Source organism: Gopherus flavomarginatus, chromosome 8 (genome assembly GCF_025201925.1).
Source record: "Gopherus flavomarginatus isolate rGopFla2 chromosome 8, rGopFla2.mat.asm, whole genome shotgun sequence".
Classification (NCBI taxonomy): domain Eukaryota; kingdom Metazoa; phylum Chordata; order Testudines; family Testudinidae; genus Gopherus; species Gopherus flavomarginatus.
This window is the reverse complement of record NC_066624.1, coordinates 86,685,442-86,819,695: the sequence shown is the minus strand read 5'-3', so window position 1 is coordinate 86,819,695 and position 134,254 is coordinate 86,685,442. Positions and strand designations below refer to the sequence as shown.

Genomic DNA, 134,254 nt, shown 5'->3' with positions numbered 1-134,254 from the left:
AGCCTATATTCCCCTGCACCCTGATCCTCTGTCCCAGTCTGGAGCCCTCTCCTGCACCCCAAGCCCCTCATCCCGAGCCCCACCCCAGAGCCCACCCCCCTAGCCAGAGTCTGCACCCCCTCCCATGCCCCAACCTTCTGAACCAGCCCAGTGAAAATGAATGAGGGTGAGGAAGAGCAAGTGATGGAGTGAGCAGGGGCAGGGGCTCATGAAAGGGGCAGGGCAGGGGTGTTCAGGTTTGTGCAGTTAGGAAGTTGACAACCCTAGTACTGAGAAGGAGGAAGTTGTAGTTGAAAAGAGGAACTGATGAGTGGAAGAATGGGGTTCTTATTGTTGATTTGCTTTTTATTGTTTGGATATGAAGTCTAGCAACTGTAGCTCACAATTAACTGGGGGGTTAACATGGGAATATATACAGAAACATCACCAGAGGGAGCTCTCTCACATTGTCCAGTACCTCACACTATGGAACCTCCCTGCCTTACGCTCAAGGTTTTCCTTTTGAGCTTCTGAAGCAAATCAGTCTTTTCCCTGAAGAGTCTGGCCTGCTGTGGAGCAGTCGGTCATTGCCTGGTAGGCTTCGTGCAGCTCAGAAGGCCACAGACATTTTCTGTGATGCACAAGCCCTTAGTTATTTTTTTTATTGTCAAATACAAGCATAATTTAATTTTGCCAAGCCTGGAATCTGTCAGTTTTGCCCCCATCGGCAGATTACATTACTCTCAATAAATCATGTGTGTGGGGAGTAACTGGAAAATTAGCATAATACACTCACGAAAAATAGAGTAGGAATTAGCCATCGTCTGTTTGGTTAATAAGATGAAAAGTGACAGAAGACTCTGTTACTACATCCCCTTCCAAATGGTTTGCTACCCACTCCTACCTCCCATCTACTTCTACAGATTTGGGCCAGATACTGTAGCTGCATGCACACAGGCAGATCTTTGAATACTTGCAGAGCTGAAATGATTTCAGTAGGGCTCTGCATGGGAAAAGGAACTCCATACAGACAGGGGGGCCAATCCACATTGCTCCAGTGACAGGATTTGGCTCCTATTTGGATTTCATGGTACATAAATAAATCCATATGGTACCACCTTATAAAAAACGGAAAAGGCAAAGTTAAGGCTGAGATGTTGAATTCATATTTACATCTCTGATGTTAAAGAACACTCAGCACCTTATCATGTAAAGACTTATGTATGTGAATAGTCCTATTTAACTCAATCTGTTCATAGGAATACTCATGTGCATAAAGTTAAGCATGTGCATAAGTCTCCACAGGATTGGGTTCTTATTTAGTGCCTATCATTCAGAGATCCCAAAGTGCTCTACCAACTTTACAAACAGATTTATATACCTTCCAGAAATTACTTTACTCATTGCAGAACCCAGAAGCCTTGACTCACAGGCCCTTGCTCTAACCACAGGCAGTTAAAATAATTTAGGCATATTTAAGGTACATTGATGTGTGACAAGTATGATGGAAAGGGGAACGAAGAAGACCCAAGGAATTATAGCCCAGTCAGCCTAACTTTGATATCTGGAAAGATACTGGAACAAATTATTAAATAAATCAATTTGTAACTACTTAGAGAATAATAGGTTTATAAGTAATAACCAATATGGATTTGTCAAGAACAAATCATGCCAAACCAACCTAATTTCCTTTTTTGAAGGGGTTACTGGCCTAGTGGATGGGGGTAAGAGGTGCACATGATATATCTTAATTTTAGTAAGCCTTCTGACACAGTCCTACATGACATTCTCATAAGCAAACTAGGGAAATATGGTCTAGAATAAATTACTATAAGATAAGTGCACAACTGGCTGAAAAACTGAACATTGAGTAGTTATCAATGATTCTCTTTCAAACTGAAAGCACATATCAAGTGGGGTCCAGCAAGGGTCTGTCCTGTATCAGGTACTGTTCAATATTTTCATTAATGACTTGAATACGGAAGTGGAGAGTATGCTTATAACATTTGTAGATGACCAGGCTGGGAGAGGTTGCTGGCACTTCGGAGTACAGGATCAGCATTCAAAATGACCTTGATAAATTGGAGAACTGGTCTGAAATTACAAGATGAAATTCAATAAAGACAAGTTCAAACTCCTACACTTAGGAAGGAACAGTCAAATCCACAACTATGCAATGGGGAATTACTGGCTACATAGTAGTCCTTCTGAAAAGGGGTTCTAGTGTAGAGGATCACAACTGAATATGAGTCGACAATGTGATCCAGTTGCAAAAAAGGCTAGTATTTTTAGGCATACTAACAGAAGTGTCATATTTAAGACATGGGAGGTAATTTATACTACTCAGCACCAGTAAGGTCTCATCTGGAGTAGTGTGCCCCATTCTGGGCACCACACTTTAGGAAACAAGTGGGCAAGTTGGAGACATCCAGAGGAGAGCAACAAAAATGAGAAAAGGTTTAAAAACATGGCCTATGGGGAAAGGTTGAAAAAAATGGGCATACTGAGTGTAGAGAAAAGAACACTGAAGGGGGAGCTGATAACAGTCTTCAAATATGGCTGTTAAGGGCTGTTATAAAGAGTATAGTGCTCAGTTGAATAGGGGTTACTTGAGGTTAATTAGGACAGTTGGGGCCAATCAAGGAGCCTGCCAGAACCTGTTAAGAGCCTCCCCTTCAGCCAGACAGGGGCATGATAGGAGCTGTGGGAGGAAGGTGCGCTACTGGAGAGCTGAACAGTGAAGATACTGACAAGCACCAGGAGGGAAACCCCACAGGTACAGAGGCGAAGGGCAAGGGAAACCCTGCCCAACAGGGTAAACAGTCCTTCTGGGCCCTACGGTCTGAGGGAAGAGACCCCACCAGGCGAGAGACTGAACTGGATGTCTGGCCTGTTGCCACCATGCCTGTAGGAGCTACCAGAGACTGAGTCTCCCTTCCCATTAAGGAGGCTGGGAGGAACCCTGCACAGACAAGGTGTGGACAGTAAGCCCAAGGACATGGGGAAATTCTGAGGAAGAGAGGAATACCCTGGCTCGCTGCTAAGAGGAAGCGCAAAACCCACCGAGGCCGAGAAGGAGCTCTGTAACAAATGGTGTTGGGGTGGGATTGTGACAGTGCAGTGGACTAAGCTAAAAAAAAAGAAAGAAAAAGACAGACCGGGATTTTTCTTGTCCTCACCACAATGGATGATGTGGTGAGGGCACTAGTACAGGCCACAGTGGCCCAGCAGAAGGCCACCAGGGCGCAAGTGACAGCCCAGCAGGAATCACTGCAGTTGTAGCATGAGACAAACCAATTACTTATGAGTCAGGTGACCCAGGACCAAGCCCTCCTGCGAGAGGTGATGGACCAGATAAAAGCTCTGACCACCCTTGCCTGTGGGCCCGACAGGACACAAGCGCTGAGGGCCACCGGTTATCTACCAAAGATGGCTGTGGAAGACAATGTGGAGGCATAGCTCCTTACCTTTGAAAGGATCGCATTGCGCAACGCCTGGCCCCAAGGCCAGTGGGCCAGCATCCTTGCCCTCTTTTCGTGTGGGGAGGCCAAGAAGGCTTACCATGATATTCCTGCAGAAGCCGCAACCAATTACCCCTAGTTGAAAGCGGAGATCCTGGCCTGATTAGGGATGACGGCAGCAGTGCAGGCCCAGAGGTATCACAAGTGGAGATACCAACAGAACAAGCCTCTGTGGTCCCAACTATTTGACGTATCCACCGTGCATGGAAGTGGCTGCGACCTGAGGCCCGTAGTCCAGAGGAGATTCTGGTCATAGACTGGTACATGAGGGGACTGCCACCAGACCTTCACACATGGATAGGCCAGAATGGCCCCTCCTCCTACAATGAGGAGGTCGCACTGGTGGAAAGATGAATGATGGCCAAGGAGCTATCCTGACCACCCAGGGAAGATTCACTCCGAATCAAACGACCAGCCCCAATCCTGGGAGTTCAGACAGCCTAGCACCCAGGAAAGTTGAGGTGGAAGCAGAGAGGAGCCAAGGACCAGCCAGGAGCCATGAAGGGATGGAGCAACCTGGGCAGAGGACTGTGGGGCATGACCCCTTAGCCCAAAGAACAAAAGAGGTTCCTAGGACCACATATAGGTGTTATGCATGAGGGGAATTGGAGCACATAGCGTCCCTGTGTTCCAACACTGAAGAGCCCATGCAGTGTAATCTGGGGAACTGGGCAGACCTGTGCACCCTAATCCACCTTGTGGGGGTTGCAGTGACTCCACATAAATATACAAGGCCAGTGAGACTGAATAGGGTAGAGACCATGGCACTTGTGGACTCTGGGAGTGCTATCATACTCAACTCGGGGAAGCTAGTGAAGCCAAATACACTGGGGGTAACATTCATCCATGGGGCAGTTAATTAATTACCCCACCATCCCAATGAAGATTGAGATACAGGGGAACATTACTGGGATAACAGCAGGAGTGGTCCCTAAACTCCCATACCCTGTACTCATAGGGAGGAATTTCCCAGGATTTGGAAGCTTGCTTCCACCAGAGGGGTGGGAGGAAGGAGAGGATACTGAAGTTAATGAGTAGTCCACAGCAGAATGCCAACCTCTCATGACTTTCTCTGAGATATCTCAGGATCTGTTCCCCATTCCCGGGAGGGTTAGGAAGACCAAGCAGGAAAGGAGGGCCAGCTAAGGCCTTGGGAACCTGGATCCTGACACAGGGCCAGAAGGCCGCCTTTGTAGGCAGGCAGACATGGGTGGCAGATACAGAGTCCACCCCAGCGGAAGAGGGACCCGAGGCTGGTCCCAATCACACCACCACCAAAGTGGCAGAGAGGGCAGAGACAGGCCCCCTGGAACTTGCACAGGCTAGTCCCGAGAGGGAGAATTTCAGGCAGAAGGCCCGAGATATGATAACGTCAGGAAGGAGGTGGCTGAAATAGATGGGGTATCCGTAGACAGAAAAGCCCAGGCACCAGGACCTTACTTCATGATCAAGAAGGATCTCGTGTATCAGGTCATACAGATGCAGGGACAGGAAGTACAACAGCTCCTGGTGCCATAAAAGCATCAGAGGGCAGTGTTAAGCCTCATCCACAGTCACCTTTTTGGAGGACACCTGGCACGGATCCTATGACGGTTCTTCTAGCCAAGAGTACATGAAAAAGTCCGGCGGTATTGCACCTCCTTCCCCAAGTATCATGTACACAGTCCCCGTCCTCACTTGAGGGCACAGTTAGTGCCTCTGCCAATCACAGAGGTCCCGTTTTGTGCAGATAGCCGCTGACCTGGTGAGCTCCCTGGAGAAGACGGCCTGAGGTCACCAGCATGTGCTTGTCATCCTGGACTAGGCCACCCGGTACCCAGAAGCCATCCCCCTGCAAAACACGGCCTCCAAGTCAATAGCCAAGGAGCTAGTGGAAATCTTTGCCTGGATAGGGCTACCAGAGGAGATACTGAGCAACCACAGGACCCCCTTTCATGTCAAAACTGATGAAAGATTTATGCGCTCTACTCCATGTACAGGCCCTGTGAACTTCTGTCTACCACACGCAAACCAATGGTCTTGTGGAAAGGTTCAACAGGACCCTCAAGACCATGATAAGGAAAGTGGTAATTTGGGACGGGAAAGACTGGGATACAATACTGCCTTACCTCATGTTTGCCATCCAGGAGGTTTCTCAGGCCTCCACTGGGTTTTCCCCCTTAGAAATATTATACAGGTGCCACCCCTGCGGCATATTAGACATAGCTAGGGAGATCTGGGAGGAAGAACCCAACATGGGGAGAGACATAATTGAGCATGTGCTACAGATGAGAGACTGGATAGTCTAAGTCACCCCCATCATGTGGGAACATTTGGAGAAAGTGCAGGAGGCCCAAGAAGCCCACTACAACTGCCAAGCAAAGGTTTGATGGTTCCAACCAGGAGACCGGGTGATGGTTCTTGGCCCAGTGACAGGGACCCTATAAAGTGGAAGATGTAAACTACAAAGTGCAACAGCCAGGATGCCGGAAACAAGAACAGGTCTACCACATCAACCTCCTGAAGGCGAGGCATGGGTAGTCACCCAAGAGGCCCTGCCCCGGAAAAGCAACCTGCCTGAGCAGGTGAGGATATCCCCCGACTTGATGCCAGATCAAAAGATCGAGGCATCCAAGATGATTGATTGGAACCAGGATGCATTCTCGATGAGACTTGGCTGGATGACCAAGGCACATCACCACATCCTCACGAACTCCGGGGCCAAGGTGATGATAAGGCCCTACTGGGTCCCAGCAGCCAAAAGGGAGGAAATCAAGGCCGAAGTGAAGAGAATGTTGGAATTACGGGTCACTGAGGAATCCCACAGTCAGTGGTACAGCCGATCGTACTGGTGCCCAAACCTGACAGCACTACAAGGTTCTGCAATGACTTCCGCCAACTGAACAAGATATCCCAGTTTGACACATACTCTATACCCCAGACAGACAAGTTAGTTGACTGACTGGGCAATGCCTTGTTCCTGAACATCCTGGATTTGATGAAAGGGTACTGGCAGATTCCTCTGACCAAAGACTGCTTTTTCCACACAAGAGGGTTATTTCAGTATACTTTTCTCCACTTTGGGTTGTATGGGGCCCCAGCCACCCTCCAGCACCTCATGGACAGTTGCGCCCCAATGCCAGTTATGCTGCCGCATACCTGGATGATGTGGTTATCCATACCCCACCTGGAGGTGAGACCCACCTGGAGAAGGTAGAAGCGGTGCTGAATACCCTAAGGTGGGCTGGCCTCACAGCCAATCCTAGCATGTGTGCCATAGCGGAGGCTAAATACCTCAGATACGTTGTAGGGAGAGGCGTAGCAAAGCCCCAACTAAGTAAACTAGAGGCAATCCAAAATTGGCCCTAGCCGAACTGAAAAAAACAAGTCTGAGCATTCCTAGATGTAATGGGATACTATCAGTAATTTATCCCCCACTTCACTACCAGGGCAAGTCTCCTGAAGGACCTAGTAAAGGCCTCGGGCCCTGATATGGTAAGATGAACTGACACAGCGGAGGAGGCATTCACAGACATGCGGACAGCCCTCTGCAGTAACTCCGTGCTCATAGCCCCAGAGTTGACTAAAGAATTCATTTTATAGATAGACACATCTGAACTGGGGTTGGGTGCTGTCCTGTCACAGATGGTTGGAGAAGACGAACACTCAGTCCTTCACCTTAGCAGAAAACTCCTTCCAAGGGAACAGAAATGCACAGTAGTAGAGAAGGAATGCCTTGCCATCAAGTGGGCCATGGAAACTCTTATGATATTACCCGCTAGGTTGGAGATGTGTCCTTGTGATCAACCATTTCCCTCCTCCAGTAGATGCAACGGAACAAAGAGAATAATGCCAGGGTGACCAGATGGTTCTTGTCCCTCCAACCCAGGGCCGCCCAGAGGATTCCGGGGGCCTGGGGCCATCGGCGGCAGGCGGCTCCGGTGGACCTCCCACAGGCACGCCTGTGGGAGGTCCACCGGAGCCGCGGGACCAGCGGACCCTCCGCGGCCATGCCTGTGGGAGGTCCACCGGAGCTGTGGGACCGGCAAGCGGCAGGGGGCCCCCCACGCGGCAAAATGTCTAGAGCCGGCCCTGTTTGGTGGCGGGAGGCCCTTCCGTTCTGGGACCCGCTGCTGAAGTGCCCCGAAAACCCACGATGGGGGCCCCTCGCTGGTGAATTACCGCCGAAGCGGGACCCGCCGCCGAAGTGCAGCCCGCTCTTTGGCGGTAATTTGGTGGCAGGGGGCCCCCGCCACGGGTCTTCGGGGCACTTCAGCGGCGGGTCCCTGAACGGAAGGGCCCCCCGCCGCCGAATTAACGCCAAAGACCAGGTTGCACTTCAGCGGCAGGTCCCGCTTCGGCGGTAATGTGATGGCGGGGGGGGTCCTTCCGCCCCGGAGCGGAAGGACTCCCCCGCCAGCGAAGTCTGGGAGCGGAAGAAGCTCCGGGGCCTGGCCCCGCAAGAGTTTTCTGGGGCCCCCGAGCGAGTGAAGGACCCCACTCCAGGGGCCCTGAAATTGCCCCTCTTGCCCACCCCTCTGGGCGGCCCTGCTCCAACCGTTCCACTTCTGCATACAACATAGGGCCTGAAGCCACCACAGCAATGTGGATGGCCTCTCATGAGTACATTGTCTAGCGATCCAACCTACCCAACCCCATGGTGTTGAGCATGGGGGAGGGATAAGTGATGGGGTCAGACCAGATGACTACAGGGGAGTGGTGGAAGGCAGGTATATTAACCTCAGGATAAGTAGCTCCCTTTTCCCCTGGTAACCGAACAGAGGTTACTCCAGGTTAATTAGGACACTTGGAGCCAATCAAGGGGCCTTGCCAAAACCTGTTAAGAGCCTCCCCTCTAGCCAGATAGGGGCATGAAAGGAGCTGCGGGAGGAAGGTGCACTACTGGAGAGCTGGGCAGTGCAGATACTGACAAGCACCAGGAGAGAAACCCCCCAGGTACAGCGGCGAAGGGCAAGGGAATCCCTGCCCAACAGGGTAAACAGTTCTTCTGGGCCCTAATGTCTGAGGGAAGAGACCCCACCAGGCGAGAGACTGAACTGGATGTCTGGCCTGTCGCCACCATGCCCGTAGGGGCTACCAGAGACTAAGGGTCTCCCTTCCCATCGAGAAGGCTGGGAGGAACCCTGCTCAGGCAAGGTGTGGACAGTAAGCCCAGGGACGTGAGGAAATTCCAAGGGAGAGCAGAATACCTTGGCTCGCTGCTAAGAAGAAGCGCGGAACCCACCAAGGCCGAGGAGCTCTATCACAATATTTAATACATTACTTAGCTTTAAAATAATGCATCTGTTTAATTTTCCTTGCCGCCCTCCTCATTTTCTGTTTACTATCTGGCTGTGAGCTGGAAATGTACTCTACAGAAAGTGGGCACTTTGAAATTATTCTGACCCTTTCTTTACCTGTATCAATATTTAGACTTTTTTCAAAACGATAAAATAAATGCCCTCTTCCCCTTTTTATTTGGGGCATTCAGCACGTTGTGCTAATTATTGCTTTTTTTACCCTGAATCATTTCAGCTCATCTTTCCACATTTGAAATGCTTCATCCCGTTAGATTTCCAGTGTTCCCTGTACTAAATCCAACATGTTTCTTGCCTCCTTATGCTGTTTTAACTAGTGAAGTGGGGAATGCACTCCCTATCTGTGAACTGGACAATGAACTCTCCAAATGAATACAGCCTTAGAAAAATAATGATGATACCACCACAAGCCTGAGGGCTTTTCCAATGCAGAGATTAACCTTAGTGATGGTCTGCATATACTCCAGGTCTGTAAGGGTATGTCTACTCTGCAAAGAAAAACCCACGGTGCTGAGTCTCAGAGCCTGGGTCAATTGACTCAGACTGTGGGGCTAAAATTAGCAGTGTAGACATTTGGGCTCAGTCTGGAGCCGGGGCTCTGAAACCAGCAAGCAGGGAGGGTGTCTGCCTTGCTATTTTTCACCCCATAGCCCAAGCCTATGTCCAATGACCCAGGCTCTGAGACTTGGCACCACGGGCTTTTCTTTGCAGTGCAGATATACCTTAAACCAACAGGCAGATTCACCAGCCAGTGCTTTCTAAATAAAACCTATGTGCTCAAGGTCAGTTCCATGTCCCTTATCTCAGAGCAGGTATATTAATAAACAGATGATACAAAAGATTCAAAGTAATTAATACATTTAAAAGCAGAGACCTTTTCTGCTTTCTACAACCTGAAGAGAGGGAACCTCTTTCCCCTCCTAGGTAGCCCTTCCTCAATACAGAGACACACATTAAGGCTTCTCCAGTATTTCCAAAATCATGAGTCAGGTACCATAAAAGACATGAGATTAAAAAAAAAAATAACTAACTGTTCTTTTTATTTGCCTTTGGGCTTTGACTAGGGCTGTCAAGCGATTAAAAAAATTAATCACAATTAATTGTGCTGTTATACAATAGAATACCATTTATTTTAAATATTTTTGGATGTTTACTACATTTTCAAATATATTAATTTAAATTACAATACAGAATACAAGGTGTGCAGTACTCACTTTATATTTATTACAAATATTTGTATTTTAAAAAACAAAAAAAAATATTTTTCAATTCACCTCCTACAAGTACTGTAGTGCAATCTCTATCATGAAAGTTGAACTTACAAATGTAGAATTATGTAAAAAACTGCTTCAAAAATAAAACAATGTAAAATGTTAGGGCCTACAAGTCCACTAAGTCCTACGTCTTGGATGGCCAATCACTCAAACAAGGTTGGTTACAATTTGCAGAGATAATGCTGCCTTCTTCTTGTTTACAGTGTCACCTGAAAGTCAGAACAGGTGTAATCACATGGAACTGTTAGCTGGCGTTGCAAAATATTTATATGCCAGATGCGCTAAAGATTCATATGTCCCTTCATGCTTCAACCACCATTCCAGAGGCTTCCATGTTGACAATGTGTTCTTCTTGATAACAATCCAAAGCAGTGCAGACTGACGCATGTTCATTTTCATCATCTGAGTCAGACGCCACTAGTAGGTTGAGTTTCTTTTTTGGTGGTTTGGGTTCTATAGTGTTGCTCTTTTAAGACTTCAGAAAGCATGCTCCACATCTCGTCCCTCTCAGATTTTGGACAGCACTTCAGATTCTTAAACCTTGGGTCGAGTGCTATAGCTATTTTTAGAAATCTCATATCGGTGCCTTCTTTGCGTTTTGTCAAATCTGCTGTGAAAGTGTAACATGTGCTAGGTCATGATCCGAGACTGCTATAACATGAAATATATGCAGAATGTGAGTAAAACAGAGCAGGAGACATGCAATTCTCCTCCCAAGGAGTAGTCACAAATTTAATTGACACTTTTTTTTTTTAATTAGCATCATCAGCATGGAAGCATGTCCTCTGGAATGGTGGTTGAAGCCTGGAAGGGGTATATGAATGTTCAGCATATCTGGCATGCAAATACCTCACAACACCGGCCACAAAAGTGCCATGCGACTGCCGGTTCTCACTTTCAGGTGACATTGTAAATAAGAAGCAGGCAGCAGCATCTATCAATGTAAACAAGCTTGTTTGTCTTAGCGATTGGTAGAATAAGAAGTAGGACTGAGTGGACTTGTAGGCTCTAAAGTTTTATACTGTTGTGTTTTTGAGTGCAGTTATGCAACCAAATAAAAAAACCAGTCTGCATTTGTAAGTTACACTTTCATAATAAAGAGATTGCACTTCAGTACTTGTATGAGGTGAGCTGAAAAATAGTATTTCTTTTATCATTTTTACAGTGCATGTATTTGTAATTAAAAATACTATAAAGTGAGCACTATGCACTCTGTATTCTGTGTTGTAATTGATATCAATATTGAAAATGTAGAAAAATATCCAAAAATATTTCATACATTTCAATTGGTATTCTATTGTTATAAGTGCAATTAATCACAATTCATTTTTTTGAGTTAATCGCATGAATTAACTGCACTTAATTGACAGCCCTAGTTTTGACCCTTGAAGGTACACTCGAGTCAAATTTTTCAGCTTTTCTCTGCTATCATGAGGGCTAGAAACTTTTTTAAAAAATAAAAGCTGACAGTCTCGCATAATCACTTGTTCCTAGGAGCTTTAAGTAAAACACCAAACATCATAAGACTGGCAATAAAATGAGAGTTAGCAGCAGTTCTTCCTGAGCATTGGGTCTCTCATCTCTGCTATTTCAACAAAAGAGACAGGAAGCCTTGCATCTGGGTTCCTGCAGATCAGATGCTTGCTCCTAGTCTCATGTACTCTGTGACTACAGCTCTCAGTTTCCAAGGGCTATAGCAGCTGCCCTAGGAAAGCACTGTCTCCATAACTACACATTTTCTCAGGAGATAAGTGTGAGGCAATCTTCAGAAAGGATTACTAATCGAAATTCAATAGCCAGCCAGCCATAATGATATTTTTCCCTACAAAAAGATAATTGATAGTTCAGGTTGCTAGGCACAATTCAAAACCAGACATCATTGAAAACCTCTAAGCACTAAAATAATGGGAATCATGTCAGGTTACCTAATTCTGGCAGCAGCCTTAAAGGGTTAAAAATCACATGCTTACCTTGTTTATTTTAAACTTATTACCATGAGAAGTAGCACTTAAGGATACTGTAAGTTCAAGGTAAGAAACTATTCTATTTTTCCACTCTGCTTTCTGGGTTTGACAGCACTTTGTGCATGGCCAGTTTTTCTTGTTGCTTGTGTGGGTATTAGAAACCCTTATAAAAAAGGGAAAAAGGTTCAACAGAACCACAAAAAAATTGGCAGGGTAAGTGTAGTAGCTGACAGTACTTATAACTCTTTTTGGAAACTGACTAGCTTGCCAGTGAACTGTTTCTTTAATACCTAGTTAATACATGCACACACCAACTTCATTTTTAGTGTTCGTAATAATCTCTTTTGGTTTGAATTGCTCTTAGCCTCCTTAACTGTAACAAAGATTTTCTTGTGGATTAAAATTTGTTTTTTGCTTAAGTTGTTTTATGCATTTGGGAAAAAGGAGAAGCTAGAAGGTTTGACTTAGTAGAAAAGATTGACAGAGCTAAATATGGGCAGCTTGGTTAGGAAATAATTAACTGTCTGTGTGATACATATACCATTTTTGTGTTTAAGAGTGTTAACCACAAAGATAGAGAGAAACTATGCAGCACAGTAAATGGAGGTGTAATTTTAAAAAGGGGAAATTTAAGCCACATAACAGGAAATACTTCCTGACAGACTTGTTAGGATGTGGAATAGTCAAGAGAACATGGTAGAAGCCCCATCACTTTGGATATTTATAACCAAATTGGTCAAACCAGGAAATGTACTGTAGAAAACAATCAGACATTGGAAAGGAGATGGAATGGATGGTTTAAATAGGTCTTTTTAATTTCCAATGTTTATGATTCACTTTGATTCCAAATTCTTATGTTCAGCACTGCCACCAGAGTGAAAGTTTCGTATCTGTCTAAACAGTAATACGATTCTTCCACTAGAGGGAAACAACTGCACTTCCATTGATCGTTGCTGCATTGAGGAACTGTGAAGTCCTCTTAAACAGTGGATTTCAACCTCTTTTCATTTGCAGACCCCTAACGAATTTTGAATGGAAGTACAGACCCCTTTGGAAATAGACATAATCTGAAGACCCCCATCGATCCACGGATCAGAGGTTGAAAACTACTGCTTAAAATACAGTATTCTGAAAAGTCAAGATCATTTGTTCTGAAAATACAGTATTCTGAAAAGTCAAGATCATTTGTTTCCAACCAAGTCAAAAAATCAAACAAGCTGAATTCAGTTTAAAATAAAAGATTTCTTTTCTTTTCCTTTCCTTTTTTTGGTATCAGTCTTATATGTTTTTCCTTTAACAAATGTGGTTAATGTACTGACGCTAACATTACAAAGCAATTATATGTCTAAATGTATGTTAAAAAAAACTACAAATACATTTTTAAATCAGATTAACTGAGGGAGACACCAGATAGATGCAAAATTAAATTCTTTGATTTATTCTTCTAAACATAAAATTTTTAAAATCTTTAAATTCTTATTTTCTTCAAAACTGTTTCAGTATAAAACTGTGGACTGCTATTTGTTACAAAAACAAAGAGAAAACATTTACACAATGTAAATTAATCAAATGTGATTGTGAATTGTGCAGCAGAAACAAAATGTAAGGAAAGATTACTTTTTAAAGAAAATGTTATACTACCTAAACAACGATCAATTTAATTTAATGGGACATAATCATTTAAAAAATATACATGTATCTGATTTTTAAAAATAATCCTACTATTCAAGTAACATCCATGACCCCCATCTTTTAGTCTCATCCATATGGGCAATCTCCTACCTCTATGCAGAGCTCCATTGACTTAACTGAGACTCTGCATTGGTTTAAGGGTCACCCACATGAATCAGATTGCAGAATTGGGCCTAATATTACTATAAACGGAGAGATCGTCAAAATTTTCTTTTTCTCAGTTTACTTTGTGCATTTGATAGCACCGGGGTGTAGAGTCAGTTTCGGTGGTTTCCTCGTATAATCTGTTTTCCTTTTTGTTTGTGTGGGTCACATACAAAAATCCACAAAAGGGGAAAGGATTTTTTTTGAAAAAGAAGAGGAAAATGTGATTGCAAAACCACAATAAATTGGTATGGGGAAAGACAGGGGCAGGTGTAGCAACTGAAAATACTTTAAACTTATTTTTAGAAATTTACTAGATTTCAAGTTGATGGTTTGCGGTAACTTGGAAATGGTTGGTACATTTTACAAGTTCTGACTTGGTAACACAAAACCAACAATTCTTTAATGTTAAATGCTCTTTATTATTGTCTGCAATCCTATTATTGCGTAAGGGTCACATGTATCTTAGGTTTCATAAAGCTATCAAATTGGTAAACCAACCAAAAAGACAAACACACACAAAACCAAAACAAACACACCAAAAAACCCCCCCAAAAAAACCCTTGTTTTGATTTTTAAGCAACATCCTTTTAGAACTGTGAGCGAATGTGTTTCTGGTTTTGAATGGAAGCAGGAATGACTGAATATACATTGTTTGATTACAATTTTGCACATGCACAGATTTCAGAAAAAAGGGTTAACAAACGTAGATGTGCAGCAAATATGTAAACTTGTCCTTCCTCAGCCAATTGCAGTTGAAGGATATTCTTTGTTCTGTTCAGGTTAAAACGCACCTCATTTTGCACAGATTGTGTGTAACAATCCAATTCCTTTTCAGTAAAGTTTTAAAAGCCCAGTTCCAAATCTTCTAGCTCCTTTAGAAGAGCAGCCTCTTTCTGAATTTTCTCCAACTAGGAAAAAACAACAACACAAGATCATACATTTTGCTTATTACACAGGAGGTAAAACAGCAATATTTAATGCAATAAATAATGTACATCATTGTTAATATGTAACTAATAGCAAAGATTAAGAGTGCAGTAATTTAACAGCAGCAGGCATTATAAAGACTCAAAATACAGAGGCTGATCTAGTACCACATTCTGTTTTAATGTTTAAATTATGCATGCAAATTGATAGTGTATAAAAATACTAATTTTTTAATTGAAGACTTCATATTATTGCTATTTTGGATCAGTCCATTACATACATTCTCCACACACCTTACAATACAATAATAATTCTTTCCACTTGTATAGCTCCTTATATCAGACATACAATCAATGTGTTTTACAAGTGTGAAAGTGCCACTGTCAACCTGAAATCTAGTGATTTTCCAAAAACAAGCTAAAGTAGGTTTAAGCACTACAGTTGCCTCAAAGTCTCTCTGCCAATTTTTTTGCCTTTATAATCAGATTGTCCTATTTTTTCTCCTCGTTTTTCCTCTCCTTAGCACCATGTTAAAGACCCATATAAGCAACAGGGAAAATTGACAAACTACACAAAGGAGATTGAGCTGAGTCAATTTCACTGGGTGCTATGAAATGCAAAATTTAAAAAAATAAAGAAAACTATTTTCCGTCATCTCTCTGCTATGGTAATCTTAGCAGAGTCTGTTGTTACTTGTGACTATACCATGGAAAAAGTTTCAAATAGACACAATTTTTAAGTTGAAGGTGTCCCTTCAATTTAGCCTCACACAGTGTAATCTTCATTTTAGAGATGAGGAAACTGAGAGAGACAGGTTAAGATACTTGTTCAGGATGAGGAAGTTTGGGGCAGAGCTAGAGGTAGAACTCAATTTGTCCCAAGTATCACTTGACCACAAGACTCTCCTCTATATTCGTAAAGCTTTCTATGCTCCCTGCTAGTCCACCAGGGGAGAAAGGATAAAAAAGCAGCTTCTTGTATCTGCTCATAGACTCATAGACTCTAAAACTGGAAGGGACCTCGAGAGGTCATCGAGTCCAGTCCCCTGCCCTCATGGCAGGACCAAATACTGTCTAGACCATCCCTAATAGACATTTATCTAACCTACTCTTAAATATCTCCAGAGATGGAGATTCCACAACTTCCCTAGGCAATCTATTCCAGTGTTTAACTACCCTGACAGTTAAGAACTTTTTCCTAATGTCCAACCTAAATCTCCCTTGCTGCAGTTTAAGCCCATTGCTTCTTGTTCTATCATTGGAGGCTAAGGTGAACAAGTTTTCTCCCTCCTCCTGATGACACCCTTTTAGATACCTGAAAACTGCTATCATGTCCCCTCTCAGTCTTCTCTTTTCCAAACTAAACAAACCCAATTCCTTCAGCCTTCCTTCATAGGTCATGTTCTCAAGACCTTTAATCATTCTTGTTGCTCTTCTCTGGACCCTCTCCAATTTCTCCACATCTTTCTTGAAATGCGGTGCCCAGAACTGGACACAATACTCCAGTTGAGGCCTAACCAGCGCAGAGTAAAGCGGAAGAATGACTTCTCGTGTCTTGTTTACAACACACCTGTTAATGCATCCCAGAATCATGTTTGCTTTTTTTGCAACAGTATCACACCATTGACTCATATTAAGCTTGTGGTCTACTATGACCCCTAGATCTCTTTCTGCCATACTCCTTCCTAGACAGTCTCTTCCCATTCTGTATATGTGAAACTGATTGTTCCTTCCTAAGTGGAGCACTTTGCATTTATCTTTATTGAACTTCATCCTGTTTACCTCAGACCATTTCTCCAATTTGTCCAGATCATTTGAATTTTGACCCTGTCCTCCAAAGCAGTTGCAATCCCTCCCAGTTTGGTATCGTCCGCAAACTTAATAAGCGTACTTTCTATGCCAACATCTAAATCGTTGATGAAGATATTGAACAGAACCGGTCCCAAAACAGACCCCTGCGGAACCCCACTTGTTATACCTTTCCAGCAGGATTGGGAGCCATTAACAACTACTCTCTGAGTACGGTTATCCAGCCAGTTATGCACCCACCTTATAGTAGCCCCATCTAAATTGTACTTTCCTAGTTTATCTATAAGAATAGCATGCGAGACCGTATCAAATGCCTTACTAAAGTCTAGGTATATCACATCCACCGCTTCTCCCTTATCCACAAGGCTCGTTATCCTATCAAAGAACGCTATCAGATTAGTTTGACACGATTTGTTCTTTACAAATCCATGCTGGCTATTCCCTATCACCTTACCACCTTCCAAGTGTTTGCAGATGATTTCTTTGATTACCTGCTCCATTATCTTCCCTGGCACAGAAGTTAAACTAACTGGTCTGTAGTTTCCTGGGTTGTTTTTATTTCCCTTTTTATAGATGGGCACTATATTTGCCCCCTTCCAGTCTTCTGGAATCTCCCCCGTCTCCCATGATTTCCCAAAGATAATAGCTAGAGGCTCAGATACCTCCTCTATTAACTCCTTGAGTATTCTATGATGCATTTCATCAGGCCCTGGTGACTTGCAGGCATCTAACTTTTCTAAGTGATTTTTTACTTGCTCTTTCCTTATTTTCTCTTCTAAACCTACCCTCTTCCCGTAAGCATTCACTATACTAGACATTCCTTCAGACTTCTCAGTGAAGACTGAAACGAAGTCATTAAGCATCTCTGCCATTTCCAAGTCTCCCGTTACTATTTCCCCCTCCTCATTGAGCAGTGGGCCTACCCTGTCCTTAGTCTTCCTCTTGCTTCTAATGTATTGATAAAATGTCTTCTTGTTTCCCTTTATTCCTATAGCTAGTTTGAGTTCATTTTGTGCCTTTGCTTTTCTCATCTTGCCTCTGCATTCCTGTGTTATTTGCCTATATTCATCCTTCGTGATCTGACCTAGTTTCCATTTTTTATATGACGCCTTTTTATTTTGTAGGTCACGCAAGATCTCAAGGGTAAGCCAAGGTGGTCTTTTGCCACATTTTCTATCTTTCCTAACCATCGGAATAACTTGCTTTTGGGCCCTTAATAGTGTCCCTTTGAAAAACTGCCAACTTTCCCCCTGCTAAAGGGGGAATTATGTGAAAAAAGGGTCTGGCCAGCTGAAGGAGCGACAGAGTTGAGAAGCAGCCACAGACAGCATGCTGCCATCCAAATGTGTGTAACTTATGATAGCAAAAGCAGCACAAGTTAGTGTTCTTCATCAAGAATTAACCTAATCAAGTGGAGTGTGGGTAATGGCACAGATGGCTGCAGAGAACAAGTAGCAACAAATGTGCTCTGATGGGGAGGGACATATAGCTACCAATGGTGACCGATTCCCTTGCTCCTGTGTGTGTTCTGTTGGCCATGCTCCCTAGTAGTTCCTCAGCACTAGTGGCCCTCCCTCTTTAGAGGTGAATTTGAGAAGAGAGGCTTTACCTTTTTTAATGTAAGTTATTTCACTACATGGGAGAGAGACAGGGAAGCCATACTTAGGCACTTAACCAGAATTATATTTGAAATGTACTATGGATTAGCTTCTCCTGCTGAAATAGCTTCTGTTGTTCATGCAGGTGGTTTTATTACGTCATTGGCATAGAGCATCTTCACCAGACATGCTGCATGGTACAGTTGCAGCGTGGTACATATAGACATGCCTTTAAGTGCACTGAAAAGAAGTATGATCCTGAATAAAAACATATGCCAGTTAGTAATACCTGGTTTTTCTCTAGCTGTTTTCCAGTAGCTGCTTGATCTTTCAGTTGCTCGATTGCTTTCAGTTTCTGTGAAAAACAGAAGAACAGGAGAGCCAAGAGAGGAACAGAAATTTCCAGTTTTCTGAGTTTACAGTTGATCAGCTTAACAGAGAAGGAGAAACTCTGATGGGGAGACTTAGCAATAGAAATACATCTACTTTTCATTTATATACACCTATACCCCGATATAACGCGGTCCTCGGGAGACAAAAAAATCTCACCGCGTTATATCAAACTTGCTTTGCCCCTACCCCCCCCCGTTCCTTGTTCCCTGACCACCCCCTCCAGAGACCCCCGTGCCTAATCACTCCCAGGACCTCACCCCCCACCCAACCCCCCTATCCCCTGACTGCTCCGACCCCTTTCTCCCCCCCACCCCCTGACAGACACTCACCGGCAGCGGCGGGAAGCGGAGCAGCCCAGCCCCAGCCTGCTCCACTCTACCACCTCTTAGCCGTGGTGCTCCACTTCCCACTGGGTATGTGAGTGCAGGACCTTTCCCCAGTGACACGGCGGGACCAGGGCAAGGAAAGCGGAAAGGGCTGGGGTCGCGTCACAACACTTCCGACCACAGGTGAGTGCAGAGAGGTTAGGGAAAGGATGCCCCCCATACTCACCTGTGGTGGGAAGTGGAGCGCTGGGGCTGGGAGCTGGGCTGCTCCAGTTCTGCCGCTGCTGGTGGGGGGGGTGGGGGGGAGGGGAGAGGAGATCCCTTCCCCCAAACCCTCTTCCCCAAGCGACATGCTGAGGCCAGGGTGAGGGAAGTAGAGCGGGCTGCTCCTGGCCCCCCACACCACTCTGGGACTGCGGGGCCCCCAAAAGTGCCCTCCCACAGTTCCTGCCCCCAGACCCTGAGGGGGGGGCCCTGACCGCCCCTGAAACCCTCTGCCCCTTATCAAACCCCTTATCCCCGGCCTGGCCCAGCACCCTTAACACGCTGCTCAGAGCAGCATGTCAGAGCTTTACCGCCTTGTATGCGAACCCGCCTTGTATCGGGTCGTGTTGTATCGGGGTAGAGGTGTACCTAAAAATCAGAATGTCACATCAACAGAATCCAAGATAACCTAACAACCTCTCTTACTTTCTTCATGAATAGACCTGAGTAAGGAAACATCCATCTAGTACTGAAGAGTTTGGAAGATTATTTTATGCATAAAAATCTGACCCTAAAGTAGTAACAATAACAATTTCACAGTAGAATAATTTCTTGAATGGGGAAGCTACATCTAAGATTCAGAAAGGGAACTCCTCCAATGTAAATATCTCCCTTCTCCATACATCTTTCCTCAGCATGGCTGAGGCTTTAATCAAAGAGATGAATATGGAAAGAGGAAGCTAACTTGACTTGGAGAGGAAAATCTGTCTGTATTATGAACCAAAGAAAAGATGGCCTGCTATGCAATGCAGAAATAGGAAAACTTTTCCAGTACTGGCCAAATGCAACTCTACCCTTGTTCGAAAGGATTTAAATCAAAGAAGTCTGAAGCCTGACAGAGCTACACAAGCAGTACACTTGGGTCCCTTTGTAGGTTTGGGGACTGAGACAAAAGACAGACTGACCTCCTTTGTCCTCTAGTGACTCTCTCTCTGCACACAGTTGATAGGATCAACACAGAAACATGTCCAACACTGCTCCATCAAGGGCAAGCTTTATACCTTTTTGGCAATCCTGAGGTATAAACACCACCAACCCTCTCTTCCCCCAACCTTAAGTCAGAACAGCCTTCCCAGATCCTAAATGAGACTAGGATTTGCAAAGCAAGGTTAGAAAGCTCACTTAGTTCCTTCACAAATATTGACCAGCTATACCATCTGCCCTTTTGAGGAGAGCCTTTGTCCAATACCCAGCAGTTCTTGAGAATGGAAGGTGGAAAAACTACTGCTGTTCTGAACAAGTCCCAATTTTTTTTACGTTCTTAGACACTATACTGACAGCCTCATTTTTAAGTGGTTACTGTTGTGCTACTTTACACTATGAGAAAGCAGAGGAGAGAAGCTGCCTGAGGTGTATGCTCTATGTACGCGCTACACCTCACTGCTATTAGTCATCTCCGCAATCAGACTAGCCCTTCATGGCTTTCCACAAGAGGAAACTATTCTTCATTAGAAAAATCTCTCACCTTTTTCAAATTCTTTATTTTTTTGTCTACCTCAGGGTCTCCTGATGTCACAGAAGGCAGAATGCTGTGTTGTACATCCTGTAATGCTGGAGATGGTGTTGATTCCTGGCTCCCATCAGTTTTGGCCTCCTGTAAGTTAATACACTTCATCTACTGTTTCTGCAAACCATTTAAACAACAGCTCGGTTGTTTTATAGCATGGAAACCTAGAAAAGCTGTTGAATATTTCTCCCTTTCACTAGTCCTCTGGTGCTCACTCTTGTTTGTGAACAGTTTTCAGTTATATATGTTATGTTATTTGAGACAGAGCTCCTACCAGAAGACGTCAGCTATAATACTAGAGTTCTGATATATTGTGTTTTCATTCTTCCCACAGAGAGAGACAAGAAACATGCTTAGTATAATGAAATTGGTAGGAATGAAACAACAAATATACATCCACAAATATTTCTTATAATAGCTAGTGGTCCATCCTCCCCACAACCAGAAAAACCGAAACCAGGTCTAATTTACTAAGCAAAAGTATTATACGCTTTAGAAGGATGTTTTAGTAATTGTGGAAGTTTTAGAGATAACATCAAAAGCTGAAATCTGCCATCTAGCCATAGAACAGGTAAGCTGCAAAAAATACAAGCTTATTTGCCAAAGTTTGTTACTGCAGGTCTAGTCAACACATTTGTAAAAGCTAATGTAAAGTTACCCCTAAGAGGGCTGACACTAGCAGTACCTGTTTAGCAGCTTTCTTTGCTTCGTGCTTCCTTTGATTTTTAAGTGCCATCTTAGATAATGGCTTATCACTATTTCCCGGTTGTGGTTTCATGTTCTGAGGTGGCTCCTCCTCATGCTAAGGGATACATAAGATTGACATTTCTGAAATATGTGTGCCATACTTCAAAATATCTCACAAAAGAATAAACATTCTATAAAAAACTTTTCTATGTATTAAAGTACCACAGTTTAAAAGGTGACCTGCAAAGGACAAAAAAATGGGTTTATGCCCTTTCTGCTTCTTTTAATGGTTGAAGGCAGCCTAAAAAATGTGTCGCTCCTAAAAAGAGAGTTTCCTTTGTTTTTCACACTAGCCTTTTAGGACTTCTCTGCCCTGTTTCTCCTAGAGGCATCTATAGATGGCTGGAAAAGTATTAAAGCAAGTACTAGGAATATAAAACCTGAACAATTGAGTGTGAAGGTGATTTTTAGTCAGACTGTTTAAAATGTTGCTTTTTGTTTACACCTATTTAACTCAAATGCCTGATGGATAGTTGGAAGCAAAGCACTTCGTTAACAATTTTACAGTCCTGCCCCTCCAGTATAAGGGCTAAGAAAGCTCCCACATCATTTCTTTAATCCTTCAAGCAAAAACAGGACAGACCGAATTTGATTTTCTTTTGACATCTTAAAGAAGCCAAGATAGGAAGCTTTTTTTCCCTTGCAGTTCATCTTAAGAAAACCCAAAACCAAACCATTAATATACTCTGTTATTTTCTTAAAAACTAAACTAGTTTTAGCAGGTCATACACATTAAATGGTCAAATAGGTTTAAATATGTTTTCCACCCACAACTCTGATTTCCCCTCCATACAAGCTAGCAGAATGTAGTTCCCTGAATTCTGTTACAGAATGAATCTTTCTTGCTAACTCTGCTTATGTAGCACCTGTGAAGTCAGACCCTAGTAATAACTAACTGCTGATAACCTGTGATGAGTCTATCACTCCTTGGAAGAAAGAAGCCTCAAAATCAAAGCCTCTAAAATAAATAAAATAAAAACAAAAACACGGATCAAGGCTGGGGTAATCGTTAATTACAGATACTATCTTCACACACAAATCTACTTCTGAAAACTGAAAAAGAAAATAAAGCAAGGCTAAATAAATGAGTAGATCCACATAAGGATATTAGTTAAGCTGCAGTGGACTTGCCAATAGTATCACTGGGTCACAAATGCCCAAAGTGTACTGAAGGAGGGCAAACAACCACTCAACTACTTCAGCACTGGCTCAAGCCTGGCCAAATCTGTGTTATGTCTGACTTTAGCATGTTGGTTCATGAAAACCAGCTGAACACACCACAACTGAAGTGACAGTTTACCCACCCACTCAGGCTCTCTTTGTTGTTCAACGGCAACAAGAGGAGGCAGCATTTGCAACTGTTTGTACTGCTGGTGTAAGGGGCAGTTTTGTGCAGGGAAGAGGATTTGCCCCATAAAATTACAGCATTCCTAGCAAACATTCCTGCAAACAGGGAGCAGAGGGGCAATCAGTGAAACAAGCCTGTTAAAAGGCAAATGTTTATTTCTTAAAATACAGAAAACAAACAAACAAAAACCCCAAGATTAGGGTCATCATTCCCCAACCAATAAAGTATTTTGCAATCAAATTTCAAGTACAGATGAAATGATGGACCAACATAATTGAGATAAAGTTTACTTACCAGCTTGGAACTGGTTATAGGCTTGTTTCTAAGAGCTGGTGGTCTATAAGCTTTGGCAACCTTCACCTCAGCACTTGGCAGTCCACTTACAACTGCCTGGTAAGTTATTGCTTTTGCTGGAAATGTTCCATCCAAAAATGGCTGCCAGGAAACTTGCCATATTTCTGCATTCGGTGGGACTTCACATTTGTGTAGAACAGAGCCAGTATAATGCCAGATCTTGTACCCATTACCAACTCGTAGCCTTGGAGCACATGTAGCAGTTACAAAATGTTCCCCATCAGGGCACCAAGCAAAATATGTAGAATCTGATGCCAGTGGCTTGGAAATAAGTTTGTAGTTTTTTACATCCCATACTTCCATCTGTCCTCTGAGATTTCCAAATCCTGCTAGTACTAAAATATGTCCAGGAGAGCTGTAGTAGGCAGCATTACGAGGGCCAGTTCCAAAATCAAACACAGGGTCACATTTCAGATTGAAAACAGTTGCCTTTGCAGGCATAAAACCATACACAGCACAAAACTCTGTGGAATTGGGATTCCATACTACATCATAAATGGGACCATTTTTTGCTAAAGAAAAAAAGTAAGATTATGAAATCATATCATTTACATTTGTCTGGATAAAAAAAACAAAAACAAATGAAAAACATGATTACAAAGCTTTCCTGAAATCCAATCATTCGCAACTCCAGAAAAACTAACTTTTGGTAACTTGTTTTGGTTTTGGTAGAAATTAATATTGCAAACCAATGTCTTATGCTCAGTTTTATTTAGAGATTGCACCACATAACCCCCCCCCACCAACTCTGAGTTCCTCTCCTTCTCTGGTTAGCATCACCACTTCTATAGTAAGAATAGTTTTTTGTGTGGAAAAATCCCGTTTTTGTCTCAATATTCAAGTATGATAGCTCAGAACCTTCCAAAACTAGCAGGAATGGCCCACTGGAAACCTACAAATATCCTCTTTCACAATTGTACAAAGCTCCTGTTTCTAAGCCTTCATAGTTGTGAAATACTGGACTTTAATTTGTCATTGGACTAGGAATGAGTATTGCTCAACCTGAACCTCTTACCAGTGACATATTATTTTAATGGAGTTAAGTGGGCACCCAAAACTGTGAGCAACTGCGTTACTCTTTTGCCTTAGCAAGAGGAGACACATTTTAAACCACAATATCAGTGAGTATCCCTAATTCCTCATATAGTGTTAATACATCTATTTCACAGTGATATTAATCACCAGTGTATCACCAGCTTTCATAAAAGACCTTACTCGATACTTTTACAATACAGTAATACCATATGCTATCAGTTGATTTAATTGTTTATTCTTGGGGTTCAGACCCCTTCTTCTCCCCGTGGGTCTCTGGACCCTGATAATCACAAGGGAAGAATAGAAAACATTTTTTTGTGGCATATTTATTAAAAAATGGGGACTGTCTGAAGCTGCTCAGGCATTTGGAACAATAGACTAAGTTATGGTGAGATGGATTAGTGGTCAGAGTGCAAGTGAGGTGCTCAGTGATGAATGAAAAATGTGATTCATTACATAGTTGTAAAATTTATCATATGGTTATCACTGCCATGTGGTATATATAGACATCTTTACTTATGTCTTGTAAAATATCAACTGCATTTCTAGTGCTTAAAGTAATGACTCTTAAAATAAAATGTTGACCCAGTATATCTAAAGAGCTTCAACCACTGATTCCTGTAGTTATTTTTTTTTCTGGCACACACACTGGAAATAGTTATTGCAGTTGCAGTAACCAATTTTATAAACAAAGTCATACTTCATTTTTCCCTCCAAAGAGAATACCCACATTAAGGATTATTAACTACAAAGGATTATTAACTACAAAGTTTCATTTAAAAAAAAAATTTGAAATAAGGGGGCATATTAAGGCATCTGAAATGTAAATATCAGTTGGCAAAGAGGGTATTAAGAGACACAGGCACAAGCCCTAACTGGAATGGTGAAATTGACAAGAAAGGCTGGTAGGTTCCCTGCTGATTAACCCTGCTGTCACTCCAGGTTAGGGGCTCCTTCTCGGTGCAGAGCTCCCCCCTGGGAACGGGCAGCTAGGCTCCCGGCAGGGAGCCAAGAGCCCAGGGGAGGGGGCAACTGGATTCGCAGTGGGGAGCTATGCATGGACCTGAGAGCCTAAGCTCTCAGTCCCCCATACTGCCTCTCTTAAGTTGGTGGAAGTGCTCCTGGTGAGGACGTACACCACTGGCAGAAAGAAAGTAGTGTAGACATGAACCACTGCAGTAATTACTGCGGTTGCTGTAAGTTGACCTAACATAGTTCGACTTAAGTTTGTAGTGTAGACAGGCCTTCAGGCTCCCAACACTCTTGACACACAACAGTCTTTAACAGTGCAGAGAAGAACACCATTGCAGAGGAAATTTTAGGTAAACAGATTAGTGGTTTTAGTATTGAACCAGGGCACTGGGATTAAACACCCCTATTTGTACAAAAAAAGTGTCGGTTTTAAATCTCCCAGTGGTGTCAACTCTCATGATCTTGTCATGAGTCTCATGATAATTATTGTTTTCCTTAAAGCCCCAGCTCCTGGGGTCAAGTGGATATGTGATGATTTCAGCCTTCATTCTTAAAAAAAAAGTAAGTTTCTAGCCCCCATGGCTATGGAGAAAGTTTCAAAATGTGACCCCAGTGCACTCTAAAGGCTCAAAAAGCAGAAGGCAAATAAAAAGAACACCAAATCTATAATTTTTACATAATCTCATGATTTTTGGTGAGCCTGACTCATGGTTTTTGAACTTTTGGGGCTGGCAATACTGTCTCATCCAGAAGTTTTAGTGATTTTTCCTCCAAAATAGTAAACTTTTTGTTTTTCAATGCGTCTTTTCACTGTATATAGGGGATATGATTAGTTTGTATGTGTGCCTTTGTGGGGGGCAGGGCAGTGTAACAGTCTTATGCTTATTATGAATTGTCCTCAAAAAGAGGTGGGGCTTCCTCATGTGGGATGCTTTCATGCTTTGATTGAACTTTAGGATAGCAAAGCATATGCCACCAAGCATGATGCAATTTAGAAGTTTTTCAAGAGTCAAGGAGTTATTAAACAGAAATTGGAGCTGTCATAGAAACTCTACCATGGGAGGTAACAAAATTAACTAACTTAATATCTGTTTAGTGCAGAAACATATTTGAATGTCAAACAGTAGTTCACTGTTTTCACCAAAACTGTAAGATATTTAGCATACATTAGAAACAATTCCCATTAACATATGACATAACACTATGTAAATGTCCAAAAGCCACTTACGTAGTTGTACAACAGCACTTTCTCCATTTGTTGCAATGTAGTGCAGGGTTTGTTCTCCATAATAGGAAGCTCCTGTTTTATCAACTTCTGTACTAGCTATTACTAGCACAGCCGTAGCTATTAGGGTAGAAAACATAATAAGATTCCTTTAAAATTGCAGACCATCTAGTAATCCTGAGACTCTACATTTTAGACTCCACTAACAGAAACAACTATATACACAGAGAAAGAATTTTAAGTTTGGCCAGTTGTGAAATCTATAATTAAGATTATATAGATGCCTTATCACATGCTCAGAACTTTCTATCATCTTCTCCTTTTCAATTAAAATTTTCCCTTCTTAATTTTTAAGCCAAAGATGATCTTTTTTCATTTAAAGAGGATGCAGCAAATGTGAGCAAAACTCATTCACTCATTCTGAATTATTCAGAGGGAAGGGTTTTTTTTAAGTGGTGTAAAGAGAATTTTTATACATGCATAACACTAACATAACTATATTAAGCTTTCCACCTGACCAAGACTAACTGTAAACTAGCATCAAGGCCAGTTTACCAATAAAACAAAACAATTTTGCATATTAATAGCTTTTGTATGTGTATCTATTTCACTTACGCAAACACAAATAGCATATAAGCAAACATATATGTATATAACATAAACATTGCCTTCTGTTCACATGTATATGTAATAATCGGTGGTTAGTATAAAAGTTTTAACATGGCTTTGAAATGACCATCATTATTCATGAGTGGTAAAGCACAAAGTGGACTATGCAGCTCATCTCAAATGTGGCGTGTTTTTATGTAATTAGATTTGGGAAACTGCAAAATGTACGTGTCTAAACAGGGTGGAATTGTATACATTACACATGAAGGCACATACAATACATATGTATAAAATGAATTTTCCCCATATTAGGCAGTATCTGTGTTCATGGGACTAGAAGTATGTATTAATAAAGTTTCATTAGTTATGTAAATGTGTGTCTGTGTTGTTTCAGTCTGTTCTCTAATTTTCTAGATTTTTGACTACACAAATGAGAGAGTACAGAAAGTAGTGTTTTAATCCCACTTTATAAAATTTATGGAAATTATAAACAAACATTTGCTTCCACGTATACCTTCAAAAGTCATGAAATGCATGTTCAGATTCTTGTAGTAACTTGAACTTGCTCACATTACACAAATATGGAATATTTCAGATTATTATTTATGATGTTAAATGTACAACTGAATACAATGGGCCAGCTTCTACTCTCAGATATTCACAGATGATTCCAACTGACCTCAATGGGAGTTGTGTGGACATAGTCAGGGCAAAATTAGGTCATAAAGAGTATGTGGAATGGTGATTACCACACATTTAATGTAGCAATGCAAACGTCTGTGGCATTTTACAATAGAAAGTAAGGCATGTTCCTTGTCTCAAAGAGATTACAGTCTAAAGAATACACGACATACAGGAAGGATGATGAAGCAGGATTTCTGGATGAAATGGCTTTTAAAGGACATGAAAAAAGGAGAAAGTATGTTCTGCATCAACAAGAATTAGGACACGGTGTGGTGGGATTTCCTTTGGAGGCTGGAGTTTAACTATAACAGATTTTTTAGTCCTACATAGATATACAGGACAGCATGAAAGAGCATGCAAAGATGAGAATGGAAGAAGAAATTATAGGGTTCGGGAAAAAGAAAGGTATGCAAGGAGTTGAGGGAGCAAGATGATTAGGAGGAAATGAGAGCAGATATAGATGGGGACGAGATCATGAAGGGCAATGTGGGCAAGTTATGAGAACTTTATTGTTTAAAATTATAACATTAATGTTGCATTAACACAAATTTTTTGTCTTTGCATTTGACGAATACAAAAACAACAGTAAGCAAATAACCAAACCTTGAGGTTAGTGAATAAAATACAAGAGATTAAATTAAATAGCTGCTGTACCTTTGTTATTCCAGAGCATTGTCGCCTTGTCAGCTTTAAAGAAACTTTTATTGGCCAATGCAGACTGAGGGCCACCGAAGTTAGGGTATTGGTACAACCTTACAAACGAGGGTGCACCCTTGCTTCCAGGAACATACACAGAAACCTAAATCAACACAATTATATTAAATTAGTGATGCATTGTTCTTAGTAGCACAAAAGACAAAGAAATACAATGATTTCTAAAGGAATTAAAGAAAACCAAAATATATGAATTGTGAATAAACATTATAGGTACCTTGCTTGGCTGTGGTCCTGGTGATAACACAAAATCATTAACTTTTTGCAAATGAAGTTTATTTGCAATAGTATCTGCAAAATCACAATTACGGTCAGGTTAATGACAAAACACTGTTAACTCACACTACTTAACGTATTTTTTATATTATATTATTTTATGAGCATATCCCAGGGAACAATGTACTTAACCATAAAAAGATTCTTTACTTGGCAAAAGCTGCATGATAACCACCTTTGATTATGTATTCTCTCCGACTTGAAATTTTGGCTAGATTTATTTCTCTTTATGATCACAAGTATGACAATTATAGGGTGTGAAATGTCTCCATCAAACTTTGAACCCACTTGAATCAGCCTTGGGTTTAAAACATTCTACTAACCTTGGAGGGGAAATTCACACAGCAAGAAAGTCTTTGAACCTGCATGAACATACTTCATGTTCTACAACCAAAGCAAGTGGCAGAGCCCCCCACCTTAACTACGCTGTCTTCAGAGAAAGTGTGGCCACTCCCACACATCCTGCTCCCCTCTGTACAGGCTCCCCTTCTTGGATCTTTGTGGATAGGACACAGGTGATTGCTCCCCACAGCAGGCTCTCTGAAAGGCCTGCTGTGAATTGATCACTCCCCCTACACACAGGAGTTTTCTTTGGAAGTGAATCCTGCACTCGGTGCCAGTTCCCGCGCAATACAGAGGGAAAACAGTCTCATTTGAGCAGCTGTCAGAATGAGCTTAGTGGCAGAAGTGACAAATGACCCCAACACCTTAGTAGACACACCTCATATTTCTCTACCAAATGATAGAGGAGTTCCTTAGCTATCTCACTAGGGATTATGGAGAGCTTCTGCCCAAGCTAAGTCTGGAAGCCATTGCCTTGTTCCTGCTACTATAGCTTTTGGGAGAGGTGAGGTGGCACCTAACATCCCTTTGAACGACCCTGACTGATTTGTGGGGTGAGTGCATTGCCAATACCATAAAACCTCTGGGGGGGGGGGGGGGAAGGAGGAAGGAGTATGGGAGAGAGAGAAAGGAATACCTGGCACTCTCCTTAGGGGGTGGCCAATAGGCAGCACAGCAGGAGAAGTGGCCATGCTATCATGAAATTCTCTCTTGACAACTGGGGCTTAATTAATGTAGGTTTTCTAGCCCTCTCAAACAAATTTCAAGATTCAGTTGATGAACCGCCATTGCTAAGTAAACTCAGCAGGATTTACACAAACTAATAATAATCAATGTTAAATAAAAAGCTTAAAGGGTGTCTGCTCTCATAGCAGTCTCATCTCTCCATTTACAACAGATCAGAAATGGGAAAGAACAAGAGCACAGTGTAGGAAACCCCACCTGATGAGAATACAGACTTTTCCCAGCATAACCCCTGAACACCTCCCCTTTGATAAGCATTATGGAAGGTTTCTTCCACGTGGGAAGAATGGTGAAAAGCCTCCTCCCAGAACAACACTAATGTTACTCTGTAAACCAGTCACCAAATTACAGGGGAGGGACCTTCACCCTAACTTTCCTCCTCCTCCAAGCATGGAGCCAGAGACATCCCATGTCTCTATATTTCCAAGTTCCACTAGTTTCAGAAGAAACTGCCCCTGAATCCTAAAGCCATGTCTCCTGTAAGGCAGCATGTTACACCATCACCCCTCAGACAACTTTTGTGTCATCTACGTTTTTCCTTTTTCTCTGAATTCCTCCGTTCTACTTTCGCTGTTGTCTTTTCATCTCTTTCCCTGGAGTTCCTTTTGTTCTCTTCCATTTTCAACATTCTGTATCTCCAGACTCTTCTGGGTTCCTTCCCTCTGCCTCAGCTTGTTCTCTTTACTTCTCAAATACCTTTGGTTAATGCTGAACTACTCTGGAAAATATCCTGGCTCCATAGTAATGGTGTTGCCACAAGCGTCAATCTTCTTGTGGCTTTTTGGAAACCAAAAGAGAGAAGCTCAGTACAACCCACAGAAGAAATCATGGGTCAAATTCTATACTGACACACATCTTTTGAACTCCACTGGGCATAGAGCAATGCAGAATTGGCCCTCTGTATCTAAAATTGGGAACTACCTCACATTACAGAGGGGCAGTTGAGAAGCAGAAAACAAAAAATGTCAATGTGCTGAAAATATGCTAGGACTTCATAAGACTTTATTTATTCTGGGTACCAAAATAAAAGAGGATTTAAGCAAGATTTCAGATAAAGCCAATGACATGAAAAAATCAGAAAAAAATGCGGAAAGAGTGAAAATAGGCAAAAGAGAGAGATCTAGAATGCAATGAAGCCAAATCTTAGAAATGTTTGCATACCAAAGTTGTTGTTTTCAAAGAAATGCACTTCATTATTTACAATCCTAGCAGATACTCTTTCATCGTCCGCCCAGCAAGGACACCTAAGATTTAAAAAAATATATTATATATATTATATATTATATATATATATATATATACACACACACACATATATACACACACACACACACACACACATATATATATATACACACACACACACATATATATATACACACACACACACACATATATATATACACACACACACACACATATATATACATATAAAAATTGAAGTAGGCAACATTTACTATCTCAATATTTTAAAACTACATTTCATAACTTATGTTTAGACCAATGCTTACAAAGAGTTTCAACAATATTACAAGTTTATATGAGATTAGTGATAAAAATATCATACAACCAGTTACTAATGGTACTATTTCCCCCCAGTTGTACAAAATGGTAGTGGATTTACTATGTTACAAACTGACTACATATTTGTACAAAGATACTAGTATAGATACTCTCAGTTTGTAACAGACAGTATTTTGAGAACCAAACACAATATTAAAATCATACTTTCAAAATTAGGTTTTGAAAACTATATTTGTCTGCAGATAATTAATACTTGAAAATATTATTTACCAATTCTGCATTTTTTTCTGGATGAAAGACTTTAAACACTTCCCAGTTTTTACATCATGAAGTTGTAGGTTGGGCATGCCTGCTGTGCCATCTTTTGCAGCTGTAATAAAAACATAGGTTTGCAGTGGTAGCCCCAGGAATAAGTTTAGGTCTGTTTCACTCACCATCCTATTCCACCCCAACAATGGCCTTTCATAATCCTGCAAAGGGCTGAACCACCCTTATGAATGTGCAAGCACTTTGCAAGATCAAGTCCTAAATTTGGCAAATTCTGACAGTATAAGGCTTTCACCTATTCCTTCATTGGACCAGCTGCTTATTTTGTGCAACCACATATCTACTTTTTCTTTAAATATGGGAGTTATGCTCCTCCAGTTTACTGGATTTACCTTGCACTAGGTGAAGCATCCAGCATTCCTCAATGCTGTGATATTCTGGATCAGTGCCTTGTAGTTAATTATCCAAGTTCATGTTTTGTTATTTGCTAAGATGTTCAAGTGACTGTGTCATTTCCGTTCCATTTATCAGCAAACCAGGAGTTAGATTTGCTGAATGAATTAATTTTTTATTGTATTAGCCATATGCAACATTCAAAAGTATTTACTGCAGAGATGACTTTCTGTTAATCAGCAACGGTTCCTGATTCTTCCTCCTAATTTCCAGTCCCTAAACTATTTTTCCATGGCTTCATTCTGTGGTTCCTTTAGCTTCCTAGGATGCCATAAGCAACATTAACAGTCTTCCCGACCATACCCTCTAGCAGGTTTCCCCACAGAAGGTAGCTCATCAATTGTAAAAGAATATGAAGATTTTTTTTTATATCTAAAATTCTTACCATAGTAGTAAATGATCTGACCATTAATAATACTACTTTGCATTTGAATTGCTCTCTACCTGTTAACAGTGCAACTCAAACACTAACCAAATTAATTTTCATACCCAGGAGGTAGCGAGATGCTACTATTAAAATACAGTACTACTCTACAGACTAAATAGCCTCTACTTACTAATCAGATCAGCTCCCTGTGTGCACTCAGACTTCCATCCACGGACTTGAGTAACTAAAAGTAACTTTTCACTCCTGTTAGCCCTACAGAGCCAATATAGCTGAGAAAAAATGAAGGGGAGCCCATTGCAGCTCACGCATCAACAGAACTGATAACTGGGTTCCAGTCAATTAACCACATTGGCAGAAAAGGTGCATAGGTGACTCTTAGTCTTCAAATTATGCCCTATTTGGGTGAATAAGTGTAATTAATGGACTAATTTGGACTGCACAACCTTTATGCACAAAAAAGCATGCACTCAGCGTGACACTCAGAGTTCAGTTTTCCAGACTAGTTTTGGGGGTTTAGTTTCCCCACCCCCACCCCCAGTATGTCTGATATGGAAATCCTTATGGGTCAACAAACATGAACCCTCACAATGCCATTTTAAAGAGTCCATTTTCAGAGTAGTGTCAGGTTTAAGCAACTTCCCTAAGGCAATACAGGAAGTCAACAGGAAAGCCCAAACTGACTAGAACTCTGAAGTTCCTGGTTTCTCCTCCCTACACTATGAGACAACGGCACAGGAATAGAGTCACTAACCCTAGAAAAGGCTGGGGGTGTTTTTTTATAAAAAAAGGTTTTACAAATTAAGTCAAGAGCTCGGAAAATCTACCATGTGGGCAAACAACTGAAAGTAAATGTTCCAAATGCTCTGAGATTTGTTCCCACATGACCACATCCACCCCCATCATCCATCACCTTTGCTTTCATGGCCATAAACTGCAAACTCTCCATGGACTCATTTCACTCATTATCTAAAATACACCTACTGACTTGGATATTCACAACAGTCTTTTAACCTTGGCCTTACTGTTCCCTCCCTGTGACTTTCCACAGTTGGGACCCACTCTGATTTGTTCTGCCACCTAGAACCTCACCCAGCCACTCTTTAAACTCCCATGTTCAAGTCTCAGTTTCTCTTTCGCTTAATGATGAATTCTTTCCATAAAGCATCTTATCTGCATGGTTATAAGCTGTTTTGAACTATATTCTAGTATGTCCACACATATTCTGGGAGGCATGGATCAGCGCTCACGTCTTACTCCCAGTCAGTACCTGGCCGGGAAACCTAATGACCCAACCAGCGGACCAAATTCAGCGATGAAACCTAGTCATGTGCCACCTGATGCACTTTGCACATACACTAAGACAAAACATATTCTCCATGTAGTATGCAGTAATTTTTTTAAAACACAGCACTTGCTCAGTAGATCAGACCACTAGTCCAATGGCCCATACCTGATGCTTCAGAAGGCATCTTTCCTCTATTATGCACTTGACCATGCACCTGTACATAGAGGAAACCATTCCCCCCCCCCATGTCGTCTTTGGCAAAATGTTATATAAATCAAAGCAAATCAAGTAATGGCAAGTCTTTATGTTGAATTGAGTTGGTGCATAATTCTCTCATGTATTTTTACAGATGGTAAAATACTCACTTGTGTAGGCCTGCCACGTTGCCAGGACATTATTCTTTGGCGAGAATTCAAGGCAAACTGCCTTTGGGAGATCAAAAGAGTGCAGTAATTCAGTGCTGGCAACATTCACAATATTTATTCTGGAACCAAGAGAGGTCATTTCAACAAAGCTTGATTAGCCTGGTTAATCAATAGCCAATGTCATTTCACATATGTTTGGCTGTTCTACATATCTTCCACATTTGGCTGATGTAACTAAATGCAGGAAGGTTTTTTCTTTTGTTAAATGTTGATTAAAACACATTTTAAGACCACATATCCAATCATACCAAAAAGTAAATTAGTAAATAAAAATCTCAGGTCAAAAACATGTTACAAACTTGGTCTGCAAAAATTTACATTCCAGTTGAAAAAAAAACTGCCACAAAAAACCTCTTACCTATGTTTCTGTAACGTTAAAGTTGAGTTACAGATAGACAATAGCTAGGAAGAACAGAGTCAAATCTGTAAGACACTGCATTTAATTTTTTTGTCCAGCGAACATGTATATCACAGTAAAAAAATAACTACAAGGTGAGATAACAGCTTTGACATTGTACGTTTGTGGAAACTAAAGGTTGATGGTGACCTGCACCATGTGGAATCCAAAGAACAATATACAAATAGAATCACACGCTATCCAACCCAATGCTAGACTCCAGTGACTGGAGTAGGACCTTGCTCCCCAATGGCTACATTAACTGTCCCCTCTCCCAGTGACGGGACCTTTCCAGCTGGCACAGTGGTGAAAAACCTCAAAATTCTGGAGGTACATAATTGAGCCGAGAACAAAATATTCATTAGCATTAACAGACATTTTGTATTCTCCACTAGCCAGGTAATGAGTAAACAGAGCATTAAGAATCTTAAAACCTCAAAACAGGTTCTTATCTCCTCTTTCCAATCACTATTAATGGGCCATTATTGCAGAAAGGAATGTTTCTGAGGCATGATTCTTCACAGGAGGGCCTGAATCCGTGTAGTCTATAAATAAGGGGGCTTGATCCTGTAAGGAGCTCAGAATCCTCATTTTCCATTGATTTCACTGGAACTTAGGGAATTCAGTACCTAACAGCATCTGGCCTAAAGTGCCAACTTCTTTTTTAAACTACCTCGTATTGTACTGAAAAGTCCACATTTGGTGGACAATCAAGTAGTTCCAAGCATTCTGAGCATCCAGAATATTTTCAAAATAATAAGACCATATACAATCATTTCCTTCTCTTGTTTTTAAAGAATTTAGCCTAGAAATCATGCTGCAACCCTATGCTGAAGGTCCTGGGATGAGTCCCAGAACTGGGAATTGGATATTTTTTTAACTGGGCAACGTGAACAGAAACAATATCATTCCTTAAGAAAATGGCATCTAGATTCCATGGTGATGGGTTCCCCTATACATATATGAAATCAATAATAAATAATACACTAATTTAAAACAAAACCTACCACTGCAACTGGAGTACCAAAAGTGCCTTGATTGTGTTTTCTTTAATACCATTTATGCACATTCTACTCTCTCTATATATATCCAGATCTCATAACATCAATTAAAGGAAATCATTCATAATAAAAGCAGCACTGACTTTTCTCCATTGCACCATGCAAAGAGAGTACCATCCTTACTGAAAGCAAAAACTTTGCAGTTTTTCCCGAAGTCCCTAAAAAACATAACAAATACACATGAACAGTCAAATATATCACACAAAAGAGGTCTCTCATAAAACAAGATGAAAAGCAGTGTTACAACCAGTTTCCATGCTGCTCATAGAAATTATTGGGGAGTATTTATGTTATAATAGAGATAACAGAATCTGTCTGTGTAATTATACTTACATGCTCTGGTGGGGCTATAGTCAACTACCAAATACAAATATTTTTGGTGTGTATACAAATGTAAAGCCCTCAAATACACCAATTTTCTAAGTTATTAGCTTAGATTAAAATTAATTCATCATCAGATATTGGCACTCACTTTATGATTTTTTTCCCAAATGATGTATATTAAATATTTAGAAAAACTGTTTTCTTTTCTGCAAAAGATGGAACGTTCAGAACAAAAGTACCTTTGCAATGTTGTATTCTCAGTAAAACTAGGTGGTCCAGTCACCATGTAGAATCCTTCAGATCCTCGCACTAGAAAAGAAAAAGTTTAACTATTGTTCACTTTAAATTGCAAAAAGGTCTGGAGCTAGCTAACTTATCAATGTTGAGGCTGATATTCCTTTGTTTATGGATCTTAGAGGAGTAGCCAAAATGAAGTTTATATTGGAAACTTAATACTGTAAAACTATTCTATGTCAAATGGTTTTCTTTTGATTATATAACAAAGCTTGACAACAAAATCTCTTTGCTTATTAATGAAAAGATCATGCATGCCAAAAATCTACTTCTGTACAAGAAACAGAACAAAAATGAACTGGAAACTATTCTTCTCTACAAGAGAAGGGAAATGTTCCTACATGAAGCCTGATCCTTCAAGGGTCTGAGTGCACTCAACTCCCACCAATCTTCCAGGAAGCACTTAACACTGGGTTCATGACTCTCAATTAACACAGGAGTAACACACCTTTACAATGGTATTGAAAATGCTGTCCAAATATTCCACAAAGAGAGGCATTAGCTGAATAAAGATGGTGTCAGCAAAAAAGTCAGGCTGACATGAGACAAGATTTGGTCCACTGTGAAATCTGAGTTTGAAAACTAAACTCTAAACAAAGCAAATATGAAATAAACATTGGTAGAAAATGGAATATGAATTCTGCAACGTGCTGCCTTGTTTCAGCTATTATAGCCTGTTAGTAAAGTAGGATAGACATCCCAAACTACCCATTAGGAAGGACTTGGTACTGAATGGAAAAAAAAATTCAGATCAGCTGACTTTCCAAAATCATTCCAAATTTGTCACTGAAGTCACAAAACAAATGTCAATGCATAAGCATTAGTTAAATATTATGTGTTTTCATAGGATATTAAAGAAGATAGTAGGAGGTTTTGGTAAGTGTGGCAACTTTACATTTGTTTTGTGATTTCAGCAACAAACCTGGAATTCTGATATCCTCACAGCAGCACATACATAGCACGGGAACAAATCTACGTAGACACACCCCTAGAACCCCAACCAGGGGTATTCTATCTGCTACCCAAGATCCATAAACCTGGAAATCCTGTATGCCCCATCATCTCAGCACTCTTACAGCAGGATTATCTGGCTATTTGGATTCTCTCCTCAGACCCTACGCTACCAGCACTCCTAACTATCTTGCCTTAGTATATTCACATGAGTTGGCTACAACTGAATGAACAAAAATGACAAGTTTTGTGTTGCTTTTTAGTAGGTATCAAAACAAAATTGACTATAGATTATCTGATAAGAGGTCCAATTAGTTCTCCATCCATCAAACCTCACTGATTTCAATGGGAGGTCCATACGCAGATGGATCTGAAAAAAATATACACGGTAATATCTCTCAAAAGTTGAGAATAAAAAATAATTTGTCTATGTCAGGTTTTCTCATCAAATTTGAACATAAAAAGTCAAACCTGACCCTGTTCTAAAGGGGAAGTTGATAGGAACAAAAGGAACCCTGATACATAATGTTATTAGTCCTTCACTAGATGGATTTTTGTAGAATTGTCAATAATAAAGAAGTCAGAAGGGGAGCCACATAATGATCTCCTACCTCTGTGCAGCCAGTGGCCTGTGCTCCCCAATGCCATCCTGGAGCCTCCACTTTTATTTGACAACATTTGCAGAATTTTAAAATATTGTGCACAGAATTTTTAATTTTTTGGTGCAGAATACCCTCAGGAGTAGATATTCAAAAAGTGATTCACGAGCCCCACAGGCACTACTATGCACCAATGTACATTATCAACTTGCACAATCCACTTCCCTGGCCTTATTCTCAGAAAGAGTGAAGCACCTGTGATAGGAGCGCTCCCTGTGCAACCTGACAGTGTAGAGACCAGGCAGTCGTGAACAATGCAAGAGACAAAGCTGACAAGGGGGAAGAAAAATTTGAACAGTTGAAATCCTCATTATATCCAAGCACCCAGGAGCAAGAAGAGACTCCTCACTTCCAGAGGTGAGGAACAGAAGGAAAAACGCATTCCCTCCTTTCCAGGTAGCCTGGAGAGGTGGGAAAGAAAAAGACAGAAGATACGGTATTGAATGGAGTCTGAGCATACCACAAAATTCAGTAAAGACTGTATTTACATGAGGCACCTTTTATTTAACGATTTCAAAACACTCTTCAAACAATAAATGTAGACTCACTGCATCTCAATGAGTTAGGGAAATATTTCCATTTACAAATAGAAAAATTGAGGCACAGGGTGTCACGGAGTCACCGGGCGATGCTCTGGAACTGCTCCCCGCCAAGCCAGTCAGGACTTTGGGGAGCCTCCTCTCCCTTGGAGCAGACTTGTTCAGGACAAGAAGCTCACACGTCTTTACCTCCTGGGCCTCTCCTTGGAGCATTCAGAATCCTCTGCCCCTCCGTGCGCTTCCCACAGTGAGCCTGCCCCAGCGGGTCCTGGGGAAGCCACAGGGTCCTGCACCCTCACTTTGCAGTCAGACGTGACTCAGCCAGCCAGTAAAACAGAGGTTTATTCGATGACAGGAACAGGATCTAAAACAGAGCTTGTAGATACAGCGAACCGGACCCCTCAGCCGGGTCCATTCTGGGGGCAGTGAGGCAGACCCCCCACACCTGCCCTCCACTCCTCGACCCCAGCCAGCTCCAGACTAACCACCCCTTCCAGACCCTCCTCTCTGCTCAGCCCCTTTCCCGGGCCATGAGGTCACCTGATCCCTTTGTCTCCAATACCTTCAGTTGGCAGCTTTGCAGGGAAGGGGCCCAGGCCATCAGTTGCTAGGAGACAGAGTGTCAGGCATTTAGATGCACTGGCCCTTGCTCTGCCAGATCCTTAAGAACTGCCATGGGGACATTGAGGCACCAACACAGTATTCAGATAAAACATTAAGAACATTCCCAGGTCACATAGGGAAGTTATGTGGCTTGGCTATGGTCACAAAGAGTCAGTATCAGAAATGGGAATAGAAACTAGGTCTCCTGACTCCCCTACACAGTATTCTAATCACTAGACCCGGGGTGGCCAACCAGTGGCTCCAGACCCACATGCAACTCTTCAGAAGTTAATATGTGGCTCCTTGCATAGGTGCTCACTCCAGGGCTGGAGCTAAAGGCGCCAACTTTCCAATCTGCCGGAGGTTGCTCACTGCTCAACCCCTGACTCTGCCCCAGGTCCTGACCCCATTTCACCCCTTCCCCCAAGGCTCCTGTCCCTTCCCCAGAGCCTGCAATGCCCTTGCTCCTCCCCCTTCCCCCCCCCCAGAGCCTCCTGCACACTGTGAAACAGCTGATTGTGGCAGGTGGGAGGCATGGGGTGGGAGAGGGAGGCACTGATCGCTGGGGCTGCTGGCAGGAAGCTGATGGGGAGGCTGCTAACATATTACTATGGCTCTTTGGCAATGTACACTGGTAAATTCTGGCTCCTTCTCAGGCTCAGGTTGGCCACCCCAGCACTAGACCATGCTGCTTTCCTCTTAAACATGCTTTTTATAACACTAATATTTAACGTGGGGATCCGCTGAAAAACATTCTTGAACTAGCAGAGTATGATATTCTGCACCTGCCAGTGTTCACAAATAATTTTAAGGCACGCCTGATGTAGAAAATAGTACAGCCGTTCAGTTCTGAGGAAACAATAAATGGATCACTGGGCAGGTCTACATTCAGAAGTAAAGGTCAAAATGTTCTCGCTAAAAATTCATTATGAAATGCTGTCCTAGACATTGCAGCTTGCTGGTCAATAAGCAGCAGCAGTGAGTCCCACAGAACCCCAAGGTTACAAACCTGATTAACAAGCACTTATCAAGCTCCTCCAGCTGAAGGAACAACTATCTTGATCATCAATTTCCCCAGCGGAGTACTCCACTCTGCCACCATAATCTCAATTTTAGCAGAGAATGAAATGCAGATACAGAGCTGGCTGTCATCTAAATACTGGAGACACCACAACACATATCTCCTCACTATTTCCCCTAGCAGCCTCACATATATAATGAAAATGAGGGCAATACACTGGAATGCTCTGGCACACATGAAGGCCTGGGGACAGATAATGAATCACCCAGTATTACATTCTGTATCCTATCAAAAAGAATTGCAAGGAATTTAGCTATTTCTGAGTCTTTCCCACATGCTCAGGGTTTAGCTGATCACCATATCTGAGGTCTGGAAGAAATTTTCCTCCAGGGCACATTGGCAGAAGCCCTGGGGGGTTTTTGCCTTCCTCTTTAGCGTGGGGTATGGGTCACTTGCTAGAAGAGTCTCTGCACCTTGAAGTCTTTAAACCATGATTTGAGGACTTCAATGGCTCAGACACACGTTTGATACAGGAGTGGTTGGGTGAGATTCTGTGGCCTGTGCTGTGCAGGTGTGACTAGATCATAATGGTCTCTTCTGACCTTAAAGTCTATGATTCCAGAACTCCCTACACTCCTACTAATAATTACAGCCACATTCGCAATACACTCAAGGTAAATAGTATCAAAAGCAATCCCAGATGTAACAAAGTAACATGGGCAAACTCCAGGTCTATATAATGCTGAATACTGATGTAGCGGCACCAAGTTAACAGTATCACAGCCTCTCAAACAGCAAAGCTGCTCAGACGCAGCACCACGTGCGAACGGCACGTGTCACGCTGACCCCAAGACGCTGCCTTGCCACGCGACCGCGCGGTGGGATCTCACTTGCGCTGACACTGCCCCCTCCCTGTGCCAGGCTGAAACGGAGCGTGACGCTCCACAGGGCACAAGGCAGAGACTCAGCGGCACCAAACACAAACTGGCCATCGCAGCCAGCGCTCGGGAAGCGGGCGGGGGCGCAGGGGACACGAGGTTGGGGAGGGGGCAATGGCAACCAGCGAAGTGAGGCCCGGGGGAGGGAAGGAACCGGGAGGCAGGGGCCAGAGCGGCAGGGAGACGATGCCCCGGCTGGGGAGGGGGAGGGTGGCACTACAGAGTGGGAACAAGCCGGCGGGGCAGGGTTTGGCAGCGCAGCATGACCGGGAAGTTCCCCGCAAGGGGCGCGGAGCAGACACTGCTCCTTCGAGCGACACCTGCCCCCATGGCGCTGACCTTAGCAATTGGCACAGAACCCACCTGCCAAAAGCGGCGTGGAAGGCGCCATGTTGGGTCGGACGCAGAGCTTCTCTTTCCGGGTCAAAGGTCACCAGCAAAGACTCCAGAATACACACGTCGCCCAGGTCTCCGATTGCGGGAACCGCCTCCTTGGCTACGTGGGCCTCTGTGGTCATACGCTTCGAGAAAGCGCGACTTCCTGCCTCAGATTGCCCCCTCCTTACCGTTGACCCGGAAGTAGTGGGGTAGAGCGAGCGGGTTGGAGGATCTGTGAGAGCGGAGACGTTTTCCCTTCCGGGTGGCTACCACCCCCCTCCTTCGCGCGGTGCGTGTTTCCGCTGGGCGGGGCGTAAGCTCAGTGCTTACGCTGGCAGCGGTCTGGGAGAAGCGGGCGGCGCTGAGTGCCTGAGACCCCCCAGCCCGGCACAGACTCGGCGGTTGAGCGGTGAGGCCGGGACCGTCGTTTCGCTGAAGTCCACAGAGCAGCGGGGAGGAGCGGGCCGGGGCCGCGGCGGCGCCGGGGGAAGATGGTGGCGAAGCAGCGGATCCGGATGGCGAACGAGAAGCACAGCAAGAACATCACCCAGCGGGGCAACGTCGCCAAGACCTCGGTACGGGCGGGGGACCCTGGCCGTGCCCGGGCACACGGGGGCTGAGAGCGCCCCCGGAGCGGGGGAGCGGGTAGCAGGACCCTATAGGCCAACCGCTTTATTCCCTCTGGGACCTGGCGGGGCGTGGGGAGCTGTGGGGACGGAGCATGTGGGTCAGTACGAGCCCTCAGAGCCAGGGGGGTTGGCTTGGCTGGAGGGGAGTTGGCCCTGATGCTACTGTTCTCCCTGCAGAGAAACGCCCCCGAGGAGAAGGCATCCGTGGGGCCCTGGTTGTTGGCGCTGTTCATCTTTGTGGTTTGTGGCTCAGGTAAGCGTTGCATAGGGGTCACCTCATGTTGTGTCCCCCTCCATACTCCAGAGGGAGGCCAGGCCTTTCCCTGCCTGTGAGCAGCAGGGCCAGAATCCTCTTGGAACAAGCCCTCCCAGTCCTGTGGCTGTGCCTGTTCCTCCTCTGGTAGCTGGAGAAAGCCCAGTAGGTGCCTGACCTTTCTTGGGGCAGGGCTGGAAGGAGATACTGATTAGTGTGCAGGCGAGATGGGTGTCCCACCCACTGGCAGGAGTTAAAGAGGAAACGAATTTAAATGACTGCTCTTGAAAGATGCAAAAAGCCACACGTAGACTTACAGGCTTTCTTTGTATTTAGTGATCTTAACCAACACAGTGGTCATCCAGAAATGACTTGACAATATAAATGAGAAAGCTATAAAAATATTTAAAACAACCTAGCATCAGCAAGTTAGATGTGTATCTGCTAATCATATTAACTTTAGTGAGTACCTGTACACTGTGATTTGAAATATCTTGTTGGTAGTCCACCTGTTTTGAGCTTATCAACCTTAACCTTGCTTAAGGTATGGCATCCAGCCCGCAATTTGTATTATATAACAGACTCTAAAGGACCCCACTATCAAGTTACAAATCATTTAAAATAGGGTTTTTACACTTGTATCCTTTATTGCTTTAGCACTATACTTACAGCAGTGGTTCTCAAACTTTTGTACTTGTGACTCCTTTCACATAGCAAGCCTCTGAGTGCGACCCCCTCCCTTATCAATTAAAACACTCTTTTAATATATTTAACACCATTACAAATGCTGGAGGGGGTTGAGGTGGAGGCTGACAGCTCGTGACCCCCCATGTAATAACCTCACAACCCCTGAAGGGATCCCGCCCTCTAGTTTGAAAACCCCTGACTTACAGGGTAAAGCAGAGTAACCAATCTTTAGTTCCTGCTGTTGGTGCCTAGTAATATATCTATGATGATTAACTTTTTAACTTCTCTTTTCACAATGTGCATTAGACAACATTTTGTTTCTTCTTTGATCAGTCTCCTTTGCTGAAAAGATCCATATAAATATCAATGGGGAGGCCTTAACTTTTAAGCCATTAAGAATACAAAGGATGTACCCTTCAAAGGGATCTCTAGCTGTTTTTTCAGAATTGGTCATTTTAAGAAAAAAACTTGTGTGCCTTCATGAATGTGTGTGATTGATGTATGTGATTGTTCCAAGTATTAGCTATGATTTGTTTGACCTGTCTAGTAAGCATCACTTGTATTCATCTTTTCTTTTGCAGCTATCTTCCAAATTATTCAGAGTATCAGGATGGGCATGTGAAGGAGCTGACCTTAAACAAGTTGTTTTCATCTTCCTGTGAATTACAATGAACTGTCATTCCTAATGTTTGATACCCTGGTCTCAAAACTTAATTCATGATACTGTCCTGCTCCAGAACGACTTTCCATGTTGGCCATATGTCATTCCAGGTTCCTTCACAAGTCATTCCAAGTTTTCTAGTGAGTACCACAGTGCCTTGAAAAGCACCCCATGTATAAAGCAATAAAATTCTATTGTTGATCTGCAATCGTGGACCTACTTATTTAGTGAAGAATAAATTCGTTTTTTTGTGTAGATATGTTAAGCTGTATGCCGTGTAGATACGTAGGAACTACCCCATCTCTGTAAACACCAGTCTTGAGATCTGTTAATCCTATGTATAAATGGAAGTGGTTTTATTTAAAATTGAGAAGCAGAGATTCTTTTAGTGGCTGTACTATGAATTTAAAGCACCCTTGGTGATGCTGAGTGGGCGTCGCTGCATTACATTGCTTATTTAAATGGAACATCATGTGTAGCTGTAGCCTAGTTTTGCTATAGCATGTGGCAATGCATTGACGCTCAATACTTATAATGGTGGAACACCTTATTCCATGCCCCTTGCAAGACTATCCTCATTAAAAAAGTATTTGTTAACGTAAAATCAGTAGGTTTTACTTGATCAGGCTGACCAAACATGACAAGGCAACAACTGCTTCGGAAATACTTTAGTACTAACAAGTTAAGGCATCGCAGCTATGATAAATGCTGCTATTAAGACTCTCAGTGTTAAACTTTTGTTGGCAGCAGTGTATAACTTGGCTGTAAATACTTCTTGAACCACTTTCAATTAATGATACTATATGGTTATATTTTTTATGCATGTACTCAACCATCATACAGATGCCATTTAAATGCACACACAGTACCTCCAAAGAGAAGTAACATGTTTTCATGTGAACCAAACTACTGGGTCCAAACCTGCCTTTGTCTCTAGCACTTAAATATTTCCCCATCAAACATCCCAGCTGCATTCAAATAACCCCACAAATCTGATTTGACTTCCTTGTGTATAAGACTGAAATTATCTTGTTGATGTAATGTATCACACTAAGTTTATTGCAGAAGTCTCTCAAAAGTGTAGGCTGTCAAACTACCTGTTGTAATAGCTAAGTCTAACTTAAAGGTGGAGTCAGTCTTCCATTGTGCACTTCCTTTACTAAAATAAAGGTCTGCTTTTCCAGCATGTTTTTTGGGTTGAGGAAGGGGGTATTACTCTAATTTGATTGCATTAAGAATTAACTAGAAAAATAAGCTATGCTTCTTTTATAGGGATGTGTTGCTAACCACGTAGTGGCAGATCCTCACCTGCATAAGGCCATGTGAAATTAGTGGGCATGTGACAGTTTATACAGTTGAGGATCTGCCCCATAGTTTAGCCAGACAAGTTAATTTCTCTGTCCTTGGAAATTGGTATAATTTGTAAATGAAAAAGTTTGTGTACAATTGCAATACTATTTTAAATAAATTACTTTTAAAATGTGAATTGTCTCCCTTTTAAACTTGTAGGTGCTGACCATTCCAAACTAAATCTTCTGGTTTAATGGGAAAATTAGCTCCTAATTTTTTTTGTTATAGTTGTCTCTACTAAGAGCTTTGACTAAGTGAACTTTTAAATGGGCGTACAGATGATTAACATAGCACTAGTAAAAACAAGATAGGCAGTACCTTTCTACAGTATCACTCAGAATGAATTTAAATATCAATTTTGCTGCATTTTATGTTGAACAGCGATTTATGCAAGCTTGATTAAATGAGATGTTAAGTTTATTTCAGTCTAGTGTGAATAATTTTTTTTTATACTCTTCTGTTTAGCAGCTGAGTTGGTGGCCTCCAGCATGGTATAACAATCACCATGACAGAGCTTAGAGAAAACATGGAGTAATTGCTTATTTTTAGTCAGACGTGGATAATAATCCTGATGTTACTGAGCCTTGTGTGGTTGTAAGTGAGAGCCACATAGCTTGAATGAGAGAGAAGTGAGTTTCTAGCTTTGACTATCACAAATGTACTTAACACATTATTACACTAGGCAAATGGTAGTTTCTAGTTTCTATAAGGCCAAGTATTCTAGTTTTTCTTTAATCAAATGGATTGAAGCTATAGTCAGATTCATTCCCTACTAATACCTAGTTTTGGCTATACAGTTATTAATGTGAAGTTGTTATACGAGGCATATACAGCAACGATTTGGTCATTAACCCAGAAAGGCCATTGCTATGAAACTTAGACCTGAGCTACACTGCGGAGGAAAGGGGGTCGAACTAAGATATGCAACTTCAGCTATGCTATTCACGTAGCTGAAGTTGAAGTATTTTAGTTCAACTTACCTGACTGTCCTCACAGCAGCGAGTCAACTGCTGCGGCTCCCCCGTTGACTCCGTTTACTCCTCCTGCTGAGGAGGAGTACAGGTGTCGATTCAGGGATCAATTTATCACATCTAGATGAGACCTGATAAATTGATCCCCGATACATCGGACACTACCCGCCGATCCGGTGGTCGTATAGACGTACCCTCAGAATTAATAAAATGCACTCTTAAAACTAACCAAAGTTAGATTTAATAAAGCACTAGGAATTGTAGTCTATGTCTAGGGCCAAATTTTGCATTGGTAGGGGCATGAACAAGCCAGCTTAATTCAGTTTCCATCTCACTAAGTAGTAAACCTTATGCTTAAATGAGAAACAGGTCTGATCATTAGAAACTAAATTCATTAATAGAGCCACTAACACTGTGTATAAGGCCAGCTCCTTAGCTGGTGCGAAGTGGCATAGCTCTACTGAAATCAATGGTACTACTATGCAGATTTGTCAGATAAAGACCTAGTCCTAGGGGCCCTATTTGGTTAGCAACAAAATGTTTCCCATAATACTGGAGCATCTCCAGTTATGTTTATGTATATGGCCAACAGCTGTTAATTTCATCTTTACACCATGTTTTTTTATCCAAATATGTAAAAAAAAATGGGACTTAAGCTATCTCTTGTTATAGAACCTTGAAAAATTAGTCTCCAAATCTTAACCGTTTTGTTAGTGGTAGGTAATATTTATTGGCAAATACCCATTGATTGCATTAGCTAAGTATCAGAGAGTCAGGCTTGATTCTACTTAAAACCCAAGCACCGCTTTCAAACTTGGATTACAAACTACAGATGATGTAGGGAAGTCTCAGTGTTATCTAAAAATACAAAGGTTATCAAATCTTATGACATAGTATATTGTTAGTGTAATCCAGGGGTCGGCAACCTTTCAGAAGTGCTGTGCTGAGTCTTCATTTATTCACTCTAAGGTTTCACATGCCAATAATACATTAACATTCTTAGAAGGTCTCTTTCTATAAGTCTATAATACATAACTAAACTATTGCTTTATGTAAGGTAAATAAGGTTTTTTAAATATTTAAGAAGCTTCATTTAAAATTAAATAAAATGCAAAGCCGCCTGGACCAGTGGCCAGGACCCAAGCAGTGTGAGTGCCACTGAAAATCAGCTCGCATGCCGCCTTCGGCACCCGTGCCATAGGTTGCCTACCCCTGGTGTAATCTAAGGTAGCACAGTTAAGTACTTTACATGATTTTTTTTAACCATGTACTATTCTGTTAATGCAAGTCAACTAAAGAGATTGTTTTCCTTCATCTCTAAAGCAGTTAATATAACATGACAAAGTCCTCTTTGCCTTATGAGTGGTCTTGAGGATATCAGTGGGATCATTAGTGAGTGAGGCAGGGTTTGATCTTATTTTGCATCACAAGCCAGTTTCCTGAATTAACTTCAGCTTGACTGCTGTATGAAATAGAATTAAATTGCAGTCAATACATTACCTATACGTGTGTCCCTAAACCAGGATATCACCATACCTACTGGACCAGTGCCAAGGATACATTTTATTCAACATTTAGCATCACACTACCAATATTTTCCCTATGATACAGAATCTGCTGCTGCAATAGACTGTCAGTGAGTATTTCCATAATGCCTTGGAAACTATGAAACCTCCTGAAGTGATTAAATGAATAGAATTATTTCAGTTAGATTGTTAGGGAAAACCTTTGTAGAATTTACAAATTCTGATTTTTATGAATTATGTATAACTAACCCTCAATATTTATCAAATCAGCTATTGGCTGACAGACCAGGTTAGGTATTACACATTGTCTGGAAGCAGCTACACAGTCAAAGAAGTCATTAACACAGAATGACTGTGCCTTAATAGAACAATGAACATAGCTTGGCCAAACTCCTTAATAAAATAAACTAGTTATTCCAGGGAGAGAGGTTGGAGCAACAGAAATTCCCCAGCAGAAAAAAGAAGAGGTATTAGAAAATGCTGTTAAAAACCACATGTGCTCTGGGGACTATGTGACCAGTGGACCAAAACAAATTAGAACGAGCTTGTTGCAGGAGCAGAAAGAGGAGGAGTCAGGGGATCCTGACCAAAAATCAAAAGGACTCTGAATGGTGAGGATGCTGGAGGATGAGTTTTTACATGCAGGTTTTGTTTTTGTATGGATTGATAAATCTTCTGCTTTTGCCGGGAATAAAATGTGTGGGTATCTAAAAAGTTACTTTCAAATCTTCTGAGTTCCTTACTGTAACTGTCTCATGTACCCAAACACTGAATTGGAATAGCCAAGGGGATGGAGCGCTGAGGATGGATTTCAGCACTTATCTTGGGGTTTAGGGAAACTTCCTCTTTACCATATTGATATAGCTGAATGCAATTGGGAGGAGCTCCCTCTCACAGAGGGAGTCTCCCCTATTTGCATGATGGTATCTGTCAATAATTTTGCATTTAAAAAAAAGACTGTAGCCAGATTTATGGGTTAATTAATGTATCTATGAAGCCAAAGCACATGAGCATTTTCAAATAATGTATTTGTCGTTTAGGGGTGTAATTTGTTGCTGTCCAGGTATTGCTTGTCTGGGCTTCTACCATGCTAAACTCTTAAAGCCACAGACATGCCACGCTAAACTTTTAATCTTGCCTACTTTCTAACGATTAAATATTGTACAAACAAGTTACCTTAGTTAAAAAAATGAAGTTGTTTCATAAGAATGAAACTGTGCATTGACCAACCCAGTACACTTCTGACTGAGGGAAAGCTCAGTATGATGAGCAGCATAAATGTGACTATTCTGCTGTTAAGTTCAGTAATAAAAAGAATGCACTTACCATAAGCCCTGTGTCATGAGCTATAAAGTACTGTTTTCTGTGCTACTTCAGAACTACATAACACCTTCCTTAAACAAAAAACATCATCTAAACCTGTTAAGTGCTTCCATTAAGAAAAAGAAGTTGAACCACAGAGCTGTGGTTAAGTTATTTTAAAAGCCCTTCCTTCGCCAAGCAATGAAATTGAGACAGGGAGAATACTGCATCCTGCTCAGTTATTACACAGGGCTTTTAACACAGGATGGTCAGAAACACCCACCCCTCTCACTTAAATGGAAGATTTGCCTCATTAAAGACTGCAAGATTGATTCCTACAGGAATTTGTTTTGTCTAGGCACAATCAGGATAACATTTTATCCTTAATGATAATTTCTTTTCATTTGTCTGTTAAATTCAGATTCTTATGTCATCTGACCATAACTTTACTATTTTTCAAGAATCCAATCTGCACTCAGCCAGCAACCCATCTTTATAAAATACAAAGATGACTTTCCCTTTCCTGTCAATAGGTTTTTTTAATTGTACAAACCACACACACATGTCAATCCTAAGCAGGCAGAGATACTTTTGTTCTGAAAGCATAACTGGTCAAAGCCATATGGGAAAGTATTTACCAGCAAGAGTTTCCCCCTTGCTAATTGCATTTTACATATCTTCACACTTGGTAATTGGCATTAAAAACTCATAATAAAGATTTAATTGAGTGTGTTGTAGTGAGGTCTCCTATTACTAAGAGTTTATTATACGAAAAATGAAACAGTTGTCAAAATAAATTAGCAAAGTATAGTTTGCATACACAATTTGCAGAGCTAATAATATGCAAAAGTAGTCTAACTTCTTTGTTCACTTGATTATAGTATTCCATACTTTACAGAAGATCTTTGTTAATCTGCACTATTGTTGTATTTGCTAATAGCTTTTAAACAAAGTTAAATTGCAGTAAAGCCACATGCTTTGATGAACAGAATCTCACTTTTTTGTTGATTTGGTGGACTTATCTTTGATAAAACAATACTCATTTCAAAATCTGAATGCATATAATGCAAAAAGAAATAAGTATTGCATCATTCTTAAATAAAACAATTGTAGTTGCATGGTGTAGCTTGCAGTTTCTCTTCTGCCTTGTAGCTGTCTATTTTCCTCTTTGTGTCTTGTAGGGCTTTCCTGAAATGCAGCACAACTGAGTTAGGGTAAATACCACATCCAGCTGCTTTTAAAAGAACAAGACTTCCATAATTTGATTGTCTGGCTCAGCAATTTATTGTGCTGTAATTTACTATATTTAATGTCCTAATAGGCTGTGATATCACACAGATAAAAATTCAGAAATCTTTGTATCGCTGGAAGAAAACCACTGACATGCACCAAGGCTCCTGATAATTTATATGAACAGGCCTCTCGTCAGAGGGGAACAACCCTGAATGTTGTCCTGGATCCAACTAACCTTTGTTGTTTGGTGAGTGAGAGAGTTATCCTCATTTTATAGTTTGGGAAACTTTGACTGAGAAAGGTGGTGACATGCTCAAGATGACATAGCAATCAAAGTAAGCAATAAAACCCTGTTCTTCTGGCTCAGTTCCCTGCTCTAACCAGCAGGGAGTACTGCTATACAGTCACATGGAGGATATGGTATGGGATAGTACCTGTGGGTTGTGCTGGGAGGAGGAGTTGGACCTCAATTCATAGGAGAAAGAGGACTTACACTCATGTAAGGGGAGAGAGAGATACACAGGAGGGGCCTTGACAGGCATGGACAAGGGGGAAATAAAGCAGTTTTCCAAAGTAGAGTATATATAGATTCATAGCCTTAAGGTCAGAAGGGACCATTATGGTCATCTAGTTTGACCTGCACAACGCAGGCCACAGAAACTCACCCACCCACTCCTGTAACAAATGCCTCCTCTGGTCTCTCTTAAGAACTGACAAGAAGTGGGCAGGAGTAGCCTTTTCTAGGTCCTGCAGTTCCTGACTCCAGCCCTATGGGAAAATAATTTAGATCACTTTAATAATTGTACAGTATCAACAGTGGCACCCAGTGGGCAGATCAGTTAATCACACAGAAGAAGTCTTCAGCAATTTGGGTAGTCATCTTTCTATGACAAATCAGCCGATTGGCATCTCTGTGCAATATTATCTACAACTCACACACTCAGCTTTTGATGGCAGAGCAAGAGCAGCAAGATTATCCAAGAACATCCAGAGAGAAAACCATGTATGATGAAACAAATACTAATTGCTTTTTTCCTATATTACCTTTTTAAAAAAAAATTAAAAGCCAAAATATAATGAGTAAGGTATTTACATGAATACAACAATCACTATGACCACCAGCAGGAGAAAGGAATGCCAACATGAAAGTCTCTTGCCTTAGATTTTAGCTTTTTTTTTTTTTTTTTTTTTTTACATCAGGGTTTCCCAAATCTTTTCCCTAGTTTGAATCACCACTTTGAGATCTTCTGATGAAAAGTGGTCTGTAAGAGCTATGTATTAATAATAAAGAAGTTGTCTCATGCACTATCATGCCTTCCATTCCAGATTGTGAAAATCACTTGTAAATCCAGTCATGATCAGGTAACTTCCCTGTGATAATTACACCAATTGCTTAGGTGGAAAAACAAGATTAGGAAAGTATTCACAGTTCTGAGCAGGATGCGATTAATGGCCCTGCAAACTTGCATCAAACGTGATTCCAGTGGTCGAGTTTCCCCTCCAAACTGGTTAGCAACTGATTGTTAGCTGTCTGGAGTTGCCAACTTCCAGATTGCAATAGCCACCCATTTCTCCACCAGCAGGGAAGCTCTCAATCTCATGTCCTTGTGCTGCAGGGTAGGGGCAAGCTCAGCACACAGTTCCATGAAAGTGGCTTTTCTCATCCAAAAGTTCTGCAGCCACTGCTTGTCATCCCACACTTACATGATGATGTGATCCCACCACTCAGTGCTTGTTTCCCGATCCCAAAAGCAGCGTTCCACTGTGGTGAGCATATCCGTGAATGCCACAAGCAATCTCGTGTCATATGCATTATGCGAGTCGACATCATCATTGGACTCCTCATTGTCAGTTTGTAGCTTAAGGAGTAACTCAACTGCAATTTGTGATGTGCTGGCGAGACCCATCAGCATATTCCTCAGCATTTTGGGATCCATTCCCGCAGACCAAAAGGGAAGACAGAGCGTGCAGTACAAAAAACATTGAAAGATGGCACCAAATGTGGATGGAAGCATAGGGATTGCTGGGATGCAAAGCAATGCATCACAGGGCATTGGGACAGGCCCCCGAATGCCCCACGCCCCCAACCCCCTTCCCACAAGCCACAGTGCCAGAATGGGAATAGGTGCTCTGTGGGATAGCTACCCATAATACACTGCTCCCAATGCCTCTGCAACTGCCGCAAATGTGGCCACGCCAGTGCGCTTGCAGCTGAGAGTGTGAACACACTGCAGCGCTTTCCCTGCTGCGGTCTCCGAGGGCTGGTTTAACTCACAGCGCTGTTCATCTGCAAGTGTAGCCATGCCCTTAGAATAACTTGTGACACGGCCCAAGGCCAAGAGCTGTAACTCAGCCCATTCAGTAGGTTAGTCAGAGCTGCTCTTGATGGAAGCCTCAATAAAAGGGGATGAAAGAAAGAAGTCAGGACAGCAGCTTGTGCATTAGGCCAACGAGTTCTTGGAGAGTAATAAAGGGCTGGGCAAGTACCATCAAATTCAGAATCTGACTGTCCTTAAACATGTAACCATGCTGACTTGCATTGCCAAACATCAGGATACAACTATCACAACCCAGCTTCAGGACATGATAATGTTGTGACTCTGCAACTCCATTGGCAAAACGGCTCCACACCTGTTAAAGGCTGAGTATCCTTAAGGTAAAGCACTCGTCTACGTAATTTTACTGACTCAAATTCTACATACTAAATGGAATAATCATATGCACAGGAAAACTTAATTCCCTCCATTAGCAAATACTAAATTCTCTCCCCACTCTTATTTCTGTCTCACTTTCTCTTAGCTTCATCCCAACCAGTTGTTATTTACTCTCAGATTTCCCTACTTCCACTAAGAAGTTCCCCTGGCGGGTTACAGGGGAGGGGACATTTACTCCCCCTCCCCCCCAGGAAATCTCAGGGTTAAGCACCCACATTTGAGTTTTCCACAGAAAGCAGCCCTTGAAGAAAAGATTGTGCTGACAGCAGTGCTGCTTGCAGAAATATTATGTGGCCTAGTGCAGGTGTAGTGAAGTCTCTGAAAAGATGAGAGTTCTTGCGTTCAACCATTGTCCATGTTCATTTAAAGGAGGGAGAAATGAATTTTACTGAATTAAAAAAAATCTTTTTAAGTCAATTTTTTCCCTGAGAAGATAGCAACAAACTTGGGTTGGGAGAGGAGAGGGAAGTGAGCCAAGTGGGAAACCTCCAGCTTCTCTTTCGCACTGTAGGCAGCTGTGGGAAAGGCTGCCACCTGCTGCAGAATGCACAATTCATTAGTGGTGTCCAAAGCAGCAGCAGCAGCAGCAACCAACTTTCCTTGAAGATCCTGGTGGACAAAACAACAGACTGATGGGCACGTTCAAAGATGGATTTAATTGATGAGCGCATGTGCAGATAAAACAAGTTACAGTGTCTGAACCAGAGAAGGGAGCAGAAAGAAACAGGAAGGTCAGATGAACAGAAAATGACAGAAAGGTGTAAATGGGAGCAAGTGGGGATAGTTACGAAGAGAGATGGCTAGGGTCAAAGCAAGGGGGGTGCAATGTAAATTCTAAGTTGTTAAGTGGTTTGAGCATTGGCCTGCTAAACCCAGGGTTGTGAGCTCAGTACTTGAGGGGTCCCATTTAGGGATCTGGAGCAAAAATCTGATTGGGGATCGGTCCTGCTTCGAGCAGGGGGTTGGACTAGATGACCTCCTGAGGTCCCTTCCAACCCTGATATTCTATGATTCTAATTTCGTCCTAGTTGTGTACATGCAGTTCCTTAAATGTCGTAGGCTAATCTGATGCATTCAGTTTTAAGATTTCTGCCAGCAGGTGGAGATAAATTACTAACAAGTCACTTCCTCACCCTATTAGTAAAAGTCTTCACTAAATAGTATATCTCTGGCCACGTCCAGACTACCCGCCGTATCGGCGGGTTAAAATCGATTGCTCGGGGATCGATATATCGCGTCTAATCTAGACATGATATATCGATCCCCGAGCGCGCTTATATCGATTCTGGAACTCCATCAACCCCAATGGAGTTCCGGAATCGACAGGGAGAGCCGCGAACATCGATCCCGCGCGGTGTGGACGGGTGAGTAATCCGATCTTAGATATTCGACTTCAGCTACGTTATTCACGTAGCTGAAGTTGCGTGTCTAAGATCAATTTCCCCCCCGTAGTGTGGACCAGCCCTCTGTGAGAAAGGAAAGGTATTCAGAAAGGGACTGACTAACTCAGTTCAGATGTGGACTTCCTCTAGTCCCACTGTTGAGTCACAAAGACAATTTTTAAAATCAGGAGTATCTAAAATTATATAGCCCTTAATCCAGAGGTACTAGTCACAGCAGTTTCTCTGAAAAGCAGGCCATTTTATCTAGATCCCTCAAAATGGATTTATTCTTATTATTTATGTATATTATCATCACACCTAGGAGACCTAGTCATGGACCAGGGCCTCATGATACCCAGTTTTATACATCCAACTTTGCATCATTTATTCTTAATCTTTCAGTTTACATATCTATCTGACCTAGGGGTTCTGTACTGGTTCTCTTCACTGTGATATCTGAGCATCCCCAGACCAGGAAAATGGCATAGCAAAGTCCTTACAGCTATACACTGGGGATAATAATACTGACCAACTTTGGAAGTAGTTAACGCTTTAAATGTTCTACTTAAGTACTACAGTTACTAGAATGCTCATCAAATTTTCTAGTTTCTAGGGAAATGGAGGTTACTTACCTGTAACTGGAGGTGCTTCAAGATGTATGATCTCTATCTGTGTTCCACATGTAGGTACACGTGCACAATGCAGGGCTGGATTAACTTGTGGGCACGGCACCAAATGTATTTGTGGGCCCCCCTGGGGAATGAAGGGGCCAGGGGCAAGAGCACAGCGGGCAGGGTGGATTTGATTTAAATCACTAGTCAGGAAGACTCGATTTAATCATTGATTTCTACATAAAAGTGCATTTTTGTTAGTTGTTATAACCTTAATACATATTCTTCACAAGTCAGAGATAGATGTAGGTTTCATTTTTAGAAGGTACACACCATATATTTTTAAACAGTGATTTATTTTGAAAACGTTTCAGATAAGTTTTACAGCAATATCAGAAAATGAATGATTGTTCAGTTATTTCATTTACCAAAGGTAACTGAAGCAGATATTTATGAAGTCATTGGGAGGTGAACTATCTCCAATTCAACAGGTTGGTCATTAACATTTGGAGGATTTTCTTGCCAGGCTGTATTAGGAGGAGAACATCACCAGACATTTAAACTGTTTAATTTAACTAAAACAACAACATTAAGTATTCTGGATTTTTTTCTTTGACAGCAAACATAATATTTTAACAAAAAAGTACATGTCCCTCGCATCTCACATTTATCTCCAGACTTCTTCAGCTTGTCCATATCAATTCCACCCCCAACAATCTTCTATTCATTGAACTTTTTGAAACTTTGCACTTTTAAAGAGAGGTGAGGGATTGACGGTGTACACAAATTTGCAGAGGGACAATAGAGTTGAGGTCTGTTATTTCTCACCTCTATATATTATTTATTTATTTATTTATTTCAAAACATTTTTGCTGTTAACAAGTATGTTACCCCTGGAAACACAAATCCACAGTTTGAGAACTGCAAAATTAAGCATCTCTGATGGTATCCTCTAGACTGAGCACTGAGTCCCATTGGGTAGATAGAAAGATTAACCTAAATCAGGGGTCAGCAGCCTTTCAGAAGTGGTGTGCCAAGTATTCATTTATTCACTCTAATTTAATAAATTTTAATATTTTTAGAAGGTCTCTTTCTATAGGTCTATAATATATAACTAAACTATTGTTGTATGTAAAGTAAATAAGGTTTTAAAAAGGTTTAAGAAACTTCATTAAAAATTAAATTAAAATGCAGAGTTCCCCAGACAAGTGGCCAGGACCCAGGCAGTGTGAGTGCTACTGAAAATCAGCTTGTGTGCCACCTTTGGCACGCATGCCATAGGTCGCCTACCCCTGACCTAAATCATCTATACAGAAGCCTGTGGAACCCCATAAGATTAGGTCCCTAATCTATGAATTATTAGAACTCATTGACAAAACTTTTCTTAAACATTACATGAATATATTGTCTCATACTATAGAATTAGAATTTATAATCCCTGTTCCATGATGAGATATAATGTATCTTAATTGAAGCTGTCTTTAGATAGGGTTTTTCCTCAAAAATCTGATTTAAATAAAAAAATCTGATTTTTTGATTATTTTTAAACGTCATCGATTTTTATCCACCCTGATAGCAGGGCATGGTGGGAGGGTGGGGGAGGATTGGTTCCCCAGCTGGAGCGAAGCAGGGGCTAGGGGCAAGATGAGCACAGTGAGAAATGAGAGGAGGATTAGTCCCTGCTGACTGGAGCAAGGCAGGGGCTGGAGGCAAAAGCACAGCAGGAGCTAGGGTTGGTCCCTGAAGCAAGGGAGGAACCAGGGATAAATTGCAAGCTCAGCAGGGCTGGGGAGGGGGGTAAACAGGATCCCCCTCGCCCCTGCCCACATGGAATGGGTACCTACCTTCTCCCTGGTTCTAGCCCATTCTCTGCACTGAGTTGAGGGTGGTGGTGCACTGAGCACAGGGCTGAGGGTGCAGAGTCTGGGAGGGAGTTAGAATGCAGGAGCAGGCTGGGGGTCGGGATGCAGGGTTGTCTGGCTGGGAGCTAGAGTGAGGGAGGGGGTCGAGGGTTGGGACAGGAGGTTGGAGTGGGGAGCGCTTACCTGGGGTAGCTCCTGTTTGGTGCGAGGGGTGCAGTTGGGAATGGGGGGCGTGCAGGAGCTCCTGTTTGGTGCGAGGGGTGGGGGTGGGGATGTAGGGGGCTGCAGGAGTCAGGGCTGGATGTGGGGAGGGGTGCAGGAGTCAGGGCTGGGGTCATGGGGAGATGTGGGGGAGTGTAGGGGGCTGGAGTGTGGTGGGGTGCAGGAGTCAGGGCAGGGGCTGAGGGTATGCGCTGGGGTTTTGGGGGTGCTCCCAGCCCCCTGCCCTGAGCAGCTCACAGCAGGGGACTGGAGGCAGCATGCCCTGATTCCACTCCCTTCCCCAAGGTCCTGCCCCACCTCTTCTCCACCTCCTCCCCCAAGCAGCAAGAGCACTGCAGCTACTGCAGCTCCTCTCCTCCCCCTCCCTCCTGTGGACGAACAGCTGTTCAGCAGCTGGGGAAGCCTGGGAGGGGGAGGAGCAGGAACAAGCACGCTCAGGGGAAGAGGCAGGGGAGAGGGGAGCTTGGCTGCTGGCAGAGCCTGCTCTGCTGCAGCAGGAGCCAGCAGGACCAAGTTTCTACCCACTGCCCCTGCAGATAAGAGAGGTGGGTGGGGGGCAGAGAAGAGCAAACCGGTCTGAGGCCCCTTTGGACCGTGGTCCTGGTGCCATGGTGCCGTAAATCCAGTACTGGCACTATGTGCCTGAGTCTGGACATTTTTAGTAAGCAGTGTCCATTTGTCTGCACATCTGCAGTTGTTCTCATGGTCTGAACCGAAGGTATAAAGGGCGGCTCAGACCAGCACCTCCCCAGTTACTTCTGCCACAAATCCAGTTATGATCAGCAGCAGAGGAGACAGAGGGTAGGTTGTAGAATACAGATAGAGACCACACATCTCAGAGAACCTCCAGCTACAGGTAAGTAACTTCCATTTCTTCTTTGAGTGATGGTCCTTATGTGTATTCCATACATGGGAGACTAGCAAGCAGTAGTCAAACAAGAGGTTGGTGGAAGGATGCAGACGTGATGGCTGTGTGTAATACTGCTGTTCCACAGGTGTTTAAGTAGTAGAAGACTGGACCAAAGTGTAATATCTTGTGAAGGTGTATAAGGAGCTCCAGGCAGCTGCCCTACACATTTCCAGTAGAGGTACGTCTCACAGAGATGCAGCAGAGGTTGCTTGCCCTCTGGTGGAATGGGCCTTCATCCCCTCTGTGGAAAGGATGTGAGCTATTTGATAACAAAGGATAATGCAGCCAGAGACCCATTTAGAAAGTCTCTGCTCAGATGCAGCTTGATTTCTCTGCTATGGTAGCAAAAAGTCTAGGTGTCTTGCTAATTGCTTTTGTTCTTTGCAGATAAAGGTCCAGAGCTCTTCGGACATCTAGAGAATGAAGACTTCTCTCCTCATCAGAAGCATGTGGTTTTGGAAAAATATTGGTAAGTGAATGGTTTGACTCAGGTGAAACTCTGAAATTACTTTTGGGATGAATTTTGGGTGGGAATTCAGTTGTGGGATGAATGAAGGTAGTATGGTTGTCAATAGGGAGATGAAAAATGCTGATTGCTGCTAAGTGAATCTATAGGGAACTAACAGAGAGACCAGATGTTTTAAGGGTAACTAGATATTCTAGAACTCTGGCGGTGCCATGCCCAAGAGAAGAAACACTTCTACTTGGCTGAATAGCATATCTTAGTAGAATTCTTCCTACTTTGGTTGAGAATAGATTGAACTACCCTGGAACATAAATGCTCTACTCCTGATGCCCATCAAAACACCAGGCTTTGAGTTGCAGTGGTCTCTGGTTGGGGTGCCTGAAGGTGCCATTGTGGAACTCTTTCTATGGCTCTGTGGTGAAGGAAATCCACTTTTTGATGCAGAACTTCCCTGTTAGATTGGGCCCTGAAAAGGAAGTGAGAAGGGGGTTTGTGAGTAGGGATTGACAGAAACTTAATCAGATAGATATAAGGAATAATTTTCAGTCCCCATTTGTCTATTGTTAAAGCCCTCCAGTGGTGGCAAAGTAACCTTCAAAAAACTGAAGGGCAGGATCATGTGGCATCAGTAAACAGACGCGGAGGAAGACCTTCTTCCACAGGAGGTTGAGCTGTTAGGCACCCGGGTCTGAGGGTGTAGTTTTGGGGTACTAAAGACTGGAGTAATTCAGTGGCTGCTTGATCCACCAGAGAGCTGGGTGGTAGGTGAGAGAATAGAAACTCTGCTCCTTTAGATGGAACAATCTAGAACTTCTCGGCCCTGTTTGTGTTGGGGGCACTAGAAGCAGGAGTGTGCCTGGCTGTGTAGCGGGATTCACAATAGACTTATTGATCAGGAGGGCCACTCACCTGGGACCCAAGGGTTGCAAGATGTTAAGGTTCCTGATCCTCTTCAAGTTGTATCTAGATGGCCAACAGGCAGAGATGGTGAAGATAGGGTAACCACCTCTGGGATAAATGATTAAATTGCTCCCAAAAGTGTCGGAACCATTAATTCCTGTTCACCTTCAAGAAGAATGTTAAAAATTGGAGATGGCTCTGTTAGTCTCTAAGGTGCCACAAGTACTCATTCTTTTTGCTGATACAGACTAACATGGCTACCCCTCTGGAACCAAACTATTTAGTTATCAAAAAGAAGCTTAAGGGGTGACTTGATCACAGATTATAAGTACCTCAATGGAGAACCAAAATTTGATAATACAGGGATTTTCAATATAGCAGGCAAAGATATAACAAGATCCAGAAGATGAAGTTGGACAAATTGAGACTAGAAATTAGGTGAAAAAAGGATATTAGAACAATCTACCAAGAGTGGATTCTCCATCACTAGATATTTTAAAATCAAGATTGGATGTTTTTCTACAAGCTATTCTCTAGTTTAAGCCCAACTATTGAACTTGAAGCAGAAATTAATACAGGGAAGTCCTATAGCCTGTATTATGCAGGAGATCAGACTAGATGTTCACAATGGGCTCTTCTGGCCTTCAGATCTATCAATTTATGACTAATAAAATTTCCTGCACACATTTGTGTTTGCTAGGCAGATGTGAACAAATACCTAATATGTCATTGTGACATGCACATGGCTATTTAGGTGCCTCTGTGTGTGTGTGTGTGTGTGTGTGTGTGTGTGTGTGTGTGTGTGGTGTGTGTGTGTGTAAACAGATTTTCAGACATATATCAAGTGACTTCACAAAATTTAGTTCTGTATGTGCATGTATGCATTTGTGCATGTCTAACTTTGCTCTGTGTTATCTGATGTATTCTTTCTGTTTCAGTGCTTCAATTATGTATCCTCTTTGAAAATAACAATCACGGAACACCTTATTTGAAATGGGCACTAGATACCTCAGTTTCTGCATTACCCACAAATATGTGTGTGTGAGATGAGACAAACCACAAAAATATACATTTCCTGGTTGTGAAAAGTTAGGGTGATATACACATAAACATGCTCATATTTATGAATAGTATCCAAGAAGCAGAGGAATCTTGTGGATAATTAAATCAAAGCACTCACTGATTAGGCTTGCCACACATCTGGTTTTCAATTGGAACACCCGGTCGAAAAGGGACCCTGGCGGCTCCAGTCAGCACTGCCGACTGGGCCATTAAAAGTGCGGTTGGTGGCGCAGCAGGGGCCTGGCGCTAAGGCAGGCTCTCTGCCTGCCCTAGCTCCACACGGCTCCCTGAAGCAGCTGCCAGATCCATGTGGCCCGTAGGTGCACTGGTGGCCAGGGAGGCTCCGTGCACTGCGCCCGCCCCTGGTGCTGGTTCCACAGCTCCCATTGGCCGAGAACTGCGACCAATGGGAGCTGTGGGGGCGGCACCTGCAGCCATGAGAGCAGCATGCGGAGCCTCCCTGGCTGCCCATGCACCTAGGGGCTGCAGGGACCTGGCAGCCACCTCCTGGGAGCCGCAGTAAGCACTGCTGGGACCCCAAACCCCCTCCCGCATCCCAACCCCTTGCCCTGCCCGGAGTCCCCTCTTGCACCCAAACTCCCTCACAGAGCCCTCACAGAGCCCACACCCCCGTAACACCCTGCCCCAGCCCTAAGCCCCCTCTTTCACCTCAAACCCTCACTCCCAGACCCCCCCCCACACCCTAACCCCCAGCCTGGAGGCCCCTCCTTCACCCAAAATCCCTCATCCCCAGCCCCACCCCAGAACCAATACCCTCAGTTGGAGCCCACACCGCTTCCTGCATTCTGAACTCCTCTCTTTCACTCCAAACCCTTAATCCCCGGCCCCATCCCAGAGCCCGCACCCCCAGCTGGGGCCGTCATGTCCCCCCTGCACCTCAACCCTCTGCCCCAGCCTAGAGCTCCATCCTGCACCACATACCCCTCATTCTCAGCCCCACCCCTGAGCCCACACCCTCAGCTGGCGCCCACACACCCTCATGCACTCTGAACTCCTTAGCCCCAGCCCAGAGCCCTCTCTCAAACCCCACCCCCCTCATCCCCTGCCCTACCCCGGAGCCCTCATGCCCAGCCAGAGTCCTTATCCCCCCACAGCCCCCTCCCACATCCCAACCATTTGCCTCAGCCCAGTGAAAGTGAGGGAGGGAGAGGGGATGGAGTGAGCGGGGGTAGGGCCTCAGAGAAGGGGCGGGGCAGGGGTGTTTGGTTTTGTGTGATTAGAAAGTTGGCAACTCTATAACTGATTAGGATAGTCTCGTGTCCAGACCATTAAATCTATGGTTTTTCAGCTGACACTGCCAAGAAGCTTGCCAGTTATTGTCAGTTTTCTAATGTTGGACTAAATCCACCAGAATAAGTTCGTATTCGTCAATGAAATGCTAACTACTAGTAACAGCATTTAGTCACTCCTAACCTAGGCCAGATGACCCAGTGTTGTAAGGTTCCCTTTCCTAGTAGCATTTGCCTGAACTATCTAGTCTCTCTTGCTTCAAGGACGTTAGCTGGAACATTATTTTCTGAGTAATCACTTTTTGAAACACTCAGGCTAAACTCATTGGTCTGCCAACAAAAATGGCTGGGCTGATGGCCAAAAGGAGGAATTACAGACCAGAAAACTCTTCAAAGCCTTCTTGTTATCCAAGGATAAGGAATCCTCCCAATCCTCCTGCATAAAAAACACAACTGAGAAGCTGACAAAATTAACATTATTTTAAATAACAGTTCTAAACAGAGAAGCAACTGTGCAAAAATGGTGCTTTCTTATTGAACAGATCTGCTTCCTGTGTGTGTTTTCAAGGTCAGGTCTGATGGCTTTAATGACTAACAAGTTTTCACAGCTTTCTACTCCTGTTAGCCCAGCAGAATCAATATAGCTGAGACAGAGAAACAGAAGCTAATCCAGCTCTTGCATCATCAACAAAATTGTTAACAAAGTTCCAATTGCAGGGCCAAATGCTGCCCTCAGTGACACCTGTGCAACTCCATTGACTTTGGCATATAGAATCTTTCTTACAGGTGATGATGCCTGAACCAGACAGTTCCCTATTTGACTTTCAAATCCCAATTGCAGGGCTGGCAATTACGGGACAAAATACAAAATGCCCTATGTTTTTATTAGAAAACTACTCAAAGCTACTGAAATACAATAAATATAGGCTTCCATAATGCCATTTTTATAACAAATTTTCAGAAAAGATCCACACCTTACCATTTTAATTTGTTTAGTACAAAATTAGTATAGCAAATATTAACTAGAAAGTAGACTCCTCATACAGTGGGTCAGAGTACAACTACATTGCCCTATAGTCCTAAACAAAAACAAAACAAACAAACAAAAATAGATGAGCTCTGCACTATCCCTGGACGGCTGACAAATTTGGGCTTAGTTGGACTAGTGGGAAATGAGTTCTACAGTCCAAAGCCTTCCATTCAAGATGCCCAGACATTCAAATCTTAGGACTATGAGCTAGAGCGTATCAGTGGACCTGCACTGACACAGTACTGACTTAAAGAGAGCTCAGGTAGCTAGGACCCAAATCACACAGGACTTCAAAGATCAGTATGAATGCAGGGCCGCCCAGAGGATTCCGGGGGTCTGGGGCCGTCGGCGGCAGGCGGCTCCGGTGGACCTCCCACAGGCGTGCCTGCGGAGGGTCCACTGGTCCCGCAGCTCCGGTGGAGCATCCGCAGGCATGCCTGTGGGAAGTCCATTGGAGCCGCAGGACCGGCAAGCGGCAGGGCGCCGCCCGCGTGGTGAAATGTCTAGAGTCGGCCCTGTTCGGCGGCGGGGGGCCCTTCCGTTCAGGGACCCACCGCTGAAGTGCCCCGAAGACCTGTGGCGGGGGCCCTCCGCTGGCGAATTACCGCCGAAGCGGGACCCACCGCCGAAGTGCAGCCCGCTCTTCGGCGGTAATTCGGTGGCGGGGGACCTCTGCCGCGGGTCTTCGGGGCACTTCGGCGGTGGGTCCCAGAACGGAAGGGGCCCCTGCCGCTGAATTACCTACAAAGACTGGGTTGCACTTCGTTGGCAGATCCCCCTTCGGCGGTAATTCGCTGGCGGGAGGTCCTTTCCCCCGGAGCTGAAGGTCCCCCCCGCCGGCAAAGACCGGGAGCGGAAGAAGCTCTGGGACCCGGCCCCGCAAGAGTTTTCCGGGCCCCCTGGAGCAAGTGAAGGACCACGCTCCAGGGCCCCCAAAAAACTCTCGTGGGGGCCCCTGCGGAGCCCGGGGCCTGGGGCAAATTGCCCCTCTTGCCCCCCCCCCCCCGGGCGGCCCTGTATGAATGCCTTACATTGCACCCTGAAACAAATGAAAGTCACATATTCTATGGAGCCACTAGTGTAACGTGCTCCCTGACAGGGCCAATCGATGGGGCAGGAGGGCCATTTGGCCTGGGCCTCAAGCTCAAAAGGGGCCTCAAATTTAGACACTTGTTAATTTGTTGGCATTTGATAAGTTTCACAACTTGTTTTTATGCATATCCCTATTGGACCAAAATATGACACACACACTCTCAGCTTAGAGCTGCAAATTTAAGCAAATAAGAGATGTGATTTGGTAAAAGACATAATTTTTTTTGTTAACTGATATAGATTTTGTCATATTAAAGAGTTAAAAATGTTCATAAACATTAATAAAAATATATCAGTCCTGATGGCACAAGGGGTTAGACTGTGATGAATGTGTCCTCTCAGATCAGCTGATTATAAAACAAACCACTACTAGTGGCAGGTGCTGGATCAAGTGTGTGTTGAAAAGTAGAGAATTGTTACATTTTAGTGCCTCATTTTGTTTTCATGTGTTGTCATTTTTTAATTTTTATTATGGCTATGGGCCTCAAAAGCTGGAAGTGGCCTGGGCCTCTCTGGCCCTCTAAGAGGGCCTGCTCTCTGTGACTAAATCTACTAAGATGGCGCCATCTCTACCCACAGCAGCTGAATCTTCCAAGCTGTCTTCAAGTGTTGAATGTATTAGAGTAATCCAACCTGGAGGCCTCAGATACAGAAATAACTGCAGGGAGTTCTGGATCCCAGAGATATGGTCACTATTATGCCAAGAACCAATGGATATAGGCACTTTTGGCTACTGACCCAACTGAGTCTCCAAGACCAATCAGGAATCCCCCAAAACACATTGTCCTGGGGGCTGGCCCTTTCAGGGGAGTCAGGCAGCAGACTACCTGTGCTGTGCTCCTTTAAGGGAGAACAAGCCAACTCAGACCCGTTTGGAAGTAATTAAATCCCTTGCTGGCTAGTTAGCTTCTGATTAGCTAATGAGCCTGGCACAGCAAGGTGGTTCATAGAGACAGGAAACTCCAGAAATAAGGTCCCAGGAGAGCTCACCAGAGCAAGGGACCTGGAAGGCATGTTTTCAAAGACAGGGACCACCCAAATGGAGGCAGGAAGCACCTACAGTGACACACTTGGCCAGAAGAGGATATAGGGCAGCTATACCGTGACATCCATGAACTGCTAGCTTCACTGGAAAAAGGTGAGTACACCCTCTCAGTCAAAACAGTAGCCAGCATCTGCCAACCACCTACTACACCAGATTGAGCTAAAGCAAGTTCACTTTCATCCAAATCTGTATTTTGAAGACTACTGCCCTCAATACACAATATTTCATTTTGATCGAGGTAGCTTTGCTTGGGCCAAGTTGGAGCAATGTACACTGGGATTTTACAATCTCCATGGCTTGTACCTACTTGGTGATCCAGATGTCTTGCTATTTAGATGAAATATTTGACACATGCAAATAAAACCTGCTCAAAGTAAAATTCAGAGAACTGTTTGCTTGTTTTTTGCTAGACTCAAGGATTAGCACAATTTCAGACCATGGAAGGTTTTGAAAATTTTTAGTTGTACTAGAAGTGTTCTTCAGCACATTGACCAGAACAAAAGACAAGGACAGCTACTTGAGGATCTTTTTTTCCTTATTCGCTAATGTCCAAACATTTTGTATAGCACTGAGATTCAATACTCACCATCAATATATTTTGCTATTTATTTTCTCATATAATTTAAATCCAACCCCAAAGCATATACATCTGTATAGTCAAGATGTTTCTCTTTTAAGCAGTCTTTTTTTCTTGGAAAAAACACACTGGTATGGAAGAATTTTATTTGTATAAAAGAATAATTGGAAGACTTCAGCTGACAAAAAAAAAAAGACCAGAACATAAAGGTTCCATTTACAACTCCCATGCTTTTCTAGTCTCATCTCAAAGTTCAGCCTTCTGCTTTCTGCCATGCGTTGGCCCTTTTCTTGAACACAGTGTCAAAAAACAAATTGGCTGACCTAGCCACTAGCAGGGAGCAGCTGGCAGTGCGACATGTCCTGTGCGTATTTACAGTGCCAGCCAGACTCCTGATGTTCTAGGGGTTTTGTTTTCTTTGTTTTACACCATAATGTGACACAGTCTGCAGTAGTTGATTGACTTAACCGGTGCTTTTGCATATAAAACAAAGAGGCTTTAGAACAGTGGGGAGCTGGTTGATAGTGAATACATAAAGAATAACAGCCCCAGATACAACCTGACAGTGACAAGATGTTAATCCACCAGTAGAGCTCACTTTATTTTAAAAAGGCCCCCAATCAAATCATCTTCAAAAATCATCTGTGGATTTTTCAGGTTGAGGTATCATCCTTGGGAGAGTTTCATGCCTATTCTCTCTCGTTGTCTGTTTCCTTCTATCCCCCATGACTGTCTTCAGCACCAGCAGAGGACCATGTTTGTGACCACATAGCTTAATGCCTCCTCAAGGAAGCAGCAGAAATTTGGAAAATTATGACTACTTTGTCTTCCTGTTTCACTAACTTCCTGGGTTCCTGCTAGCTCAAGGAAGTGCTGATGTTGGTGAAGAGGCCAAATACAACATTGAGAGCATTAAAAAAAAAATCTCCAGAAAAAAACCCCATCCCCTGAAGGCTGCAGGACCTGACTTATTCTCCCTTCTCAGAATTGCTTTCATATACAAATCAATATGTAGAAGTAGTAAGGGCATCCATTCAATAAACTTTAAAAAGCTCAATCCAGTCACTCAAATGGAAATGGAAAGATTGAATATATGGACAGGAAGTGTTCCCTTACCCTATCAGAATATAATTACACTTCACAGAGAAGACTGTCATCACATTATAGACTCATAGACTTTAAGGTCAGAAGGGACCATTATGATCATCTAGTCTGACCTCCTGCACGATGCAGGCCACAGAATCTCAGTTTGGATTAGAAAATGAACAAAGTTGTTACTCTGGGTAAAAATAATAAAAAAATAAATCAATGTTTGTGTATGGTGGTAGCGTAACCCAGGCCTGTTTGGTGCAGCACTTTGTCCCCTATAGTGGTGGCTAGGCCAGCAAGAGAATGATGAGCCTGCTACAGCTTTGGTTAAGACAGATGTGTCTTTTAGCTCATGCAATAGTAGCAGCTCGTGCATTAAGCTCCAGAAGTCTGAGGTTTGATCCTGGCCAATGATGACCAGAATCTGTCAGCATTACAGTAGCACCAATATATATTTAAGGTTAAGAAATGAATTTCTTACTAGTGTGAAAGAGTGTAAGTGCCCTAAAAACCATGAGTTCACTTGAATTGTGTTGAAAATTGCTGTATCTCAAGGGGATCAAGGTGGGGTAGTGCTCAAAATGTAAGGACACTTGGAGGGGGCTCCCATATTCAAACAGAAAAGTTTCATAACATTTTATGGCTATTTTATGCACACACCTGGGGCTCAAACTATGAGGAGCCAAGTCATACATATCTCCCACTTGGGATTGGTCTCAGCCAGTGTCTGGCACCTACAGCAATTTGGGGAACCATTAAAAATGTTATTCGAGGTGGATCTACCATACAGCATAAGCCTTTTGTGTGTGTTTCAAAAGCATGTCTCTTATTGAGCCGACTTCTGTTGGTTAAAGGTATTACCTCACCCACCTTGTTAAGCCAAAGAGAAAGGCATGGGCACATGTGCAGAAGGATCAGGTCTCTTTCTAGCCAGAAAATTTTCAGGCAGCCCAAGTGGGTAGCTTAAAACAAGTGGTTATTGAATCTGAATTGCACCTAAATACTGTGAATTAGGAGTCCCTCCCTGCCCTTGGCAACTGAAGAAATGTATGTTGTGCATATTAGTTGCTCTATGTGGGCATTCTCATGGGCTCCTGAAAGTTTTGTCCTCAGGGAAGCTTCTGGTTTAACAGTTGACATTTCAAAGTGCTCTAAAATTCACATGCATATTCAGATTTTATTTTAATGAAGTACTGTCAAGGAAAGTATTAAATAGAGGGAATATGAAAGACTCCAAGTAAGCAGCATGCAATGTGTTTAGTTTTAATCACATGGCATGGTCACCTTTTTCCTTAATGAGCACAATAAAAGAAAGGCCAACTGCTGCAACTCTCACTAGCAGCATGATCAAAAAGGGTTGCTGAGCATCAAAATACACTCATCACAGAGAGTCCTATTCTAAAGACTGGCTTAAGGCCCACATTGACTATACACCTCTATCCTGTTATAATACCACCTGATATAACACAAATTTGGATATAACGTGGTAAAGCAGTGTTATGGGGGTGTGTGGCTGAATGCTCTGGCAGATCAAATCAAGTTCGATTTAACACGGTTTCACCTATAACATGGTAAGATTTTTTGACTCCCAAGGGCAGCGTTATATCGAGGTAGAGGTGTATATTGTGCTAGTATACAGTAACTTGTTTGTCATGAAAAACCACTTTCTACAATTCATCCCATGTACACTTAGTTGTTTCACCTCTCAGAGTGCTAAAGCTTCTACGAAAAGGGAGTCCAAATGAAGTGTCACACAATAGAAAATTATTAGTCAGATGGTCCTTTTTAAAAGATGCAAACCTCAGTGTATTCCTCCCCGAAACTGTTACAGAAGAGAATCAAGCACTGAAAATATAAATTAAGAACACTCTTATCCCTGATAAAATGGAAATCCTGGTGTAACTTCAATCATGGTGGCACTACCACCTCATTGTAACATTGCTGTGCCACATATGGGCTGGGGTAGAGTTAATGATATAAGCTGGGGTCATTTTGGTCAAGGTGTTCCTCAGATACAGCTGCCCCTTACCCCTCTCTCTCTCTCTCTCAAAAAAAACCCACACCATCTGAAAGGACAGAGTGCTAGGATGTCAGAAGGAGGCATCACTCAAAGAGGGCCGAATTAAGATTGTGAGGCAGGGCTGGCATGTACCATAACTATTTCCTTATTTAAATGTGTATTAATTATAGGTGCACTCAACCTTCTGGAAGGATACAACACACTGTTAACTGTAACTGTGTTAATCAAGTTTTAGGGCAAATATTAAGTTACTATTTTAACTTAAATAGTAAGAATAGCATCTAAGTCTACTACTAGTTATTGATCACTAACAAGGCATAACTTCAATTATGTTAAGAAAAACATTATTCAATCTAAGATTACATTTTGAACACATCTAGAGTCAAATAGTTCAACAAAACTAGTTTAATTTCAGAAAATGTGTTAAAATATATATTTATACATCAATTTCTGATACTATGTGTTCGTATACACAAAGGATGGTCTCTCTTGAAACTATTTATGAAATGTACATTTTTTTAATTTAAATACTCAATATACACTGCACTTAATCTGCATGTTGCATTTATTAAATACATTAAAATCTGCAATGTAACAAAACGTTCTCATACGAAATTCAAAACACCATTTTAAATGAACAAAAGATGGCTCACTTCATTTTTTTAAACTAGTGCATAGTACACTAGCGCAGCTCCACCAACACCAGCTGTTCGTTCTTTTATTTGACATTGTTCACAGACTATTACATATTACAATAAGAGTGCTGGATAAAAACATGAGGTACGAAAGTGGTTCAAAGATTATAGGTCATGCAGATCATGCTAGACAGCAAAGAAAATTGTGAATGAGAAAAACACTAAATAAAAATACATAAAGAATGTGCATTATAAAATAAAAAGAATCTCAATTACACAGCTTTGCTTCTTTGGTTACAAAGTAGGTTGAACAATTTCACAGCTTTTTATTCCCACCCCAAAAAAAAAAAAATCATACGAAATGTCAAAAAGCAGAGGAATCATGGCAATTTCTCTCTATTAGAAAGTAGAAACAGAAATGAGCAAAGTTTTCTTCATCAAAATAGCCCATCAATTATTTATTATAATCACAATAACTGGTGACTACCTGTACAGATGCACTATGGTCTTCATACTTACACTCTATACAAAAATGTACATTCAAGCTGGGTCTTGACTACCGTCAATAAATACCAAAAGTAAATTGCCATTAGTGTTAGAAATATGCCAGGATTCTTTTGTTCAATTATTGCCTAAACATTTTATCTATTAAACGCAATCCCGTCTATCAATTTTTACTGATACTTACATTTATTTAAAAAATTAAAAAAAAAGTTCTGTGACATTGTTCATGTACATTATGAAAATAGCAGCCCTGTAATAAATAAAACAAATAAATGAAACTAATATAGGCAAATGTTACTTATACTGAAAGAACAGTGGCTCTTAAGATGAATTGTTACTTCTTACATGAGATAGCAAGGCTCAAAGTAATCCATGGGTAATGGAAACCTTGGAGAGCCATCAAAGCTCTTAAAAAACCCCACTCATGCGCACCAAATAAATGCATATGGTTTGCATTAACTCCTTCTACCATTTCCCTTGTGCACTGATGACATAACTGGACACCAACTGCGCTGTATGACATCTCAAAGTGAGGGAAAGCTCTTGTAGAATGATTGTCTAATACTGAAAAGGCCAAAACACACAACTGAAGCATGGCTACTTGCTTTCATATAAAGTGGAAAGAACACCAGTGGCACACAAGGACAGATTGCTTTCAGTTTTTTCTTAATGAGGAAAGAAAAGCTTTACGCTGAGGAAACATTCGGCTGCTGTGGAGGTTGCGTTGGCTGAGGAGGCTGTGCTATCACTGTTTGCAGTTGTGAAGTGCTACTAGGATTGGCCTGCTGAGTTGAGAGCTGGGATAACTGATCGTTGTTTGAGAGAGATTTTAACAGTGCATTTTCTCGTTCAAGTAAAGAGTTTCTTTCGATTAATTCTTTTATTTGTTCCTTCAGGACTTCCACTTCTTCTCTGACTGCGTACATCAAATGGCTTTTCACCAGATCCTGTGAACAGTAAGTCAGTAGTTACACAAACTGAAAACAGCAGAGTTTATAATACAACTCCATCCTGCTCGGTCTTAAAATGTTAGTATTATTTCACTTATTCCATTAAAGTAAATCTGGTCTCCAGTAACACTAGACAACTATTTATCACTTAATAAAAAAAAATCACATGAACAAGTTAATATTTAAGAGCAAATAATCTAGCACCTCAGGAAGTTGCTGCAAAATGTTTCCAATCTGAAAGGCCCTAAAACACTGCATGCTAACTGGCTTCTACTGCACAATGGAGTAGGCATAGGCACTTCCATTTGCATTAAAACTAAGATCTTTTCTACTCCACAGGAATTACGAAAGTTTTACAGAAATCTGAATATAAAAATGGAGCTTTTTGAATGGCTTTCCAGTTACATCATATGTATTTTAATGCTGAAAAAAACACTTCATAATAAAAACAGGTAGCAGCCTGTGTTCTAGGTTTTGGCCTCATGAGAGGCATACATTAACTGCAGAGAATATAGCTTTTTGCAACTAGCATCTTGTAGATTGTTTTAACTTAAGTCTGAACATGAATACAATAAATACACATGCATTTAGTTTTGCAGGATGGCATGTACTGGGGAGCCAAGTAGTTCAGTGATGAGACAACTGGCCTTATTTCTAGGAATATGTACAAGGGGGACAATGTGATTAGAAAATAACTGAAAAAATGGTGTTCTGAGAGTGGATGATGGGATCCTGCAGCGCAGCATACAAGAACCAGAAAAAAACCTCAGACTGGGAGGAGGTGGCAGAGTTGGATTTTAATTTTAATTAAATATTAAGTAACCAAAGAAATTTTTTTTTTAAAAAAAGTGTGCTATATATTCAGTGTTTTACATGTATTCCAAGTTTTTATGTTAAATCCTTTCAAAATGTTTAAAAAAAAAAAACTCTGTACCAACCCCATGGGTAGGAAGCTCTTTGGATCTAACATAAAACTAATCCTGATCTGTTGCCATTCCATAATCTAGGAAAATCCACTCTTCATATGATGGAATGGAAGAATCAGAACTAATTGAGGGGAGGGGAACAGACATTATATCAGCAATTCTGGCTAATGATACTCAGTTTTATTCTAGGAATCTGCATTATCCTGAAGACAGCATGTTTGAATAAAAAGGAACATAGCTTGAAAGATTTCATCTAATTGATTAACTGCTTGTCCTATTAGAAATAGGAATCTTTGTTTTCTACTTACCATTGCCTGTTCTATTTTGTTGTCAATGGCTACAACACTTGCACCAGACGCACTGTAAAAAAAAAAATAAAGTTCAGTGGATATTAGATTCCTCTTACTTGACTAAACATTGAACCCATTTGTACATACAAATCTTGCAAGAAATAGGTTGTTAAAGGTCAGTCTTTAACATATGTGCCTTTGCTGAGAGACTAACTCTTAGGAGGCTTTAAGAATTCCATAACACATTACAACCTCTGTGAAAGTTCTCCTTAACTGCCTGGGAAAATTAGAGCTCTGAAAATATATATTGCCACTCCCCATTCAAGTTTCTTCAGTTTACCAACTACAGTAATGGCTATGTTAACTGGCCCTATACCAACCCAAAAGATCCATAAACTGGCATTTCTAATCTTTGTAGAAAGTCCAGTTTATAGTCCAGGTGGCACGGGGCTGGCAGGCTCCCTATCTGGCTCTGTGTGGCTCCCTGGAAGCGGTAATATGTCCCTGCTGCTTCTAGGTGGAGGAATTGCCACAAGGGGTTTGGCGTGAGGGACAGGGTGTGGGCAAGGGCTTGGGAGGGGATTTGGAGTGCCAGATCTGGACAGTGCTCACCTCGGGCAGTTCCCCGCAAGTAGTGGCCTGTCCCTGATGTTCCTAGGGGGCAGCGTGGCTAGGCTGCTCTGCATGCTGCCTCCACCTGCAGGTGCTGCCCTCACAGCTCCCATTGGCCGCGGTTTCCGGCCAATGGGAGCTGTGGAGTCAGCGCTTGGGGTGGGGCAGGAGCAGTGTGCAGAGTCGCCTAGTCGCACCTCCGCCTGGGAATGGCAGGGACAGGTTGCTGCATGCAGGGAGCTGCCCGAGGCGAGTGCCTCCTGGATCCGGCACCTCTAAACCCCTCCCACGCCCAACCCCTTGCCCCTCCTGCACCCAAACTCCTTCCCAGAGTCTGTGCCCCACATACCCTCCCATGCCCAAACTCCCTCCCCCTCTTATTTAACTGGAATTTTTCCTTTACCAGCAAACCCCCAATACGCTAGATAAAGTTTTTACTGTATAAAACATAACCCCATGATCCATGTCTATGGACACCTAAAATCAACAGCCATTACATACCTTAATCTAGTTCAGTTACTGTTTAATTTCCTTCTCATTATCCACAATCTCACTTATGGAAACAAAAAGGTTATGTATTGTAGCAAGTTTGCATATTTGGTAATACATCATACGCCAATATGAAATGTTTTGAGAGACGGACAGATAGACAGACAGACAGACACACGAACAACCACCCTATAGTAGTATTTGTCCTCAGCATTTATTTACTAATTAGCTGCCAGCAGAGGAGCTATATAATCAGGAGCCTTCTTATGGCTTTGCAGTAGTGCGCCAGTAATCAATGAGAGCATAAAAAAAGATACTCAAAATTCTGGAATCCCACAGCTGTATTCATTTGCTCCCAGGAAACTCTGGATGCGCCATCCAATAAGGTTAGAATCCTACTGTAGGCCATTAAATTAAGTCCTATTTAGGTGTTTACTGGTGTAGGACATGTTTCTCCAATGCTGAGTGCTAATGCAGAGTGTTTTAGCAAATCAGGTTTCAGACTATCAGCACAAGATGGCAAAATGCCTCAACGTATTTTAGGAATAGAGTTTTGCAGACTTTTAAGATGACAATATTTATGCTTTCAGACCGTCTAATTAAAAAACAATCCATTTTAATATGAATTTAACAACAAAACTGTTTCAGTGTCTTGCTAACTTTCAAGCTTCCCTGAGTTACATGGGTACTGTAGATGTCCTTCCTCAAAATGGTCACCAAAGCTAGCTTCCTTTTTCTTCTAGCATTACGATTCAGATATATCCTTATTCTGTAACTAGCTAAGATAGGCTAACATGTTAGCCTTCCACAAAAATCAATTAAAAAAAAAGACAGCCCTTCAAGTGTCATCCTTAATCTCAAATAATCAACTAGTATACATCCAAAGTGCAACTTCTTGAGAAGAAAACCATTCATAACCAATGAATTTATTTAAAAAAAGGTGGGTTTTGGGGGGGGGGTAGGGGGAAGGAAAGTAGAAGCAGAGAGTAAACAGTTTATTTTATTTTATTTTTGGCGTGTGTGTTTTGGTTTTGCAGAGGAAACAGTTTATGGTATGATTATATGCATTTTGAACATAATATTAAATGTTAATTCTAAACAGTAAGAATGAAATTTTCATTTTGGATTTGAAGTTTAAATGGTCCTGTAGCAATAATCTGTTTCAGTTAAAAACAGTTTTAACTATCAGAGTGCAGGGTCTGCCTGTGTAGTTATTTGCAGAATTAGGACCCTTGAAATTAGAATTTAACCTTAACAGCCAGGACTATGACTGAACCAGTATGCTGTGCAGTAAAGTACAGCAGCACATCTCTGAAGCAACAATCTTGAAATGAAAACCTCAGTTTTCATTTAGAAATGATTAAGCTGTTAAATGTTATGGCTGAGAAGAAATGCCCCAAACGTGAACTGAGTATAAGTGACAAAGATGACTAGAGCACCACCTTTTCTGTCATCATATTGACTTCTATCAGTTTTTAATATATTAATTTTGGAGACTCTCTCTGGGCAGTCTACCATTTAGAATGACTAGATCTGCCTGCTTTTTTAATTACATCAACATTCTGGTTAGAAGATTCTGTGAATGAAGGTACCTGAAGTACACTGAACTCACTTGAGCAACACAGTTAAATGTCATTTCATTGCTTAAAGTGTTTAGAAGTGACAAATCCGATTAGCAGAGTATTTTAGAGGGGAATGTGCAGGACAGAAGAATGTCAGGGTTAGAAGATTACAGAACACAAATTTTAGATAGGACTCTAGCACCGAGTGTAATGGTTCAAGCATAGCAATATTTAAAAAAAGTTATAAAGCTGTCTTAGAGGCTAACAGAATTCTGATAAAAATATATCAAGTCTCTAAACTGTAAATAAAAGATTTATTTTGAAAGACAGGTAGATTCTTTACAACTAAAGACACTTGATCCAACTCTTACTGAATCCAATATGAAAATTCTCACTGGACTTAACAGAATCAAGACTGCCCCCCCCCCCCCAATGCTTTACGACCATCTGACAACCCACAACCTCCTTCCCTATATTTCCACTCTCCCTTGTTGAGCCACCCTTCAAAATGTCAAGGCTTCCAGTTCGAGTAATTAGCTAGGACTCCATTCTTCCCTCTAAAAAGCCACAGCAAGACAGGCACTTCTACACATTTAGTTCCCTCTCATTTTTAGTCAGTTACTAGAAAAAAAGGAAAAACAACAAATGTATGGAGATACCTATCCTCACATACTGGAAGAGACCCTGAAAGGTCATTGAGTCCAACCCCTTGCCTTCACCAGCAGGACCAAGTACTGATTTTGCCCCAGCTCCATAAGTGGCCCCTTCAAGGACTGAACTCACAATCCTGGGTTTAGCAGGCCAATGCTCAAAACCACTGAGCTATCCCTTGCCTCATTGAGCTGAGAATCCCTTAGAGGCTAGGACTTACAGCTATTCTAACAGCCATCTGTGATGCTGTTAAAGCACAACAAGCCAGAAGTGAATCACATTACAGACAAGAAGAATTTTTAAAAAAGGTAACTGGAGTTGGCTTATTTTTCTAATGTCAATTTACAGGGAGAAATATAATCCCACACTCCTCCCCTCACTCAAGTTATTCTTAGGCTATGTCTACACTATGTGCCTTTTAGTGACACAGCTGTGCCGCTACAGCCATGCCACTAAAAGGCGTGCAGTGGAGCTGCTCTTTGTTGGTAGGAGAGAGCTCTTCTGCCGACAAAGCACGGTTTACACCAACAATTTTCACTGGTAAAACTTGTCATTTGGGGTGTGTTTTTTTCACACCCCCGAACAACAAAAGTTACACCAACAAAAGTCCAGTGTAGACAAACTTAGGGTATGTCTGCACTACAAAATAAGGTTGATTTTATAGAAGTTGATTTTTAGAATCGATTGCGCATGTCCCCACTGAGCGCATTAAGTCAGCAGAGTGCATCCTCTCTATTGTGGCTAGCATGACTTATGGAGCATGCACTGTGGGTAGCTATCCCACAGTTCCTGCAGTCTCCACTGCCCATTGGAATTCTGCGTTAAGCGCCCAATGCCTGATGGGGCAAAAACATCGTCGTGGGTGGTTTTGGGTACATGTCATCAGTCGCCCCTCCCTCCGTGAAAACAGCAGCAGACAATCGTTTTGCACCTTTTTTCCTGTGTTATCTGTGCAGACGCCATACCACAGCAAGCATGGAGCCTGCTCAGCTCACCGTCACTTCTGCTGTTGTGGGCAAGTCTACTGTGAGGGCTGCTGTGATCCGAGTAGCCCATGCAATCAAGAGCAATGACTCTGGGAAATGCATGGGGCTTTTTAGATTTTAGGTGCATCATATTCCTATCCTTTGTCGCTAGTGAAGTCGTCCTGCAGCTGTACATTCCAGTCCGGTTGCTATTGTAACACCTCATAGCACTTCTCTGGTTGACACATGTAACAGCTCCAGGGCTCTTGCTCTTTTGCCTTGGCCGAGGTACCTTGCCCTACCAGGACCTCCAAGCATTTGACACAGAAGCACCTGCAGCAGCTGGCATTGCTGCACAGCGGCAGCTCCTTGCCTTTGCAGCAGATGGTGCAGTAGGACTGGCACCTGTCCTTGTCACACATATAGAACAGCTCCAGGAATCGATCTTTGCAAGTCTGGCAAAGGCCCCCCATAAACAGCAGTGGAATGTGGCTGGGTTTTTTCTCCTGCACAACAACAGTCTTCAAAGCTCCTGTTTGTGACTTCGGAAACCACTTGCTCTCTCTTCTGGTCCTCCTCCACCTGCTCCTTGCTGTTGTTGCGGAAGTTAGTCTTTAGCCATTTGGCTGGGGGTTCTGGGAACATCTTCCCCGCCTAGCTCCTAGCAACCTCCAGGGCATGGTGTATGGTTTGTCAATAGGAGACCAGCTTATTAAACGTAGAGTGGCTGAAATGCTGCTTAAGACCCATCAGAGCCACCAGCTTGTCTGATGAAACCTCCGAGAACTTCCCGTCGCCAAGCCATTGCACCCAGTGCATTCCTGAGATTGCCTGACATTTGGACGTGACTCTGTAGGAGACTATGATTGCAAGCCATCAGGAGAAGCCCTTGATCTTCCCCCACATGACTTCCCCCCCTCCCCCAATTCCAAAATCTTTCCCATCCCGGTATACCAACACTTCCCCTGCAACTCTGCTCTCCTGCTCCCCAGTGACAAGCTTGGGGGATCAGTTCTGGTCCTCCTGCGTGCTGCTGGCAGACGTACTTATGCTCTGAGAGGACTCCTCGGAATCCTCCTCAGCGAGGTCAATCAGGGGCACCTGGACAGACATGGCCATCCTCCTCTTAGAGTACTGAACGGAAGCCACAGACTCCAGGTAATTCTCTTCTTTAGCTTTTGTCTCACGGAGGTTCAGTCCTGCCTGGAATATCATGCAAGCTAGAGGCTTCTGCCTCAGGCTGCTCTCCCAGCCGGCAGCACCACGCGGTCTCACCTACCCCAGCCTACTGCTTTCTCCCATGGCTCATGACGCCTGGACTGTAGTAAGGAACAGTTCAACTATAGGCTGAGCAAGTGCAGAATGGTGTTAGAATGTGCCTTTGGACTTTTAAGAGCTCGCTGGCGCTGTCTGCTGACTAGGTCAGACCTCAGCGCATCCAACATTCCCATTATTATTGCTTGCTGTGTGCTCCATAATATCTGAGAGTAAGGGGGGGACGTTTATGGCAGGGTGGGAGGTTGAAGCAAATCGCCTGGCATCTGATTTTGAGCCATTAGGGCAATTAGAAGAGCACAGCAAGGCGCACTGCACATCAGAGAGGCTTTGAAAACCAGTTTCATGACTGGCCAGGCTCCGGTGTGACAATTGTGTGTTTCTCCTCGATGCAAACATGCCTCCGTTATTGATTTTAATTCCCTGTAAGCAAACCACCCTACCCCCTTCGAAATAAAGTAACTTGTTTTGAAACCATCAATTCTCTCTCTTTTTTTAAAATTAATAGAGATAACAGACAAGGTAGCCTGGGTGGGGTGGGGGAGGAGGGAAGGACAAGGTCACATTGATTTTTAGCGTGGCTACATTAAGCAAACTGTTTGAATGACAGCCTTCTGCTGCTTGGGCCATCCTCTGGAGTGGAGTGGCTGGGTGCCCAGAGCCCTCCCCTCCACCACATTCTTGGACATCTGGGTGAGGAGGCTATGGAACTTGGAGAGGAGGGTAGGCGGTTATACAGTGGATGCAGCGGGGGTCTGTGCTTTTGTTGACTTTTAAGCAGCTCCAAAAGATGTTTTATCATGTCAGTTTGCTCCCCCATTAGCCTCAGCATTACATCCTGCCTCTGCTCTTCATGCTCACTTGATTCTTTCCTGGCCTCTACCACTGAACGCCTCCATGCATTAAGCTGTGCCCTATCAGTGCGGGAGGACTGCATGAGCTTGGAAAACAATCGCGAGTGTTTTTTTTGCCTTCTAATCTGCGATAATCTCATGGACGGAGATGATAGAGGAAGCATAGAAACATTCTACGTGCTCTACGATTCTGGGGGGACTGCATGGTCACCTGTGCTGCTGAGTTTGCCAAGCTGACCAAATAAGAAATGAAATTCAAAAAAGTTCCTGGGGCTTTTCCTGTGTACCTGGCTAGTGCAGGGGGGTTCAAAATGCTGTCCAGAGTGGTCACAATGGAGCACTGTGGGATAGCTCCTGGAGGCCAATACCATCAATTTGCATCTGCACTATCTCAAATTCAACCCAGCAATGTCAATTTTAGCACTACTCCCCTTGTTTGGGGGCGCATACAGAAGTCGATTTTAAGAGCCCTTTAGGTCGACGGAATGGGGTTGGTTGTGAGGATGCAGTCATTTTTAAATAGATCTAAGGTGGCTAAATTCAACCTAACCGCATAGTGTAGACCAGGGCTTAGGGAATATAGGCTCTAAGCAAAGTTTTTTTGGCAGTTTTACAATGTTATCAACTCCAAACACTCAAAGTCATTAGTCATCTACCCCCCACCACACAAATATAGTGAGACTGGCTTAAAAAGTTTAATAAATAAATACATCTGAGGTTCTGTTTATAAGCCTTCTGCTTTGAGACTGAATGGTGAACTTCCTTCACACAGTCAAGGATTGTCTGCTGTCATGACCATTAGAAATTTACATTGGTGAAAAATGAAAGCTGAGGGTCTCATGCAATCTCCTAATGCCTCAACTGTCATAATCAAGACAGATACCAAATACAAAAAAGACTTAATAAAGACAGTGAGGAGCACCACCTCACTATACAAAGTTCCATCTCAGTTTCTAGACCTGAAACTACTCCACATAAAATGCATGCACAAACACGCATGAACCCTGTTCCTTATCAGGATCTTCTCAGCAGCCTTGCTTTCACGCTAATGGAGAGGGAAAGCCAACTGCCCAAGCATCTACTAAAGCCTCAGCCTTTATTTTCTCTCAGGTGTGCATGGCATCTCATAGAGCAGCATACGAAAAGATAAGCACCAGTAAATACAAGCAGGAAGCTGAGAGAAAGTAACAAAGGCCATTCTTCTGACCACTTTTGTAGCATCCAGGAGGATATGGATAGAAAGAGAGGAGATAGTTGTCTGTAATCAAGGCACTTACTACCCAAATCAGATCAGACAGCATCCTCTAGCAACTTCAGTATCTTTCTACCTTCCAGCAGCTAATGCAGAGGAACTGGGCTTCCTATATCAGGGCATTCCCTACCCCACCCCTCCAAATAAGGACCTGGCTGGTGGAGGTTTCCCCTCTAACTCCCCACCCCCCCCATTAACTCCTGGGCTAGCAGGATTAGTCCTCTGGATTGCGGGTGTCAAATTTTTCAAGCCCTGCTTGCACCTACAACCAGAGTCATCTGAATAGTTTAATATACTGTTTTGAAGTTTATGTATCTAAAAAAATGTAATGCTACAAGCTATCATACTGGCATAACCTTTGTATAGCTAGAAAAGTCAGTTTTACGCTGAACACAGGAGTCAAAAGTTGGTTTTAGTGTTTCACGAACAACCATAACATTAGCAAGACTCATTTCATACCAGAGTCCAGTAAATAATCTTGTACTTCAAAATTAGCTTCAAAAGGCAAGTAGATAGTACTAGGAAATACAAATGTTCGCTGAAGACTAAAGAGAGTTATGTTGTTAGCTGCTATACAGATGATACATAAATTATGTGCTTGTGTTTCACTGTGTGAGAAGATGTGGTAAAAACAAAGGCCACCTACCTTCCATAATGGAAAGTTCTTTGAGGTGTCTTCCCTAGATGAATTCCATTGTAGGGTATGCATGCGCACTACAGTGTTTTGCTAAATAAAATAGCAAAGAGTAAATATTTTATTTTTATATTTTTTTTCCTGGGGACTGGAGGACGTACAGAAATGAAGTTTCCAAGCTCTTAGGCAGACACAAGACTGTATGTTTGTGCGCAAACACTGCACAAGCTGTAGTTGTACCTCTGCCCAACCTAAGTACTATTTAGATTTTTTCCCCCTCTGGGAGGAGTTCACAATTAAATGCCTTAGTAACCACAAACCCCCATCCATATTACAATGCATCATTGATACGTTTAGAAAAATCCTAGTTACACTGCTGCAATTATTTGTTTTCTGTGTTTTTAAAAGTATGGAGGGCTAGATGGAAGCATAACAGATACATTAAAATACAGCATAAAATATCAACAAGCTTCTACAATATTGTCAAAAGGTACCCTCTGGTGGACAAAGTGGTACTATACCCAATGCATGCTATGCTTTTATTTAGAAAGAAAAGTCACAGAATTAGCATCTTTGAGAGCATAATGATGACCAGCAAGTGTTACTTGTAGTAGAGTTCTTTAAGTGCACGTTTACAGTTAACAAAATAGCATATCTTACTAGAGATTAAATAATTAAAAGATATTGTTCAAATGAATAAGAAGTTGAAGCACAGAAGATAAGCAAGTAAGAAAGCCAAAAAAGCAGGTGTTGAGAGAATGGAATTGGAGTGGATGGTTAAAGGCATTCTACCTTCAGAAGCATCCTGAAAGATGTTTAGATATCCATTATCATCTCAAATTCCTGCTTATTTAAATTTAATCTTGTCAAAGTGGATGAAACCACCATAATGAAAGTACCAATCAATTATAAATGAACTCTTTCTAAAAGTATCAAATATTCCAAACTTTTTACCCTCTGGATTGAATTTTATGATTATTGTTCTCAGTAAAAAGTGATACTCTCTGGGAAAGTTTGTTAGCAATTAGTATTTTCAAGTTTGGACATAAAAATCGTTCATGGTTTAAGAAATTCAGGTGTGTGTTCAGTTTTAAAAGGTTACATAGTGTTCAATAAAGTACACATACTGTGCCAAGTTGAAAGTTATGAATTGCTTCACTTTCATGAATTTAAATCTCAGCCATATTGCTGTGTATCAAAGTTCTTTCACATTTAAATAAGGCTGCAAATCTCAGTGATCTGATGAAGTAAACCAACCTCAAGCTTCACTTTCTAAAAGTAAGTTACAGAAGACATGCCCTACATAAGAGGTATTGATTAGCTGTATGGTCTCTTTCCTCAGGAACTACATGACTACTGCAAATCAGAAGCCAAAGGGGGAAAAAACCCTGCCATATGGATTTAAGTATTTTCTTACCCCTTTCTTGGTACTTCTTGTGAAGGAATATCTGCAAAAGTGAGACTAATGTTCACACGTCTTTGGGCTTGTTAACCCTCCCACCAGAGGAGATCAGAAAAGCTGATCTGAGGTTAGTAGGGAATATTGTTGGATTTACTGTAATGAAAGGTTCCTTTAGGACCAGTGTCAAGGTGCTAGCATCTCTCCAGAGGAAGGAGGAGACCTGTCACCAAAACAGTGTAGATAAACCACTGTCTGACCTCACCCCAACACACAGTGCATTTAGGCAACTGCGTAACATTGCATGACATGGAGAGATCCTAATAAAAAAAGAAATCGTTACGTTATTCAGCTCTTCTGAAGTCAAATCACTGTTTTGATTACAGTTCACACAGATAGGTCTAGCATTTTACTTACTACTCCTGTAAAGTTACCACTTTCCTTTGGGATCCACAATAGATTCTAGATCTGATCCTGAATTTAAGGTCTTGTATACACAGGAAAATTGACTGGCATAGCCACAGTGGAATAATTATTCCACTATAGCTATGGCTATCAGTTTCCCCATGAAGACAAGTCCTTAGTCACTAATGACACTTCGATGGTGCCATTTAATCATAGAAATCAAGATAAGTTTCTATTGGGGTAACATTCCACAACAGTAGACCCAATACAAAAAAGTTATTGTTTTGGAGGAGTAGCATACTTAAATTATCTTAATAGCTAAACAAGATGTACTGATAGCTCACTAGGAAATAGTAAGTTTCAGTTAGAGCCATTGAAAATCAACTGTTTATGTTCTGGTAAACATAAGAGGAAGGATGATCCAGTGGTTAGGGTATTAGCCTGGGACTCAAGAGACATAGGTTCAATTCCCTGTTCTGCTATAGACTTCCAGTGTAACTTAGGGGAAGATTTTAAGACGACTTTAGCACTCAGTAATTCCACTGAGAATAAGGGAACGCAAATCTGTCCATTAGTCTCTTTGAGCAACAAAATGGCAGATGAAATTCAATGTTGATAAATGCAAAGTAATGCACACTGGAAAACATAATCCCAATTATACATATAAAAGGAGAAGGTCTAAATTAGCAGTTACCACTCAAGAAAGATCCTGGAGTCATTGCGGATAGTTCTCTGAAAACATCCACTCAATGTGCATTGGCAAGCAAAGAAGCGAACAGAATTGTTGGGAATCATTAAAAAAATGGATAAAGACAAGACGGAAAATGAATTGCCTCTATATAAACCCATGGTACACCCACATCTTGAATACTGCCTGTAGATACGGTTGCCCCATCTCAAATACATAGGAATGGGAAAAGATTAAAAAAAAGAACAAAAATGACTAAGGGTATGGAATGGCTTTGATATGAGGAGAGATTAATAAGACTGGGACTTTTCGGCTTAGGAAAGAGACAACTAAGGGGGGATATGATTGAGGTCTATAAAATCATGATTGGTATGGAAAAAGTAAATAAGATAGTTTCATTTGGTGACCTCTAGTTCTTGTGTTATGAGAAGGAGTAAATAACACTAATAGGCAGCAAGTTTAAAACAAAAGGAAGTATTTCTTCACACAACACATTGAACCTGTGGAACTCCTTGCCAGAGGATATTGTGAAGGCCAAGTCTATAACAGGGTTCAAAAAAGAATTAGATAAATTCATGGAGTATAGGTCGATCAATGGCTATTGGGCAGGGATGGTGTCCCTAACCTCTGTTTGCCAGAGGCTGTGAATGAGTGACAGGGAATGGATTACTTACTTGTTCTGTTCATTCCCTCTGGGGCCCCTGGCATTGGCCACTGTTGGAAGACGGGATTGTGAGCTAGATGGACATTTGATCTGACCCAATATGGCCATTATGTTCTTAGATTTACAAAGAAACTTGGGCATGGTAATGCTGAGCATCAACATGCTGAACTTTTAGGTGCCTAGAAAATTATTGGAATTCACAGAGCCAAAATTAGGTACCTAAACTCCCTATAAGTGGGGATAAAGGAGCACCTCAGAATGGGATTCACAAAAGCCAGCACACATGACTAGTCCTTGCCTAAGCTAGTCAATGGAAGATGCTAAACTGAGGCTTGTGTGCTAAGCCCTGTCTCTCTCACTCTCAGAGATACAGTAGAACCTCAGAGTTATGACCACCTCGGGAATGGAGGCTGTTCGTATCTCTGAACAAAACGTTATTTTCTTCAAAAGTTTACAACTGAACATTGACTTAATACAGCATTTTTCTTCTGCATTCCTTTTTTTTTTTAAAAAAAGTTTATGTTTAACACTGTACCGTACTGTATTTGCTCAACTCCCTCCAGTCTCTTCTGCTTCCTGATTGCGTATTTATGGTTCTAAATGAGGTGTGCGGTTGACTGGTCAGTTCATAACTCTGAGGTTCTATTCAAAGTGCTTAAGTCTGGGCTGCAGGGAGGTACCTCTCTCTGTTTGGGATTCTCAGTTCTGGCATAGGCACCTCAGCTGTTTTAGCAAGAAGTTGGTGGGAGGTGAGCAGTGGCTTTATGACTAAGCAGAGTCTGATTCAGGAATTTAGGCTTCTAAAGTGGCAGTTAGGTCCCCTAAGACATTTTGTGAATCTAGCCCTTTGTGCCTCAGTTTCCCATATGTGAAATGGGGATAACAGTACTTCGTCTCAGAGGAGTTGTTAGGATAAATACTTTAACTTTTGGAGGTGTGCAACAGAAGAAGCCACACAAGTACCTGACGCAGCTTAAACAAAAACAACACTTGATTTGTTCTAAAATCATTTACAATATATCAGACCTACCTTCCCCAATAGGCAACTGCCATTTAGTATACAGATGCTCTCCTTTCTATTACACCAGAGGAGGAGCCTTTGTTACAGGATGTGGGGGCAACCTGCTCAACAGGAAGATACAGGAGTCTTTTCTTCAATTTCCCCACCTCTTTCACATAGTCATAGCTAGTTCACATAAAGCACTTTGAAAATCAGCATTTTCAAAGCACCATACTACCAATTCTCACAATAGTCATGGGAGAGTAGGGTGACCGGACAGCAAGTGTGAAAAATGGAGATGGGAGGGGGTAATAGCCTATATAAGAAAAAGACCCAAAAATCAGGACTGTCACTATAAACTCAGGACATCTGGTCACCCAAGGGAAGATTTCTTCTCTTCATTTTATAGATGGGGAAGCTGAGAAAAAGGTTGAGACTTAGCCCCCAAAAGGGAAACCACACTGCAAATCAGCAGCGGAGCTCAGATTTAACACCAAGTTCCTGACTCCCATTGTAATGCTCAAATTACCAGACCAGTACATTGTTTCTAAGAATAAGACCCAGTTAGAATCAAAGTGATTTTGGACAAAATGGGTATTTGCTGCTCCAATCACTACATTAACAACATCAAGTGAAAGTATGGAATATTTGCATCCAATTATTTATCTGTTTTATGGTATTGCCTAAGAGCCACTTGTGCTAGATGCTGTACTACCATGAACAAAGATTGTTAGCTCTTTGTGGTAGGGACAATCAAAGTATAGGACAGGACAACAAGGGAATACAGGCAGAAACGGAGAGCACAAGGTAATAGTGACATGATATTGATCAGCATGAGACACAGTGGTCTCAGCACACCAGCTGCCTACCAGCTGCCAAGTTTTAAAATTGATATCATGGCAAAAGAGAATTTAAGGAAGGACCTGAAGGAGGAGAACAAGATATTCAGCCACAAGAGTAATAGTCTATACATTCTTTAAAGGCTTATAAACTATTTTAGAAGGACCTCCAAAATGTGGTTTTATGTTGCTCTAGGGTTGTACGCATAAGAAAAGTGTGGGTTATTTGTGGCCTGCAGTCTATTTTAAGGCTTACTGAATTTTTATTTTTTGCACTCTCTAGGAGCTAACAGGCCTCTTTGAACATATATACAACTCTGTTTTAGTGAAGCATTTAATTTGAAGAAGTCACATATCCCCCTACTGTGCACTACATGTGTGGGGCACAAAGGGAGGTGAGGATGCACATGGGAACCTAGCTAGTTTTAGCCAGGGTAGCAACAACGTAAACAGTAACTGTTTCAGAGCAATAAATCCTGCTAGGATCTTATGACATTATCACCATTAATACTTAAAGAAAAGCCACCATCCAAGTCAGGGGCATTTGTTCCCCTTCTCTACGTCTTTTAAAGAATCTTGTGTTAAAGAGGAAAAACTCATGGGGCCAGCAGTACACCTAGCAACACCTGTTTGAATGGTAAGCAGGAAAAACAACATTTGCAGACTTCCCCAAGGAAGCCTCAATGATGACTCATCGCTTTCAAGCAACCAAGTACAAAAAAGTCAAATAGCCTCCTGCCATGCAAGGTTAGGTTGTGATGAAAGTCTAGGTTTCTTCTAATCTTTTATTTTAGTCTCTTTACATCTGAATATCACCTCACTGTATTTTGTTAGCTCTTGCTGCAATTTATGTTTAGCTTTGTTGACTCAAAATATTCCCAAAAGATGGTTAGCTACAGGAGAATATTAATCCTATTAATTAGAGAGAGAGTGTGTGGGGGAGGGGGGAGTTGTAAGGCAAGATTAAACAATGTTCTGACAACACTGAAGAAATTCTCACATTAAAGACAGAGTTAAGAAAGCCACAGGTGGCTCCCTATCATGACTAGACCAAGGTAGAAAAATTGATTTCTTCTTCCACAAATTAAGTTTCTTAAAAGGACAAGAAACGTTTAATTTTTTTGTACAGAGATCAGATCACTGAAGTCTGATAAAGTTAAATGTTTAGGACTTGAATTTCCCCCACATCAGAGCTCCACTTTATATAAGGGAGCTGTGCCATCAGGGAGCTGATTAGGGATCCCTGATTCTGTGCCCGCCAGCCCCAGCATAATTTACTTCTGGGAGAATTTTGGACCAAAAAATTAAAAATTCTGCGAACAATATTTTAAAAATCTGCAAAATTCTACATATTTTCAAAAACACAATATAATCACATCAGTTTCATTTTGGTAATTCATTTCAAAACACCTGCCAGTGCCAGCAAGTATGTCTGTAATAATACAGACACCGCTCACTTCCTCCCCACCCCCACCCCAGGATTTTTTTGGGGGGGGGAGGGGACAAACAGATTCTTTACTAGGCATATTAATACAGAACTTTTGAGTAATTCATTTCAACTACAATACAGAAATGTATTTCCTGCACCCCAAAGCAGCAGTGCAAAGGCTTGGGGGAGTCAGGGGTAATGGAAGAGCTGAGGGAGCAGGAAGGAGCCTGGGAGTGAAGCTGGATGTTTGTTGGGTGTCAGTGGGAGAAGTATGGAATAGTTTCTTTGGGGTTGGGGGGGGGGGAGAGAAACTGTTAGAGAGTTGGTGAGCCTCCCCCATTCAGACCATGGCTGATCCCGAGCCTCTCCCATTCAATCAGGCATATCTGCCCCCTCCCCCATATGGCCCTGCCTCAAATGCTGTCACCCCACTAGCTCCTGAGTATGTGCCTGTCTGTCCCCCGCGCCCACTAACCCTTTTAAACTCAGTCTGACACAGCCCCAGCTGCCCCATGTGCCCTACTCTGCCTCAAAACCTGGCTCCCCGGACAGGCTGCTGTGATGAACACAGCAGGCTACTAGCTGTTATTGCCTGTCAGCCAGCTGTTCTGGTGTCACAGTAGCCTCTGGTGGGCGAAAGGTAGAACTGCAGCACTTCTTGGGCAGAAAGTATTCTCTGCAGGGGGCGCAAAGAGAGAATATTCTGCAGCAGACATGAATTCTGCACCACTGTGCACAAGCAGAATTCCCCCGGGAGTAATAAATTATGTCTCCAACACAACATGCTTAAGGGACATTACACCAGCGAGAACACTGGGCACAAGAGCTGTTGCCACTGGCTTCACACAAGCACTAAGTTCTCCATCCACTATGGGAATTCTTTGTTGCCAACCTAAGGTCAGAATCCAACCACTTTGCATGTTAAGCAGATCTAAGAATATGACCCTTAAAGAGGAGGGGTGACGGGAGGGGAGGAAAGGAAATCAGTGGAGATTCAAGCCAATAAGTTTGGAAGTTGAACTTCTGACAGGTTAATGACTTTTTGCATTCAGGGTTGGCAAGCTGCTATTGTGCATGTGATCTTGCCATTACTTTCAGCAATGGTATTAAAATCTAAAACCTACATAAAACCTACACACCAAAAGTAACAAATCAAAATAAAATGCTTGCTACATTTCATTTTAAATTGTTAGCTTTAGTAGAAAATAGCAACACAAAATCAGTGAAGACATCCTTACAAAAAATTTTTTGCACAGCTGTCTCTTCAGGACTGAAAACAGGAATTTATAAAGGAAACCATTTACATTTTCTCAGCATTAAAGTAGTAGTAACAGTATAGTTTTACCTTTTCTTGGTATAGTCTATTTATGTTTCCAGGATGCATATTCCGAACATTCATTGTAAGACTCTGCTCATTGACATTTGCAATATCCATACTACTTAGCTTAATGACTAAATCTGAAATCCAAAACTAGAAGATTATAAAAAATAGATAAAATTTATAATCTACCAATATTTATCTCCTCATAAGAGTTACAAATAAAAGTAATTGAAAGCTAGAAAAAATACTTCAACTGGACTAATGGTCTGTACACAATATGTATGGGAAAGGATAATCTTTTCAGGCTCCAAAACCTTTTTTTTTTTTTTTTTTTAAATATGTTTAAATAAAGGAAGTGTTTTGGACCTAAACATTGCCACTTTCTCACAAATGCAAAAAAAGGATTTGTACCTAAAAGTGTCACATCAAAAAAACACAAAGGTACAGAAGTACTGAAGTTTGAAATAAGACTATTAATGTTAATAAAATTGTGTAATGACATAATAGTAACAGGCATTTTGCCAATGTGATTTTAGCCCTAAAAGCCACACATACACTTAGTGTGGCCAGACTGCACACTAGTCAGTCCTAACTTCAAAGCCCTCATCAATATGACACTAGTTAAGTGCCATTTCATATTTACCAAGCGATATCACAGTAGTATATTTTCTGCTCTCTTTTTAAAAGATACAGTAGTACCTTCACTGTTTCTCTGTGTAAAAACAGAGCAATGAGCACACTGGTGTTATTCAGTGCTATGTTCTATAGTGTACAAATGTGTTGCCAAGCAAACTTTAAAGAATCCAATGAAGCTTTGTGCAAGTTTTGAAGAGATTGTTTCAATAAGTCAAGTGCAAACAAGACAGAATGATGAACTGCTCATCAACATTCAACAAGTGAACACAATTTATGCTTCACAGACCTGGTGAAGCAGAGATCCTGGCAAAGGCCAACGCACCACAAACCTTAAATTATATAATTAACATCGATCAACTCTCTCCTACCAGGACTTCAATCTAATGTCTACAAACCCTTAAAGTCAATTAATAATGTGAGAAAACAAATCTGTTTGCTGCTGTTAATCAACTGGTAATACATCTTTGACAAGCCATATCCATAAAACAAATTTGAGTTTACTGCGATTTCTCACCATGGATTCAACAGTGACTGGATATGAAAGAGGACCAAGTACAACATCTCTCCATTTATAGGAATGAAGTTTGTTTCCCCATCAGGGTGACTTAGCTTGAATTGAAAAAGTGAAACAGTTACTTGGCTTGATTCATTTGTTTTTAACTCCCCAAATATAAAATCTTTACATTTTCTCCTCAGTGTAAGTGTGTATGTTTAAACAGAACATTTTTATAAACTTACCAAAAAATTAGGGCATTTAAAATGTCATTGCCAAAATCTCATCCTTTAAAAAACAAAAGGAATTTTAGGTATTTGCACTAGATTTAGACACCCATATTGTTCTTTTAATATGGATGAGCTACCAGCAATTGCTCTGCATTTAAATCCTTTCAATTTAGGTAGTTTATTTCAGATACGCATAGGAGAAGAGGAAAAAACCTCGCATGATGTTTTCAATTCTGTAAAGTTTAAGATTAACATCTGAGCAACTAAACTGCCTTTGGATTTCTTTGATGTACTAGTCTATCCAGAAAGTATCTTCATTTCAAAGGCACTAAATGAAGAAAATGAACACATTATGTAAGTGATGAGACACTGCATGGTGCAAAGCTGTTCATGCATGTATACATTCAATACTTAAGTTTGATTCACATAACTTGTTCAAACGGAATGCTTGGTAGGAAGCAGCTGAAGGATTCCTATGATACTCAAGAATCAAATGGAAAGGACAGAGAAGAGATACAGCAACTCAGAAATGAAAAACTTTCAGTTTTTCATACTCTTGCATCTTATTTTCTTGTTCTGAATGCTAAACAGAGCATAAGTTTAAAATACATCCCTCTGGGCATAACTTAAGTGTCCAAGGTGTGAATTTTGAGTTTCATTCGCTAAACCTCATGATCATGGTTCAATCTTTAAGAAACACTATCTTGTCCCAGTGGTCAAGTGCAATATACCATGAAGGAGATGCAGATTCAGAACTAATCTTCGTTTCTCAACATATAATTGAGACTATTCTGAGTTGCTGTGCCAGAGCATATATAGTGCAATAAAAATCCATTCATGAAATAGATCCCATGTTATGGTGATAATAGCACAACAATATGGTGGCTTTGTATATGTATAATTTTGAATACCTATAGCCAAAGATGTGCATATTTACAAAAGCTAAAGTACACTAAAACATTCAAAATCCCTACTCCCCAATCCCCTCCATAGAAGTGCTACTCAAGGATTTTACGTGGACCTCTGAACTGTAGGCTAAAGTGTGCCGCAATACATAGGCTGAAAAGGGTAAGTTGAAGATTAAAGACTTCACATCTGGTTCCTTAAATTTTATCATCAGCAAATCTAACAAACCCTCTCACATTCAGTCTTTATTAAAAAAGCAAACAAAAAACACAGTATCTCCACATCTTCGCATGCCACACCATTCTAATTGCAGACTTCAGGGTGACAGAAGGAATTAGATTCCACATCTAACAGTCAGAAAGGGAAAAATTGCCTCAGTTAGCAAGGGGTGTATCAGTGTATAAACCTAACATTAGTATCAGATACCAAAGAACTATGTTAAGAATTTTGAAGTCACATAACAAGCACTCAAAATTCAGGTTGCCTGTGCAACCTTAATTTAGCCTTCTTGTGAATATGTACAACATAGTCTTTAAAATCATATATTCTCCCTTCCCCTCACAAGACTCATGACTCAGTGCACAGAATGGATGGTGATAACTGAATGGGTAACAAACATATGTATTTTTTTAATCCTCAATGACTCCAAACCTCATTTTATAGCACACCATTTAAAAACCTGCACTGAATATATAATCAGCATTTTTATGGGCTTCTCTCTTGCTCATCACCATAGTATCCAAGTACTTCACTAACGTTAATAAATTTATCTTTACAGAGCCTTTATCAGGTAAAGTTGTGGGGTTTTTGAACAGATGGGAAGAGGCACAAATATTAAGGCCAAAGTTGGGAGTGTCTATTCATTCTGAATGCTCAATTGAAGATGTCCAGGGCACGATTCTTTCAGAGTATTTTGAATCATATACATTCAGTGCACAGGTATGATTGACTTCAGCTGCATTTCTGAGTGCTTAGCTCTACTACAAATTGGACTCCAAGATTTTCAACTGAGCACCCAGAATATGAAGAAAAAAGAAAGTTAGTGGCTACTTGCAAAAAGCCTGGTTTAAGTGACTTGCCCAACATATAGAAGCACTGTGGGAGAGGCAGGGCTAGAATCCAATGTTCCAGAGTGGCATTCAACGGACCATGAGAAACAGCCTCTCTCCTCCTGCTGTCCCCTGCCTCATTGACTACACACTTTCCATCTTCTAAGCAAGCGAGGAAGGAGTCTTACAGGGAACGGCATCATTCAGGACACAACCCTGACTCATTCCCTGAGTATTGCCTGTCCTGTGCACTGAATGAGGCATAGGGCCTGTGGGAAAAAAAAAGTATGTGGTCATGTAACTGAAGATCATAATTCATATGCAAAATGAGAGGAAGGAGTATAGGAACCCTTAATTCTGGCATTTCCTAACTTCTGAGCGCTTGATTTGGCAGCCTTAATATACCCTTAACACGTAGATTTTTGGATGCCATTTCCTAAGCTTTTAAAAAACTAAAAACCAAGAAGCTCCACTATGTGGAATCGGACTGACACCCCCCCCAAAAAAAACCTTAAGACCCACAGCACAGAGCTCTGCCAGTTAACAGCAATAGTAAGGTGCTATCCTGTGCAGACCAACCACTAAAGGGGAATGAGACATCCTTTGCCAGTAGATTTCAGAGTTGGGGGTGCATGAGGGGGCTCAGGGCATGGAGTTGGGGTGTGGGGTGCAGGAGGGGTGAGGGGTGTGGCAGGGGGTCAGGGAAGGAGGTCAGGGTGCAGGAGAGGTGAAGCAAGGGGCTCAGGGCAGTGGGTTGGGGTGCAGGAGGAGAATGGGGTGTGGCAGGGAGCTCAGGGCAACAGGTTGGGGTGCAGGGTGCAGCAAGGGGCTCAGGGCAGGGGGTTTGACTGCAGGAGCGGTGTGAGGGGTGGGCTCTGGCCCGATGCACACCGGGGGCAAGGCAGTCTCCCTGCCTGCCTGCCCTCGTGCCGCTTCGCTCTGGGAAGTGGTTGGAATGTGGGGGAGCAAGGATACAGGGGTGTCTTGCTGTTGCTTCAGGCACGGCCCCCAGAATCTCCCATTGGCCGGGAACAGGGAACCACGGCCAATGGGAGCTGCTGGGCGTGGTGCCTGAGGCAACATCACACATCCCTGTGCCTCTCCTCCCCCATGTTCTTTTTGCATCCTGGAGCAGCACGGGGGCAGGGAAGGCAGGCAGGGAGCCTTCCCTGCCCCTGGTGCCCATTGTGCTGGAGCCGCTCTAGGTAAACACTAGGGGAGGGCCGCATGCATGTTTGAGACCCCTGCTCTAGCAGTTAGACCCTGCCACTTCATCTTCCTTAGCCTGCCCCTTCCACTAGCACATTCCTACCAGCTGTCGCTTCGTATCCTCCCTCCACTCCCTATTCCAGAGACTGTCCCTGTTGCCCTGCTCTAGTTCTCCTGCACATTTAAGCATGTCATGCCATTTCCTCCTCCATGCTGCCTTGGCACTAGCAGTGGGGACACAGAGTACCCCTGCTTTCAAGTTTTAGTGCCCAGCATCACAATAGCTCCTGGCAGCCAGCTAGTCCCTCTTCTGAGGCACATGCGAGAGAGAGAGAGAGAGAGAGAGAGAGAGACTTCAGCCTCTCAGATAGCTTCCATTCTTCCAAATGGAGCTTTTCTAAGCTAAGCAGAGCAGATGAAAAAAGGAATCAGAGGTACAGAATATTTTGAGACCCTAAAAAAGTTGACATAAGTGTCTTTAAAAAAAAAGTCACCTTAGATATGGAGACATTTTGGGCTGCATGGTTTTGCAAAAGCCACCAAGAAGGGGACTACTGTAGAAGGCCAGACATTAAGAGCATTGTACAGAACGTCAGATGAGATTGGCGGGGAAAACTTGGCATTGGAACCAGGGTGGGGCAAACAATTAAGCTAACTAAGAAAGTGAAGGGACAAGACAAACTATCTAGACAATAAAACAGGTTTTTAAACAAACAAGACATCCTGGCTTCTCCATTCACTATCAGCGAATATACAGTCAGAGACCCAAGTGTCAGTGACTGGAGAAAAGAAGAGTATCCAAGTACGTTTCTACAGCTCCTGAGGAGCCTAACTGAATCAGAGGTTTTTAAAAATCACACGCCAAACATAAAACCAAGTCAAGGAGTTTCTCCTATGGTAGTGGGGAACCAAAGGAAGAAGGGATTTAGTAGCATGCTCTGTTGCAGTTTAGCAGCGAAATTTACTAAGACACTGGCTAAGGTCGCTGTGTCTGAAAGTCTACACTGCACTTTTGTCAGTTAGAGATGTGTAAAAAACAAAACAAAACCACAAACATTTCTCCCTGACCCCACTGACAAGTTTTACTGGGAAAAAAAACAAAAAACCAAACACACTGGTATGAACAGTGTTCATTGGTTACAAAGCAAGTGGCTACACTGTGTACCTTACAGTAATTGTTCTATAGTAGCACAACTGTGCCACTATAAGTTGCAAAGTGTAGACAAAGCCTACGCTAGAGGGAAGCTGCTTCTAGTCAACACCTGACAGCTATGGTCAAGACCATGGAGCACTGAGGAAGATACTTAGAAGCTGTTCTCTCCACCTTCCCTTCTCACGATTCAATGACAGCTTTGCATAGAGTTGAAAAGTATCAGCAATATGCTTCTCTTAGAATCTTCGGGGAAGGGCACCTTTTAACAATGAACCTCTTCTCTGCTCAGGTTGAGCAGAGGTTCACACCTGTGGAAAAAAAGGTGGCTGGAAGGAAAGAAGAAAGAGGGCCGTAACTTGTTTTTTATGCAAGGAGGGAGGGAAACAAAAGATGAAAAGGAAAGCATAACATGGATCAGGCTGCAATGACCAAGTGAGAGGTGAGGTAGAAACAGCACTGGACTCAAAAACAGCACCAGAGTTAATCCTGTCAATGGAGGAGACAGGCCAGCTGATCAAACCTGCAGGTGTAAAGTGCTGAGAGGTATCACTTCATAGAGTAGAAACTTGTACTACAGGTGTAGGAATTCCTTGGAACAGTACTCTTAATCTTCCTGATGGGAGCAGGGGTTAGTGGAACATCAGTGTAGGTTCCCTTTAAGGGTTCTATCCAAAGACTTGTCTACCCATTTAATCAATATATATATTTTTTTAACCACACAGACAGACATTAACCTCTATTAATCCCCAGCATAAAGGGTTTGTGTGTTGGTATAGCTAATTTCCATGGATTTCTTGAAATAAGCTATTCAATAGAAGCACTCCCTGATTGTGGTACAACTACAACCTCCATATAGAGTTCATTAATTTAATTATATCTGTCTAGATCAAGGGTAGGCAACCTATGGCACGCATGCCGAAGGCGGCACACGAGCTGATTTTCAGTGGCACTCACACTGCCTGGGTCCTAGCCACCGGTCTGGGGGCCTCTGCATTTTAATTTAATTTTAAATGAAGCTTCTTAAACATTTACTTTACATACAACAATAGTTTAGTTATATATTATGGATTGTAGAAAGAGACCTTCTAAAAAACATTAAAATGTATTACTGGAATGTGTAACCTTAAATTAGAGTGAATAAATGAAGACTCGGCATGCCACTTCTGAAAGGTTGCCAACCCCTGGTCTAGATTCTTTAGGTACTAGGAACCTATAAAAACAGGTTCACCAATAAGTCAATATTAGGCTGCAGAACAGCACTGAAACGTAACCCCTTCTGTAAACCAGTTGTTACAGGCAACTGCATTGAAAACATGTTCTGCTGATGCTACAATGCAGTTGTCATGGAAATGGGGAATTTTACTTAGCCTTTCCCTAAATGTATATGGCACAAAAGCTCTTCTGAAGTAATTCGGAGGACACTGTAAAAAATTAATCTACCCTAGTATATAGCCTTTCCTCCTGAACCTACCATACTAAAAGTCTCTACAGGATTCCACATGAGAACAGATTAAGTATTTATTCAATATCTTTAACTTAAGTGGGGAAGATATCAAATCACAATTGTATGCAAAATCAACTTTTGTGCACACAAGGTAAAACTAATTTGATTCCTACAGCAACCTAGAAGATTTACTCGGAGTATTTACTTTTTAAAAAAAAGCCCCATACATACTACAGTTCCTGGTCATTACTGGCCAGCAGGTGTCATTTATTACCCCTAGGATTATGGAATTTTGCCTGAAAGATGCTATATGAAAAGTTTTTCATCCAACAAGTATCATGTTCTCATATTCAAACATATGCATCCTAAAAAGGTTCACATACACAGGTGTTATGACAAAACCACCCTAAACTGGGAAGATATGGTAGCTTAATGTTTTAAATAGCTGCTTCAAAGATACAAACAATGCATAGCACGTATAGCATGAGCTATTATAACTTAAGTTTTGAGATAGTCTTGTTTGTATAGGGGAGACAGAAAAGAGCTTCAAGTGCATTAAAAAAGGTGCTAAAAACCCTCTTCCTCAGGAAGTGATTTTAAACAGTCACCTACTTCCAATCCTGAATGCATATATTTGCAGATATCAAAACCTGCTATTATTAAATATGAAACTTATGGTTTGTAGCCACAACACATGTATTTCACAAGCTTCATCTATTTTCAAATAGATAACCTATAAAAGAACAGGGCTTTTTAAAGGCATTTTAGACAAACTGCAAATATATTGGAAAGCACTTTCCAGTCTTTCTGCTATATTTGAGGTAGGTTAGTTTTGGTCTGTTCAAGAGAAGAGAACTAACTTGACAGGAAGAGCTACCCCACAGGAAAAACTAACCCACAAACTGATGTAACAAAATGTGTGCTTAATGAACAGGTCTGAACTAGTATCACCAAGTGTATTAGACTGTTGAGCCATGCAATATAAAAAGTGGGGGGGAGAGAAGGAGAGAGATTAAGGGGTGCGGTACTGGAAAAGAGGAAGACATTTGATTGGAGAATACCAAGTCCCTCTTTTAAAAATCCACCTTTCCCCTATTAGAGGCCAAATGCAATACTGGGATGGTGTCCAGTGTGAAGTACATCCCAGAGACCATAGCCCAAGTAAAAACAAAAAACAAAAAAAAACAGAAAATACAAAGTCTCAGAGGTTTTTGGTCCTGATGAACTGCAAACAGAAATACCGAGCCCCCAGATCACATTACTCTGGGAGGTATGCACCCTGATCTTATTTAAGACAACTGCAGCTGATTTAGGAGGGACTTGTTGAAGCTGAAATGAAGGAGGGAATAAGTCTGGAAGGTAAGAGTGTCTTAGGGTAGGTACCTCTATACAGCAATAAAAACTGCAACACTGAGGGTATGGCTACACTTGAAACTTCAAAGCGCTGCCGTGGCAGCACTTTGAAGTGTGAGTGTGGTCCCAGCGCCGCATGTACTCCACATCCTCATGGGGTTTAGCTTGCAGCGCTGGGAGCCGCACTCCCAGCACTGCGGCACTGTTTACACTGGTGCTTTACAGCGCTGTATCTTGCAGCGCTCAGGGGGGTGTTTTTTTTCACACCCCGAGCAAGAAAGTTGCAGCGCTGTAAAGCGCCAGTATAGCCAAGGCCTGAGTCTCAGAGCCCAGGTCAGCTGAAGAGCTCTGTGTAGCTCAAAAGCATGTCTCACTAGCAAAAGATTGTTCAATAAAAGATATTACCTCACCCAACATCTCCCTCTTCTTAAAGAAATGAATTATTTAAACAATAAGCTGACAGACTCATAGGTCAGAAGGGACCAATATGATCATCTAGTCTGACCTCCTGCACAAGGCAGGCCACAGAACCCTACCCATCCACTTTTATAACAACCCCTAACCCAGGACTGAGTTATTGAAATCCTCAAAACTGGTTTGAAGACCTCAAGCTGCAGAGAATCCACCAGCAAGCGACCCTCTGCAGCGTGGGGCATGGAAGGCGAAAAACCTCCAGGGCCCCTGCCAATCCGCCCTGGAGGAAAATTCCTTCCCGACCCCAAATATGGCGATCAGCTAAACCCTGAGCATGTGGGCAAGTCTCACCAGCCAGCACCCAAAAAGGAATTCTCTGCAGTAACTCAGTTCCCATCCCATCCAACATCTCCCCGCAGACCATTGAGCAGACTTATCTGGTGATAATCCAAGATCAATTGCCCAAATTAAACTATCCTATCATAACATCCCCTCCATATACTTATCAAGCTTAGTCTTAAAGCCAGATAAGTCTTTTGCCCCCACTACTTCCCTCGGAAGGCTGTTCCAGAACTTCACTCCCCTAATGGTTAGAAACCTTCGTCTAATTTCAAGTCTAAACTTCCTAATATCCAGTTTGTACCCATTCGTCCTCGTGCCTACATTAGTACTAAACTTCAATAATTCTTCTCCCTCCCTAACGTTAACCCCCCGATATATTTATATAGAGCAAGCATATCCCCCTGCAGCCTTCTTTTGGCCAGGCTAAACAAGCCAAGCTCTTTGAGTCTCCTTTCATAAGGCAGGTTTTCCATTCCTCGGATCATCCTAGTAGCCCGTCTCTGGACCTGTTCCAGTTTGAATTCATCCTTCTTGAACATGGGACACCAGAACTGCACACAATATTCCAGATGGGGTCTCACCAGCGCCTTATATAACGGTACTAACACCTCCTTATCCTTGCTGGAAATACCTCGCCTAATGCATCCTAAAATCGCATTTGCTTTTTTAACAGCCGTATCACATTGGCGGCTCATAGTCATCCTGCTATCAACCAATACCCCAAGGTCCTTCTCCTCCTCTGTCGCTTCCAACTGATGCGTCCCCAACGTATACCTAAAATTCTTATTATTAATCCCTAAGTGCATGACCTTGCACTTTTCACTATTGTATTTCATCCTATTACTCCAGTTTACAAGGTGGTCCAGATCTTCCTGAATAGTATCCCTGTCCTTCTCCGTGTTAGCAATACCCCCCAGCTTTGTGTCATCTGCAAACTTTATTAGCACATTCCCGCTCTTTGTGCCAAGGTCAGTAATAAAAAGGTTAAATAAGATCGGTCCCAAAACCGATCCTTGAGGGACTCCACTAGTAACCTCCTTCCAGCCTGACAGTTCACCCTTCAATACGACCCGCTGGAGTCTCCCCTTTAACCAGTTCCTTATCCACCTTACAACTTTCATATTCATCCCCATCTTTTCCAATTTAACTAACAGTTCCCCATGTGGAACCGTGTCAAACACCTTACTGAAATCGAGGTAAATTAGATCTACCGCATTTCCTTTATCTAAGTAATCCGTCACCTTCTCAAAGAAGGAGATCAGATTGGTTTGGCACGATCTACCTTTAGTAAATCCACGTTGCAATTCGTCCCAATTACCATTGACCTCTATGTCCTTAACTACTTTCTCCCTTAAAATTTTTTCCAAGACCTTACATACTACAGACATCAAGCTAACAGGCCTATAATTACCCGGATCACTTTTATTCCCTTTCTTAAAAATAGGAACTACGTTAGCAATTCTCCAGTCGTACGGCACAACCCCCGAGTTTATCGATTGCTTAAAAATTCTCGCTAACGGGCTCGCAATTTCACGAGCCAATTCCTTTAATATCCTCGGATGGAGATTGTCCGGGCCCTCCGATTTTGTCCCATTAAGCTGTTCATGTTTGGCCTCTACCTCAGTTGCGGTAATATCCACCTCCATATCCACATTCCCGTTTATCATCCCTCCATCATCGCTAAACTCCTCACTAGTCTTATTAAAAACTGAGGCAAAGTACTTATTTAGATATTGGGCCATGCCTAGGTTATCCTTAACCTCCATTCCATCCTCAGTGTATAGCAGCCCCACTTCTTCTTTCTTTGTTTTCTTCTTATTTATGTGGCTGTAGAACCTTTTACTATTGGTTTTGATTCCCTTTGCAAGGTCCAGTTCAATGCGGCTTTTAGCCTTCCTCACTTTATCCCTACATGTTCTGACCTCACCAAGGTAGCTTCCCTTGCTAATCCCGCCTTTCACACACAAGAATAGCTTGCAATTACTCAGGTGAGTAGCCGTGGGCTGAGAAGACCACTCTTGTTACATAAGGTGTTCAGGTGGCACACTGGGCCCCCCTGGATTAGTTCCTACACCAACTACATTATACAAACACTTGATCATGGGTCAGCTAAGATTACAATGAAATTTGGAACGACAGAAATAAGTTTACTAGACTAATATCTGAGCTCTTTTTCCAAGTCAATATTTCGTTCTTTATTTATTTGGTTCACTGACTGCAATGTGAAACCTCCTCTCTTTTTAGAAAGTGCCAAACTTATTAAACAGTAGAATAGACTGCAAAGAGGGCAAATGGGAGGGGCTAGATGAGAAAGCTGAACAGGACTGAAGGAACAAATGCAGATTTAATAAAGTTCCAAAACATAGTTACATATCCTATTAAACTAGCACCTTAAACCCATCCTGCTCAGAGTACTTGCCTTGGAACATTCAACATGAGTTCAGAGTCTTGCAAACTTCATATTCTTATATCAGTGTTCCATTTTAGTATGACCATTGGTCAAACTAGGCCACGATCAGCAGGAGTTTTGCAACTAAGTTTACTGGGAGCAGAATGGAGCTCTTAAAGTTCTCCACACAAGAGGATCATACTGTTTTTGTAGATGTTTCAACTGGAAAAAAACTGTTTTATAAGTCTTATTTACTGACAAAAACCTCAGATAGTTCTGATACCAATCAAACCATAACCCACCCTCCCCCACAAATAATTCAATAAAGCTTGATATTTAAGAAAGAGGTAACTTACCCCTCCTAGGACCACAATTTTTCTAGGGACAAAGTGCCTCCCTCATTAGCAGGGGCAGTGGAGCAGTAGTGGCTGCCTGCATGCTCCTCTCCACTGTCTTAGAAAGAGGTGAAATGGAAGCACCTTGACTGGATAAAAGGGGCTTCATTCAGAGAACTGGAGAAGGAAATAGGCAAGGGGCAGGATGAACTCTGATGCTAGGCGCTCTATGTGTTTAATGCAATAGGAAGATGGCCTTGTTCCCCAAGGGCCCTGTTGCTTCCCATTGCACCCCACAATCAGAATTGAGCTACCTAGACAATTCTAATCACCTCCTAGTAGAATTTCATTCTGTTTCTGATGGAAATTGTACTGCCCTACTAGCAGCCTGTACCTTTCTCCTGGATCTCAAAGCAAGGTGCTGGAGAAGAAACAAGTTTCCATTCTGAGAAGGGAATCACATAGCCACTAAGAGGGGATTAAAATCAAACAAACAATCTGGCTCATGTGTGCAGCATGAGGAAATTCAGTCAAAGCCAGCTTCGCTGCCTTCCAGTTTGGCCCTCTGAGATGCTGGCATCAGCTCTTCCATTTCCCTTATCTATTTTGGATTTGATCACTTGATTTCAACTCTTAACATTTATCAACTTCCAATGGGGGAAAATGTGGGAGGGAGTTAAGGAGAAGCTTCTGAAAATGGGGAAAGGACCCTCTGAGACCAAGACAGGCTAAAATCGCCATTAAAAATAATTATGTCAGCCTTTGTCTATTATTTCATAGATACTCACTTTTCCAGATGGAGGAGGACATTCAAGGATATAATTATGGAAGAATAAGCTTGGAAAGTCCATCTGTCTCATATTAAGTTAAAAATCACTTGTGGCAAATACGGCAGCAGAGCTGTGTTTACCAGAATCTCAGAAGTTCTCCTTCAGGAGGGGAAACGACCCTGTTTATGTGCATTACACGCCAAAGGAGACAACTATCCCTATTGCTTTCACCTCCACTCCCCAAAAATTCTGCACACAATACTGATAAGTAGGACAAATATTCTGGCTTGCATGTGTATTTTAATTGTATCTAAGCCTGAAGCTTTGTTTTGGTTACAGAATAGATGCAGGAAGTCAACAAGACCAGATAAACTGTCCCAGTACATAGCTCTGCTAATTCCTACCATCACTAGATTGATAGAGCTGGATTGAAATAGTGTCTACTAACAGACAAGTTAAAATTCATTGCCTTTTATTCCTATGGCTACAATGTATAGATTTAGATCTCAGACTATCAACTGGCTGTAGAAAGAACATTTTTTAAAACCAGGCAAATTTGTTATTAGTTGAATTCTATTAAGTGTCTGAAAACCCTGAAGAAGTCTTGTCACTTGACAAAGTGAGGAAATTTCAGTCAACTGCCATTTGTAACCATCCTTAACTGAGTTCTCACTTCTGCCTCTTAGAATCCTGTCAAACATATTGCAGATAGTAAGTAGCGCAAAGTACTTGATTTTCTATCCGAAGGAAAACAAAAACCAACCAAGAATCAAACCCAAGGGACAGGCATTTTGAAATGGTTTACTTAAGCCAACAGTTGGCTAGCTACCTCCGTTTGCCAATTTGAAAGGGTAAGAATTTAATCATTTTGCTGTAAATATCTACATCTGGTGGTTCAATATTGTCTCATGTCAATATAGGAAAAAGACCACTCCTTTGTAAACAGAAGTATAGTCTAAGGTTACATCTGTAACAGGAGGTACAAAAAAAAAAAATAACCAATTTTCAAGTTGCTTACTACAATTCTTAGAATATTTAATTTTTGTTTCAGTAATATGCGATTTAGGACGTCAAACCCACTGACCTATACTAAAATGATACTCTGCCATTATGGCTGACGCAGTCAAAACCTTATATCAACACAAGGTATGAAGAGCTGGCATTAAAAAGGTATTTATAAGTGCATTGTACAAGTTATGGAAAGCAATTTAAATAACTAATCTATTGAAAGGGAATCCTTTTTCAATTACAGGAGTGAGGGAAATTTACTGGACAATTGTCACTGAAAGAAGCTGAGCTGTTAGTTTTCTGCTGACGTTCATATTAAGGCAACAGGAAAATACTCAGATTTAATGTGTTATTCCTCTTTTTGCTCTACTAATTTAGTCCTCAGTTAACATTAAAAGTGGGAACAACAACAAAATCAGGATTTCTGGAGCTTCCATTTTGTTTACTATCTTGCTTGTGCAGAAGTATGCAACAACTCATGCAGTAGTTGATAAATGCTGTATAAACTGCTTTTGTACAAAGCTATGTGAAAACAATTTATGTTTATTCAAATAAATGTTTTGCACATGAATAAAAATGTAAGCTTTGCATATTTTTTTTGCAAGAGTTATAGCAAAAATGAGTTTACCTGCAGAGGCATTCACAGGGTTAACATTACAGACTATTCGGAGAAAATCAAATTTCAACTTATAGTAGCACAGCTAGTGTAACAAGAGCAGCACTGTGCTCAACCTACTGTCAAGTTGTCCACATCTCTAAGAGGCAATCAGAGCTTAAAACACAGTACCGTATGCAGATAAAGATCAGATCGTGGACTACTGTTTTTGCATTCCACCCCTCTCCCCTCACTTCTTCCTGAGGCTGGAGAGACAGGACTTGTGTGTTTCTGCTGGACTACATCTGTGCTTCAATGCACAGCCATTACTGTGAAGCATGTGAGCTTCTCTCCAATACTGTATATGGTGGCAGCTAACTAAGAGGTACAATCCTCTATCATTGATCAGTTTAACATTTCTCTTATTTCCCCCTCAGTTATACTTGCAATATGAAAGTGTTCTCACACCAAGGAGCAAGGACAGAATGGATGCAATTAGTTTACAGTAACTTCAGAGACTTGAGTGGTGAATTCCTTCCCAACATCTACTAGGGGAAAATATGGAATTCCCTTGACAAACAACAATTAGATTGGTGGCTGTTCTCAACATTGTCTTTCAGACAGCAACAGAAAGAGAGCAAACAGCCAGGCTTATTGGCCTACTGTTAGGTTGGCATAGTTGACGTACACAGCAAAGCGCACCATTCCTTCAATAAGCTATCCTATTTCTGAGCTCATAAAGCATACAGATTTGATAGAAGTGAAAGTGCTCTTGTTACACCAAAGAACTTTTATAGAACAGGGAGTGAAAATGCAGCCTTATACTGCATCTCAACAGTTATCACGCTAAACTTGAGAGAACCATCTCTGGGGTAAGAACAGTTCACTCTTAATAACTGAAAGAAGTTACCTTGCCTCATAACTGTCAGCTAGGGTGCCAACTGCAGTAGTCTGTCATCACGATTTATCCAACACAACTACAAACTGTTCACACTAACACGCTTGCATGATGCCTACTGCAATTTGTATGTGCATGCAAATGTTTTCTATTTATTTGGAAGAGATCCATAAAATTTCTTATAGCTAATGCTTGCTGACGTATACAATAAGCACAGACAATTCTGATATGCTGACAAATAGCAAAAACTAGTTATTCAGTTCTGTGAATGCCAAGACTGGAAATTGCTATCTGAATCACCAACTGAAAAAGTTTACATATATTCAGAACATAAATGAAAGATTGAAAAAACCCAACACATTTAGTAGGGAACATCAAATTGTTTCTCTTCAGTACAATGGCACCTGTGGTCAGAAAAGATTCTACAGTACTCTTCATAAAAATGAAACTCAGCATCTGGGCTAAATTCCAATTCTGGTAGTTGGAACCTGCCTGCCTACATTCTCCAGTCAGTCATTTTTTTAATTATATATCTTCACTTCCTCCTCTAAAAACACTTTAGCATTACTTCTGCAAACAGATTATGTGGAACAGTTGCCACATTAGAGAGAATAAGGAAAGAAATAGCTAATGTAGCTATCTATGGAGTAGTGTAGAACCTATTGGGATGAAAGAGGCTTGATAAACCTACCATATTTGATCAGAAGAATCTAGAAGGGAAAGCCAGAAAGAAATAAGAAGAGCATCTTTTAGGGATACCATCAACAACAAAATTATTTTTCTGTCTGTTATAGCTAAAACGCTTCTGCAAAAGTTTAAAATAGGATTTAATTGTTTATTAATTTGATAGCATCTTTGTCCGCTTTCCCCATTGCTCAAGAGACCCTCATAAAACAAGAGAGCAAAGAGACTCATTACAAAAAGTGTACATGAATTTTCAAGAGTTCTCAGGACACTTCAAACACTATGCCCTGGAAAACAGACTTAACATTAGTCAATTTTAGAAAGTATTCAGGTCCACGATTTCCTTTTAAAAATATTTGTAAATTATGACTGCATCTCATCTTTGAAGGAAATGTTAATGAAAGTAACTTTTAATTGGTTGTATAATCTTATTTTATTTTTTTAAAAAATCAATTTATTCATTGCTGCTGACCTCAGATAATTTAAAATAAAGCTGTGTTAGCATCTGTATGCCATTTGGTATGGCTGATTTTTGTTCATCAAGTTTTAGTTCTATTTTAACTGTGCTTTTCAAAATATGTTTTCATCATGGAGACAGAAGAAAGAACACTGATCTACTTGAAGACACTCATGGCTTGAAACAGGATTTGCCCATATTTGGTTTTTGCATACACCTACAGATATTCCTTCAGCTCTACTTAGGTGAGATCTTCTGATTTGAGACTGAAAACATTAAGCTCTGCAGCTGTAGAGGAGTTAGAGAAGTCCTAGTAGACTTAAGAACAAAGTGAAAAGAGGGACAGTATTCAACAACAGCACAATTCAAGCACTGTCATTCGTATCTATTTGCATAATCTTTTATATGCTCTATTCCAAAAGAAAAATATGCACCCTCAGTAATACATAAAGAGACCCTTATCAAAGTTATGTTAATGCCTATGCAAGCTTTTGTTCTTTAATTATGAATGAGGCTTCAAGAGCTCAGTTTTACTAATTATAATACTTTATTGGCAACAATTAGCATGCTATACAAACAAGCCATTTAACTAAATAGAGAGATATACTCCATGAAGAGGTCCTTACAATCAGGTTTTCAACAGTCTAGCTGCTGTAGCTGACAGTTCACAATTGCAGCCATTCATTAGAGTTCCTGGAATATAGCCTGTACAGTTCACATTGGTCAGCTATCTCTGGAAAATGATCTGTACTCTGCTTCTTTTCCAACATGCCTGGTAATATTTTGCCCCAGAAGTCTGCCAAACATGTAGGTGGTTTGAACAAGCTCTCTCAGTAATGTATTCTTTTAAGAGTGGCAACATATTTTTTCAAGTGGCAAAACACAGTCCTAAGCTAGCAGGTACGTTTGGATCCAACAGATTAGTTTCAATATTTGAATATCCACCTTTGCACACCTCTACAAAAACAAGACCGTATATTTCAGAAGTGTAGTGAAATACTCCAATTTAATTAGATTTTATTAAGATCTGCAACTCCATTTCACCAAGAACTTTAATTTGTATTATTTTTAAAAATTAATCAGGAAAGACTGGATAGAATTTTCTTAGCTTGACACTTACCATTTCTCTTCATTTCCCCAAAATGTGGTAATTTCAACACAGATCTATGCTACTGACTAAATGTACTATATCCTTGATCCTCAAATATTGTTGTATTTTATTCAGTCCATGACTTAATTTGGAGAAGGGAACCAAAACTGTTTGTTATGCAAGTTATAAGTAGTATCTGCAGTCTAAAGCATTTCCCCCTCTTTGTAAAAGCATCTGCTATAATCAGTACAGTAAGTTTTTTTTTAAATCTTTGTTGCATACCAACATTTCTCTATCCCTTGCTCCTGTCATTTGAGATTTACTGACTAATCATTTTCTAATCATTTCCTCATTATTCACTGGGTCAACAATAGGACTAGATTCAATAGTTTTATTCAAAATCTTGTAAAGAAGAGAATAACTTAAGTAAGGGTTACCAAAAATCAGATCCAAACCACAGTCTACTTGCTACCTTACAAGAAAACGTTTTAGATCTGGTTACTGATGAATTATACACACAATACACCTTAAGACAAGAGTTTCATACTGACTGCACAGATGCTACCTAACTCTGCATACATCTTAGGCAAATTGAAGTCTGTATGAATCCTAGCCTTCCCATTTTAACTTTAAAAACAGTTACTATATTTAAATATGTAACAGCTTACAAAATAAATAGAAACCGTGTATATGCAGAGGTACGTATGAACTGTTGAAAGACCAACATTTTAGATTCTTTTTAAAAAAGTTACCAATGAGTTCATTCTTTTGTCAAACTATAAGTGCAGTAATTTAATCAGACGTATCAAACATCCAACCATTTGATGTATTTACATAAACAATAATCAGATATGAAAATTAAATGTTCATTTTTAGACCTTTCTAGCCCTTACGGTTGCAAAGAAATATCCTTCAAATACGTGCCAAATGTAAACTAACAGTGTTAGCTTCCTGAGTCTGCAGGCAACCTAAAACAATGATTCATGGTGTAAACTCTAAAATCTCTTAATTTCAATCACACAGTCAACTCTAAGCCCAGTGATGACATTTCAAGGTCAAACTATTCCACTACTTATTGTTTTAGCAGTAAAATGGGTGCAAGTGAGCCCACAAGAGGTTGGAATTTAAGTTGTTGAAAAGGAAAAAACTGAACCAAGAACATGGAGGAAAACAGTAAAACTGGAAAGAAACAGAAAGGAAGAAGAAAAATAGTACTAGTCCTGAAAGTGAACATGGTTTTCCTACCAAGTGATAATGAATGCAACAATAAGGTACTGAACAAATAGCTAAGCATTGGTTTATACACAAGGGCCATTCATATTTTCCCCTGGACTTTTTCTGTAGTGTGAGGGAAGCAGGCTATCCTAAATTTATAGCTGATGTATCACCTCAAGCCTAATTCTCTCTGCTATGCAGTCTCCACTGTAGTCCATTGTACTATATATACACATCGCTAACTGAAGGCAGATTTTGGCCCTCCAAGATTTAAACTTTACATTTAAAAAAGTTTGAGTTGTTACAAAAAAGCTGCTAGGAAAAAAAAGGGGGGTCCATCTGTGTCTAGATTGCTGACTGTTCTAGGTGACCTGCAAATAGGGGTTAAAAGTCACAAGGAATGCTTCAATGGCAAGGATAAAGGCATTCAAGATATAGTTTACCTCTTTTAGGTCCCCTGAATTCAGTCTTCTCCTGTTAATATTCCCCCAACATACACAATGCTTGTGAATGTACATTCATGGAAGCCCACTGAAGCATGGAACTGGCCTACTTAGGACAAGAGTGAACTGTATTCAGTTAAAGGCACCCTGTCAACTTCAAATCTTCTCAATTACAAAAATGGAAGTAATTCCAGGTATTATGTGACTTCCACTCCCCACTCCCTCAGCAACTTCTTCCTTCCCATCCTCCCATTAATATTTTCCTAATTTAAAAATAAATATTTTCTGTGTTGCTGCATGAAAGACCCACACAAATGGGGAAAGCATATGCACAGGAGAAACAGTAACATTATCTGTATAAAGAGCGCTGTGAAACAAAGAGCAAACAAATCATATTCAGTTAAGTTATTTGCACACAAAGACAAATGTGATCTAAGTTGACTGTGTATCTTTAGGTACTTTCTGCAGTGAACTGTACAAGATTCTGCAAGTTATTTAATTTCTTAGGCCTCAATCACACAAACTGTCCCATATGGACTGACTCCTGCACAGAGCCCCACCAAAATTTCCACCTGTGTATAACAGCTTGAAGGAATGGGGTCTTTGTTTATAAGGTTCAAAAAGGCTTAGAGCTTTAAACACCCACGCAATGAAGTACATAGAGTACTTTACCCTCACTAAAAGCTAGCCTCATGTTCTATAGTTTTCCTTGGTTAGTGCAATGTCATAGACATTGACTATACTTTCTGGCAACACCAAGCAGAAACACATGACTGAGAAGTATAGGTACCTTAAGAGAAACATACAAATTGGGGTACTCAGCATAGAAACTAACAACACAGGAAAAGAGGATGTTTAGAATATAACTGTCACCTCCTAGTTCTTATTTGCAGATTTACTTCTAGATGGGAATATTTAAGAAAGTTTCTGAACATAATGCATTTCTCCCTTAAAAACAAAACCTTTTGAAAAAGGTACTGATAACAAGATGGTACTATTGCAATGAAGACAGTCAAGCATTCCTACCGACATTCCCAAAGAAGTTAGGACATGAGGGCAAGGAAGCTGATGAAGCAGAAAAGGCATCCTCTAAGGTTTCACTATAGCAAGAGTGGGAATATCCACAACAAATGTGATGTCTTTTGGATGTCTGGAAGCTATTTTGAGCTTTATGATAGTCACTGCAGTGACCTATAATAAAGTTAATATTTTAAGGTAACAGACTCCCAAAGACCTAATATATTTTAGTGCTTATAAACAAACAATCAGCAGTTTATAGTTTTGATAATGGACTATAAGAATTTGTTTACTTGTCACCAAACCCCCAATCCTATTATACCGTGATTTACACAGTATATCAGATTGTGCACATGAGGAGGATTCAATAACGATTTTATACCAGAATATTTCACTGAATCTCCTCCCCTTTAAAAAAAAAAACAACTGGAAATCAGTGTTTTGCATTAAGCTCTTCTGGGTTTTAAAGTTATACCTTGTAAGAGAGCTACTGAAATTATGCTCTACCATCGCCCACATGAGAGCAAAGTTTTTACTAGTACTATGCACAAGCCAAATTTACACATTTCAAAGCTTGATACTTCTTTCTAGATGTGTGAACTGTTACCTGACATGTCTTTGAATGAGAATATTTTTCCCTAAAGAATGATAGGCACATTTCACCACACATTTCTGTCTTCTTGTTAATAAGAATCTGAACTGTAACAATGTATTTAGCTCCCTTTACAACACAAGGTTGCCTCACCAAGATCATTTTCAACCCTTAACACACTCCTTTCCTTGAAAGCCTCCTTCAAAATTCAGGCATATTTGATTAACTTAAGCCACAGAACTTTACCCATCCAGCAAAACCTACAGGATATATATGTTTGTTTTTTTTAAAAAATGTGTACTTTAAGGAATCTTAAAAGTCCATCTACATCAGAGGAAAAATAAGGGGAAAAAACCAAAACACTTTGCAACTCATACAAATCAATTGACAGTATGTGCTCACTGTACCCTTTACTAAAGTTGATAAAATCTGACCATTCCAGTCAATATTGCCTAACAAAATGATTCTCCCATTAATAATTAAATTATATGTGTATTGAGAGGATCAGAGATTCCCTAAGAATGGCTATGCTAAAAGTAGAGGGAGGGTCACTTTTGTTCAACTCACTGGACCACTATATAAAATAAATTCAAAAAGCTTAAATTATGCTAATACATACAAGTATTTTCCTAACTTATACTGCTATTGAACTTGATTTTTATGATCTTGCAATCAAGGAATTTGGTTAATGCTAGTGCTCTTCAAATTAACCAAGACAACACGAATTGGTTGGTTTCTGGAGCACTGTTTTTTTTTTTTTTTTTAAACTACTACAATATAGCAACCTATTAGCAGTTGACAGCTTTGAAATTCATTCAGAAAGAGAGGGGTGGAAGGGAAGACTATTTTCTCATATGGTATGTATTTGTTACCTGCTAACTACATGTAAGAGAGCAAGTAGATACATGAATTTTTAAACAGTTATAATAAAATGGTTCATACCTGTCTTCATCACCATCAACAGGAATAGATATGCCAAATACAGAGCTGGCAAGACTGTTCATAGGAGTAGTTGCAGGTAAGTGAAGAGGATTTGTTAGAGTGTCTGGAATGGGAGGCTTCACAAGAGGCTTACTTTCAGCAATGAGAGAAAGTGGTGGCTGAGGTAGGGGTTCTGATTTTCTTCTAGTATCATCAATCTGGCCTACTAAAGTTTGAGTTTGACTCTGAAACTGTCCAAGGTTAGATTGTGGCAGACTTGTAACTACATTAGTTGTGCCTTGCATTAGAGAAAGTCCAACATGTTGTTGGACAACACTGGTACTCCTACTAACAGATGTATGGCTGCTCATCTGTGACTGAACTAAAGTAACAGGGACATTTGGCATAGTAACAGAAGTGGTAGACACACTAGGCACACTTGTACCAGGCACAACTGCAGGCACATTCTGAACTCCAGAGACTATAGCATGAGGAGCACTAGGCATTCCAGACACTTGACTACTTCCACCCATTTGATGCTGACTAATGGATTTCTGTTGCACAACCCCTGTATGTCCAATGCTTTGCTGCACCACACCTCCTGGTTGCGGTATGACAGACTGACTAGGTGGAGTCTGGCCACTCTGCATCAATCCTGATCCCTGTCCCACTGCTTCACTAGGCTGTGGTGAAACTCCCATCATCGGTGCTCCAACAGGTGAAGGATTCTGGCCAGCCACCTGGCCCACAGAAAGACCAGAAGCTCCAGTACTTGGAACAGAGCTTGTAGTAGGTTGTTGAATAGTTCCTTGACTCTGCATAACTGTCATGTGTTGCATGTACTCTGTCTGGCCAGAAGCTTGTGTTGGCAGTAGATGCACTGGTGGAATTTGGGGCTGAGGATAAGCAAATTGCTGAGGTTGAGTCACTGGTACATTTCCTTGCTGTACCTGCTGCTGTGACATGGGCATGCTCGGTTGGGCTACTGTTACATTCGGAGGTGGCATACCCTTCCCATTAGGTGCCCCCTGTACACTTTGTGCATTTACCTGTGACTGGGTTTGCTGCGACAGCACCATAGTCTGCTGACTCGTTACTGTAGCCCCAGAATACATTGGCTGAGCAGTACTTTGAGGAATGGCCCCGCCTATGGGCTGCTGCAGCTGCTGTTGCTGCCCAATGACAAAATTAGGTTGCTGTAAAGAGGGCTGGTTCATCTTCTCCGTCTGGAGCAGCTGTGACACAGCAGTAAGGGAGCTGTCAGCTAGGGACTCTGGGCCCTGTGCCGATGCTGGCACCACCGACATTACCATGGAGCCCCCCGTGGCACCCAAGCCACTGTCTCTTTCCTGAGCAGCCTGCTCAAAGGTGCTGCTATGTCTAATGCAATCTCCAGTCCTGGCCAGGACGCCACTACTGTCCGAGTCCCGGTCGTAAAATTCCATACACGTCCATCGTCCCCGCCTATAGGGCTCCCCCGTACCGTGGTCCAGCTTGATCACCCTGAAGCGTGAACTGCATGCGGCCGCAGTCGTCTGAGACATGGTCCCGGGAGCGGAAGCCTGCGCACTGCTGCCTCCTGCCGCCGCGGAGGGGATTTGGGCAGCAGTTACTTGGGGCACAGCGGCGCTTTTGGGCATGGCCCCCCCGTTAGCTGCAGCCGGCGGAGGCGCAGCAGCAGCCCCCGCTGCCGCAGCCGCCAGCTGCCCATCCAGGAGAAGGTTAGGGGAGACAGCACCGGGAGTTTCGGCGTCACCCACGTTGTTGAGAGTCTCCTCGGAGGAACTCCTTTCGCAGACATCCTCTGGCCCGTAGTCCGTGGCCCGTGACACATCGAAGATCTCGGAGGAGACATCCTCGGTGCGGGACTCGTCTGGGTCGTCCAGGCTCTCAGTGTCCTCGGTGATGCTGCTGGCCACCTGGGCCGTGGTCACGCTGGTGATCTGGAAACAGCTCTTCTTCTTGGCCGGCATCTTGGACATGGTGCCTCCTTGGGGAGGGAGCTCTGCCAGCAAGGGTGAAGCTCTCTGCACCCCGGGGCGAAGGCAGAGTCCGAGCCCGTCCGAGGGAGAGGCGAAGGTTGTCACGATCAATTAGCCGAGACCCGGACGTTATTGTACATCCTCTGGCTTCCTCCTCAAGCGTCTGGATCAGCCACGGAGCCCCAAGCTCATCGGGCACCACACCGGGCTGGTGGTCGGCTGGGCTCCTCCTCTTTCTCCCCCTTCAGCAGAGCTCCGGGCCCCTCAGCAAGCCTCTTCCCTCTCGCCGGACAGAGGACTGTGGTTACCGGGCTCTGGGCCTTCTCTTTCCCTCTTGAAGCCAAGAGGCCTCCTGCTCCTCGCAGCGCGGCCGCAGCGGTAGTACCAGGTGAAGCTCTTCAGCAGGCTTCCTGCTCCTCGCAGCGCGGCCGGGGGGGGCGGCGTCCGGCAGCCCCGGGGCTCCTGGGCGGGCGAGCAGGCCGCTCGTGTGAGAGCCAGTCAGTCCCCGAGCGAAGAGGAACAACGGCAGTGGCGGCCGGGTGAGGCCAGGCCCCCTGGCTCTCCCGCCCGCCCCGTCTCTTGTAGTTTCTACCTGGAGATCAGCACCAGGCGCATCTTAGTGGGAATAAGCCCGCTCGCAGCGACCCCCGATAGTCCCAGAGGCGACAGCCGAGACACCCTCTCCGAGGCTCTGCAAAGCAACGGGAGCGGCAAGGGAGCAACCCCCGGCCCGCAGGCGGGGCGGGGTATCGAGCAGCGTTGGGCCCAGCCCCCACTCGGTGCGCTCCGCACTCAGGCACTGAGGAAGCTCAAATTCAAACTGCTCACTCCCCTCTCTCAAGATGGGGCTCAAATTGTACGCAATGCATTGTGGGAAGAGCGACGACACTCACTCCCGTCTCCCAGTCCAACACCGTGCTGACATAGACACGTTAGACCCGCCCCCTGCTCACGCTCTGACGGACATTCGTTCCCAGGCAGAGCGCGGGTGGAGACTGGGTTGGGCTACCACACCACGTAGGGGTGAAAGCTCCACCTCAGAGCGTCGTGTTAACCGTTTGGAATGTTCCATCGGCTGGCGTTCCCCGCCCGCCCGGGTGTGGTATCGCCCTGAGGCGAAAGCGGTGAGCGCCCGCTTGTATGTTCAGGGCTGTGTGTTCTGGGGGGTGACGTCCCTTCCTCGTCCCCAACGGGCCCGGGTTCAGTACAGGGGATCTGTGCTCCCCCCCCCCCGAGGCCCAGTGTTCAGTACAGGTCTGCCCCCTTCCCTCCCCCACGGGGCCCAGTGTTCAGTACGGGGCTACGCCCCCTCCCTCCACAGGGCCAAGTGTTCAGTACGGGTCTGCACCCCTTCCACCCCCCTCACGGGGCCCAGTCTTCAGTACGGGGCTGCGCCCCTCCCCCCCACGGGGCCCAGCGTTCAGTACGGAGCTACGCCCCCTTCCCCCCCACGAGTCCCAGTGTTCAGTACGCGGCTACGCCCCCTTCCCCCCCACGAGTCCCAGTGTTCAGTACGCGGCTACGCCCCCTTCCCCCCCACGAGTCCCAGTGTTCAGTACGCGGCTACGTCCCCCTCCACCGGGTCCCAGTGTTCAGTACGGGGCTACGCCCCCGTCCCCCCCCCCCGGGGCCCAGTGTTCAGTACGGGGCTACGCCCGCTTCCCCCCCACGAATCCCAGTGTTCAGTACGGGGCTACGTCCCCCTCCCCCGGGTCCCAGTGTTCAGTACGGGTCTGCCCCCTTCCCCCCCCACGGGGCCCAGTGTTCAGTACGAGGCTACGTCCCCCTCCCTCCACAGGGCCAAGTGTTCATTACGGGTCTGCCCCCTTCTCCCCCCCACGGGGCCCAGTGTTCAGTAGAGGGCTAGGCCCCCCCCTTCCCCCCCACGGGGCCCAGTGTTCAGTACGGGTCTGCCCCCTCCCCCCCCACGGGGCCCAGTGTTCAGTAGGGGGCTAGGCCCCCACCTTCCCCCCCACGGGGCCCAGTGTTCAGTACGGGGCTACGTCCCCCTCCCCCGGGTCCCAGCGTTCAGTACGACGCTACGCCCTCTCTCCCCGCGGGGTCCAGTGTTCAGTACGGAGATACTCCCCCGCCCCCTCCGGGACCTGGGCAGAAGTATGGGGATACGCCCCCTTCCCCCACGAGGTCCCGGGTGCAGTTCGGCGACACACCCCCTTTTCTCCCTTTCTCCCCGCCACCCCCCCCCCCCCCCCGGGCCTCGGCAGGGAGCGGTATGGAGTTACGCCACCACCTTCCCTCTCCCCATACGGGGCCTCTGGAGCGGTACAGGGATACGCGCCCCCACCCCCGGCACGCTGGGTTGAGTACGGAGATACGCAGCTTACCGCCACGGGGCACTGGCGGAAACACCGGCTTCTCCTCCTGCCCATAGCCCTTCCCCCCATTTCATTATGGTGCTGGGAGCCCGCATTTAGTGTGGGGGTATCCTCCCTTTCTCCGCAGGGCCCCGTCTTCAGTATGGGGATACCATTGTTCTGCAAGACCTCCTGTTCAGTGTGGGACTCTGTCCCCCCATTACCCTATGTAAAGTTGAGGGATATGGTCTGCTTCCCACAGGGCTCTGTGTACAATCTAGGGAGACATCCACTATTCCTGGCGGGTCCTTGTGTTGAATATTGGGATGTGTGCCCCCAAAGCAACCCCCAGTTCAATAAGCAGATCTGCCCTCCCCATCTACTCCTTCATGATTGATACAGAGATATACCCCCTTCACAGGCACCATATTTAGGCATCTGAAGATAAGCAGAATTACTTTCTGAAGTGTTGACTTCAGAGTACCCACAAATTCTGTAGAAGTCCATGGAAGCTCCATGTTCTCAGCACTTTTACAAATCAGGTCACTTATGTTTGGGTGCCTAAATATGGATGTAAGGGCTCAACTCTGAACTCTGTTTTTATGGTTTCAAAATTGTGTATAAGTTTTGACAGTTGAGGGGTCTTTCATGAGATTAATTAATTAAGTAAATTTCTGGGGCTGGATCCTTAATACAGAAATGCAGCCTGAAGAAACTACAAGTCACAACATGCAGTGTTTCATACTGACTAGCAGCTCGGCTGCAGCTGAATGCTAGAAATCTGAGACACTAAGTGGTGCTCAGAATGAGGGCATGTCTACACTGGCAGAGTTACAACGCCGGCAGTTACAGCGCCGCTCAGAGAGTGCTGAAGAGAAACCACTGTTGTGTGTTCACACTGTCAGCTGCCTGCACAATAGCGTGTTCACACTTGTGGCACTTGCAGCGGTATTTGGAGCGGTGCACTCTGGACAGCTATCCCATAGAGCACCTCTTTCTCTTCTGCTGCTAAGACTTGTGGGAAGGCATAGAGGGTTGCAGGGCATCCTGGGTCTTATTCCAATGACCCATGATGCATTGTTTCGAATCCCAGAAATCTCTGTGCTTCCGTCCGCATTTGGCGCCACAGTTTGTGTACTGTGCCCCCAGCCTCTTTGGGCTGCAGGAATGGATCCCGAACTGTTGACCAGTATGCTGCTCACTTTGACCAACCATTCGCGAGTGGCAGTGGCGTTATTCCTTAAACTACAAAGACAAGAGGAGTCTGACATTGATCTCACCACGCATAGTAGCTATGACACGAGATTGCTTGTGGCATTCATGGAAGTGCTGACCACAGTGGAATGCTGCTTTTGGGCTTGGGAAACAAGCCCTGGCTGCAGAGCTTTCTGATGAGGAAAGCTACATTCATGGGACTGTGTGATGAGCTTGCCTCAGCCCTGTGGTGCAAGGACATGAGAATGAGAACTGACCTGCATGTGGAGACGCACATGGTGATTGCATTGTGGAAGCTGACTACTCCATGCTGCTACCGATGGGTTGCTAAGCAGTTCGGAGTGGGAAAGTCTACCGTTGGTCTTATGTTGACAGAATTGTGCAGGGCCATTAATCATATCCTGCTCTGAAAGACCATGACTCGGGGCAACGTGCACGACACTGTAGATGGCTCTGCAGAAATGGGCTTCCCTAACTGCGGAGGGGTGATAGATGCATGCATATTCCAGTTCTGGCACCAGATCACCTAGCCACTGAGTACATTAATTGCAAGGAATATTTCTCAATGATTCTCCAGGCACTTGTGGATCACCGTGGGCGTTTCACAGACATTAACACAGGCTGGTCTGGAAAGATGTATGACACACGCATCTTTTGGAACACTGGACCATTCAGGAAGCTGCAAGCAGGGACTTTCTTTCCAGACTAGAAGATTATCGTAGGGGAAGTTGAAATGCCCCTTGTGATCCTGGGAGACCCTGCCTACCCCGTAATGCCGTGACTTCTGAAGCCATACATGGGGCAACTTGACAGCAGCAAGGAATGCTTCAACAATAGGCTGAGCAAGTGCAGAATGACTGTTGAGTGTGTTTTTGGCTGTTTAAAAGCCTGCTGGTGCTGTCTCTACAGGAAGCTGGACCGGGCTGATGACAATATTCCTATGCTTATAGCGACATGATATACACTCCTTAATATTTGTGAAGGGAAGGGTGAAAGCTTCACTCAGGGCTGAACCACAGAAGCTCAGCGCCTGGAGGCTGAGTTCGAACAGTCAGAGACCAGGGCTATCAGCGGGGCACAGCGTGGGGCCATAAGGATCAGGGATGCCTTGAGGCAGCAATTTGAAACTGAAAGCCACTAATATTTGTAGATATGCTTGGGAGTGCAGTACTTGTAATGCTAGGAGGTGATTGGTGCAGATGATGCAATATGTGGATTTAACATAATTGTATGTTGCTTTGCAGTGCTCTTTTTGCTTTCAATTAATAGAATAAAGATTGCTTTCAAACACAGTTCTTTTATTAAAAGACAACAGCCAAAGGAGAGAGTCAAAAAAACCCAACACATCAGCTGTGAGGGGGTGGGGGAAGGGAAGGTCCCAGGAGGAGGAGGGGTCCCAGGATGTCTAAAGATTTGTGTATGTCCAGGGATCATATCCAGCCTTCTCCTTTGGAGTACAATGCAGCAGGTGTGGTATTTCAGCAAGGCCAAACTGCAGAGGGATGGGTGTTGAATGTAGTGGGAGTCTGCAGTGCTGGACTGTGAGAGTGGAGGAGTGAAATGCCATGGATATAGACTGGAGCCAGGAGGTTGATAAGAGTGTGTTGGGGTGCATGGGAAAGAGTTTTGCGACAGCGGCTGCAGGAAAGGATGGGCTTGGAGCTGCTCGGTTTGAAGAGCTAGTATCGCTTGGGGCGTATCTGCTTGTCACTCCATAACCTTTAAGAGCCACTCTGTGGATTCATTCTGGCGTACCTCATTCTCCTTTCCCTCCCTCTTCTTGCTGTCCTGCCACTCCTTCAATTTCTGTTTCTCGGTGGCGGAGTGCATCATAACATCACGCAAGAAGTCCTCTTTAGTTCTTGGCCGCTTTCTAAGTCTGCGCAGCCATTCAGGTGCTGACAACAAAGAGGGAGGCTGGGCTCCCAGGGTCATCTCTGCGAAGTTTAAATGCAACATTTTGCAGAAGCAGGATTGTTTGCAGCACAGTGAACACTGATTCAGTGATTTAAAACACAGCCAGTACTCGCACACCTGACACTAACTGGCTGACCGCAGGCAAGCACACATGAGCTGCAAGACCCCCAAAATGGTGAGTAGCCACAGGGGCAGGGTAAATCACTCTTACTGGATTCTGCTGTACATTGGGCACATGGCTTTTGGAGAGAGCCAGCACTGTAGGGTGGGCCTGATAATCATTCCTGTCCCCACACTTTCCACAGGATGTGATCATTATGGAAGCTATCTTGCTGCTGAGGGTGAGCAGGGAATCAAGGGAGGGTCTTCTCCAAGCCTGCGTCTTCCGTCCTGGCCCCTATGCGGCTCACCGGTGTGCAGCAATGGTCATCCCTCCAGCATGACAGCACAGTGGCGTAGGAAAGTTACCATTAATGGGGCAAGAAACAAAGCAGCTCTACTGAAGAACCTGCAGCAGTGGATTGCCCAGTGTTTCCACAAGAGTTTCCTGGAGAGGGAGTCAATCAACAGCCTGTTCTGCCGCTCAGACTAGGCATGTGGTGCGAGACAAATCTGCAACCCTCCTGCCCCCAGCAACTCACTTCAGCAGTTCCCGGAATCAAAGCTACTTACCAGTGCCTCCTCTCCTGTTTGTGCTTCGCCAAGATCTGACAGTTGTGACTGGCAAACCTCCAAGGTAGAAAAGAGCTCCTGGCTGCATGGATCTCTGACCTCTGAGTCATCCTCTGCCTCTGGGTTGCCCTCCCACTCCACATCATCGTCCAAGATTTCCTCCTCCTGGCTCAGTCCACTTTCGACTAGCACGCGAGCCACCAAAGTATTCACAGTGGTCTTCGCAGTGGAGGTGGGGTTGCCACCAAGTATCGAGTCCAGCTCTTCGTAAAACCGGCAGCTCTAGGGTACAGCACTGGAGTGGTGGTTTGCCTCCCGTGCCTTGTGGTAGGCATTCTGCAATTCCTTCACTTTGACCCTGCAGTGCGTCCTGGTCATGGTGCCTTTCTGTCATGCATTGTGAAATCTATGCATAGGTGTCATAATTCCAACAGCTGGAGCATTTGTGCTATTTTGGTGCTCTTGCTTCAAGATTAAATCAAGAAGTACAAAAGAAACCACAGAAAACAAAATATTTAGCTGAACTTTTCTGAAATTGTTAAAAATTCAGTTTGAACTTTTTACAAAGGTTTAAGTATAGGGTAGACTGATTTAAATGAAAGTGATTTACATAATCAATTTTAATCATGATTTAAAAAAGCAAGCAAGAAACCTTGATTTAAATAATCAATTTTAATCATGTTTTGCATTTGGAGTTTTTAATTCTTTTTCTAAAAAAGGTTTGATTTTGGAATTTAGTAACAATTACAATATCTGGATTTGCAATTCTGCGCTGTCTCGTACTTCTTTTTGATAACCAGGAGGATACAGTAAATCAAAAACAGTTATTTGAGAAATTATATACAGTAGAACCTCAGAGTTACGAATACTTTGGGAATGGAGGTTGTTCGCAACTCTGAACAAAACATTATGGTTGTTCTTTCAAAAGTGGGCAGCTGAACATTGACTTAATGTAGCTTTGAAACCTTACTATGCAGAAGAAAAATGCTGCTTTCCCTTTATTTTTTTAGTAGTTTACATTTAACATGGTACTGTACCGTATTTGCCTTTTTTTTTTTTTGTCTCTGCATGATTGCGTACTTCCAGTTCCAAATGAGGTGTGTGGTTCACTGGTCAGTTCATAAATCTGGTGTTAGTAACTCTGAGGTTCTGCTGTAGCGTAAGTTATGTTTCCTAATTCTTATATTTTTACATTTTTTATTATGTTAGAAAACTATGAATAACATATTTCTAGATGATGACTTTTTTTTTAACTTGTGAACTCTACTTCGATGCAATTAGAATTCAATGCAAAATGTACAAAACAGCATGCTATTTTTTTTATTAAATAAAACTGCCTTAAACGTGATGGATAAATAAAAAAAAGTTTATCAAAACATGTTTTGCATTTAAAGTTAACTGATTTATTAAAGGAATTAGTATCTGTAGTTAATAAATTGAATTGATTCTTTCTATTCACCATAGACTCATAGACTCATAGACTCTAGGACTGGAAGGGACCTCGAGAGGTCATCGAGTCCAGTCCCCTGCCCTCATGGCAGGACCAAATACTGTCTAGACCATCCCTGATAGACATTTATCTAACCTACTCTTAAATATCTCCAGAGATGGAGATTCCACAACTTCCCTAGGCAATCTATTCCAGTGTTTAACTACCCTGACAGTTAGGAACTTTTTCCTAATGTTCAACCTAAATCTCCCTTGCTGCAGTTTAAGCCCATTGCTTCTTGTTCTATCATTGGAGGCTAAGGTGAACAAGTTTTCTCCCTCCTCCCGATGACACCCTTTTAGATACCTGAAAACTGCTATCATGTCCCCTCTCAGTCTTCTCTTTTCCAAACTAAACAAACCCAATTCCTTCAGCCTTCCTTCATAGGTCATGTTCTCAAGACCTTTAATCATTCTTGTTGCTCTTCTCTGGACCCTCTCCAATTTCTCCACATCTTTCTTGAAATGCGGTACCCAGAACTGGACACAATACTCCAGTTGAGGCCTAACCAGCGCAGAGTAAAGTGGAAGAATGACTTCTCGTGTCTTGTTTACAACACACCTGTTAATGCATCCCAGAATCACGTTTGCTTTTTTTGCAACAGTATCACACTGTTGACTCATATTAAGCTTGTGGTCCACTATGACCCCTAGATCTCTTTCTGCCATACTCCTTCCTAGACAGTCTCTTCCCATTCTGTATGTGTGAAACTGATTGTTCCTTCCTAAGTGGAGCACTTTGCATTTATCTTTATTGAACTTCATCCTGTTTACCTCAGACCATTTCTCCAACTTGTCCAGATCATTTTGAATTTTGACCCTGTCCTCCAAAGCAGTTGCAATCCCTCCCAGTTTGGTATCGTCCGCAAACTTAATAAGCGTACTTTCTATGCCAACATCTAAATCGTTGATGAAGATATTGAACAGAACCGATCCCAAAACAGAACCCTGCGGAACCCCACTTGTTATACCTTTCCAGCAGGATTGGGAGCCATTAACAACTACTCTCTGAGTACGGTTATCCAGCCAGTTATGCACCCACCTTATAGTAGCCCCATCTAAATTGTACTTTCCTAGCTTATCTATAAGAATATCATGCGAGACTGTATCAAATGCCTTACTGAAGTCTAGATATATCACATCCACCGCTTCTCCCTTATCCACAAGGCTCGTTATCCTATCAAAGAATGTTATCAGATTAGTTTGACACGATTTGTTCTTTACAAATCCATGCTGGCTATTCCCTATCACCTTACCACCTTCCAAGTGTTTGCAGATGATTTCTTTGATTACCTGCTCCATTATCTTCCCTGGCACAGAAGTTAAACTAACTGGTCTGTAGTTTCCTGGGTTGTTTTTATTTCCCTTTTTATAGATGGGCACTATATTTGCCCCCTTCCAGTCTTCTGGAATCTCCCCCGTCTCCCATGATTTCCCAAAGATAATAGCTAGAGGCTCAGATACCTCTTCTATTAACTCCTTGAGTATTCTAGGATGCATTTCATCAGGCCCTGGTGACTTGCAGGCATCTAACTTTTCTAAGTGATTTTTTACTTGCTCTTTCCTTATTTTCTCTTCTAAATCTACCCTCTTCCCGTAAGCATTCACTATACTAGACATTCCTTCAGACTTCTCAGTGAAGACCGAAACAAAGAAGTCATTAAGCATCTCTGCCATTTCCAAGTCTCCCGTTACTGTTACCCCCTCCTCATTGAGCAGTGGGCCTACCCTGTCCTTAGTCTTCCTCTTGCTTCTAATGTATTGATAAAAAGTCTTCTTGTTTCCCTTTATTCCCATAGCTAGTTTGAGTTCATTTTGTGCCTTTGCTTTTCTAATCTTGCGTCTGCATTCCTGTGTTATTTGCCTATATTCATCCTTCGTGATCTGACCTAGTTTCCATTTTTTATATGACGCCTTTTTATTTTGTAGGTCACGCAAGATCTCAAGGGTAAGCCAAGGTGGTCTTTTGCCACATTTTCTATCTTTCCTAACCATCGGAATAACTTGCTTTTGGGCCCTTAATAGCGTCCCTTTGAAAAACTGCCAACTTTCCTCAGTTGTTTTTCCCCTCAGTCTTAATTCCCATGGGACCTTGCCTATCAGCTCTCTGAGCTTACCAAAATCTGCCTTCCTGAAATCCATTGTCTCTATTCTGCTGTACTCCCTTCTACCCTTCCTTAGAATTGCAAATTCTATGATTTCATGATCACTTTCACCCAAGCTTCCTTCTACTTTCAAATTCTCAACAAGTTCCTCCCTATTTGTTAAAATCAAGTCTAGAACAGCTTCCCCCCAGTAGCTTTTTCAACTTTCTGAAATAAAAAGTTGTCTGCAATGCAGTCCAGGAACTTATTGGATAGTCTGTGCCCCGCGGTGTTATTGTCCCAACATATATCTGGATAGTTGAAGTCCCCCATCACCACCAAATCTTGGGCTTTGGATGATTTTGTTAGTTGTTTGAAAAAAGCCTCATCCACCTCTTCCGCCTGATTAGGTGGCCTGTAGTAGACTCCCAGCACGACATCACCTGTGTTTTTTACCCCTTTTAGCCTAACCCAGAGACTCTCCACCCTTCCGTCTCCTATGTCCATCTCCACCTCAGTCCAAGTGTGTACATTTTTAATATATAAGGCAACACCTCCTCCCTTTTTCCCCTGTCTATCCTTCCTGAGCAAACTATACCCATCCACACCAACATTCCAGTCGTGTGTATTATCCCACCAAGTTTCAGTAATGCCAATAATGTCATAGTTGTATTTATTTATTAGCACTTCCAGTTCTTCCTGCTTATTACCCATACTTCTTGCATTTGTATAAAGGCATCTAAGATACTGGTTTGATTTTGCCTCCCAGCTTTGCCCTGACCCTCCTTCCTCTCTGCCATTATGGCCCGTGCTCCCTCCTGTTTCCAACCCATCTCCCAGGTCTTGTTCCCCACTTACCTGTGGGCTTTGCTCACCATATCCCTCAAGATTTTAGAACTAGTAGATTTCACCCTCTTATGTTAATTTTTATTCTTAGATTGGAAAAGGAAAACAAGCTCTCCTGTTTTTTCAACTCCCAATTGGTTTCTTAGCTTTGAATGAACTAGGCATTGAATTAAACTAGTGGAATAAGCTGAAATGAAGAGAATATTCTCTCTACACCTGCAGAAGAAAGGTTATTGGCATCAGAAGCAGGTTTAGCACTTTCCCAAACCCTGGTTCTAGGCACTTAGCCAGTCATTTCTACCAGTTCTGTAGTTTGCCTTTCTTTAAAACTTGGTAACAAACATGAACTTCTTTAATATTAGTTTTGTTGTATTTAATTTAAAAGATTTAATAGATTATAATAAGTTTAGGCCCAAACATAGATTGTCAATTTTAAGTAAGTTTTACGTAGGTTTATCTCTAAAAAATACATTTAATTAATTTAATGTAAAATAATTTAAATTAAATTATTGCTTAATATTTAATTACAATCTAATTATCTTTTATCTAAAATTATTTATTTTTATCCACCCTGGTTAAGTAGTTACTTATGTTATCTGAACTGATGTCTGTCACTCTCAAATTGGCTTAATATTGGTCTGCATAACTTACTGAAATGCTCCACTATTGGACACAGCCAGGTTTTTCCTCCTTCTGTAGGCATGGCATTGCTTCAGAAGGCCGCCGATTGGCACAGAATTCCAGCTCACAGTGGCTGGCCTAGTCCAGTGACTGATCACCAGTGTTTTCACTACATTTGTAGAATCAGGAGTGTGATGCTGCCAAAAGTGCACTCTCATGCCACGGTGGTACTGGGGCCTTGGAGTAGAAAAGGTGGTACAGATTTATTTATATATTTAATTATATTTTGGTGTCAGAAACCAGGGTGGATAAAAATCAATTATTTAAAAAAATAAAATAAAATAAATTGGATTTTTTTATTTAAATCGGATTTTTTTTTTATAAAATGCTTTTTGAGGAAAAAACCTATCTAAAGATAAGAATATAAGAATGGCCATACTGGGTGAGACCAAAGGTCCATCCAGCCCAGTATCCTGTCTATCGACAGTGGCCAATGCCAGGTGCCCCAGAGGGAGTGAACCTAACAGGTAATGATCAAGTGATCTCTCTCCTGCCATCCATCTCCATCCTCTGATAAACAGAGGCTAGGGAGACCATTCCTTACCCATCCTGGCTAATAGCCATTAATGGACTTAACCTCCATGAATTTATCCAATTCTCTTTTAAACCCTCTCATAGTCCTAGCCTTCACAGCCTCCTCAGGCAAGGAGTTCCACAAGTTGACTGTGCACGGTGTGAAGAACTTCCTTTTATTTGTTTTTATTTAAACCTGCTGCCCATTAATTTCATTTGGTGGCCTCTAATTTTTATATTATGGGAACAAGCAAATAACTTTTCTTTATCTACTTTCTCCACATCACTCATGATTTTATATACCTCTATCATATCCCCTCTTAGTCTCCTCTTTTCCAAGCTGAAAAGTCCTAGCCTCTTTAATATCTCCGCATATGGGACCCGTTCCAAACCTCTAATAATTTTATTTGCCCTTCTCTGAACCTTTTCTTTTTCTTTTTAATTAAGAGACATTTTAAATTAAGATATATTATAGCTCAAAAATATCTCATCATGGAATAGGGATTATAAATTCTAATTCTATAGTATGAGACAATATATTAATATAATGTTTAAGAAAAGTTTTGTAAATAAATTCCAATAGTTCATGGATTAGGGACCCAGTTTTATGGGGTTCCATCAACTTCTGTATCGATTATTTAGGTCAGTGGTTCTCAAAGCCGGTCTGCCGCTTGTTCAAGGAAAGCCCCTGCCAGGCCGGGCCGGTTTGTTTAAGTGCTGCGTCCACAGGTTCAGCTGATCGTGGCTCCTACTGGCCATGGTTCGCCGCACCAGGCCAATGGGAGCTGCGGGAAGGACGGCCAGCATGTTCCTCGGCCTGTGCCGCTTCCCGCAGCCCCTATTCGCCTGGAGTGGCGAACTGCAGCCAGTGGGAGCTGCGATCGGTCGACCTGCAGACGCAGTAAGTAAACAAACCAGCCCGGCCCGGCAGGGGCTTTCCCTGAACATGCGGCAGACCGGCTTTGAGATCCACTGATTTAGGTTAATCTTTCTACCCAACATCAACCCAATGGGACTCAGTCTAGAAGATACCATCAGAGATGCTTAGTTTTGCAGTTCTCAGACTGTGAATTTGTGTTCCCAGAGATAATATGCTTGTTAACAGCAAAAATGTTTTTAAATAAATAAATAAATAATATATAGGGGGAGAAATAACAGACCTTAACCCTATTGTCCCTCTGCAAATTTGTGTACACAGTCATTCCCTTACCTTTCTCTAAAAGTGCAAAGTTTCAAAAGGTTCAATGAATAGAAGATTGTTGGGGGCGGCATAGAGCTGGACAAGGAGAAGTCTGGAGATAAATGTGAGAAGGAAGGGACAGGCAGCAGAAACAAAAGTGAAACTGTTTGAGCAGTACATTTCAGAAGTCTTGAGGTATTTCTGAGCGTAGCCTACCTTGATTTGAGATCTACCATACTATTCTCCCACTAGAAGGGAAAATGTATAATGGCAGCAGGTCGTAAAAGAGACCCAGTTTGGGAATATTTTAAGGAAGTTCCTCTACCTGTGGATAAGACAGGCATGCGTGCAAAATGCAAACAGTGCAGCAAAGAAATGCAAGGCCTGGTTGGCCGAATGAGAGCCTGGTTGGCTCTCTACATCATGAGAAGTGGTATGAAAGGAACATGTTTGAGCATGCAGGATCTTCAGGTTGGTAAACTTTTTTATTTCATACTTCTTTCTTAAGGACTGCCTGTCTTCCATTTGAACTATTATTGAATTCTTATATTTGAGCAAAAAATATAGTTGTTATTCTATGGTACTATCATTTGAGATACAGCTGTGATAAAAATAAATAGCTGAAATAGGCAGATCTTCCTTTTACAATTTCACCTTTAAAGTAGTACTGAGTGTCAGTGAATGCAATGAGTAATACTAAATGAGCAGAATGGTAATAATTAATAACTGCATTGGCTTATTTCACTTAGAGGAGAATCCATCCTCAACATACAGGATTCTGAAGACTATCCACCTTCAAGATCACCATCATTCTCTATAGTTTCAGAGATATCTGCCAATGATAGTGTTTCAGTCACATCATGTATTTCACATAGCCTCAGTATATCACCTGTAGCAAAAAGAAAAAAAAATCTTCATCATCCAGAAACTGCCAGAGATAAATTGTGATAAGAACCAGCAGATTACAAAAAGAGGTAATTGATGAAAAAATTGCCCGGTTTGTTTATGCAACAAACTCTCCTTTCTCTATGATTGAGAACCCACACTTCATTAACATGGTTCAATCATTAAGACCAGGGTACAGTCCACCCAACAGAGCAGATGTCACTGGCAAATTGCTGGATAAAGTGTATGAAAGAGAAATTGAACAGTGTGCAAAAGGTCTAGATGGTGAAATTTTTAACCTGAGTCTTGATGGGTGGAGTAGTGTCCACAATGAGCCTGTTGTATACGCTTGTGTGACAACAGAAGAAGGGAATGTCTTCCTTACAGAAACAATTGATACATCAGGAAATGCACACACAGCAGAATACTTACAAGAAGCAGCAGTAAAAGCTATAACAAACTGTGAAAAAATATTCAAATTTTTTGGTCATAGACAATGCTGCAAATGTATCCAAGATGAGAAGAAATTATTTAGATGAGAGTGAAGAGAGTCCCAAGCTAATAACGTATGGTTGCAGTGCTCATTTGATGTACCTCTTAGCCAAAAACTTCAGTGTTCCAGAAAAAAGGCTAATGTTGAAATTGCAAAATACTTCTATAACAACCACTTTGCAGCAGCTGCACTGAAAAAATTGGGAGGAACCAAGCTAACTCTCCCACAAGATGTGCAATGGAACTCAGTAGTGGATTGTTTTGAGTACTATATCAAGAACTGGCCTAATCTGATGACAGTTTGTGAACAAAATCGTGAAAAAATAGATGGCACTGTCACAGCCAAAGTTCTCAACATTGTGCTTAAGAGAAATGTTGAACTCATGCTGAGTATCCTGAAGCCTATGTCTGTAGCCTTGAACAAAATGCAGGGAAATAGCTGTTTTATTGCTGATGCTGTTGAAATTTGGAAGGAACTGAGTGAGATCTTAAAAAGAGAAGTATGCAATGAAAGAGTTAAATTACAAGCATTAAAAAAACAAATGGGACAAGCACTATCTCCAGCTCATTTTTTTGCAAATATTCTCAATACTCGGTATCAGGGTCAAACCTGAACTGCTGAAGAAAAGGAGTTGGCTATGACATGGACATTCATCAATCATCCCTCCATAATGCCAACTATAATAAACTTTCAGAGGTACAGGTGAACCATTCAAGAAATATATGTTTGCTGATAATGTTTTAAGGAAAGTCACACCTGTGAACTGGTGGAAGTCACTTAGGCACTTGGATTCAGAGACTGTTGAAGTGATAGTCTCACTTTTAACAGCAGTAGCTTCTTCTCCCAGTGTGGAAATAATATTTTCTTCCTTTGGACTAATCCGTTCCAAACTGAGAAATCATTTGGGACCTGAAAAAGTAGGAAAGCTTGTTTTTCTTTTCCAGATTATGAACAAACAGGAAAATGAAGTTGAAAATGACTAAGTTAGCTACAGAAGCCAATATTTTAAGTTTCTCATGTTGATTTGTCTGACATAGCCGATTTAATTTTTGGGTTTTTTTTTTAAATATTTCATTTAACTATTTTAGTTTACATTTTTTTAACAAAAACAAACCTGATTTTAATAGCTTGAATGTTTAACTAAATTAAAAAATTGATATGCTTGTTTTCTTAAAATATTCTATGTTTGCCATTGAAGAAAAACATCCAGAATACATAACATTGTTGTTTTAGTTAAATAAAGCAATTTAAATGTCTGTCTGGTGATGTTCTCCTATTAATACAGCATGACAAGAAAATCCTCCAAATAGTATTGATTAACCTGTTGAATTGGAGATAGTTCACCTCCCAATGACTTCATAAATATCTGCTTCAGTTACCTGTGGTAAATGAAATAACCAAACAATCATTCATTTTCTGATATAGCTGTAAAGCTAATCTGAAAAGTTTTCAGAATAAATTACTTTTAAAATATATAGTGTGTACCTTCTAAAAATGAAGCCTACATCTTTCTCTGACTTGTTAAGAATATGTATTAAGGTTATAACAACCAACAAGAATGCACTTTTATGTAGATATCCCTGATTAAATCGAGTCTTCCTGACTAGTGATTTAAATCAAATCCTCGCTGTCAGAAACACACCGTAGGACTCCCATCCCAGGCTCTGAGGGCCCTTGACATATGTTTAAAAGCCTCATATATAATAGGATTTTACAATATCTAGACAGATTAAGGCATCAGCACTTCTGCTTTCCCCCACCCAGCCAAAAATTTCACCTAATCACTGTCAGCAGACCAGAATGACTAATCATCATGTGTACCACATTTTCGGGTCAGTCAGAACTTACGATGTCTCGGGCCTTTCAATAAATGGGCTTTGCAACATGCCCATCAACAAATTTGATCTGGGGAGAGTAATCCAAGGAAAAGGGGTTATCAGTCCAAAAAAAGTTTCCATTTTCATCTGAGGGAGAACCAGCTTGATCACATTGCAGATCTCAATTGCGGTATAGTGGCATGTGGAGAGAGGCAATTTCCTAGGCTGGTTACAGGTCATTTGGGGCTTCATAAGTCAAAAGCAACATGATGGGGTGATATTCTTCTTTCTACTATCATTCAGAAAATGAGTAGAATAGTTTAGGTGATGCTTCATTAGAAGGACAGGGTTTGAACTGGTAGAATCAAAATGTTCCTTAACATTTAGAAAAGAGAGTTTGGGTGTGGTCAGCACTCCTAATTGATTAAAAGAACTGCTCTCAAGGAATCCCTCTGAAGATAAAGATTTAGGGTCTTCACTAGCAACATTAAAGCACTGCCAAGGACATGTCTGTGTAGGTGCAGCACCACAAGGTGTTTTTTCACACCCCTGAGCGAGAAAGTTACAACACTGTGAAGCGGCAGTGTAGACAAGGCGTTAATTAGTCAAAACTTTGCAACCTAAGTACTAGGCCTGACTACATATGAATGTTATTTTGGTAGGGTAGGGTGTGAATTTAAAGCAGAATAACTATTCCTGAATATCTTCATGAGTAGAAAAGCTGTAGGAATGGGATGTACTGCTTTTCATGGCAGTAAGGTAAATTTATATAGATGGAATACATGGAAGTGTGCTACAAGGTTTTATTGGCATGTGTTTGAAGTTGGCTTTAGAAGTAGCAAAGTGATGAGTAAATTAGGTAGAATAAATTATAAAAAAAACATTTATACTGCAGCACTCCATCATGGATTTTGTATATGCCAAATATTATGCATAAAAATATTTATTTGAGTGTAAAAAATTTATTGATGCTACTTTTTCATATTGCTTTACCTGTAAAGCCAGTTGATTGTGGGTCCAAATGCAAAAATCTCAGGAAGAGACTACATTATGTTTAATGTATATAATTCAGGATCTTCTAAAATGATCAGTATCATCTTCTTAACACATCAGTTGCAGTATTAAAGCTTGATATTTCATGTTCTAAGAGGTATAGAAACAAAAACATTATACCACTGCCAAAATGGATTCTTGACTTTCTAATGCGACAAAGTACCCACTTCAAGTCCTGGTGAGCCATGAGACACTGAACTTTGAAGCTGTCACTGATCCAGCACTAATTACTGCTTGTCCTGCAAATTGGCTCAGTGTTATTTGGGGAAGAGGATGAAGAAGGGAACATTTATTTGACAAGTTAGGTTTTTCTTTTTAATGGCAGCTATTTGAAACTACTGTTTTGAATATTAGACGTAGTCACAAAAGTGTTGGATTAGAAAGCAGAGGGAAAGTCACATGGCTAAACATGTTTGATAACGTTATTTATCATATGGCTCTGCAGTTTATAACATGGATACCAGGGAAGTCAGCAGGAAATCTGTTGCTTTTTTTTTCAGGTTAGCTTGAGAGCTGTCCTCAATGAAAGGTATTAGGGTTTGAGGTTGTTTATAGGCAGTCAGGGTAATGAGCTGTTTGGAATAGTTTACAGTTTGCAATAATTCTTCACATCTTTATTTAGCAGATCCTAAGGCAAAGTAAAAGCCTTTTAGTCATAGAAGTGAAATAGGCTCACAGAGCTTCTTATGTCACTGTTAGTTGGGCTTTGAGTGTGGCTTGTGCCAACTGGTGTGTTTTCTGATCTCCCTACTTTATCTGGCACAGGATATCTATGAACGATGGTGACTTTTGAGGGAAGTTTCAGGTAGGGGGCATGTAGTGGCCAGTATGTCAGTGATCAAGGATAGGTAGTTGTACAGACCTGAAATCACTTTGGTACACTGCGGCACATTTAAAAAATATTCAGATTGCGACCTTTTGAGCATTTTTCTCGTATATAACCCTGGCCAGTTATGGTAAAACCATTCTAATTAACAATAAATCTTATGGGGTAATAGTGCTCATAAGAACTACTGCTGCATCTGACGAAGTGGGTATTCACCCATGAAAGCTCATGCTCCAAAATGTCTATTAGTCTATAAGGTGCCACAGGATTCTTTGCTGCTTTCATAAGAACTACGTCCTCATCCACAAGACAGATAAGTATTACATTTACAGATGGATACCAGAACACAAGAATGAGATAATATAACAAATGCTCTGAAATAAGTTAGACTGCTTGCAGTGTCTTTTCCTTAGTGTATGCAGGTGGCACATGACCAGGATGCATCACCAAATTTGGTCTGTTGGTTTGATCATTAGCTTCCCTAGTTTGGACCGGTACTAAGCAGGAGTGCAAAGTGAACTCTGATCCATGCCATCCACTTGCAGAGTAAGGTTCTATATTCATCATGGGTCACGATGGCATGATCTGGCTTTAAATAAGTTATTTAAATCTGTCAAAAATTGGTATCTTTGAAGTTGTCTCTATTCTAAAACAGTATAAAATTTCTCATTTAACTACATTTGTTCATTATTATCATTATTAACATAATATGGTATTTGTACTTGTTACTTCACAGATAATACCATGCTAAACAAAAAACCAAAGTCCCTGCCCCAAAAAGCTAACAATCTAAAGGCACAAATGGATACAGTTATAGCTAGCAAAGTGTGGTGTGGAAATTAATGCTGATGAGTCCAATGAATGGGCAGGCTCTTAGAAATGATTGGAAGGAGAAAAGGAATCCATACATTTATAAGTTAGTTGGAGTTCATGGTTACCGTATGGGACAGCATTGTTCAACATTAACTATTGCACAGTAGTCTTCCAGATTGGGAGAACAGATTTTTTTCCCCCCAATACATTATTTCAGATTAGAAAATTCTTTTTTTCTTTCTTGTAATTTTGATGTCATTATTATAACACTGATATGGAGCATAGTTTAACATATGTGAGTACTTGTTTGCAGAGTAGAGCTGGCTTTTGGTTTATATAGACTTGAAATTTAAAGTATCAAAAATGTATTCCTGCTTTTGTACCCAATCATACTTACATACCAGAACATCCAACTCATTTCTCACTGGCACTGCGTAAAATATATTGGCATTTAGTGTTAGGAAATCCCAAATCCTGGATTGAAAGAGTTAATCACTAACCACTCCATTCATGAACAGTGTTTACAGAGGGATTTTGATGTAACTTGAAACTACCGTGTAATGAGCCACTTTCAAGCAAGCTATAGTTAATAAGTGTTCATCAGCATGGGTTATTTGACTGAAATTTTATGTGGCCCAAGGGAGGGGGAGGGGAACTTGATAAGGGATGGAAAAATAGGGGAAGGATGAGGAACCAGAATGAACGAGACACACTGATTCATTAACAAAACAGAAACGTTTCTAAAAAGTCAAGTATAAAAGTTGCTTCAGCCCCAGGGTAGGTTGGCTGAAACATACACAAATAACCCATACAATGGCCTTGGCAGTGTTACAGGGATAATATTTTTGCAAGGTTGAACTATTACTGAACAATGTTCTAGTATATTGGGCACAAGCATACTGGTACTTTTAATCAATGTCAAGCAAATATGTATTCCTTTTTTGTTTTGAACAAAAATATCTGCCAGGGTCAGTGAAAAGAACATCCCACATAACTCATGTTTGAGTTCCTATGTGTACCCAACATATCGATGTAGTACAGAACCCTCTGCCTATGCTGCATATGCCCAGGTATGTTTTTGTGGAATCCCTCTACAAGGCTTCAGTATCAGTGAATTATTAGTGACTTTCTGCACCAGTTCTTCTTCCTCTTGAGTACTGAAAGTACTTTTCTGTATTTTAACATGTGCAGATCTCATTCATAGCTCTCATGCAGACAAGTATATCTAACAACTGAAGAGGCTGAGATAGCAAAAGTGCCACCATCAATGTAGCAAGACTACAGTGAAGCAATTCACCAGTAATATACCATAAAAACAGCCTGCTTCCCTCTATTGAGGACTAGTAAACATTGTTTCAGTTAATTAATACAGTGCTAAAGTATTGTTTGTTTACTAATATGTTAATATATTAATATTAATTAATACTAAGATGCCTAATAGTAACATTTATGACTAGCTAGTGGTTTTCAAGACAGTGTTTTACAACATATCAAAGGGAATCAGGCTGTCACATTTTTTCCCCAAAATGTAATGGACTGATTGATACATAGGACTACAAGGTTCATTTTTGTGGCTTTAGGATGATAAGGAAGATCAATAGTGTGGGAAGGCAGCATGGTCTGTAGGCTACTGGACTGAGACTCAGTGGGAGTAGGATTTCACCTCGGTGTCTAGGCCCAGCTCTGCTATTAATTGGCAGTGTGACCTTGGACAAATCACTTCCCCTTATATGTCTCTCTTATTCTTCCCACCATTTGTCTGGTCTCTTCAGACAGTAACTCTTCAGGGCAAGGACTATCTTTTACTACTTGTTTGAACAGGACAGAACAATGGACCTGCAATTTCAGTTAGGCAAAATAACAGAAAATTGATAAGCAACTTATTTTTATTACATTTGAGCATACTATTGGGAGTTACTAAAAGGCAGCTTCCATATATGTGAATTTAGCTATATCACTGTGATATTTTGAGGGTGTCCTTTCTTACAGACGAGTTCTGTATCAAGATCTTAAGCAAAGAGCTGAAAATTAGAATCAAGCAGCTATAGCAGAATTTCTCTCCTTCCAATGGACAAATATACATCTTCCAGTTTATTAAACTAAGGGTGCAAGAAATGTGAAAATTCTTGCCAATTTCCTGTTGTATTTTCCTTGATTGACAATACAACAGATATTTGTTGTAGAGCCTGTAATTCAGAGTTTGAGTAAAAGTTCACACAAGGTGAGATGCTGTGGTGGTCTAAATATCATATTGTACGAGTCAGCTTGAATTTTAAACAGCAAAATAATGGACTAGAATATATAGGAGAAGAAAATGAATTACAGGCTAAAGATTGCTTAGAGGTGGGGGCAAAGCAGAACAAAGCAATTTTAAAAAATGGAATTACGTACTTGAATGGCTAGTTGGGATTTTTGCATTTATAAAGACCACACTAGTATAAAGAGAACCAGCCAATAGCAGCTGGTGTGTTGATTTTCAGGTTTTGCTGAAAGTCTCATGTGACTTAAGTGTGACACTTTCCCTTTTCATGACCCTGAAAATTTGTTCTAATTGTCTTTATGATATTCTTGTTTTCTTTGTAGAAATAAGCATTAAATAAGAAACTCCCAAACAGTGTGAAAAGAATTATGCTCAACAACTGAAAACAACAGATGGAAACATTCATGCATACGGAAATGTATACTTAAAGTGCAAATGGGAAAGAGTAAATGTTATGAAGTCTCATCTACTGTTCTGATTCTGACTCAACTAAAGTCAGTAGCAAAACTCATTAAATTTCAATGGGAGCCGTGTTTTTCTCAAACAAGGCATGTCAACCTCTATCATGGAACATTTGTACAGGTAAGTGAACAAGTCTTTAGTTTAATATGCTCTTCTGTGTGCTTGTTTTTTTATACTTATCCCATATTATTTTGTGTTGCTTCTGTTCCAGCTGTTTGACTGTAAGCTCTCTGGGGCAGGATTTTTTTCTCTTTTTCAGCACACTCTGTTGGAAAGCATTGTACGCATCTAAGGCACTATATAAATGATTCAGACAAATAGTAGCATGATGTGTACCAATTTCATAAATACTGATGTTTCAGCGGTATGTTTTGTAATAGTCTAGTAATTTTAAATTATTTTGGGGCTGTACGAGCCCATCTGTTTTTTATGTTTGCTTTGGCTGCTCTCATTTACATAATTGTCTCATTAGGGCATACACTTCAGAGTCTGCCAGAATTCAGACAATGTGAATAAATGTTTTGTTTTCCACTTCATCTTGAACCATATGCAATTTTAGAGGCAGAACCTAAATTAGTACAGATGAAAAGTCAAATCTGAGCAGTAAGTCCAGTATGATTTTGCCTTATGTTAATAATGCTGGGCAGATTTTTACTTAAGAGGAGATTGTAAGGCAGCTACTGTATTTAGAATCACAAAATGAACCATTGTTGCAGGAGCAACAAGTTTTGGGAATACATCATCTAATAATTCCCATAATACTGTACCCTGGCTCCAATTGAGGTCAGTGGCAAAATTCCAGTTGACTTCAGCGGGAGCAGGATGAGATCCTTTGTTAATTAGCTACCTGTATATACTGTATCAGGTGACCAGTAGATTTATTGTCTCAGCACATCTCTAAGAAGCCTCTGCTTCAGATTTAAAGTCTGGAAGTGAAATAGAACTGTGCTTCCCTACCAGATCCTCTTGGGAATGGGGACATTGGTACTATACCTATCCCTGAGGTGAATGGCTCCACTAGCGCAGCCATTCTAGCACAGCATTCTGTGGGTGCAGGGGTTGTAAACGTCAAAATCTGTCTTAGAATTTGGGAACCTGTTCTGATTAACCAGATTAAGTTATACCAACATGGGGTCTCTTGGTCACATTGCATCAAAATCTCACATTTCTGCTACTATGTGTACTGATGCACACAGTGGAGTTCCTACTTGAGTCTTCAAATTTAATTTTGAATGTGATTCATGGAATAGAGTTAGTTTCAGTCTAAAGTATTTAAACATCAGCAAATAAAACAGTGTTATCTGTCTTTTCTGTTGGGTCTGTTTGTCAGAACATCTAACAGCTTTTAAGATCAGAATATTTATTTAAAAAATTGGAAAGCAGTAAAATTTTAAGGACACAGCTAAAGATTAATGAATTATAAGGGTTTTTTCATTTTGATGAATAAATATCTCAGCTTACAGCATATCTGGCATTCCAGTCTTGTGATCAAGTGGAATCCAGATCAAATTTCGTTTAACGGGTGTTAAAAGAACAATACGAACAGTGTCAGATATTTTTCATAGAGATCAGTAACATATTCATTTTCACATGTAAATATTCCAAGTTAATATTGATTTAAAGTATATTGAAGCTATACTGATGAGCTAGGAAAATCAATTCTTTCT

General features: G+C 42.0%; 4 protein-coding genes and 1 long non-coding RNA gene across 5 annotated transcripts in view; 2 read left to right on the top strand and 3 right to left on the bottom strand.

Annotated features, from left to right (window-relative positions):
* The window catches only part of ERICH6 (glutamate rich 6), an 11,693-nt gene extending 8,150 nt beyond the window's left edge, over nucleotides 1-3,543 (bottom strand). The window contains exon 1 of the mRNA XM_050963720.1: nucleotides 3,447-3,543. Coding sequence (XP_050819677.1) covers nucleotides 3,447-3,543 — 97 coding nt within the window. The remainder of the gene's footprint in view (nucleotides 1-3,446) is intronic.
* Nucleotides 3,544-12,827: 9,284 nt separating this feature from the next.
* On the bottom strand, nucleotides 12,828-41,404 carry EIF2A (eukaryotic translation initiation factor 2A). Its single transcript, XM_050965951.1, has 14 exons — nucleotides 41,240-41,404; nucleotides 36,111-36,180; nucleotides 35,631-35,705; nucleotides 34,030-34,148; nucleotides 31,542-31,641; nucleotides 30,909-30,991; nucleotides 28,603-28,676; nucleotides 28,326-28,470; nucleotides 26,382-26,498; nucleotides 23,087-23,658; nucleotides 21,383-21,499; nucleotides 20,656-20,784; nucleotides 18,497-18,562; nucleotides 12,828-14,782 (listed from the first exon to the last, which is right to left on the bottom strand). The coding sequence occupies exons 1-14, from the start codon at nucleotides 41,265-41,267 to the stop codon at nucleotides 14,717-14,719; spliced, it is 1,761 nt and encodes a 586-aa protein (XP_050821908.1). The 5' UTR covers nucleotides 41,268-41,404; the 3' UTR covers nucleotides 12,828-14,716.
* A 140-nt stretch (nucleotides 41,405-41,544) lies between these two features.
* On the top strand, nucleotides 41,545-44,970 carry SERP1 (stress associated endoplasmic reticulum protein 1). The gene is made up of 3 exons (XM_050966205.1): nucleotides 41,545-41,829; nucleotides 42,061-42,136; nucleotides 43,405-44,970. Exons 1-3 carry the CDS (start codon nucleotides 41,746-41,748, stop codon nucleotides 43,443-43,445), a joined length of 201 nt encoding a protein of 66 aa, XP_050822162.1. The 5' UTR covers nucleotides 41,545-41,745; the 3' UTR covers nucleotides 43,446-44,970.
* Nucleotides 44,971-68,645: 23,675 nt separating this feature from the next.
* Nucleotides 68,646-111,979, bottom strand: TSC22D2 (TSC22 domain family member 2). The gene is made up of 3 exons (XM_050965905.1): nucleotides 109,107-111,979; nucleotides 71,422-71,473; nucleotides 68,646-70,184 (listed from the first exon to the last, which is right to left on the bottom strand). The coding sequence occupies exons 1-3, from the start codon at nucleotides 111,065-111,067 to the stop codon at nucleotides 69,924-69,926; spliced, it is 2,274 nt and encodes a 757-aa protein (XP_050821862.1). The 5' UTR covers nucleotides 111,068-111,979; the 3' UTR covers nucleotides 68,646-69,923.
* Nucleotides 111,980-112,011: 32 nt separating this feature from the next.
* Nucleotides 112,012-118,514, top strand: LOC127057301 (uncharacterized). The gene is made up of 3 exons (XR_007776049.1): nucleotides 112,012-112,191; nucleotides 115,175-116,689; nucleotides 116,820-118,514. It is a non-coding gene; the product is annotated as an uncharacterized LOC127057301 (long non-coding RNA).
* Nucleotides 118,515-134,254: the final 15,740 nt, after the last annotated feature.

Bases quoted from the DNA above. Each gene is read 5' to 3' on its own strand.
- SERP1 (XM_050966205.1), top strand. From the start codon at position 41,746: ATGGTGGCGAAGCAGCGGATCCGGATGGCGAACGAGAAGCACAGCAAG. The intron at 41,830-42,060 runs GTACGGGCGGGG...TTCTCCCTGCAG, and splicing joins GCAACGTCGCCAAGACCTCG to AGAAACGCCCCCGAGGAGAA. The intron at 42,137-43,404 runs GTAAGCGTTGCA...TTTCTTTTGCAG, and splicing joins CTTTGTGGTTTGTGGCTCAG to CTATCTTCCAAATTATTCAG.
- TSC22D2 (XM_050965905.1), bottom strand. From the start codon at position 111,067: ATGTCCAAGATGCCGGCCAAGAAGAAGAGCTGTTTCCAGATCACCAGC. The intron at 71,474-109,106 runs GTATGAACCATT...TTTTTTTTACAG, and splicing joins GTTGATGGTGATGAAGACAG to TGCGTCTGGTGCAAGTGTTG. The intron at 70,185-71,421 runs GTAAGTAGAAAA...TACTGTTCACAG, and splicing joins ACAAAATAGAACAGGCAATG to GATCTGGTGAAAAGCCATTT.
- EIF2A (XM_050965951.1), bottom strand. From the start codon at position 41,267: ATGGCGCCTTCCACGCCGCTTTTGGCAG. The intron at 36,181-41,239 runs GTGGGTTCTGTG...TTTCTTTTCTAG, and splicing joins TTCCACGCCGCTTTTGGCAG to TGCGAGGATCTGAAGGATTC. The intron at 14,783-18,496 runs GTATTACTAACT...GTTTTTTCCTAG, and splicing joins AACAGCTAGAGAAAAACCAG to TTGGAGAAAATTCAGAAAGA.